Source organism: Lycorma delicatula, chromosome 6 (genome assembly GCF_047948215.1).
Source record: "Lycorma delicatula isolate Av1 chromosome 6, ASM4794821v1, whole genome shotgun sequence".
Classification (NCBI taxonomy): domain Eukaryota; kingdom Metazoa; phylum Arthropoda; class Insecta; order Hemiptera; family Fulgoridae; genus Lycorma; species Lycorma delicatula.
The window spans coordinates 115,844,627-115,988,805 of NC_134460.1; the positions used below are offsets into that span (position 1 = coordinate 115,844,627).

The window sequence follows — 144,179 nt, forward strand, 5'->3', positions numbered from 1 at the left end:
TTAAAACTCTGCCCATCTTGTTTACCATCTAACTCAAAAAAAAATTTCAAGTAGTTAAGTTAAATAGTCAACCGTTAGAAAAAATTGTATAACATATTCTCAGATGTGAATTTCTTGTATCAAATTATTATTAAGTATATTTCGGAAAAAAATAAAATTAACCTTGGATATATCGTGATCATAACAGCGCCTTAACAAATAAAATATGTATCCATACTGATAAATCTTTAAAAAGACTTTCAAATTTGTATTTTTAATAAAATAATTTATTCTTTACATTGTCTGTCCCTGTATTTCTATTAAAGCTTGTAAAGCACCTTAGGTACAAGAGACACCAGCTAACTTTACTTCCTCTAAACTTCCTCAGCCCCTATCATCACTCTCTGTTCACCACAGGTGAACAGAGAGTGATGATAAGGGCTGTACTATTTCAGGATTGAGGTTTTCTTTTTCAGAGGCAGTTTTCACAAGCGAATAGCAACGCATATCAGGATTCTTAAAATAAGAACTACTATAGTCGGTATTACACATCCTTATTTCAAAATCAATTATTATTGCTGAAATTATGTTTTCAAAAGAATTTAAAATTATCGTTATACAAAATAGTGGTTATCATTAACAAGCTATAGACAAAATCGATAGTCAAGATAGACTGTTTTTTTTAGAAATGTCATGGTATATTTTAGCTAGATTGTCAACTAGATATTTCTTTGCTTAAATACTCCATAAAAATATATTACACCACATTTGTCTCGTTGAATACTTAAATCGATTTTTATACCGAATTAAGTAAGACAATTTGTTTAACGCAGTAATTTATGTAATGCACTTCATTAGACTAATTTTTATAAAAATGTTTGACTTAAATCAGTTGTAACAGTTTATTAGGATTTCTTTAAGATAACTATACAAATAAAGCTATTTTCGTTAAAATTGTATGAATTTTATTTCAATATATTGCACAAAGATGAAAGTAACGAAACCGTAGTAAGTGGATTATGTAAACTTAATTTATTGTCAAAGTATGTAAAGATACTTTTCTACACTTCTTATTGAGAAAATAGAATTCTATAACGATTTACATAATTTTATTGCATATAATATCATGCATTTTTCTCTAATAAATAACGATATATTATTAAAAAAATATATATATTTTAAAAGTAACCATATATGTATGTGGGAAAAATTGTATTTGAATTACAATTTACAAATTTTATTTCTATTCTATTTGGCTAAGTTAAATATAAACAAATGAGTGAAAAATAAAGAAAACAGCAATTTCAGCTAAAGCTTTTATGAACTTATGAGTAAGCATCCCACGCAATCTGGTTGATAAATAATTTTTTATATCTTTTCTTATATTCCATTTAAAGAAAAGACCCCAGAACGTAGAATCTTACACAACTCAGTAGGTTTTATTTTCATAAAATAAAAAAATTGTATCAGCTCCTTTCAAGAAAGTTATTTATAGTTAAATTAACTGTATCAGTAAACTACCTTTTATTTATATCCTCCCTTTTTACCCGATAAATTAATTAAGGTAGGTCTAATTTATTTTTTGACAAACGTAAAAGACATATTGACAAACATAATTGCATTTTCTTGGTTGGAATCATACAACAAATTTACATTGATAACTTAATACTATCTTTCTAGTTCGTTTGAAATGATTACCAACCAAATATTAAAAACAAAATAACTTGTGCAACGTTTCGATTATTAAGCTGTATAAACAAATATACTATATTACGTTGAACTCTAAACTCTCTTCAGTTAATATTACTTTAAAATATATATTTAATGTCTCTTTGGATATATATATATATATATATATATATATATATATATATATATATATATATATAAAATAGCAGTCATAAAAACAATAATAATAATAATTATATGACGTACAAAGTAGTAATTCAAATAAGGACAAGATTTGTTTAAAGACAATTAAATAATAAAAATCAGACAGTAGAATAAAAATTAAAACTGTAAAATTTACTAAAATCATTATAAGGACCGCTAATTATAATAATAACTAATATTGCATTAACAACAAGGTACCATTAGACAAATTCATACAATTCCATTATCTGCAAATATTATTACTTTTACTGTTTACAATAGAACTACCCTACACTTTATGAATGAATTTAATACTTTCACTTTCACTGACGACTACCAATAACTCAACGAACAACATCCTGAATTCAACTACTGATCGCACTGGAATGCTTGTGTCGTACTCTTCACTCGTCGTTACCAAAAGCTCACTGATAGCTCACGCAATCATGTTAAACACGGCCACGCAGACCTACTCGCTTCACTACTCTGTTCCCGCTGGTCTTGGCAGTATTTATATCCCCTGGCCTGTAGAACTAGTATTCGCCTCATTCGTTAAATGTTGAACCGTAATAATTTCATCGTCCCTTACTTTTCCCATAAATTTTTTATTCCGGTCCGGTAACCCTTCTCATCGAACAACAGCTGTTGGAGGTACCATTGTCTGTACTACAAAGAACAGATTGTTAAACGGATCTATTAGTCTAAGAAAAGCATCCTTGTAGTTCTTTTCTGAATTCCTTTCATTATTATTTTGTCATACTTTCTTCTTAACTGGAAAGAATCCGTTAGCTGGTCAGTTTTACTGTTCCTGTTACAATATATAAATACGCAATGTAATTTGATCAGAATTAAAATTATATTTAATTTTCTTTTAAGGCTCTTTCCTTTCACTTTCATCTTATATGTAAATTAAGAGTATAATTGAAAATTTGCATTTAAAGACTATTTTTAAGATCAATTTGATTCTGTGAAATTTTTTGCGTTACTTAAACCGTCGTTCGAGTTTAGGAATTTGACGTTATAAACTGAATGTTGCTGCCTTTTTACGAGCTTGAAAATTAAACAATGTCATCATTTTATGAAAAAAGAAGTATGTTAAAATTATTAGAAATAATACAGGTAAATACTATTTTTTGGGCAACGGAAAATCACCAAAACCAAAGTAAGAGTTAGACTGGTTAGGCTTAGAAACGATAAATAGCGGACCATAAGGGAGAACTGATTATATATTAGGGGTAAAAATGTTGGTTTAGAATGGAATTCATTTGATCACACACTATCAAAAATTTGATTAATATTAAAGAAAATTCCAGCAACGGTATATTTCATTAAAATACAACATAAAGAAACGCAGTTTGACCAATTTTTCAACTATTTGAGTCGGTGACCAAATTGATGATTCATAAGAAGTTTTCCATTACGCAATTAAGGGATCATTTTGTGAAATAAAAATCTCTCTAGTAAGAAGACCGTTTATAAAACTATTAGAAGAGAAATCATTAAGAGGTTTGTCAGATATAAATGTTTCATAAGAATCATTTTTATTAAAATTAAATTTTCACTGGATGGGAAATTTCGTTGTCAGAAGAATAATGATAAGCGGGAAGGTTAAACTAAGTACTCTCTTCCTAGTCATCTTTCAGATGACATCACGTATAATAAAGAGAGACTGACAGAAAGTTTTCTTTGAAGGACTTAAAATGGTTTCGAAGCACAACAAGAGAAGGGGTGAAAGTTTTCGATTAACTTAACTGTAATTGATGATCGATGCATCAAGGAAATTTCTTGAGGAGTTAATAATATCAACAGTGAATAGAACTATTTTGAGAAATAATCGTTGTCATAATAATCATTGGCATAATTCTTATCATCATCTAGAACTACTTATAAGTCTTCTGGACAGAAGAAGACAAGCAGAAGAATAGTGTTAAGGAAAAACTTAAAAAGTAACAGATAATTAAGTAAAATAACAGATGTTTAATTTTGTTCTACACGGTTGTTATTAGAGGCTCCAAAAAAATAATTCTCATTTATAAATATTTGAGGTACAAAATATTATGTAGAGTACTTTCAAATATTGATTGTTTGCAAGTTTTATTGAGTAGAGAGATTTAGATATTTGTCGAGTTTCATATGTTTTCATTTCACGAATAAAAGGTAGAGTATAATAAGTAAAGCGTTGAAAATAGGCTTTACTAATTCAGTCAAAGATTTTAATCAAAGTAGACCAAGCCGCTAGTTAAACTGTGGTATTGAAATGGTCAAATAAAATATCTGTATCAACAGATTATTTAAGAGGAATTATTAATATTTCTTTCAGCTTCATCTACTAAGTCATTCTAGTCAGGCTCTGGTTAAAGAAGGTTTTAAGAGATCATGAAAGGTGCAGATAAATGCTTAAACAATATGGAAAAATATTGCATTATGGGTTGCAAAGAATCTAAGATACCATAGTAATTACCGTTATAGAACAGTATGAAAAAGAAAAAAAATTGTTTGTATTTATAGAACTGAGTTAACCATCTTTAGGAATGATTTTTTTTCTTCTTCTGCGGGCCGAATTCTGCAGTTCAGTATTGCATAAGTAAGTATTGATAAGTAATGTTGCAGTTAAGCCCAGGTGAGGGTTCTTTACTCTAACGGGTCTCCAAGTCTCGGCCCGCAGGTCGGATCTCATTTTGCGCCCGCCTCAAACCCCCAGAGTAGGAAATAACAGGCCCGGGGCTATGCTCTCCCTGGGTCCCCACTCCGGGAGCCGGGTCTTGGTCTTTATGTCAATGCCTCTGACGGGGACACCCCGAGTGGGACATCCCCGCTGGGACTCGGTCTTTTTCGCTCGGGGGTGCGCCGTCCCCGTCCAACATCACTACCGCACACTTGTGCAAGTACGTGCGAACGGCAGCCCTGCAGAGGGCTGTCCCTCATCCCGAGTCCCCTGAATCTTCTCCTGAAGAACCCTTGCCACGAACCTTGCAATGGTATCAAAACTCTTGGGGCTCCTCAACATGGTGGCGTTGATATTCTCGACACTAAGCGGTCCGGTAATCGCCGAGCAAGCTAGGCAGTACCAATCCGGGTCGCCAAAGTAAGAGCAGTAGGGGTCATCCGCCCTCCTTCTACCACAAAGGTGAGCGCGGAAGACCCCATGGCCGCTCAGGAATTGCGTGAGCCAGTAGTTCAGCTCACCAAACCCCCGACTGGCCCACGGCTTTATATCCGCGATAAGGCGGTGCGTCCTCCTGCCCTTCGTGGACGCATCCTCTAGTACTGATTAATCATGAACTACATTAGAAATGTTTAGAGTCTAAGTCACATCTATTATTAATTCTGGTCCGACAGAATGAAAAAAATTTGAAAAATGTGAGAAGGAACTCGAGAAAAAGTGAAGTGAATAGAAGTTGAAGAGAACAGGAAAGGATTGGATGTGAGATGCTTACGTTTGTTCCTGGCAAGCAACTTACTTTGTTACTTGCAAGCAACAAGAGAAGTGGTCGTCAGTAAACAGATTTGGCTTACATATCCTGACGTGTAATGCAGTCATTATATTGCAGTGGTACAGTATGTGTACAAAGAATTGCAATAGGTGGGTAAGAGTTTCTACCGCTTAAAATATTTCTGCTTGATCTTGGTCGATAAAATCACCATTTTTATTGGAAAAAATATAACGAGTGGAAAAAGTAGTAGATAACAGTTCATTACTATTAGAAGATGTCGAGTTAACAAAGTAAGTATTGGTAACAGTAGAACATAAAGGTTTTTATATCGTAATAAATGTTAAATAGTAGTTTTCTTTTGTCTTCAGTCATTTGACTGGTTTGATGCAGCTCCCCAAGATTCCCTATCTAGTGCTAGTCGTTTCATTTCGATATACCCCCTACATCCTATATCCCTAACAATTTGTTTTACATATTCCAAACGTTGTCTGCCTGCACAATTTTTTCCTTCTACCTGTTCCTCCAGTATTAAAGCCTATAGTCCAGGATGCCTTAATATGTGGCCTATAATATATATAATATAATATATAATATGTGTCGCTTCTTTTAACTATATTTTTCCAAATACTTCTTTCTTCATCTATTTGCAGCAACACCTCTTGATTTGTCACTTTATCCACCCATCTGATTTTTAACATTCTCCTATAGCACCACATTTCAAAAACTTCTAATCTTTCCCTCTTTAAATACTGATAGACAAAAATATTTGAAGGCAAGTGTTGTTCTTGTGTTTTTGTTCCAAATGAGATATAAATACTTGAAGTATGCGGGTTCACAACACTTTTACAATTATTAACATTATAAGGTATTCACTGCTCGAAAATTTTCCGAATTAAATTATCAAAGTTTCTATGTTGTTTTAAAGATTGAGGAAATAAACGAGTATTTCAAACTCAATAATTTTACCGTTAAAAACAGATATCGCTTAGTTAATATTTCGTAACCGTAACAGTTCTAAAAACATTCCAACTACAGTAATGCGAGTCTGGTACCAATGTACATAAAATAATTGAGATTCGTTTGCTTTCGTACATTCGTGAATTTTAGATGTCATAATTTAAGATGCAATTTTAGATTAATTTTATGCAATTTTAGATTGCATAATTGACTTTTTGACCCCGCTGTTTCATTAATGAGTTTTAGAAGCACTTTATTACTATTAAAGAGAGCTGAAGTGATTAGATAAAGACATTTTAACGTGTCCAAGTGTATCTTAGATATTAGGTGATAAGAAAGCAAAAAAATACACTTTTCACGTTTTACATTTCACTATAGAATCACGTGATTCCAAATTGCTATGCGACATTTTAAGTGAGATCTTAATGGTGAGGGAATATTGTCAGAAAAATGAAAAAAAATTGTGAATGTTCTTAATTAACAGAATACTTTAATTAAAATGACAAAATTTCTTGTAAAATTTCTGCGGTAAAACATAAAAGGTTAAGAATAACAAATAGATAAATTATATTTAACAAAATATAATACAAAACAGATAATACGTCATAATGAATTTCTACAATAATTCCTTTGTATCACTAAAATACGCGTTAATTAACAATACGTAACAATTAATTTAAACAAATTTAATAATTCATATATAAACCTTGTATTACTGGTAAATTTACGCTTGTGAACTGTGTTGTCACTTTTGTATTATAATTGACAGGTGGCTTAAATTCTAACAGAAATAATAAGTTAAATTAAAACGAAATGTCAGAACTTTTCATTAAAGCCTACAAGCGGCTTCACGGTTCCATTGGCTATCTATAAGCCCGACCTTAATGTCAGATATTTAATTGACACAATCAGTAATAACTTTCCAAGATAATTCGGATCTAGATAACAGAAAAATAAATAAAAAATAATTATTTTTTATTAATGGACAACATTCGATGTCATTATAAGAGGGAGTGAAATTCACCTATTAAAGTTGAAATAAATAAGAAACATTCTTATTAAGCATTTAAAAATACCTACTAAAAAGCATGATTTTTATTGGAATTTCTTTATTAAAGGTTATTAAAGAGTGAAGATAAATCCATAAACTTACACTGCTAAGAATTAGATAAGCTATAAACTATATTAAGTTACAAAAAATAAAATTAGATTTATATTGTATTAATAATGAAACCTTTATTATTACTTTAAAGCATTTTTTAAAAATTATTTTGCAACAGTGTACCTCTTGGAAATTTTTTCTTATTGAAAGTTTTTAACAAAGTAAATATAAGTTTAATTCTTTATTCGTGATCGTTTTATTTTAATAAGATTTGTAAGTGAATGATAATTATTAAATAAATATTATTCATAAATCAACCAGTAACCGATAACCATTATAAAAATGATTCAAAAAAGTTAATTTTATTAAGATTATAAATATAACCTTATTTAATTCTTTCATAAAAAAGAATGCAAGACGGATTTGTAAAAATAATGTTAGAACTTATCTGAGTAATTTAATGACTTGCAAATATTTTACCATAAAAAATTGTTTAAAGATAATAGAAATAAAAAATAAATATATCGTAATCATTTGTAAAGTAAATTTAACAGTTTAAAATGTGAAATGTGAACTTTATTTTTTTTAACTTATAAACTCAATAGAGAGAATTAAGAAATAAAAATACCTGTCAAAAGATTTTACTTGTGTTAATAACTTTTTTACATTTTATCTGTAATTCAATTCTATAAAAATATGTATTTAGTGCTCGGTAAATACTTTTTTCATTTTGTATGAAAACGCTGGATAAACCATCTCAATTTATACCTGAATTCTTTCTACTGTTCTTCAATTCAATTTTTAAACTTTCAATTTTTATAAATGTCTGATTTCAAGCGAAATCTTATAATCTTTGGCCAAAGTTAAATTTGATGCTTAAAACAAACTCAGGGAAGTTTTAACTTCTCTTTGCAATAATATTTTATTTTATTTTTCCTAATTTTAATTTCAATTTAATAAAAAAAGGAAGAGATCTGAGGAGAATAATTAATCTTAATAAAAGTTAAAATAACTTTTATTTCTGACAAAACTGTATAAAACAATCCAAAGAAAATTATAATATTTAGCATATATTGTTATTTGTTATTTGGTGTGTATTATTATATTTCACCAAATGATTCATTTTTTAAATAAAATGAAAATTTCTATGATGATATTCAGCATCTAATAAGTGGTACACCAACTGCTCAATAAATAGGATTGGATTGGTTAAACTGCATACATTTTAACGGCTAAATATTTCGGGATTAAAAATTTTTACTTTTGCCTATGATAAAAATACTTCTTTAGAAGTATTTTAAAAGAATAAACAACTTTAGATCAGATTCAATTACACGCAACACACAATTTTTACTTTCCCATCTAAGTAGCGCTATAGCAGAGCTATTGCTGTAGAACGGTAAGAATTTTAATCGGCTCAATTTGGGCATATGCGGTTTTCACCGGATCTTGACGTTTTGACACCTAAAGAACTCAAAAAACCCGATAGAAATTTTCCGGATATTAATGTTTATATGTACGTGTGAGTGTTCGATGTCGGCCCCTAAATCACCTAACATCTCTAGAACTACTGGACTGAATTTGATCAAACTTGATCAGATTACTTCAACATATGGGGGGTTGATACCATTAAATTTTTAACTTAGAAGGTCAATGAGATGAGGCTGTAGGGCAAGGTGCCCCTCAGTATCTCGATATTTCACCTAATTAAGATCATATTTTGCTTAGGCACATTTGTTAACAAAAAAAAAAACAATAATATTTGAAAAAAAAAAATTTTTTGCAAAATCCACCCCACCCCAAAAATTGTAGTCGTCTGCTATGTTGGAACGTCATAGGTGGGCGGTAGAATTAAATAAATGAATAATATTTTACGTGTAAAAAAGTAACGTGTGTAAAAAAGTAATTAGGTATGGCTGGTTCTCGAACTCAATCGCGCGGTTGATACAACACCTGATGCGTTACGCTACGCGGCTACACCAGTCTGCCAACCATATAAACTAAATTTGTTCTATGTAAGTTGTGGAATTACATTACTTTAGTTAGTACCAACCGTCGCCACACCCGCACGAATTAAATACGGCATGCGCGCGCGCTTTAGTTAAAATCATTGAGTTAAATAAACGAAAAAAATTGTATTTAAATAAAATGATAAATATTTTTAATTAAATTGTCTTTGTAAACCGTGAATCAGAATCAACCCGTAGTTGTAGGACTTTAACGGAACGTCGCTTTAGCCGCATGACGGGAAAGTCCTACAACTGTGTTGTCAGCGTTCTTTCAAAGAAGTTAGCCTATTTAAAAAATCAGGGGAAAATAGGCTTATACTCTTACTGTTGCTTTGTAGAGAAAAATGCCAACAAAACATCTGTTGAATAAAAGTTCGAATAAATGTCTATCAGCCGAGTTGTCTACCAATTTCCCAGTCTCTCTACTACTCGTCGAATTTATCTCACGTAGGAACGGCTTATCTGGTTTGAGATATGATTTAGTTAATTATTTAGCTAAGCTACATCAATATGATAAAAATTCATTTTCTATTTAGGATAAATGTTATTCATTTACACGCCTTCATAAAAGATACTGTGCTTCTTTATAAAATAACAATGTAATAAATTAATATTATTATTTTATTATTTCAAGTAAGGTAATATCCTGCAGAATTTGTTCAAACGGATCCTTGTAGGTTTTACAACATGTTGATGCAACACAAATTCACATAAATGGAATCTAGGGAGGATGTAGATGTACCGCACTCCTCGCTATTCCGTCTTTTCTCTTTCTTTTTCCTTTTTAGCCTCCGAGAATTACCGTTCAGATAATACTTCAGAGGATGATATGTATGAGTGTAAATGAAGTGTGGTCTTGTAAAGTCTCAGTTCGACCATTCCTGAGACCACTCAGTCTTTTTTCTGCTGTTTTTAAACTCTCCAGTGTATTTGTATGCGCCCTGATACTTAGATTTCTAACGTTAACCGTATGATTAACAGTTTGATGTGTAAAATTGTAACCTTAAAGATTAGGTATATCATTGTAACTTCGCCAACAATCAGAAATTATGTTCGTCCCTGGTCTAACACACTCTTTTATATCACTTAATAACGCGCCTTTCGTCCGAACGGGGACCATATATACAAAAAATTCTTTTGTTTCTCTGAAAATTCCCGCAAATACCCAATTCTGATATTAAATCGTCTCCACATTTAATTTATTCCTTCCAAAAAGAGAAACGTCTATTTCCACAATGTTTTCATACCATTCCCGCCTATTATTACTGGGTTACGGAATAGCATGTCTGCACCCATCCCTTTCAAAATGTTTCCATACACCGCTATTATCCGACCAAATTCTTTGTTACAGAACTTAAAACTGGTATATTCCCTACTCTGTTTTTGCAGGAAATAAACAACTTCCAATTTTAATTTGTTCGAGTGAAGCCATTTAGCGCTCCCTAAATGAACAGAATTCGACAACTCGCCTTTGCACAAGGACATTTATCTTCCCGTCGCTCAACGAAAGAGACATTTCATGACCTGTACATAAACCTAGGATTATGTAAATCAATGTCGAACACACAAACACAGGATTGAAATAATTGATTGTACCGACTAGTACACAACCAGCAATATACCTATGCTAAGATAAGACAGGTAGAAATATAATTACTACGACAGATAAGATATCATTAGCAATTTAATTTTTTTTTTTTGTCTTCAGTCATTTGACTGGTTTGATACAGCTCTCCAAGATTCCCTATCTAGTGCTAGTCGTTTCATTTCAGTATACCCTCTTCAACCTACATCCCCAACAATTTGTTTTACATACTCCAAACGTGGCCTGCCTACACAATTTTTCCCTTCTACCTGTCCTTCCAATATTAAAGCTACTATTCCAGGATGCCTTAGTATGTGGCCTATAAGTCTGTCTCTTCTTTTAACTATATTTTTCCAAATGCTTCTTTCTTCATCTATTTGCCGCAATACCTCTTCATTTGTCACTTTATCCACCCATCTGATTTTTAACATTCTCCTATAGCACCACATTTCAAAAGCTTCTAATCGTTTCTTCTCAGATATTCCGATTGCCCAAGTTTCACTTCCATATAAAGCGACACTCCAAACATATACTTTCAGAAATCTTTTCCTGACATTTAAATTAATTTTTGATGTAAACAAATTATATTTCTTACTGAAAGCTCGTTTCGCTTGTACTATTCGGCATTTTATATCGCTCCTGCTTCGTCCATCTTTAGTAATTCTACTTCCCAAATAACAAAATTCTTCTACCTCCATAATCTTTTCTCCTCCTATTTTCACATTCAGTGGTCCATCTTTGTTATTTCTACTACATTTCATTACTTTTGTTTTCTTCTTGTTTATTTTCATGCGATAGTTCTTGCGTAGGACTTCAGCTTTGCCGTTCATTGTTTCTTCTAAATCCATTTTACTCTCGGCTAGAATTACTATATCATCAGCAAATCGTAGCATCTTTATCTTTTCACCTATCAGAAGACAAGCTACATACAGAAATAAAAACTAAAATTCTGATGAATCATACATAGAATATGTCAGTAATAGGGATAATTTTCTTCTTTCTCAAATTTATTTATCATATATCTATTTGGATAACCTAGTAACATCAAGATTTCTAAGGAGGTTTTTAAATTAAAATAATTATTTTTAATAAAATAGAATATATTGCAACACTTTTTGAAATAAAATGTAGCTTATTTTCAGAAAATTTGTAGAAAGTTTACAAAAACAAAATTTAATAATCAGATATTTTATTTATTTTAGGCGTCTAGGACGCGGTTTTACATATGAAAACGATATATACTTTGATATGAAGGTTAACAGGTTTCAGATTATTTCGGTTGTTAAAAAAGCTTAAAAGATAAAATCTGGAAAAAACAAAGACCAAAGTCACACAGGATAATGACAGTTGCCAGAATTTTAGTAGTATAAAACTTTCATATTCGCATAAGAAAATAAAAACAGATTTCAGGAATCAGAGACAAGATTTTAGTGATCGGTAAAAGGATCCGTAGGAGAAGATAGGCTTTTTCATTGCATGACTGGAGTTTTAGTCGTAAAATTCAATGTTTCCACTGGGACAAGACGTGGGAATCCAATAAAGGGGAAGGATTCTCAACGGAACTATGTTGACTTCAACAGTGACCATAAAGATCGAGTAATGTAGAAGGGTCACATAAACGTAGGTAAGAAGTGAGCCGTATGACGTAGTATCGCCTGATGTGTACTCCAAAAAGATTATGCCGACGAGCTATTTACTTTTACGTTATCTTCATTTTTAGGGGATTTACAAACAATTTAGAAATCACTACTGCTCGCGGTCATGTTTATATACTTATGTACTGTATGTATGTAAATATAAGATTCTTCGTCTACTCTTCCGGAAGCAAATCTTAATCGATTTTGACGAAACATTTTAGGGTGATGTAAATCTATTGGGAATAGAGAATTTTAAACCCTATTGATTTTCTCTCGAATCGGTTTACAGGAAACGGAAGAACTAAAAAACGACGTTTTGAGTACACTTTCAACATTTTTCGTTCTACTAGGCGCAACTTTTAACTGATTTCAATGAAACTTGAACCGATGATTTAAACGTAGTATATAAATAAAACGTTATTGATTTTCAAGCGATTCGGTTCACAGGAACCGGAGTTAGAGGCAAAAAGCTGGGATTTTGGGTACGTTTTCAAAGTTAATAAAATCAAAAATCTGCTCTTCTGACGCATTTTCTGGAGACAGAATTTTTATTCTTATTTCAAAGAATGGACTTATCCATTAAGGTAGTGATTCCCAAACTGTACACCACGGCGCCCTGGGTTGCCGCGGCCTCTTCATAGGGCGCCGCGAAATATTGTAAAAGTTTCATAATTAATTGAACTAAGACATTTATTTATTAATTGTATTTATTAAGTGTAATTAAGAATTATTAATTCAACGTTAATAAAGTTAAAAAATAATGAAGAAGCTTCATTATTATAATTATTATAATGAAGCTTCTATTTATTTTTATCTCTTACTTACCAGTAACCATATTTTACTTAGAATAGGCCGCCATGGATAAATTTTAATTGAAAAAGGGCACCGCGACTCGGAAAAGTTTGGAAATCACTGCATTAAAGTAATAATATTTATTTAATAATTTTACGTACACAAAAAACTAACTTTATTATTGTTGCATTTTTGATAAAATAGTTTCTTTTTTTGTTTCAACTAATTCGATACAGTGCCTATTAAGGGAGGTATGATTTTTTTGTCTTCGAAACTCTATTTTTTCCACCCCTTAAGTCAATGGTTGGTCATATCAAAAAACTTTGCTGAGATAAGTTTTAGGCCCTTATCCAAAGAATAGTAGTAGCTTTAAACGACTTTGAAGTTTTACTTAATAAAAATGTTATAGCAATTTTATTTTTTCGAAAAAGTCCCCCATTTCCACCCCCATGGTCTGATTTTGCCCATTAACAAACTCGACCGAGAGTTTAGGTCTTTATATTTTATTTATCAATTTGAAAGTGATTGGTGCAAAATTACAGCAGTTATCGTGTCTATAAGAAAGCAAAATATATATATAAACTTTTGAACTGATGGTGGTTTTGGGATCTAAGAGATGTGAAACGCGAAGATTCATCGACGCCCAGCAAAAAATAGTGAAGATAAATTGAAGAAAATTTGTATACATGTTCTTACGGTATAAGGGCATGTTAAGAATGGATTTTTTGAAATTCCAAGTTTAAAAAATGGAGTAACAATTAAATTTACAATTTTTTTTTTTTTTTTTTTAATTTTTCCGTAACAAATGAAGATATCAACTTGAGTTTTGGTGTGTGTATCTTGCTGTAAATATCTATTTTCTGTTCTTAGATCGCTAAGGTTTCGGTCCTGTACCGAAAATTGCTCTGAAAAAACTGTAAAACACTGATATTTTTTATCAATTGAACAGGTTTTAATTTTTATGTATCACTATCATTCTTATGAGTTTATTGAACAAGATTGTCCCGGCTCGATGGAAAGGGTAAGCGAAGCGAGCCTTGATCTGCTAAATATCCCCTGATCGCGACGGGAAACGTAAGTAACCATATAACGTGGACGAAGCCGCGGCTGGGATTCTAGTACATTGTGTATATATACATTTTTTTATTTATTAATTTTTCTTTGTTTATTTATAGACATAGAACTTTAAGTTAGCTGCAAGTTATAAAAAAGAATGTTATTTCGCACAAAAGAGCTTTCAACAGATCTGATTACAACTTCATTCATTTATCACTATTCAGAGCAAAACTATTCAACTTATTTCAGATAATAATTTTTTTTTAACGTACTAACATACGCGTACCCTCATTCAAACACAACACAATAACATAATATACATGCTCACTCACAACGTATATAAACTCGTTTCTTTAAAAATAGAAGCACTTCCTTTTCCTTCTGCTTTCTAACATTATTAATTAATAATATTCTGCACAAAAAACCAGTGGGTTAGTCTGGTGGTTAAACACGTATCCCGCCTGGTCCATTTGGTGGTGAACTCGTCATTACAAATCAGCTGATTTCGAAGTCTAGAGTTCTAAGGTTCAAATCGTAGTAAGTATACTTTTATACGGATTTGAATACTAGATTATGGACCAGTGTTTTTTGTGGTTGGAATTCAATTAACCATACGTCTCAGGAATGATCGACCTGAGACTGTACAAGACTACACTTCATTTACAGTCATACATACCATCCTCTGAAATATTATCTTACAGTGGTTCCGAAGACTAAACAGAAAAAGAAGTGGTTAAAGTCGTCATCATAAAATCAGCTGATTTCTGAAATCGAGAGGTTAAGGCTCGAGTCCTTGTAAAGGCAGTTAGTTGCTTTTATATGGATTTGAATGCTAGACTGTGGATACTGGTGTTCTTTGGAGGTTTTGTGTCTCAATTTCACACACACATCTCAATAGTTTTTCTTTGTTTAACCTCCCAGACCATCGTTAAATATTGCTTCAGATGATGAGATGAATGATTTGTAGCGTGTGTGAAAATGCCATGCTTGACCGGGAGTTGAACCCGGGAGCTCCGGATGGATTATTATAACAAAATAATATCTTTAAGTTTGAGTTTATGTGTCCGGTAGTATATTCTAACTGTCTACTAGAATAATATGAGTACGTTTTAAACAAAAGAGTATTATAGTTTTAAACTATTATAAGTGAAAAACAATATGTTGTTAATATAACAATAAGTTTGGAACGTCTAGTCTCCTTGGCTACCTCTTTTAATAATCTCCTGTTACATAATCAAATCTGAAATATCAAAAATCATTACTATAAACAATATTTGAAATTTTTTTATTAGAAAAAGGGCTGCTTAAGGGACTAATAAAAGACTAGTCACATAACCCTCGATTTCAAATAGGTTTGGCCTCTTATCACCTTAGGACCCTCCAATCACATACAATGAAATATAATTGAAATAGAGTTTCATTAATAAAATAACTGATTATTCAAAAAGTATTCTGGTTGCAAATGCTATTATTGCAACGAATTTGGTCCATCTTGCGGACTCCAAGCTATATAGGTCTTCTAGTGTTCGTCAGTAACCCAAAACTGGATTTTTGAACTATTTTTATACCAAAAATTAAAAAAAAAATATTATAAATAATTTGAACAGGACAAATTTTAAATCATTTAATACTAATTATCATATTAATGAAATTTTTCTTCAAAGTAATAATTTGTTAGATCCTTTAATATGTTACTTCTTGACAAATTCAGTGTGGTTGTAAATTTTATATTGTTCCATGTGCAATGAATTTTGTTTTTTTTATGCTGAACGTAAAATTTGTATGCTAATAAAAATTTATTTATACACACATCGATTGTCTATAAGGTATTAAAATATTTTATTCTACTGTGATATAAAGTGCCTGAATTGATCCTTTTACTTATGGCTGAAATTTAAGTCACCTTATTTAATCTAGTTTTATACTGTCCACTCACTGCTGCTCTTCAGTTTCTATATTTACTAGAAGCATGTTCTCAATATGATTTGTTGTTTTGTGTATGATTTGGAATTTTTTTTTAGTATTAATTTTGTACGATTTGCAAGTGCCTCAGTAACAGTTCTTTCTGAAAACGTTGAAACATTTGAATGAATATTATTTGATGGAATTTAATGCAACATATTTTCTATCAATAGATGTATTTTAGGTAGATCTATTTCATAAGAAAACTACCTATTGTAATGGGTACCATGATTCGACTTCCGGAAAATTTCGACATATCTTCGCGTTTCACACTTCCCAGGCCCCAAAACCACCGGCAGTTCAGATATTTATATATATATATATATATTTTTTCTTGTGGACACAATAACTGCCGTAATTATGCGCCAATAACTTTCAAATTGATGTATAAAATATAACTACCCAAAATCTCGGTCAAGTTCGTTAATGGGAAAAATCCCATTATCCGATTTTTTCTTTCGAAAAAACAAAATATAGCTATAACTTTCTTATAAAGTAAAATATCGAAATCGTTTAAAGTTCTTACTATTATATGGATAAGGGCCTAAAACTTATTATAAGTAAGGTTTTTGGTATCACCAATCATTGGCCCAAGAGGAGGAAAAAATGGGGTTTCGAAGACAAAAAAAAAATTATATCTCACTTAATAGGCACAGTATCGAATCGGTTTAAAGTGGTCCGTTAGACCTCGAAACATTAACTAAAACTTTTATCTGAAACAATTTTTGATATGGTCAATCCTTACGGCAAGGGATAACCAAAATATTGCTGGAATTTAAAAAGATGGGGCTTCTCGTATGATAAACATGTGTAAATATGTCTTTTTTCACATTTAACCATTGTCGTATTGAGAAAATTTGAAGTTTTTCTTAACAATAAGGTGGAAATTTTTTTTATCCCCTACATAGCATCGGTGAATCTACCTCCACCTTCCGGCATGCCGAAAGGGATTTTTTAAGTTTCTTTGGTATTTTTTATATCTTTTGTCATGTATAAGGTTTGCAGACAATAATCTGTTCAAATGTTTTCATCTATGAACTTTGCTAGTACAGTTGTTGACTGACAAGATCTGTACACTCAGATGTATAAAATGTAAAAATGATATGTAAAATGGTTATGTAAAAGAAGGAAACTGTAAGTAATCCTTAAAAACGTAAAACGATACAATAACAGCTGAATGATCTACGCTATACATAACAGAAACATTGACCAATTTGAAAATAAAAAAGGATATATATATATACATATATTATAAAATCGAATTTCAATGAGAAGTTGCATCAAAATTCTTCATAATGGCAATAAAATAACCTCATATTTTTCAAAATATCGCTGTAAAAATGTTGATTGTGTCAACGCAACATAATGCTCGATACAAAATATCTGTTCCGTAATGTAATAATACTCTATGGAGTTGGCAAAAACTGATTTTTACTTTTTTCATGCTTTAAATCGATTCTGTAAGGAAAGCAACACAATAAGACGAACTACTTCATCACCGGGCGAACGAAATAGCTAACGGAAGTTTTTATGAATGAATTCCTGGAATCTTTCCAGATAGTTTGTAGAAGTTGGTAAATTTCTGAAACGAAACCTCCGTTGTAAAATTCTGCAAACCAAATTATATTCATGTTAATACAAGACATTTTACTGTTCAAATGTTTTTGCAACATAAACAATAATTCGTCTTCTGCGTGTAAATGTAGTTAATATTACATTTTCATAAAGTTTATAGGAATTTCAATTTTTTTTTTATATTTGTTTACAAAGAAATGAATATCAGTAACACTGATGCTATTAACGTTACATGATTCTACATACGATATTATTAAGCTGATTATGTTAGAAAATATATTGCTACAAAACAAATATTCTGCCGGCCACCGTGTCGCAAGTGATAGCACCTTTTCCTTTCATCCGGTGGTCCTGGGTTCGAATCCCTCGGTCAGGCATGTAATTTCTACACGCTGAAAAATTGTCATTTCATCTAATCCTCGAAGGAATACCTAACGAGGCTCCCAGAGGCTAAAAAAAAAAAACGAATATGCTATCTTTTCCGATAGCAATTTGTATTTACCTGATAATTAAATTCATTCATATCATAGGAGTTTATTACTGGTATATTTTCATACTACCATAAAGAATGGTATATTGAATTTATGTATACAAACTATAATCATCCTCTACACAAAATAAAAGGATAGAATGATCTCCGGATGAAGATGTGGAATTTAACAATTTTTCAATATTCCATATATTTAAAAAGATCTGATGTGGGAACCGCATAGCTTCCTGGTACATAAACACATTAAAAAATTGAATTACATAAACATTTTTTTTTAAATGAAAAGTACGTAAAATTTTATTTCATTAATAATTCTGATATTTTTTCATATATATATATATTTTTTTTTTGTTTATTGTTATTATTGAATTATTATTTATGGTAATTTTTTTTACAATTATTAAGTTAATAATTATTAATAAATAAAAATATTTAAATTAAAAAATAAAAGACTGAAGTCTTTTAACTTCAAAAAAAAGAGAAGTCTGCTTTGACCGATGTGCCTTCCCCTTTAAGATCCAAATATTCATTAATTAAAATTTAATTGGACTATAATTCTGGAAACAATGAAAATAAGAACCATTTAAGATATATCGTTGAAAAGCTCTCAATGAGGGCTTATTACTGCAGTTAAGAAAAAGTCCAAAATTCAAATTGTTTTAGATTTTGTTTTTTTTTGGGCACTTTTGGTTCAGTCGATTGCAATCAAAAAGAAATGTGCACAACTAGATGTTACAAGAGTCCTAAATCCAAAATTTCAACATTCTACGGCTAATCGTTTTTGAGTTATGCAAGATATATACGTACGTACAGACGTCAAGCCGAAACTAGTTAAAATGGATTCAGGGATTGTCAAAATGGATATTTCCATTGAAATCTGGAAACCGAAATTTTTCGCGATCACAATAATTCCTTTTCTTTGCACAAGGAAGTAAAAAAAATGTATTTATTCACAGCATAATTATAAAAAAACAATGTATGTTTAAAAAATGTTTTATATCATGTTTAAAACATAAAAATCAACTTATCAACGTAATTATTGTCTTATATTAGCAAAAATAAAATAAAATTGGCCTTTAAATAAAAAAATCACGATTTATAATAAATAATATCGATTTCCTTTTATTTTACTTTTTTTAAATATAACAATTTATATTTTATGTACGATCATCATTTTTAACTCTTAATGCAGAATGCAAAGAAAAAATATATTATAATGAACTTCAACGTTTTAATGCTGTTGAACTTAGATTACTCATCAGAACATTTACCGTCAGATAAATTTCAATTGTTTTACATATTTCTTTCTTAAAAAAATAAATATTTTCTGATATAATAGTATGTCTTTATTTTATAAACAACACACAAACACAAACACACACACATCCTAAAACATTTATATTTTATATAAAACCTTAAATAATTTTAAAGAAAATTAAGCAAAAAAACTATTTCGAGTCCATCTAGACGTTTTACTTGACGAATCAGTCTGATTTTTTCTATTCTCCTCAAAATGAGCTACAGATTAATTGACAAGAAGAGTCATGGGTCTCAAAACTTGTGTCTCCTTAAAGAAATCCTAAAAATTTCTCATTTATTCCTTAACTGAGGAACTTTTAAAGGTTATTACATGAAAAAATCACTTTGAAGGTCTGTCGATGCTAGATGACACATCTATGAGCTATTCCGACCAGGATAAAAATATCAGCCCGATACGTCCAGAAAAAAGTCTGGACGGACTAGACATAGGTTTGAGCATGCATTTTGGGAAGGAAAAGAAAACCAAGAGAGTTGGTGGTAAGACGGGTTGTAAATGGAATAGGTTTTTCGCCGATTTTTTTAAATATATAAAATTACTTCGTAATATTAACGCTCCGGAGCGGCAAGGGGCACTACAATTTAATTATAAGTAATATTTATTGCTTATTATTTACATATATAAATATGTATATATATATATAGGTCTAGGTAAGCCTATGGTCTAGGTAATAAGATATATATTTAGCGAGAAGAAAAATATAAAAATAACTTTACTTTTTTTTCTGTTTTAGCTTATTTGAAACGCATCCAGATGTTCAACAAGTTTTCATGCCGTTTAGTGGAATTGAGCTAGAGGATTTGAAACATAGTAAACAGCTGAGAGCTCATGCTTTAAGGTACATAAATTTATCAATAATGTTATAATTTAATACATAAAGGCAGTAAAATTATTTATTGCTCAGATTTATTTACCAATAAAAAATTATTGTGATTATTTTTGTCTATAATGATTACAATATATATATATATATATATATATATCTTGTGTATCGATATAAAGGGTAAAAGGGTATAAAGGATAGAAATAAATTATTTGTACTTATAATTATATCTTACACATAGTTTAACAATAACGTATAAAGTTAATTACAGCTTTTATATTTTGAAAATGTCCTTTTTGTAATTTTGTTCACCGCTGTCGTTTAAAAACAGTTAATTTATGCCAACTCGCACTGGCACAATATTTCATGCGTATATTTTTTCGTTTAAATCTTAAAAATATTTTTAACTTACATTGATAATAAACAATTTTTTTCTAAATGAAAGCTGTCTTTGTTTATCGCAATCTACGTTTAATAACTTACATCATCCATCTTTTGTATTTTTATTAAATTCAGAAATTAAACCCATCTAACTTCTGCTAAATTGTGTTCCTCTATTTTTTACATTCACATAACATTTGTATTACTGATTTTTAATTTTAAAATAGAATTTGTCTACTAACAAAAAATTCATAGTATTCCGTATTGCTTTTAATTATCGTTTAATTTCCAACAAAGAGAATTTTCATGAGTGAATCTTAACATCCTTGTATCTTTTCATGAATGCGATCTCAAATTACTAATTTAACTCGACTGTTGCTTCTTGTACAATTTATAGTTACAAGTTGAAAAGTAACAGGAGCATCATTGTCTCATTCCTTTCTGAATTATAGCTTGTTCCTCTTCGTTTTCTATTTTTATTAAAACTATTTAATTCCTCTATTGATCATATATAACTATTCTTTCTATAGAAAAAAAATAAAATATAGATTTTTAGCATCTTCCTTTTGAAATTTAAAAGAGATTATTTTATTCCATATAATCAACTAATCTTCTTGACAGTTTTAATATGTCAACATGCAATTTAGCTTTATTCTTTTTAAGCCTCATCTTCAAATTTAACCCGAAAACTCTCAGATTCCTAATGTGAAAAACATCATTATTTATTTACACTAAGTAAAGGAACATGAACAAAAAATATCCCTATTATTATGCATAATGGTTTAAAACCATCAGTAAAATCGAGGGAGTGATAAAGAATTTTATAATTTTTAAAAAGTACAGAAAGAGTTTTACAACGATTGCGTACAGAAAATATTCCATATTAGATCAGAGAATACAAAAATGTAAGAAATTTTTGATTTTATCCTTCAATTATTGTTAAAATGCTTTTATTAAGATCATATCATAAAATTTTATTTAAAGGTAGACTGAATGAAAAACAATGAAGTAAAAAAAAAACTATGAAGATAAAAATAAAATTTAAATCACATAAAATATTCTCTGTACTTCTTAGCCAATGATAGCTAGGAAAAAGCATGACAGAAAATTACGCTCTGCAAAATTGTCACTCCTCGTGACACAATACAATAAATTGTGAGGAGTGTCACAATAAGCTATCTTTTTGAAATTCTCAATTGAGAATTTGAAACATCAAGGACTTATAGATAATTCATTTAATGCATCATTCTAGACAAGCATTAGACAACCAGTAAATCTACTTAAATTTTATTATTTTATTATTATTGATCATTTTTTATCAATTATCAAATCAAGAATAAATTTCTCAGTAGCACAAGTAAGAAAGAGTTTTCTAAAAGTTACGAATAGTAAAGAACGATATTTAAAGCATTTCAGAAGGGAAAGGGTAATATTTGTACTTTGATAAAAATTGCAGTGGAAGGATGACATAAAAATTGTATGTAAATTTATAAAAATAATACGTAACACCACTTCAAGAAAAATTTGGTATAAATATTCATAATTTTATTGGTTAAGTTTTTCTCCATGACGTTCGGTGATGCGGTTTATTTAAAACCTTTTATTATTTACACAGTTTATTAAACACTTTATTATAAAATTTGTTTCGGTTTGTCGCCAAAAAAGTTTATATTTCTGAAAAATTCACAAATTCCACCCGTCATAAACAAACATATACGAAAATATGTGATATCATTGTGAGATTTGTTATCAAATTTTATCCTTTTAAATATTTCATAATATCAGACATGTTTCTAATTTTAATCTAAAGACAGTTAAAATTTAAAAAAAATAGATAAACACACACACACACCGACCTCCGGCCTCCATGTGACGCCAGTGGTAGCGTCTCGGCTTTTCATCCGGAGGTCCCGGGTTCGAGTCCCAGTCAGGCAAGGCATTGTCACACATGCTATAAATCGTTCATATAAATCCTCTGTAGCAATACGTAACGGTGGTCTCAGAGGTTAGAACAGCACACACACACACAAATATATATATATATATATGTGTGTGTCTGTGTGTGTGTGTGTGTAAAGTAATTGTGTGCACATATGTGTTTGCGTAAAGTAATTATTGTAGAGTTTTCTAGAATTTGAGTGGTTTGTCATATTATTATATTTATTTCGTGCACGCACGCGCATGCGCATACACGCGCAAGCGCACGAGTGTAAGTGTACGAAATAAATATAATAATATGATAAACCACTCAAATTCTAGAAAATTCTGCAACAGTTACTTTCAAAGGCAACTACAATAACGAGCATTAAAGTTATTTTTTTCCATCCATACTTTTCTTTTAACAAAAATTTGTCAGAGATTATAAACATACATATTTTCTGTACATTCACAAAGTATGTACGTGTATGAATATGTGTGTATAAATATATATATAAACCACACACACACTCACCCTCTCACTCTCTCTCATATACACACACACACACAAATATATATATATATATATATGTGTGTGTGTGTAAGAAATAAACTACAGTAAAATATATTGTTATTTTTTTCTATCCAAACATTTTTTCGAATGAAATTTATCAGGGAAAACCGAGAAGTACACATTTCATTAAACCAGTGTGGCATGAGAGATACTTCTACTCTTATAACCAAATAATATAAAAATATTATTTTAACTGAAGAGTAGAATACAGGATCTACATAAAGTATACCGATGAAACAAATAGTAAGGTAGAGTATTTAGTTTTGTCTTGTGTATTGTAAGATTCTAAAAAACAGAAAAAGTTATTTCAATATAAATAATTTGAATAATTTTGTATATCTCTAGTGCATATCTTTCTAAACTCTGACAGTTGAATTGTCTCAAGGGATCGAGGCAATTTATTAATAAATAAATTCGAAAATTAAAAGTGAAAGAAAAGTTGAATGAATTACTACGTAAATCTTTTTTTTATTTCAATGCAGCATTTTAAGTAAACTGATGTTCTTTAATGTAATTGATAATTAGGATGTTGTAAGGAAGCCTACATTACTCAGTTGAAACTTGAAATATATTTGATATTTTACCCTTGCAGATGTATCAAACAATTTAATAACATAAGCCATTTAAACGAACATATTTTTTGGAAAACCGTTTATATTTTAATTAAAGAAATGATTAAAACATTTTAAATGATTTCTTGTAATTATCAAATATTCTTCATACAATTGCAAATAAATGCGTTTTAATAACTCAGTTAATAACTCATTTTTAAAAATATGTTATGTTTAATTGAATAATGTTTGTATATATTCTTTAGAAACTGTTTTCACTAAAATAATCCAACGAATTATTTTTAACCATTAAAGTAGCTATTTCTGAAATAAAAATATTGTTACTTAAAAAAAAAAATAGCTATCAAAAAAAAAAATATTTTGCTATAAAATAAATTTATAAATATTTTAAGATGAAATAATAAACATTTTTCTAAACAATAGATTCTGAGGAAAAATCAACGTTAATTAGTTTATGTACAAGCTGGATATGTGATTTTATATCTTTTTTTTTACCACTTGAGAGCAACCGGTAACCGCCTTGAAGACGTTACTTCGGTCGGTCCCAAGTGACGTGGCTGAAGACTAGCCCCCGCTTCGTGCAGCTTGAAGCTTATCTCCCGACGGGGTCCCTCTTTGATCATTAAGACATCACGACATCCCTCCCGGTTGCCATGGTGACTCTCCCCAAGAGGGCTACCCTTCCATTTCCTATCACTTAGTCTGGGTCCGGGTATGCACCCCACGCATACCCCCCTGAATCACGCGCTCACCTCACAAACCTAGAGGGTCCTCAATGCGTCATCAGAACGTCCTGATCCAGCCATCTGTTGGACCAGAACGCCCTCAGCAATGAGGCTGCCTTCCTGGCCCTGCACGTGTCCACGATTCACAAATATATGGAACTTCCGACCAATATATGGTGAGACGCCACAGTTTAAATTTCAGCAACGTCTAGACAATCACGTCAACCTTTAGCAATCAATCTGCTTGATAATAGCGGGGACGTCCGAAGATTGAAATGTGCTTGACTTAGGGGCTACTGAATGACAGTTTTGAGTTATTACCAAATCTAATGATGCGATTTTTGTTTATAGCTACAAGTTGTTGTCCATCGACACGTTATCGCTTAATTATTAGTTTGTTTTTACTTAGTATTTGTTTGTTTATTGGCTATTATTTTTTTATTATGTGTTTTTATAAACTATGAAGTGAAGGCAGATATATTCTTTTACTAATGAATTTCACTCGTATCTTGTGCTTATTATCAAACGATTTATTTATGGTTCCATTCAAGTAGCCGATTTTCAATATATAAGTTTTAGAACAAATAAAACAATTATAGACATAACGCAACAATTAATAAATATTACAATACTGGATAACACAAGATACATTTCGATACGTAATAGAAATACAACTGAAAACTATCGATTGTTGATCAAATATGTGGAAATAAATCAGATCTATGCAAAAGTAATGGTATAATGAATTTAAACAGCGGTGAAAAAATATGTTTAATGAATTCTAAAAATCTAATATCAAACATGCATAAATATTTTTATTTTTTTTATTTTTTTTTTTGAGATTATAAAACTCCATCACACAAGTTAATTTTATTTTTCGATGGTTAAAATTTAAATATGCGAGAATTGATATATGACATATAAATAATTATTAAAATTTTACCAATATGCATAAGTGAAAATCTTTTAAAGAATAATATAATTGAAAAAATGCAATAGGATTATAAATTAACACAACAATAAAAAAAGTAGATTTTATTAACCTAAATAAAATTATATAATCTAAATTAAAAAGGTATTTTAAAAATGAGATTGAATTTAAAAATCATATAACTATTTGTAATAAAATACAACTATTTTTTTTTATCAATAATTACTTTTAAATGAAGCTTATTCATTTTTAATTTTGCGTATTATATTAAAAATGTAAATTAAAAATAACAGCATTTTAAAAAAATTAGGGTTCAAATACAGAGATAGAAGAACAATTGCTAACATGTACAGGAACCAAACAGCAACAGTAATAATTGAAGAATATAAGAAAGAAGCCGTAATAAGAAAGGGAGTCCGACAAGGATGTTCCCTATCTCCGTTACTTTTTAATCTTTACATGGAACTAGCAGTTAATGATGTTAAAGAACAATTTAGATTCGGAGTAACAGTACAAGGTGAAAAGATGAAGATGCTACGATTTGCTGATGATATAGTAATTCTAGCCGAGAATAAAAAGAATTTAGAAGAAACAATGAACGGCATAGATGAAGTCCTACGCAAGAACTATCGCATGAAAATAAACAATAACAAAACAAAAGTAATGAAATGTAGTAGAAATAACAAAGATGGACCACTGAATGTGAAAATAGGAGGAGAAGAGATTATGGAGGTAGAAGAATTTTGTTATTTGGGAAGTAGAATTACTAAAGATGGACGAAGCAGGAGCGATATAAAATGCCGAATAGCACAAGCGAAACGAGCCTTCAGTCAGAAATATAATTTGTTTACATCAAAAATTAATTTAAATGCCAGGAAAAAATTATTGAAAGTGTATGTTTGGAGTGTCGCTTTATATGGAAGTGAAGCTTGGACAATCGGAGTATCTGAGAAGAAAAGATTAGAAGCTTTTGAAATGTGGTGCTATAGGAGAATGTTAAAAATCAGATAGGTGGATAAAGTGACAAATGAAGAGGTATTGCGGCAAATAGATGAAAAAAGAAGCATTTGGAAAATATAGTTAAATGAAGAGACAGACTTATAGGCTACATACTAAGGCATCCTGGAATAGTCGCTTTAATATTGGAAGGACAGGTAGAAGGGAAAAATTGTGTAGGCAGGCCACGTTTGGAATATGTAAAACAAATTGTTAGGGATGTAAGATGTAGAGGGTATACTGAAATGAAACGACTAGCACTAGATAGGGAATCTTGGAGAGATGGATCAAACCAGTCAAATGACTGAAGACAAAAAAAAAAAAATAAAAAATTTAATGTAGATGAAAAATCTATTAATCTATTCGCTGTTTTATAAACAGCTTTAAATTCAGTTTCTACGAGAAAATAAATTTGTTACGAATATTACTCCTGACTTGGAAATAAAAAAATTATTTCTTTCAAGCAAAACTTTCCTATTATTTTACAGTATTATTCTTTACTTATAGTATTTTATTGTTTTTTTTTCTCAAAACCGGAGCTTTTGTTTCTAAAGAGATATGAGTAATTAATTGGAAATAAAGGAATAAATAATTAGTTTTCTTCAATAATGGAAATTATTCCTTTTTATCGAAACGTGTAAAACTTCATAATACTTGATGATCCACTGATTAAGGTTCTGCAAATCATTATATTGGTTTAGAAGTAATCATTAATATGGTATTATTGTATTTTACAAAAAAAAGAGAAGAAATCAAGGAAGTTTTATTAGAAATAATTGATAGAGCTAATTTAACAGCTTAGAATTTATAAACTTTGAAAATCTAGACGATACGAGAACTTCAGAATTCAAAAGGAAATAAAACTCTAATTTATTCGTATTAACAATAAATGTAAAATAGCGGTTGATTAACTCCAATAATACCAATAATATATTTAAAAAAAGAAGGAATTTATGAAATGTTGAATACGTGGTAGAATTAAATTAAAACCGTACAAAAAATTAGCTATTGTTAAGAGATTTTGGGGTATGAATTTTCAATATTCATTAAATAAATAAAAAATTCGAAATTTTTAAACTAATTAAAATTATTTAAATAATTCCAAACATATGCCTCACTTTGTCACGTAATAATATTTTTTTTGAAAACCTATTTAACTTTTTGTCCATCAGTCCATCATATTATCAGAAATTCTTTTGGAACCACAATATTTCTATAATTTTCAATATTTTTTATATTCTTGTAAAAAAAAATCCTTTTCGGCACGCCGGAAGGTGGCGGTAAATTTCACCGGTGCTAAGTAGGGGATAAAAAATATTTCAACCTTAAAATTAATAAAATCTTCAAATTTACTCAATACGACAATAGTTGCATGTGAAAAAACTTTTCTTGTTTAGCATACGACAAGCCCATCTTCTTACAATTCCAGCAAGATTTTGGATATTCCTTACCGGAAGGGTTGGTCATATTAAAAATTGTTTCAGACAAAGGTTTTAGGTAATGTTTAGAAGACTAACAACCATTTTAAACCGATTCAATACTGCTCATATTAAGGGAGGTATAATGTTTTGGTCTTCCAAACCCCATTTTTTCCAACTTGTGGGCCAGTGGTTGGTGATAACAAAAGCCTTAACTGAAATAAGTTTTAGGTTCTTATCCAAAGAATAATAGGAACTTAAAAAATTCGATATTTGACTTAATAAGAAAGTTATATTGTTTTTAAAAAAAAACTATTCCCACCTCCATGGTCCGATTTTATCCATTAACGAACTAGACTGAGATTTTGGGTCGTTATATTTTATGTATCAATTTGAAAGTGAAATATATATATATATATATATATATATATATATATATATAAATAAATGTAAATATAAACGTTTGACATGATAGTGATTTTGGGATCTGAGGTTGTAAAACGCGAAGTTATGTCAAAATTATCCGGAAGTCGAATAATTACAATAGTTAGCTTTCTTGTGAAATCTACCAAAACATTAGAATAAAAAATTAATGAAATAAAATATTTTGTAATCTGGGGGTTTTACCCTCTTACAACCCCTTAAAATTGGATAATTCATTTGGTTTGAAAAATAGATATTTTAATGAAAATAAAAACAATAATTTATTTTTAAGTATTAAAAATAAATAATCATTTACACTTGCATTATTCATATTTATTTATATATATATATATATATATGTTTTATAACATAGGCAGTTTTAATATTATTACGTGCTATTAAATTAAATGTTTTATCCCTAATTTTTAAATAGATAATTTAATTTTTAAGTAGCAAATGTAATAATATGTTTTATTACTTTAAACCGGAATACTCGTAAATTCTATTTTGTAATATGTCATTAGATTATAAACAACAACAAATATATATATATATATATATATATGTGTGTGTGTGTGTGTGTGTGTAACTTTTACTTCAGGGTTACTATCTTTTTTTCTGTCAAGCCTCTGGAACTACCGTAGGGTATTACTTCAGATAAATGAGGATGATATGTATGAATGTAAATAAAGTGTAGTCTTGTACAGTCTCAGGTTGACCATTCCTGAGATGTGTGATTAATGGAATCCCATCCACCAAAGAACACTGGTTTCCACTATCTAGTATTCAAATCCGTAAAAAGGTTATTCTTGCCTTTGCTAAGATTTGAACCTTAGAACTCTCGACTTCGAAGTCAGCTGATTTACGATGACGAGTTAACCACTAGACCAACCCGGTGGGTTTAACAATTAAGTCTGCTACTCTTCAAGATCTCCGAAATCGAATTATTATAAAAGTGAATTCAATAACCAGGGACCAGTTATCAATGAAAATAATTTGAAACCGATTAAAATAATTAACTGTTATTTATAAATCTCGATTTTTACATCCTTGTACAAAGTAAAGGAAGTATTGTGATCGCGAAAAATTTCGGTTTTCAGATCTCAATGGAAATTTCCATTTGACCATCCCTGAATACATTTTGACTATTTTCGGTGGGACGTTAGTACGTACTTATATGCGTATGTATGTCGCATAACTCAAAAACAATTAGGCGTAGTTGAAAGTTTGAAAAGTTGAAATTTTGGATTTAGGACTGTGTAAAATTTAATTGTGCACCTCGCCTTTTGATTGCAATCGACTTGATCAAAAGTGTCCAAAAAAGGCACAAAATCCAAAACATTTGGATTTTGACGTTTTTTTTAACTGCAGTAGTAAGCCCTCATTGAGAGCTTTTCAACGATATATCATAAGGGGTATTTATTTTCATTGGTTCCAAAGTTATACCCAAATAACAATTTAATTTTTGAAATTTTTGGCTATTTCAAGGGGAAGGTATATTGGTTCAAATCAGCCTTCATTTCTTTTTTCTTTTTTTTTTGTTTAATCTAAAGTACATAAGACTTTATTTCACTAATACCTTCTAAATCTTCTTTTTTTTTTTTTTTTTTTTTTTTTTTAATTGTTATTATTGAATTATTATTTATTGTAAAACTTTTTTTCAATCAGAGGTTAATAATTATTAATAAATCAATACAATTAAATTAAAAAAAAGGGAAAAAGGATTTCAACGGTGATAAGGAGTGGATAAAAAAAATGTCCGCCTAACAGTTAAGAATACCTTCCAGTTTATTCAATACGACAATGGTTACATGTGAAAAAAAGTTTCACCTGTTTAGCATACGACAAGCCCCATCTTACAATTCCAGCAACATTTTAATCGTTCCTTGTCTTAAAGGTTGGTTATATCAAACATTGTTACAAACAAAAGTTTTAGGTAATGTTTAGAGGACTAACGACCACTTTATACTGATTCGATACTGTCCCTATTAAGGTAAGTATGATTTTATTGTCTTCAAAACCCCATTTTTTCACTCCCTGGGCCAATGATTGGTTGTATAAAAAAAATTTATTTAAATAAGTTTTAGACTCTTATCCAAAGAATAGTAAGAACTTTCGATATTCCTTAATTCGATATTTTCCTTAATCAAAAAGTTATAGCAATATTTGTTTTTTTTCAGAAAAGCCACTCCATGGTCCGATGTTTGCCGGTAACAAATTCGACCGACATTTTTGGTCGAGTTTTATTTAGGGTACAATTAGAAATTGATTGGTGCAAATTACGGCAGTTATCGTTTCCACAAGAAAGTGGAGTACACATATATATGTAGTAGAGCTTTCTTTCGAAATCCACCTAAAAAATGCTTTATTACTTTTTTATATGTTTATATATCTTTATAAATTTTAGATACATATTTTTAAATTAAAAATAGGCTCTAAAAGGATATTTAAACAATTTTTAAATATACATAAATTAAATTTCTTAAAGCTTCCTTTAATAATGAAACTTCTATAAAAAAATACAATTTTACTATAAAAAAATTTTATTATAGTAAAATTGTATTTTTACTAAAAAATAAAATAAATTTTATTCTATTTTCTTTGGCGATACGATTCATGATTTTAACCACAAATTATCTATATCACTTTAATCTGTAATAATGAAAACGTTTATTATTACCCGGCTAATTAAATATGAAGTTAAAACTCTTATTTATATAATAATCTTCAATAAATGAAGAAATACTGATATTATAAAATCGTTAGTTGACTTTATGAGTGGTTATGTTGTTTGAACATCAAAATCCAAAATAATCAGTTTGTTCAAAGGATTCATACAGATCTGTATGAATCCAAATTAATTTATTTCCAAATTAATCTGATGATCATCAGATTAATTTGGAAATAAATACAAATGTCTACCACATTTCAAGTGCAAATTTAGATAAACAGTGGTATTAGATTACTGTTTATCTATCACGTTAGTGGGAATTGGATGTTCGTTGTCTGTTTAGGATCAAATTAATATTTTATTTCATTTGTACTGACATAATATCCATACAATTTCATAGGACATAATAATATATTTTCAATGGATATTTATTTTCTAAAAATCGATTTCATATCAATATAATATTTTATAACTGTTTTATAATGAAAGCCAATTTTATAAATGACTCAAAATTGAATTTTTTTCAATACTTGATGTTTCCGGCAGATGCTAAAATATGGTAATATTTTTCTTCGATAGATAATATCTAACAAAGGAGACACATGATATGTAATAATTGTTTTACTTAAATTTTTAATTAGATTTAAAAAATAAAATACTGAAATACTGCTTTTATAAAATTTAATTTTAAAATAAGATGACTATTTCAATAGTTAAATAACAATATCCAGTTCAAATGAGGAAATATTAAATGAATAAAAACCAAAAACAAACAATAATAAGGAAAAATAAGTTAAAAAAAGTTATAAAAGAAAATGGTTATCAATAAGAAAGATATTTTGTAAAGAAGAAAAAATATTAAGAAACTTAAGAACTTCCAGGAGGTATAAAAGAAAAAGAAAAAGAACGCGTGGTCAGAAGAAAAAAATAAACAATTTAGTGAAAGAATACTGCAGGAAGTGAAAAGAAGAAATTTGAAAAGTTATTTGAAAAGACCCAAAGTGATAAAAATAATCAATAAAGTAAAATATAAAATAATAATAAAGTAGATAAGCAATTCTAATAAAATATTAAAAAATGTGAATTTCTACGTATTTTTGTAAAATAAGAATAACAACTAAATCAGTAAAATATAGATTTAAAAAAATTTATTTGAAAGTGAAAAAATCATAAAATAATCTAAAGAATTCTAATTCCCAACTCATTTTATTGAACAATCTAATATTAAGGTTTTATATACCTCTTATATAGGGTTGATAACATAAACATCTATCCTAAGAAAGGCCGAGATAAAGGAATGAATGTTCAACAAATAAAACTAATTTCCTGTAAGGAACGAGATACTATTTAACGCTCTTAGGATATAAAAAATTTAAAATAAGAGTTTCAATAAATTAAAGGCATGAAAAAGTTCATTACATATATATTCATTATCGTTTTTCAACAATGAATTTTTCAAAAATATAAATAAAATTACGTTTACCAGCTACGTAATTCGACTTATTTATTTTTTGGTTAATGAAATTACACAGAAGCATGTACGTGTAATGCTTCTTCATTTCACGTAATGGAAATTACACAGAAGCATGCTTTGAAACATATACGTGGACTATGTAAAATGGAATTCTGTAGCGTATGAAAAATGCCTGATCGAAATTCGAACGCGGAACCACCGGATGAAAGGCCAAGACGCCACCATTCCGCTTCGGAGACTGGCTATATATATTTAATTTTGGTTGTTAATAATCTAATTTTGGGAAACCTTTTTACCAGTTCCTTACCTACATAATTTTTCTGAAAAATTTTTCTCAATGATTGTAATTTTCTACGGATATTAAATATTTTAATTTTCGCTCAAACAAAACTGATGAATATTTTTTAAACAAATATTAATTAATATTTTTTATCTCGTTAGATAAAAACCGTCCATATATTTTTCCCAAAGCGTTTGCTTTGGGATTAAGTTAAGTAAAAGGAAAATAATCAAGATCCGTTTCAGTATTTTTGATTATCTTTGAAGAAAGTTTTTCAATATGTTTCAAGAAATTATTAGATTTTTCGTTTATATTTTAGTATTAAAGGTTTTGAATGATGAATTAAAAACATTTATCTTAGATAAATGTGAATAATTTATCTGTATCTATGATAATTTTTTTTGTCATTTTTTTCAATTTTACCCAGTAAACTTTCTTTTTCCTGTTTAGCCTCCGGTAACTACCGTTTAGATAATACTTCAGAGGATGAATGAGGATGATATGTATGAGTGTGAATGAAGTGTGTAGTCTTGTACATTCTCAGTTCGACCATACCTGAGATGCGTGGTTAATTGAAACCCAACCACCAAAGAACACCGGTATCCACGATCTAGTATTCAAGTCTGTGTAAAAATAGCTGGCTTTACTAGGACTTGAACGCTGGAACTCTGTTCTGTCAATCTATCCCTATCTTATTCTACATTCCTATGTCTCTTCTTCCATTCTGTTTCCACATTTCGACTGAGCTAACATCCTACTTAAATCTATTTAATGAATTTATCTTATCGCCTTTTTCTAGATAACCTCAGTATTTTCTTGAATTGCTTTAAAAATCCAATAGTTTCATTCTTCTTTTTTACTTTTTCAAAAATTTTATTTTATTTTTATGTAACAATTTTACATTTATATCACCCTTGATTTTATAATTCCTCATACAATTTCTAATTATGATATTTATCAAAAACATTCTCATTATCGTATGCAAATTTATTTCATTTATCTTTTTATAATATAAGCCACTGTACCATACGTTAATACTATATCATAAGTGCTACATTTTTAACTTACGAATTACAATACAATAATAATATTAATATATTATTATTATTAATATGACTAATATATTTAAGAAAACAGTTGAAAAACAAACAAAAAGTACACCAGCAATTCCTATTTATTTTTCCTCACATTATAGTAACATCATTTTTATTGTAAGTAATATTTGCTAATTTTTAATTCTAACAATAAACAATTTTTTGATATAGTAAATTTAATTAAATAATCATTTGTATGACCTTAGTGACAGAAACTACATATTACCTTTCGGCGAAAATTATGAAGAATTAAAAAATGGTAACGTAATGATTGTACAGACTGATTTCAAGAAAAATAAAATAAATTTTAAAACATATTCTACTGGTGAAAATAAAAATTGAAGTTAATACATAGGTTTGGAAACGCTTTTTTAATGAATATCGGCTGGCGAGAGATTTCGATCTAATTTTTGCGCCTTTGGTAAAATTAAACGAGACTTTATTTCTTGGAACCAAAATTAAGAGGTAAATTTAGTAGTTTTATATGAAATCTAAGCTGAGAAATAGATCGTAGAACTACATTTTTTTTTTTAGTTTTTGAGAACGTTTAATGAGTTTTCTTTAACATCTAATTAAAATCTGCCAGCTCTTGGTGTTTTATTTTAAATAAACTTCAAAATTCTTAATTTTTATTTAACTTTTATGAACTTTATTCATATCATTTTACTGAAAAACAAATTCTCTACAAGTATGTTTTTCGACTTTTTTTATTTAATTTTTCAGGTCATATACTATGTAAGAATATAAAATTTACAAACAACTTAATTTGGGTCCCAAGAATTACAATCTGGCTTAATTTTATGGAAGGCGCAGAAATCAGGGCGAAACATTTCGCCAGCTGACACGAATGAAGCGTTTCCACATCTCTACTTACATGAACCTTCTTTATTTTCACTAGTGGAATATCTTCTGAAAGCTCTTACATTCTTCTTAAATCCTCTATATAATATATATATATATATATATATATATATGACACTGGTTATATATATATATATATATATATATATATATATATATATATATATATATATATATATATATATATGTGTGGAGAAAAATTCCAAAAGATGAAAATTTAGCAGCTCTATTTAAAAAAAACCTTCCAAGATTTTTGTATTAAATCAAAACAAACCCAGTATTCTTTCATTTATTAAAAAAGAATCATATTCTGTCACAAACCAATAAAATTATACTTTCTTAAGTGTTAATCGGTAATTTATTAAAAATTAAATAAAAGTAAAATTTGAAAAGGCTACAACAGAAACTTACCCCCAGTGAATACAAAAACAGTTTACTGTTCATTTATCACGCTTAAATGTAAATGAATATGAATGTGTAAAAATGAGTATGCGTATGCACGTTTTATAATTATCAAGAGTTGTATATTTGTGCGTGCACCCGCATAAATATGCATGTCATCAGTTTTGATGGAGTTCTACGTATCATACTGTATTTTCAAGCAACAGATGATTATAAGGGTAGAAATTTGTAGAGTATCTCATATATTCAACGATAAGTTGGGATAAATAACAATTTATATTGTTTCATGTTAAATTCTATTCACCTCAAACCGATTTTAAGAGTTATCTAAACAAATATTGAATTGTACTACCTAATTTAAGAGAATAGAAAATGTGAAAATTCATTCAAACATAATCAAAATAATAATCAATTTGAATTACTAATTGGAAAACGACTTCTTTAAATACAATTATTCATAGAATATTAAGATGGCTGTCTAATTTAATTTAAATCCTATTCAACAATCTTTAAGATTAAATTATATTAAATGCTGAAAAAATTTCGGAAGTTATTTTCTTTTGAATAACTGCGTTACGGTGCACATTTGAATGGATTATACGTAAAAGCCTACAACTTTAATTTAAATAATTAACTTCGAAAATTTATGTTACATACTGCAATAACTTAAGCAAATAGTAATTTTAATCAGCAGAAAAGAGAAATGGTTTCATTAATTTTAATAATATATAAGTTGGTTACGGTACGCTTAATACGTTAAAAGTTTTACTACTTAAATTTTGAGGTAGCAATTACATTACTGATGTAACGTTGTTAATTTTTCATTTTCATGTTATTAAATATTTAGATTAAAAATATAACAAAATAATACTTACAGTCTGAAATTATTATAATTTCATTAAACTGATTAAATTTGTTTTGTTATAATTAGCCGAAAAGGTTAGGTTTTTAATCCCCTGGGCGTTTTGCGCTTCAAACCTCAAGAAATTTTTTCTTTAATCAACAATTTATTCAAGATAAAAAAGAGAAACTTTGAATTTCTAATTTACATTAAGATGTAACAAAATTAATTTGCGTACTTAAAATTCGTTTCAAGAATATAAAGTAAGAAAGAATTAGAGGTTTATTCAATTTCTAATTATAAAACTTTATTACTTTTCTTTTAATAAAATGTTTATGAGAAAGTGATTTCAAAACTCTGTAAGTATATAAATATACAGTTTTAATACGAATTCACTCAATCATATTCGAAAATAAAATACTATAATTACGTTTAAAATAAGTTAAATCTCATAAATTTACTTTAATATGCTATATTAATAAATATTTTATGAGTGACATTATTGCATACATGAAAAATTGAATAATTTCTAATTGATTTTTAATTTTGTAATTAATTATAACAAAGTTTTGATACAAGCTTGTAACGAGACTGAGAACGTAGTTTTATTTATAATGATGTAAAACCAAAAAGTATTTTGTGGTTGGACAGGATTCGTTGTACTGATTGGTACGTAATGAGAAACAAACGGATAATGAGAAACTAAATGACAATAACATTAAATTTACCTTAAGTTGAAAAAACAACAATAGTATAAATTTTTGGATATAAAAATTAGGAAAAATTATAATAATAAAATCGATATTGACATATACTGGAAACCCATTAAAAACATAATATTATTATTCATCATAACTCATTTCATCTTTGAAATCATAAAATAGCAACCTTTAACACGTTAATTTAAAGTTAATATTTAAAATATAATGAAATAAAATTAAACAATGAATTAAATAATATGAAATATATCGCTATAATTAATGGATATAACGATAACCTTAGAAATAAATTATAAACTAAAATAAAATAAATATAAAAGATAAAATAAAGTTTAAAAATTATAATAACGGAAATGAATATGTTAAAAGTGAATAAAACATAAATTACAGAAAATTCGATAAGATTTTTAAATCATTCGGACTTTTTTTTTTATACATCTGTAGTTTTCCCGCCACCAGGAGCTGGACACACAATTAAGCATAAACTCAGCCCTGTGGGTGCCTTCGCCTCAAACTACCTCGGAAGGACGCATGACCCGGCCCAGGCAGCCGGGACTCGGTCTTTTTGCATGCCATGCCTCAAATGAGGAGTTCCCAAAAGGAAACTTCCCACCGGGACTCCGGTCTTAACGTCTCGCCTCTAGTGAGAAACGCCCAAAGGGATCCCTCACCGGGACTACGGCGCTACCCCTCCAATGGCATCCCAAAGGAGTCTTCACCGGACCATTGAAGGTGGAAGACCAAAGCCTCCCAACCGGGTGAAGCTGCCCCTCAAAGACACCATAACGTTACTGTGAAGCAGTTGGGCCCACCTTGCATCCTCGAGCTCCGGGCGCATGTACAGTACAACTTGCAGGATGAACATTGAGACTCCTGCTTACAATCTTTACGTATGTGGCCGGCCTTACCACACGTAAAACAATGGCCACTTCTATCTGCGTCATTACAGAACTTGACCCTGTGGCCTGGACTCCAGCCTCTGGACTCCAAATCATTCGGATTAAAAACAGCTTACGTAAAAAACAATAAAATAATAAATTATACAAATAGCGGAGATCCTTCAAAAACAATAAAAAATAGTAATAATTTTAATTTAGATAAACAGGGTGTATACAGTTTGAAATGCGCAGACTGCAATTTGGAATACATCTATATGACTAATCGATCCTTTTCGACTAGGATTAAAGAACACATCAACTGTATAAATAAAGGAGACAAAGAACCATCTAATTATGCCAAACATATCTTGGAACGGAATCATAATTAAAACACAAACAATATTCTTGAATACTTTAAAAATCTTTATAAAACAAATATTTTATAAAAATTACATATATACTTGTTGATTGTTGTTATTTAACAACAATCTCATAAACGAACAAATGAACTTTGATAACGATATTTTATTCAAATAGATTTTAAACAATAATTTTTTATTCTTATGTTGGCCAAATTCATTTCACTAAACATAACAGTTGAGACTCCTTTAATGACAATACGCTGACATGACTTGATTTTACTTACTTGACAATAAATTGTTATGTTTTATATACATTTTATTTTATTCTATTTTAATCTAGCCCAGTTTAACATGTGAATTTATAATATATATTTAATTACATATGTTCCTGAAGATGGAAATAATATTTTCGAAAAGCGTGAGAACATAATTACTACTAATAATTGTTCGTAAGCGGAAATTTTCATTTATAAAAAACTTTTATATATTATATATATATGAGGGTTATTTTTTTCAAGGTCCGATCGGTCACAAATTAAAACCACAGCAAAAATAAAAAAAAATGTTTATTTTTATTTTTCGTGATCAAACACTTCCCAACGAAAACGCTGCAGGAGCTTCTTTGTTACAGCTGCAGTGTGCGGCCGAGGATTGTCATGGAGAAAGAGAATGCCTGATGGCAACATTCCTCTCCGCTTATTCTTATTCAAATAAGAATAAGCGGAGGATGAAACGCTGGCTAGGAGGACAACATTTTGGCACAGACATCGAGCTGCAGAACAGCGTAGAAACATGGCTGAAAACCCAGGCGGCTCTGTTCTATGACGAGGGTATTGGAATATTGGTACCACGCTACGACAAATATCTTAATCGGTGTGGCGACTATGTAGATAAATAGCGTAACTATGTAAGTACTTGTTACAAATAAAAAGTTTTTATTTTCACTGTGGTTTTAATTTCGTGACCTATCGGACCTTGAAAAATAAATAACCCTCGTACCAACGGGCCATGCTAAATAAAATTAAACAGACGGAGTCTGTTATTCCGTGAATAGTATACTGTTGTAGTAATGAAAACACCACATGGCCCTTTAGATATTCTTTAAAAATTAACTGGAGGAAAGAAATTTAATTAGTGGTAAAATATCTAGATTAAACAAAAAACCCAAATATTTTTCACGATTAATCGATTATTGAAGAACTTAAAAAGCATTTCAATTAATGGAAAATTGGACTGCCTTTTAAACCAACTTGCTAACTATAAATAGCTTCAAATTTATGCTTCATGTTTGGCGCAGAATTAAATTTAATATTGGTATCAATAAAAAACAATCTCCCAATTCACTGCCAATTGATGTGGTTCATTACATTTCAACGGGTAATGTAGAAACAAACGTGATACATGACGATAAAAATCATCTTTTAATTTTTTATAAGACTGACTTTCTGGCTAATGGTCATGAGTAGATTTGGCAGAATCTTATCGTCAGTATTTAGTTCCTGACGTACTTAATTATCTCTTACTATCAATCAGTACGTTTGCCTCGACGCTTACTAGAGTGTTTAATTCTGCCTGTTAGAAAAGTATGTCAAATGTTCTAATGTGTGTGTGTGTGTGTGTGTGTGCGCGCACACACACACACACACACTTATAGTGGTAGTGAGTGACGTAATAGCAATTTATCGTACATATAATTTTACAACGAAAAACATTTAATGTGGGCCATGGAATTACCACCATCAGGTTTAATTAAAAGCGCTTCTAGGCATTCATTTTAGTGAATGACTAATAGAGAGCAGCATATCGTAATACGAACTAAATACCTGCTACGCACAATACCCGATTTTATCTACTTTTGTAATTTACGAGTATACTGGATTAAATATAAAATCACAAATTAGGCAGATAACTATAAATACTAAACTGCAGGTTACTTATAATAAAATACTACCATAGATGTACGTATCTCAACGGATAATATGAAATAGTCAATTCTTGCAAGAAGTAGAAGGTGCATTTTAGAGCAATTATATGTAAATAAATAAAATTTAGCTTAATTAGTTTAAAGAATGTATATTTGATCTCCTAATCTTCTTTTTATCTTAATTTTTTTCAGTACCTGTAATGCTGATAGAACTGTTAAAAAAAAACTAGTTTTCTTTTTCTCTTTGTACATCTCTTGGCATGCTTTTGAATTACACGGTACATGAAGTTTTTTCAGCCGTCTAACGTTCTTAGATTTTATAATAATTAATTATGTATATGTACTGTACTAGTATATATTTTATCTTTTAATAAAAACACATAAATAAATTTTATTATCGTCATACCATATATTTGTCAAAGGAATATTTTTTCTCCTACACCTTTTGCCGCATCAGTTAGTAAGACGATAATAAAAATCACATAAGTGTTTTTAGTAAAAAATAAAATTTATATATACACGGCACGATCCATCACACTGATCATAAAGGTAATATATCAAATAAATATTTATAAAGAATATATACATATCAAATCTTTCCCTCATTAATTGTTGGTTGTGATGTGGTTTTTTGAGACTTCAAATTTTTTGCTTGATTGAGAAACGATTATTCATTTTTCGTATCCATTTGGAAGGGAGGATTGCTAAATATAAGTATGTTTTAAGCAAAGAGAATGAATAAATTGGATTGTTATGAGAAGTTAGCAAGAATATTACTATCATTTAAATTATTTAACATTTATTTTTAGGAAAAAATTGGATTATATTTTCATGGAGAAGAAAGTGAATGTTTATAAAATTTGAGTCATTGAGTCATTTTAGTCATTTCCAAATGATATTGTTTTACCGAATAATAATAAAGAAATAATGATTTGTATGTTTGAATACATTTACATTTTCAGAATGGAATAAATAATAACTTGAAATGCTTCTGGGAAAGTAATAAAAATTAATAAAACAGTAAGGTACAGAAAGAAAAAGGGAAAGGAAGACTGCGAAATTCCTAAGTGAAAAACTGAGAAAATAAAAGAATAATAATAACAGTGGAAAAGAAATGGTTCCAGATGGATTGTAAGTTTTTCAACTGAATGGTTTTTCAAATAAAATTGAGAAATAGAGGGGTAAAATACTACATTTGGTGTATGACAAGTGTATAATGTAATGCAATGGATACTTAGAAAATGTAACAAGAAAAACAAAATCACGTAGCTAGGATTAGAAAAGAAGAAATATTTAAATGAAAAAACTAAAAGAAAAAAAAATTAATTAATCTGCTAATACAAAAAGTGAATAATGCTGAGGATTGGAAAGAAGAAACCAGTAATCAGTAAAAAGGAAGAAAGAATGCAATCAGAACCAGGAGCTAGATTCTGTTAAGGTGGATGAAACTCCAAAGACTTGGCCAAAAATTAGAAGACTGATGACTGCCATGTCATAGCCAAACATTACCATTGATTTATTAAAACTATTTTACATTAACAACATTTTATAGGATTAAAATTTATAAAGATATACTTTTGATTCGAACATTTTATAATAATTAAGATCAGTTTTTATAATATTTACAAGTAATTCTTGCAAACACAAAAAAAGGAATTCTACTATTAAAGGAAAATAAAAAAAATTTAATGACATATAAACATATTTTTTTTAGTAGATATCAATTTGTAGGTTTAATTTAAGTATACTACTAGGTACATATTAATATGATTCCTTCGAATTATTGTACTAATTTCAAGTAACTTAAGTTTTTATATTTCTTCTACTTTCTTTCTTTTTCCTGTTTAGCCTCCGGTAACTACCGTTTAGATAATACTTCAGAGGATGAATGAGGATGATATGTATGAGTGTAAATGAAGTGTAGTCTTGACCAATCACAGTTCGACCATTTCTGAGATGTGTGGTTAATTGAAACCCAACCACCAAAGAACACCGGTATCCACGATCTAGTATTCAAGTCCGTGTAAAAATAACTGACTTTACTAGGACTTGAACGCTGGAACTTTCGACTTCCAAATCAGCTGATTCGGGAAGACGCGTTCACCACTAGACCAACCCGGTGGCTTTATATTTCTTCTACTGGAATATAAAAACCTAACTCCTAACTATAGCTCCTAAACCTAGCTCCTAACTTATATATATAAGTTAGGAGCATATAAACTCGTACTTATTTGCTCGAAAAAACATTGATTTATTTAACATATATACCCTAAATCAATATTCAACTAATTATTTTTAGTACATGTTGAATAAATCAACATATTTGCTAGAAAAAAAATTATGCTATAATAATGCTTTTATTATTATGTTTACAACCTCCAAATATTGCAATTCAAACTTTCAAAATTTTAAATTTAGTTGCTATTCTTTTCAAATCCAACATTATTCAATAACAATTATTGAAGAAATATTTAAATGAATATTATTATTATATTTGGATAAAAGGTATTTATTTTATACAAACAAGACCTTGATGGTCTTGTTTGCAAGAGCAATATGAAATCCATCGTTTGTAATGGATCTATTTATTTATATTGTAAAATAATAATGTAAATTGTAAACAATTTTCAAACTGGCATTTAAATCCAATTTGAAGTGATGTTTTTATTCTTTAAAATCTCTGAAATCTTCAATAGAATAATAAGGAAATATTTTGAGATATGTAAATTTGTAAATCGAGGAAGTGAAGTGATGTAGTGTATGACAGAGCATGTATACAAGGAGTAAGAAAGTTAATTTTAAATAGATAGAGAGAACAAAGAAAATAATAATAAACTGACACGAATTGGATTGTTTGTAAATGGAATATTAAAATGTTATTTATTACCGAAGTAGAGTTGAGACAAACAAACAACAAGAGTTTATATTACATATGGATAGTTATATTTATCTTAATCCTAATGAACAGAAAACAACTTTTAAAACAAAAATAACAGTAAAATATTATAAAAACGGAAATAAATATGAGAAGGAATATACTCAAAAGAAAAAATTAAACAAAAAATGGATTAGAAGATAGTTTGACGGTATGAAGATAGAGACGGTATGAAGATGGTTTGATGGTACAATATCATCATCAGGGTAAATGAATAAATTGGAAAACTGAGTGTGTCATGAAATCCAGTAATCCAGTAAAGCATTAATTTATTTAAGGATTACACAACAAGAAACATTGGATAGATATATAATAGAAATGTTAAAATAGATCCTTCAGAAATCACCAATTCTTAAGGAATCTTTGTATCCCTATTTAAATAAGTTTACAATTTTCTTATTTTTAGACACGGAAAATCAAGTGGTTTATTGCATTATGTAACTTTTTTATGTATTATTGTTATTATATAACTTGAAATGCGTAAAGGACTTGGATGTATTGAGTGATGAGCTGATGATATCTAAACATGTGGAGGTGGCTGTATGTAAAGCGAAAAGCAATCTGGGTCTATTTACATGGATCTGCAAACCATTTGAAAATGTCCATTCATATCTGACTCTATACAAATCGCTAGTCCAATCTCATCTGGAATACGCTACTCCAACCTGGAATTGGGATCGAACATGTACAAATAATGATCTGGAAAGTGTTCAAACAAGTTTCTTATCTTAGCTGAAAATCATAATTTTCAGTACATAAGAACAAATGAGATTCATACTGCTTTTGAAGATTTTTAAACTTTCTGTGAGTAGAACGTTCTCTGACCTGGTTGAACTATATAAACATATACAGGATTTCAGCCTTCACAACAGTATTGTATCGTTTCGAGTTTCTAGAAGAGGTATAAGAAATTTCTGTCCGTTTCCTACCTCTCGCTACAACTGTCTGGCTCCTAAGAGAAATCTAAGACAATGGAGGTTAAACATTGGAGTACAATTCATTTTTTTGAGACTGATAGTAATTCAAATCTATATTCAGATATGTTCTCTACAAAGATTAAAATAACAAAATACGACTACTCAGAATTCAATAATTCTAATTTCTGAAATCTACAGAAATAGCAGCATATCACGGCTTGTGCTGTATTAAATAAATAATAATGATAATTATTATTGTTATGTTGATTTCTGTGATACAGTGTTATCCTTTCATGCAAAGGTTTCGAGCTCGAGATCCAGTCAGATATGCTACTTATCACTCACTATAAAATTCATTATCGTACACCAGTAAATGTTATTGCGTACCAGCCTATTATTGTTAAATAAATAAATAATAATACGCTAATTTGAAATATCGGGTTTGAAAATTTACTTGACAAACAACAATGATTTATTTTGAACGACATGCGATGAATAGTTTAGCGGATATTTTAAGCGGAATCTTATCGATTCACATATTCAGTACTCCTTTTTTATGATGTTTATTAAATTAAGCTAATGCCATATTATTTGACTTCACAATGAAATAAGTGTTTCATGATAAATTTTTTACAAATAGCTAATATTTTTTTGTAACTGATCAATACATTCATATAAATAATAAGTTTTTTTTCTAACCAGAAAAAATATATTTTAAGTAATATCAAAAATATTTAGAATTAACCATCCACTCGTACATTTAAAGGTAAATTAGAAGAAGAATAAAGTGTTGCAAAAAGAATAAATTAATCAATCTTTAGGTAATTTATAATGTAAATATTTCTTTCTGTAACTTTAGAAAAGTTTGTCTTTACTCCCACATTTTATTTAAAGACTATCACCTCTGGACTTTTAATATGTACCAGGAAACGTTCTTTTACTTCATATACTGCAAAAATTGCAGTACTGCATTTGCAATACTGCAAAACCTCATGAGTTTGAAAAACAAAATTTTTCCAAATATCTTTAAATTTTGAATGGACAATTAATAAGTTAAGTAAAACTATTTAACTGGGTAAATTTCCGACTAGGGTAGCTTTTTTTAAGTAAAAAGACATATGGTAGGATTTATAAGGTTAGTGCTGAACAGAAAAGAGAAGGAAAACATCTGATGTGTACACCACTTGACTTCCTTGTATCTACTAAATTACATATACACATTTTTTTTTTTTTTTTAATGAAAATTAAATAAAATTTTAATACAACTCTAAATTATAATTTTCAATAAATATTAAACAATCAAATGTTTCACTGAATCTGATGAGGACACCACATGACTTCCTTGTACGCTTATTAAATTACATATACGTATTTTTAAAAGTACATAACATTTTATTTCACGAATAACTTCTTATTTTTTTTTTATCTATTTTTTTTTTTTTTGTTATTGAATCATTATTTATTGTAATTTTTTTTTACAATAGAGATTAATCGTTATTAAAAATCAATCAATATTTTTAAATTAACAAAAAAGTTGAAAAAAAATGAAATGAAGTCGCATTCGAACCGATGTGCCTTTCCCTTGTAAGAGGAAAAGGCACATAATTTTAATTAAAATTCTATTTGGCTGTAACTCTGGAACCAATTAAAATAAGTACCACTTATGTATTTTGTTGAAAAACTATCAAAGAGGGCTGATTACTGCAGTTAACAAACGTCCAAAATCCAGATTTATTTTGGATTTTCGGTTTTTTTGGACACTATAGTCGATTGCAATAAAAAGGGAAGGTGCACAACTAGATATTACAACAGTCCTAAATCCAAAATTTTAACATTCTACGGCTCATCGTTTTTGAGTAATACGAGATACATACGTACGTACCTCACACCGAAACTAGACAAAATGGATTCAAGAATGATCAAAATGGATATTTCCAATGAAATATGAAAACAGAAATTTTTCGCGATTACAGTACTCCTATATTTTGTACAAGGAAGTAAAAATGATTATTTACTACTCAATTTAATATCTAAACTACATTTCGATGAAAGATTTCAACTTGCTTTAGAAGATCGGTTGTTTGTGAAAACATATAGCATGTTCAGTTCCAGTCACACGAGTATATATGCTTTCTAGTGCAAACTATTTATGAGATACATCAATTAAAAAAATAATCTAGTAGCAATTAATGAAAGTAATTGGTAATATTTTAATGAATGAAGTTAGTCACATATACGTTGAAATAAATAGAAAACATCAGATAATGGTAATTTTCAATACGTAATGAGTGAATCTAATTAAAGTTTAAATATCACAAAAATATTAAATACAAGGAATTTTCATTAAACTAACTAAATTATTATAATATAAAAATTTATTTCTGTAACTTCAGAAATTAAAATAAGAAAAAAGAACAGTTTAAAAAGAAATAAAAAATTACAGAATTTTTTCAAGATTATTTTACATTTGTTTCGGCATTCAAGAACGGAAAAGATTCAATATATATATATACATATGTGTGAGTTGCGCGCGCGCGCGCGCGCGCGCGTGTGTGTGTGTGTGTGTGTGTGTGTGTGTGTGTGTGTATGTGTCTTTATTTTGTAGAGGAAGTGTTGTAGGTGGTTCCACTATAAGTTATTCCAGGTAACTGAAGTGAAAGGTTTTTAAATCGAAAAATTAAACAACCTTTGACGATGCCTGCACAAGCGATTTTAAGATTTATTTCCACCCCCGCTCATCGCGATTGCTAGGTACAGAATTATCATAAATTAATGGTGTATAAACTGACATCAACCTTTAGAATATTTGGCTTAGAAAATTCAATAAAATTATTTTTAAAAAAACTTAAAATGTAGAAAATAGTATTATTACCTCAATCCAGAAAGTAACACAAAATTCAGTTTAGAAACGTATTTCAAGATAGCAGCACAATATTTTGACAATATATCCAAAAAGATAAATTCTAAAGCCTTATCAATGCAAGAAATTGTGTCAATAAGCAGAGTTATTTAGATCTAATACTTGTTAATCAAGTTGCTTTTGTGGCATCACTGCTCCCTCTAAAAATATTTCTGAAAATATTCGTCCCACCGATCGGGATTTCATGATTACGAAGATATTCAAGGATTAAAACAAAAAATAATCTATTATCTTATATGATCCGTATTATCTGTAAATATATATATATATATGTGTGTGTGTGTGTGTGTGTGTGTGTGTGTGTGTGTGTGTGTGTGTGTGTGTGTGTGTGTGTGAGAGTATAAAATAATATGTCCTGAGTGATTCATAATCAATGCCCAACAGAAATTATTGAAGATAAATTGATGAAAATTTATATATACGTTCTTCTTACGGCGGAAGTGTACTCTAAGTAACGATTTTTTTAAATTCCGAATTTAAAGAGAAGAAATGGAGTAAAAACGAAATTTACCATTTTTTTTTTTATTTCTCGATAACACATAAAGATATCAGCTTGATTCTTGGTGTGTGTAATCTTCATGTAAATATTTAAAAAAACCAATTTCAATTCTTTTTTCATACAATTTTTTTTTTAATTCTTGGTGAAGAAAGGTAAAAAAATTCTGAACAATGATTGAAAATTTTTCCCATTCCCGATCTTACTGAAAGAGATATTCAGTAGGTTTAGACCTGCAAATACTGTTCAGAAAAAATGTAAAAAAAATATCGGGTTTTATTTAATTTCAATTTTTTGAAGGCTAACGTTGTAAATAGCGGTGTTCCAATCAATACAGCCACTGCCCACTATAAATGTATAAACGACACGAGTGGCTGCACCTGTCACCGGTTACTTGACTAAAAAACATGTAAAAATATTGACCTCGACGGAAACGCATGTAACCATATAGAGGTGGCCAAGATATGACGGAGATGCTAGTTACGATACAAATATTAAAGGTTTAAGAAATTACGAATAAACATACACAAATGTGAAACGTGTAAATGGAGTTTTCATTTACAAAAAAAATTTATTTTTTTTGCTGAAATATTTACAAAGAAACAGAATAAATAATTTTTCTTAAAATAAAGAAAAAATCAAGTTGCTACAAATGTAAGTTAGATTTCGGACACCATTTTGAAGAATGGTGGCTTAAATTCTATAGAAATAGCTCATTTCACCTTGTAAATTTTATAACGCAAAGCTGGTGATGTGTGTATATCTGTCTTGTTTTGTTTCATGTTGGCATCCAGAATAAATATATACAATACATAAATTTTCTCATAAGAAATTAATTTCCCATTACATTGGTTAAATGGTATGAAGGCGCATAATCTTTATTTTTATTTGTATTCCAACATACTGTAATTATTTTTATGTAAGACAAATTATAACTGTCCTTTTTTTTATTTTACTGCACAGAGAAAAAAAAACGAAAAAAGTTATAGGGGAACTAAATCTTTAAGGGAATACAGTACTTGGTTAAGTTTATAATATTTAAGTATTTTTAATAGTTATGAAGTGAAATTGATATGGAAAAGCAATAAAGATACAGAGAATGAAGTAACTTATATTAAGGAAGTTATTAAACTTGGTTAAAGCTAAATTTTTTTTATTAAAAAAGTTGAAATTATTTTATTCCAACAAATCATAAAAAAATAAGATATGAAATGATCCAAACGAAGCATAAAACCAGAAAACAATTGTTTTACTTATTCTAGATAAGATTTGTATTTTTTCTAACAGGATTTCACATTTATTGAATATTTCTATTTATTATTAAACTCAACACTTTTATGTTAGTCACAGCTTATATTCTAAATTATTTAGTCGTATTATCTGTACATATTTTTACGAGTTTATATTAATTTTGTATTATGGTGTTACTCTTATCCTTGTAAGCTTCTTAACTTTCAAAGAGTACAGAACAAAAGATTTAGTTTTTTTGTTTAAAAGTTTTAATCTTTAATATATATATATATATATATAAATATATATATATATATTTTCATATTTAAAAAATTGTATCAAATAAATGGTGTTACCATTTCTATGTTCATATTATAGATACCATTTTCACAAGTATGAAGTAATATTTGATTAAAAAGAAAACTGCTTCGGAACTGGGAAATTTTGAATACGTAACATTAAAAAAAAAAAATAATTATTATTATTTGATATAAAAATGGTACGTTACCTTACAGCAAAGAATTATGTTTCTTTTTAAGTCTGTTAAAGTATGTTTAATTTATTATTAAGAAATTAATAATGATTGCCTATTGTTAATTACTTGAATAATTTATTATTATTTTTATGATATTTTTTATTTGTGGCTGATATTTTTTGCAATCTTCATTCATTAATATTATTATTTATTATTATTATTTTTAACTTTATTTAACTTATTATTGTTATTTTTCCAATTCTTTCTCAATATTTTTTTCTTTTAGATAATTGATTCATCAAATGAAAGCTTAATTTTTGCGTGCAAGAATACGGTGCGTAATATTTATAATATATGTAAAAAGACTAGACATAACCGGAATAAGAACCCAGAATCTTCTGTATCAAAGTCTAGCACTCCGTCACCGCTTCCGTAGTAGACTGGCATCAATGCAATACATTACTTAGCATTGGATTGTTGTAATCTAATGATCAAAACCGAATTTCACGATGATATCCAAAGTTTTTTGCAAAAATAAAAGAAAATTATTTATCAATTATTAGATGGACTTATTTCATGCTTTGTACCAGTATTTTTATTTTATCTTTTGGGCACTCTTTCGTTTTTTGTAAGTTTTACATCTTTTTTCTTTTGAGCTACGTTTTTCCAAGCCTATCCGTACTTTAAATAAAAATGTAAAAAAAAATAAATAAAACCGAGTTTAAAAACCCGTTCTAAAATTAAAAACTAACACTTCTTTAAATTTTGACTTTCTGTTGTTGACATAAAATTAAAAACCAGTTAACAATATCATTTTCTTTAAATTTAAGTATAATTACTAAAAAAACTACCAATAATAATGTAATAAATTTTAATTTGGCGCCTATTTTAAAAATTCTAATTTAAAATAAAATTTAAAAAGTACATTTTGTTTTAATTTTAAAAAATTAAGAAAGGTTTTTGATATTGGTTTAATTCTTTTTCAAATTTTATTTATTTTTTCTCCCATTTTTCACCATTAACTTAGTTACTTTTAGGCATCCTGTATATTTCGCATTAAATAAATAATTCCTTCAAATCAATGGTAAGTTCTATTATTAATACGAAACAAATAATTTTTTTTAGAAATAAATAGCCGTCTCGCAATGTTAGTTATTCTCATGGTTGTGAGAATAATACCGATAAATAACATTAAAGCATGAGTAGTTCTCCTCCAATATTTCCCTTGTTCTTGACGTAGAAACTCTGATACGCTTCTCCCACAGACGAAGCTACAGCTCCAGTCTGGGCGTACACAATCAAAGCCCACAAAAGTTTGCTAAATGCTCTAATTTAGGCAAATTATACTAGAGGCATGAAATATGAAGCTTATAGTCAAGCAGCATACAAACAAGTGTACAAACATTTTTCGTTCGTATCAGTGTTTAAAAAACGGAAAACTGAATTTGTTCACGATTAAGTCTCAATCTCAATCATTTTACATTTTTATATTAAAAGTAAATCTTATTTAACAAAGAAATTGTTATCTCAAATCGATGTTAAGTATAATTTAATAATCTATTTGATATTATTGATTACAATTAAAATAAAATTATCCTGAATTATTTCACTTTATTTTTGTTAAAAAAATGTTATAGGTACTTTTAAAATTAAATTATGATTATTTATAGCCCAGTAAGGAAAAATTACAAATGATGCATATGTTGACAGAATTGATAAAGTCAAGACTTCCTTTAAATCTTTTATGTATGAGTTACTGTAATAAATGAATAATTCTAATGTGCTGACTAACGGTAAAGACATACATCAATAGCAAGCATCATATACAAAATAAAAACCAGTATTATGTTTATCAAAATAACTCCTGACCCAGCAATGATTCCCTATTGCTAGATTTGAGTATATGTATAGATTAAATTAATACAAATAGAGGTTTGATAAAACATTAATAAACTGAACATTACGTATCATATCATAAAATTTAAACTTTCCCTTGTTCTTTCTTTCCCTCTTCCCCTCTTCACATCTTCTATCTTCGTCCTTCCTCTCATCATCATCTCCCCTCTTTCCTTTTATCGCAAAAATGTTTATTTTCACGTAACTAATATATATTCTGAATATGAGCCAAATCGATCCATAAATACAATTTTTTATATATCTCAATTCCAGCCCCACCTAGCGGGTAAATTTTCTCACCCATATGCACTTTCAGAGAGAAAATGCGTATGGGTTTGGTTTGTAGGAACTTTTTTACGTACATCCAATGTATATGTATAATGTATATATATATATATATATATAAATATATATATATACATATATACCCCAATGTGTGAAGAAAAAATAGAAAAAAATTTATTAAATTTAAAGGAAAAAGAGAAAAAATCAGATGTACAAAAAATTTCACTTCTAGTAGTGTGTTAGAACATAAATATCTTTCACAACGTAGACTACGCAAGACGTAAATATCTTAGACAAAAATTTATTTTTAATATTTTTCATAAAAATAATATGGAATTTTCTATACAAGTGATTCAATTTTAACAAAACGGATTACCGTTACTTTGTTATGGGATCAATTCTCATTTTTATTCGATTTTTATTGTTATTTTACTGTAAATTTTTCAATAGAAAAATCTATTTTATCTTTTTTTTTTAACAATGTATTTTCAAAGATTTACTTGTAGTATTCATAAAATAATTGAAGCATTCTATGGAAACATAACATCTGAATTATTGACAGATAATAATACTTCTTTATCTATAGATAAATTACTAATTAATAACAGTAAATAAGGCAGCTTGACGCCTAAAAAAATCTAGTCATTTAAAATTATTTAGGCAAAATGTGGTAAAACATTTTTGAAAATCACCTTCTCATCGCTGCAGGAGACACAGGAGAGACGACTGTCATGTCCGTTATTCGCATTGGATAAGTTTCATACAACGGTTTGCCACAACCTCTTTAAATGTATTACTTAGGAGGCACTTGTATTCTCCTTAATTATATAAGTTAGGAGGTATTTTTTTATTTTTTTCCCTTCTCTGAGCTGGAACCACAGCTAAGTATAACTCAGCCCAGGGGATTATCCTTTAACTCTAACGAGCCATCCCGCCCACCACCCGGCATGGCAGATCGGCCCGCCAGTTGGATCATTTTATTATACCAGTATCTAACCCTCAGCGAGAAGACTCCGGAACTAGCTAAGGTGCAACATTTAACTTCAAGCCGAAGGCCGGGTCTCGGTCTTGTCTATGACTTATGCCTCAAATGAGGGGTCCTCAAGAGGATTCCCACTGGGACTCTGGTCTTAACTCCCTCCTAGTGAATGACGGATTCAGAAAATTTTCATCACAACAGGGAACTGTCAGCGGTACGGAGTTCCCAACTGATCATCGGAGTTAAACCCTTCTCCGCTCCTCTTCATTCTTAGCTCAAATTACCGTTTGCGAAAAGAGGTTCAGCCTCTTTTCGCGGACGGCGGTGATTGGTGTCTCAGCATTTCCAACGAGCTGCAGAAACAATTGTGTGAGCCAGTAAGGATGCAAGTGCCAAGGTGGGAATTCCTGCACGAATCTTATGATGCTCCCATTCAGGGCACTGAAACAAGGTGTGGTTGACAGTGTCTTGCTCTGTGGAGAACATACAGTTGAGAGTGTCACGCCTCCCAATGCGGTATAGATAGCTTCCAAAGTTCCCATGAGCTGAAAATATTTGTGTAGTGTAGTAGTGGAGGTCAGCAAACTTTCTTAAACACCACAGTCGAAAATCCGGTATCAGAATCTTCGTCCAGGCTGCTGTCTCCCCAGCCAGCCAATTATCTTGCCAGACATTATAGGTCACACCCCGAACCAAAACAGCCGATATTCCAGCATACCTGTCCTTAACCAGTAGTTCAATGGGTGGGACACCAGATAACACGCAGGCAACATCACATGATGTAGTCCTGCATGTTGCAATGATCCCGAGAGCTTACCGATGGCAAGGGGGCTTAAGTGCTCAGTGATACAGAGTAGAAGAATGTTAAAAATCAGGTGGATGGATAAAGTGATAAATGAAGAAGGTGTTGCGGTAAATTGAAGAAGAAAGAGCATTTGGAAAAATATAGTTAATAGAAGAGACAGACTTATAGGCCACATATTAAGACATCCTAGAATAATTGCTTTGATATTGGAGGGACAGGCAGATGGGAAAAATTGTACTGGCCGGAAACGTTTGGAATATGTAAAACAAATTGTTAGGGATATAGGATGTAGGATGTAGGGGATATACCGAAATGAAACAATTGGCACTAGATGGGGAATCTTGGAGAGCTGCATCAAACCACTCAAATGACTGAAAACAAAAAAACTCCATTTCTATTAAAATATTCAATGATAATACAAACTAATTTATTTTGACTAGAACACTTAATTTAGTTTTTATAATCCGAAGCGTTGTTAGTTCTAAATAGAAAGTTTGGAAAGTAACGTTCATCTTATTTATTTTTAGTATTATCCTGATATATGAATACGTCATAAAACGTTTTTGAATTGGCTAGTAAAAAGTAGCCAATGTTTAGAGCAGTGCGTTCAGTATATTTACATTTTGGGGTTAGAGCTAGTATCGTCAAATTCAATGTATCAACATCTCAGTTGTGTGCTACGTTGTTATTTTCCAAAACATGGTCTGTGATAGAACAAAAGATGTTCAATTTACTTTCTTTTTTCCTTGAAAATTTTTTCTGAAATCCTGATCTTCAGCGATTAGTTCTGAGTACTTGTTACTGGATTAGAGATAGAGTCCTGTTCAGAACTTTATAAAACTTAATTGGTTTAATATAAAATTAATATAAAATATTTCATAGGAAACTGGATGTGCTTAAATTATGCTTAATTCGAGGGGATAATAAAAGTTTTTTTTTTTTCAAGAAGAAAATATTACAAAATTACTTATTTACTTTCCATGTCCAGGAATAAAAAAACAACAATATATTTTCTACATCCGTTCTAAGTAGCTCTGGTACAAGGAGTTCCTCATGTGTACAAATCTTTCTACTATTGCGGACAGGAGTAGATATTCCATTGTCTGGATCTCCCCACAATTATAACTACCAGTTTATAATATATATATATATAAAACAAATATATTTATTTGTTCTTCATAGTCTTTATAACATAATTTTTCTCAAAATTAAATTCACTATAAATTTTGATAATAAAATTTATGCATTAATTCCTCATTTAAAAAAGTTAATTTTCTTAAAATCTAAAAAAACTGATATTTTCGTCGCAAAATTTTTCTGTTTTATATTGGATATCATAAAAACTGGAACCAAAAACTGTATCTCCCGTAGGAGATACAGTTTTTGGTTTTGTTTTATTAAATTTACAGGTCCAAAACATAACAAATCATCAAGTTTAGTCTTAAAAATTTCATTAGACCCTCATTTCACCGGGAAACTGAATCTCGGACGAAATGTTTTGCTAGCCGAACTCGATAATAAAGCGTTTTTGGACATACGTTTCTCAGTACTTTTTCCTAATTTCAAGCTCTAGAAACAGTTCCCAAATTAATTTAGTATTACCTTAATTAACTTAAGGGTACCTTTTTTCTAAGGGTACCTTATTAATTTTTTTACCTTCCCACCTGAGTCACCTGTGCACACGGGCGCCCGCGCGCGTACACACACACACACGCACACATATATATAAATATATATATATTATTACACATAACCTTTAATTAAATATTCATTTTAAGAAATTTATAAGCAGAAAATATTTTCGATCACCACATAAATATTTTTTTAAATTCGGTAATTAAAAAATTAACTATTTTTAATGAAGCCTCAGAAATATTTAATTATTTCAAAAGAAATATTGTAACAGGCATATTTAATTATTTCTGCGAATATATTTTTTTTACATTTTACATAATTAAAAAAAAAAAATAATAGGGTTCTTTGCATCAGTTTTGTTTTTTTTTTTTATGGCAGCTTATTTATATGTACTTTTTTATTGCCCGTTTCGTAAAGAATACAATCAACCAGAACGTTGAATTTTTTTTAATAACTTGTCAATTACACACATTCCATTTCAAACAAACTTCATAGTTAGGCCTATAATAAAATTAACACGTTTATATTGGCTTTAACTTTTTCAGATCATTTTATTTATTTATTTACCTTTCAACCACCTTAATAACAAAATGTCATTATACTATGCAAAACGTTGGCGTTATTGTTCCCTTATTTGAATATTGATAACGCTCGAGATGGATTATTAATAACACATTAGGTTGTTATATTGTAAGTTATTAAAACTCAATTTATTCTATGTCAATTTACTCAATATACAGTGTTCATATTTTAAGGAATATTTAGTTAATTTATAAAAAAATTTTTACAGGGTAATGGCATTTGTTCAGAAGGCAGTTGCAAGATTAGATGAACCTGAAAAGCTTGATACACTTCTGAAGGAATTGGGAAAAAAACATTATACTTATGGAGCAAAGCATAAATATGTTGATGTAAGTACTTTAAGCAAATAAATTTTAATTGTAATAAAAATTAAATCTATTTATTTTATTTTCAATTCTTTTCTCGATTTATAAATATGTTTTTAGAACTAGCCAAATATGACGGTTCCATTTTTTATAAATAAATTTTCGTCCCATAATACAAGTTTTAAAATTAGTATCGTATGCGTTCTTTCTAAGACTTTTAATCTACTCAGATTGTGTAAAAGATTTTTAGTGAGATTCCGATTGCAGAGTCTGAGATTCTTGAAATAATTATCATGTTTTTCTCTACCGCTTTTTTTTTTCGTGAAAAAGAAATACGTTTTCTTGCCTTTGTTTTCTAATACACTGATGATCTACTTATTGGTAGCTTATAATTTTTTCGATGACTAATATCAATTTCTAATTTTTGTTGTTTTGCTTCGCAGTATAGGTTAAGGTATATCATTTCAATAAGATTTTGTCTTAATTAAACTTACATTATTTACGATTAGTTGAACGTTTTTAACAGCTAAATTACATGTCTGAGTTTTCTATTCAGGGTTTATGTCTACCCCATTTTCTGTATGTCAATCTTAAATACAATGTCTTTCAGAATATGCTTCTGATAATTATTTATTTAAGTTATTTGATCTTGAATTGAGAACGGAATCTATTGCAGTTCACGGATCTTTTTCGGAATTTCTCTCCCAAAAAAAAACACTTAACTTTTTTAATCAATGGGCCAAAAATCGATGTAATTTTAATATCCAATAAGAATTAGGCGGAAATATGCATTTTTAAAAATAACAGGAAATATTGATATTGATATTGGTAGGAGAAATAACCCGATAACACATTAACGTGCTCTTTTATACCGGTCATTTTACACATTCTCAATATTAAAATACTTTACATATAAAAAATATAAGCATTGTGTATAATTAAAGATATAAATTATAAATATAATCACCCAAACTTAATCTACGCTCGCTTCGCTCCCTATCCTCGCCAAATTAACAGTAATGTTTTGATCATTTAAATCATAAATAATTACAATAATTACTGAATTTATTATTTAAATATTCAAAACATTACTGTTAATTAGTAAAGTTAGCGTGCGAAGCGACCGTGGATTAAGTTTGGTTGAATTATATTTATAAAATAAATATAAATGGTTATAAGAATGGTAATATTGATGGTTATATCTGGTTATGGGGTTATTTCTCCAACCTGGTTATTGATAATATCAATATTTCTTGCTATTTTAAATTATCTCCAGGTGAAAAAACTTGCTAACTTTCGGGGGGAAAACGAAAAATTACCAATTTTGATTTTTAATTTTGAAACACGAATATTCCCACCTAATTCTTATTGGATATTAAAAATATATAGGTTTTTGGTCCATTAGTTAAAAAATTAAGTTTTTTTTGGGGATGGAAATTCCGAAAAAGATTCGAGTTCACCTCTTTGCAGGTCTAAATAGACTATTGTATAATGTTCCTGTATTTTTCATGTAATGATTATTTACTTCACTTGGGTATTCTTCGTGTGGAAAGTTGATATAGAATAATTGATAAGTTGAATATTCTTACTGGCGGACTAGACAGGAAGAAATATTTTTCTGAAAAAATTTAGGGCGTAATGTGTTCTGATTATAATAAAGAATAAAACCTTCTAAAAAAACTCCTTTTCTCTTCTTTTGTAGAAAGTAATTTTTTTAATCTAAAACATTCAAGTAAATTAACGTGTTCTGTTAATTTAGTTGAATTCAACCTATCGAGTTCCCGTTGATTTGTTGCAATAACTTTGAAAATTCAAAACAAGTATGTCAATATTTTAACAAGTTATATTGATCGTTTACCACATATACGTTAAATACAGTTCTGACTCTTAAGCCTTTTTTTGAGTCGATATTTACGGTTTTTCTTCAAGTGAATTTTTATAAAATTGTGGTTTAAATTTTTGTGTATTTAATATCTAATTATTTTTAAAACTTCTGAGGTTCTAAATCCATCATCATTTTTCCAAAAATGTCATCCCCTCTCTTGGTTCGTTTGATGTGTATTACTTTAATTAATGTATATCGATTTCCATTTCAATTTTTTTTTTTTTTTGGTTGTTATAAAATTATCACTTTATTGTTTTTGTCATCTTGTTAAAATTTAAGTATGTTTAATAATATTTTCATAAACATTATCTTGAAATTCAATGATTTCACAGAATTGGCATAAAATATTATTGTGTTAATATTATTGCCTTAAAAATAATTATTCTTGTAAAGAAAAAAAAAAAAAAACTAAGTTTTGAAGCTAAAAACTTGGGTTTACCAGATAAGCATCTCATTTCCACTTTGACCTTTCTCGTATAACCGCTGGGTTATAGCCACCATCATCATTTGTACAAAACTGTAGTAGCATAATAAGATTTCATTAGTTCGGTAAGTGGATTCTAAGGTAGAGAGTAGCCGGCAAAAGTTGCCTTTTTCTCTGAGACAACATACTTTATACGAAAACTAGGTATGACCTACTTTGTTTATGCATTAAATCCAGTCAAACATAAAAAAATTCATTTTCGTAAAAATTAAAACTTATTTAAAAATAATAACTTAACCTGCAGGTTATACAAAAAAAATTTAAAAAAAATTCATTACGAGCATTTAAGTATTAAATCATATTTTAATGAAATTTTAAGGAAGAAATATCTGTTTAATGTTCAACTGATTACTGTCCGTACTTACTGGAAAAAAAAAATACCTTCCTTGAGGTCACGGACTTAACAGCTAAAATAGGCGGATGAGGACAATATTCAGGCTATATCTAACAGGATTTTTGAGCGTAATGTATATCTCAATATTCATATAGTATACGACTGTTAAACCGTGCATAATGTATAAAGAATCAGTTTTAAACCATAAAAGTGACTATTTAAACCGGACTGGTTGTTTGGTAAGCATTCTGATTCACACAAATTCTGTTTAATATTGCTTTATTTTAAGTGTTTCGCGTAAATACAACCAGTTGTAGAAAAATTAGAACCTACAGCATAAAGCATCAAATGATTTACTTTTCTGTTTTTTAATTTATTTTTTTCCAAAGAATGTATAACATAAGCTCATAAATTATTATATACAGTGACAGTAAATATTTTACTTTTTAATGAATCAGAGTGTAGAATGACAAATTATTAAATATTTTCGGTATGTTAAACTTAATTTTCAGTACGTTAAGATGAATACATCTGAATGAGTATACTTTTTATTTAGATTATACTACATGAAGGACTCAGGTAACAAATAAATTATGTTTTTGTTTGATAATTTGTACATCTCTCAAAGTAAAACTAAAAGCTGTGAGATCTGTTCTTGTATCCAATCAAGAATGAATAGACATGTATTAAAGTCTTTTAATGCTAAAATAAAAATTTATTTTGAATACTATAAACATAAAACCTACAGATTAAATTGCAAGCAATTACTAGATAAGTAGAGTTTTTAAATTTCCGGTTTCATTTTGAAAATTAGCCAACTGGTGACAATTAGCATTTAAATAATACATCAAATTCCGTGATTATGTAGCCTTACCGTTTCGGTAGGTTAAAAAATGTAAATATTCAGTATAACATCGTTCTAAATTAATTAAAAAGGAATTGGAAATATTAATTATTTTAGGTAAAGTCATGTAATTTAGCTGGTTTTTAATTTACATTTGGTTTATCGCAAAAACCTTAACGATCATGGAAAATTATAATCAGTAACAGTAATTTATAAAATAAATCAATTTCAATAATAATTAAACCGACTTTAGAAAAAAAATCTTGCGCAGAACCGCGCAAGTAAATCTAATTTTTATAATTTAATTTTAATATTTTTATTTTTTTTTAAATTGCTAACGGTAGATAAAGCAGATAAAGAAACATTAACAACAAGCTTATAGCGTCATAACTTGTAGCAACGTAGAACCACGCTTCTACGTAGCACCACTCAAATCTTTCAAACTTAAATTAAGGGTAACTCAGGAACCAATCAACCAATCTTCAATTAATTTTTACATGAACAACATTATATAATTTACTATAGCATACATAAATTTCAATGAAATTGATCTAGTAGTTTTGGAGGTTTTTGAACCACAAAGTTTACACATAGGCCAATAGATAAAAATATTTATATATAAATAAGTGCGTAAGGAAACTAAAATTTAAGTGATTGGTATTTTCGTATCTTCATATCTCAAAAATGAAAGAAAATTCGTTTTTACCCCCCAGCTCGATCCATGCAATCGAAAGCACTACCACACAAACCTCTCTTCGAAAAGTAGGTAAGAAAGGGTAAAATATTATACAAATTCTGTATTCGGAGCCAAATTTAAATTGAACAACTATCAAGTCAGTTTTACCAACTTTTAATGTGGCGTCAAAAATCAATATAAAAAATTGTTCTTTAAATAAATTTAAAGAACTATTAAATATTTCTAAATTCTTCTTAATTAATTTTTTCTAGCCAGTTTTTTCTGAAATATATTCTATATAAAGACTTATTAAATTTAAAATAGCTATGCATTTTAAATAGAAACACTAGCTTATTAGAAAAACCCCCATATGAAGAAAAGTTCATAATAAAAGCTATAAACCAGTTTTTAAACTAAGAAAAGGACCGGAGAGAAATGACTGAAACTAAGAATATGTATAGTTTTTCAATCAAGTTTTTGATTAATTTATTTTAAGCTTTACTTAAATTGTTTAAATATTAGAATATAGCTTGTAGAAAATTATAATTTAACAACCAAATTTACAATTTAAAATTTAACAACCCTATTAAGAATAGAAAAAAAAACAGACATATTTGAATAATAAATAAACTTTCAAATTTTTATTTTTAACATGTCATTTTTTAACAAAAACAATTTTATGATGTTATATGTGTTACGAGATCACCTAATTAACTTGCTTTCAAAATTAAAAATTATTTAAATTTGGTCGTTGAAATACTGCATTGGTTTGAACATACGTACGGGTAAAATTTAGAATCTCCTACATTTTTTAGACAAATTTGACAAAAAATATTCATCATGAAATTCGGTTTGACATTATAATAATAAATATAACAATAAAAATTGAGGAGCGTAGATACAATTAAAAGCGGTAAAATATTTCAGTATAATTAAATTGGGAGAACAAAGGCGCTAATAAAATAAGTTGAGTTTTTAAATTATTTTTATATTCTATTTTATTTGTTATATTTTGTTTTATCATATTATAAATACAGCAAAAAAATAATACATTTAAAAACGTTAAAATACTTAATATTTTTCCAGATGTTTATTTTAATATTCAATTCTCTTGAAAATTGGGTCATTTCTGTTTACTTTCAAACTCACACCAGTTTTATATTAGTGTAGTCTTTTTGTATTATGATTTGCATATACTTCGCATTTTATTTTAATTTTAGCTCTTTTGATAGTTTTGGTTATCTGTACTCTGTACTCGTATTTTATCATAATTTTTATTGTATTAAATAATTTAATTAATTTTATGACAATCTTTGCATAAAAATAAAAATATAAATAAAAAATAGGAGGAGGCAAAACAGCACCCAGGAATTGTCTGTCTCTGTCACTGAACCTGATATAGTAAATGAATTAAACAACTTCTCTAAATATCTCCTGTAGATTAATATAATCATCAGCTGGAGGACATCGCAAGAGGTCTGAGTAAAAATGATAAGGTAGAGCATGTAGAAGAAGAATAGGAGAATGTTAAAAAGAAAATTCTTGAATCAGAAGAGGCGAACTTAGGCGGAACAGAGAACTGGTAGGAAACCTTAAATATCAGAGGATGTATTGAAGCTGATGGATGAACGCAGAAAATATAAGAATACTAGTGATGAAGAAAGTAAAAGGAACTACCGACAATTAAGAAATACTATAAACAGGAAGTGCAAACTAGCGAAAGAAGAGTGGATTAAAGAAATATTCAGAAGTGGAAAGAGAAATGATCATTGGTAAAATAAACGGAGCATACAGGAAAGTTAGGAGAATTTTGTGGTACATAAAATAAAATCTAATAATGTGTTAAACAAAAATGGTACACCAATTTATAATACAAAATAAAAGGTCGATAGGTGGGTAGAATATATTGAAGAGTTAGTTATACGGAGGAAATGAATTAGAAACTGATGTTATACAGGAAGAAGAGGAAAACAAAGAGCATGAAAAGAAAGAAAAAATACTGAGATCTGAATTTAAAGACTCCTGGGATAAACAGGATACCTGCAGAATTACTTCGCAGTGCAGGTGAGGAAGCCATAGATAGATTACAAAAACTGGTGTGTAATATTTACGAAAAAGGGGAAGTTCTGCCAGACTTCAAAAAGAGCGTTATAGTCATGATACCAAAGAAAGCGGAGCAGATAAATATCAAGAATACAGAACAATTAGCTTAACTAGTCATGCATTAAAGATCTTAATTAGAAATCTGTACAGAAAAATTGATAGGAGAGTGGAAGGAGTGGTAGGAGAAGACCAATTTGGTTTCAATAAAAGTACAGGGCAGGGGAGAAATTTTAGTGCTCAGACTTATAGAAGAAGGAAAATTAAAGAAAAACAAACTAACATACGTGGCATTTAAAGACCTAGAAAAGGCATTCGATAACATAGACTGGAATAAAATGTTCAACGTTTTAAAAAAAATAATGGTTCAAGTACAGAGACATAAGAACAATTGCTACATTTACAGGAACCAAACAGCAACAGTAATAAATGAAGAACATAAGAAAGAAGACGTAATAAAAAAGGGAGATCTACAAGAATGTTCCCTATCCTAGTTACTTTTTAATCTTTACATAGAAATAGCAATTAATGATATTAAAGAACAATTTAGACCCGGATTAACCGTACAAGGTGAAAAGATACAGATGCTACGATTTGCTGATGATATAGTAATTCTAGTTGAGAGTAAAAAAGATTTAGAAGAAATAATGAAGGGCATGGATGAAGTTCTAAACAAGAATTACCGCATGAAAATAAACAGAACAAATCGAAAGTAATGAAATGGGGTAGAATTAATGTAGATGGAACACTGAATATAAAAATAGGAAGAGAAAAGATTACGGAGGTAGAAGAATTTTGTTATTTGGGAAGTAGAATTACGGAAGATGCACAAACGAGGTGCGATATAAAATAACGAATAGCACGGACGAAACAAGCCTTCATTCAGAAATGTAATTTGTTTACATCAAAAATTAATTTAGACGTCAGGAAAACATTTTTGAAAGAATATGTTTGGAGCGTAGCTTTAACATGAGCGATTGGAGTACGTGAGAAGAAAATATTAGAAGCTTTTGAAATGCGGTGCTATAGAAAAATGTTAAAAATTAGATGGGTGGATAAAGTGGCAAATGAAGAGGTGTTGCGGCAAATTGATGAAGAAAGATGCATTTAGAAAAATATAGTTAAAAGAAGAGACAGTCTTATAGGCCACATATTAAGGCATCCTGGAATAGTCGCTTTGATATTGGAGGGACAGGTATATAGGAAAATTGTGCTGGAAGGTAAAGTTTGGAATATGTAAGACAAATTGTTCGGGATATAGGATGTAGGGGTTATACCGAGACGAAACGACTAGCACTAGATAGGGAATCTTGGAGAGTTGCATCAAACCATTCTAATGACTGAAGACAAAAAAAAAAATCATCAGTAAAAACAGATACACACTACAATTTGGTATAAATGAAGTTTTGTTATTTCATTTTTACTATTCTAATTAACCGAAAGGTAATCAATCACTTGAGTGTTGGTATCTGTTTAAATACATTTGAAATGCAAACCTTAGTTGAGAAATTTGAAAAAGCTGTGAAATTTAATGGAGGATTATGGTGGCAAAGCCCGTCCAGATGGCGTTGGCAGACCATGAAATTGGCGAGATTTAACTTTAAAAGATTTATTGAAAATTCATTTATTTTAATTATAGAACCAAAAAATGTTTGCAGAAATATATCGTTGGAAAGTAAATCCTAAAATAATAATTACACTAACAGAAGAATGGTGATACTGTTTTAATTAAAAAAATGGTTAAGAATTGCTATTGAATTATATATTTTTTTAAATTTTCAACACATTTGATAAAACTTTTAAAAACTTAAAAAATTTCAATTCAATAATTTTTTTCTTTTAAATAAAACTATTCAATAACTCCTTCTTATTGTAAAACAATAATCAAAGCTATGACTTTTTTCATATTTTTATGTAAAACATTTATTTCTATTTTTATGGTACGTAGTTAAATAAATATACGAAAAAACTGATTAGTACTATACTGGTTTCATTTGAGTTAAAATAGTTTTTAAGAAAATAATTCAAAGTGGTGAATAACATAAATAAAAAAATAAAGATCGAGCCATAATTCTAAATTAACAAAGTTATAATTTTCAAGGAAGAGGGAACATTTTTGACTAAATTAATTTTTATTTTAAAAAAATATATATTTTTTGGTTCCATAGATCACTGGAATGGGATAGCAAAAAATGTTTGCAGTGGTTTGAAATCCAGCTGTTGTAAAAAATTATCTTTTTATGAAACAAGATATAACTAAAAAAATAAAACTAATATTGTAATTTTTTAAGGCGGGTGATGAATATTAAATAAAATTATTTAGCAATTTGTGACCTTGGTAAAAAAAAGATTCAACTCTTCTAAATAAAGTTTTTGCCTAAGTGTCCTAATAAAGATTTGAAATTTTACGCCGGCCAGAACACCCCTATTCCTTTTTCAGATTTTTGCAAAATTTTGTAACATTCTTTCCCATTGAAGATTGTTAATCAAGTTTAAAGAAAATCGTTTTATGGGATCCAGAATTGTAAGATCAAATATAGGCGGAAAAATATATAAATACAACGTCTATCTAACATAAACAGATTTTTTAAACTGGGAACATAGGAATAAAAAACTTTCTCGCAGAATACTTATAATTTATTTAAATCTATTTTTTTTTTTTTTTAATGTCTTCATAAGGGGCAAACTTAAAAAAAAGAAGAAAATCTGACCGATCAATGAAATTTCCCGTTATAGGTACAGCTGTTATAGCATCATATATCGCTATAGTCGGGAAAGTAATAGTCTATTACACATAAACAAGTTAGATGTCAGCTCTTGAAAATTTTTATCTTTGGAAGCCTTTTCTGGAGTTCATTTTTCTCACAAAAATAAACAATTTAACCAATAGGAAATTCTTCAATTTTTTGAAAATATTTTGGGTAAAAATTAAGATATAATGGATTTAAATTTTTTTAATAAGTACGCATGGATTGAGTAAGTGCCGAAAAGCTATTTTTAATCAATACAGAGAAGGGCTCTGTAAAAAAAAATAGTAAGACACACTACCTCTAGAAGAAATCTTGTTTTATTTAGATGATTTCCCATAAATTCATTTATGATTAAGAAACTTTTTATCAAGTTAATTTTGATAAAATCGAATCTACCGTTTTTACGTTATATGTGAGAAAAACATAAAATAGAATTCCACATAATTCTCGAATTACTTGAAAAATCATTTTTTGAAATGCAAATAAATCATTATAGTAAAGGTTTTTCTGAATTCTGATTAGAAAATATATTGTTTTACTTACAAAGATAACTTTATCGTTTAATAAGATTTAATTTTGTAATGATATTGATGCTATAGGAAATTGATTTAGATTAGATTTTAAAGATGCTGGGCAACATTCTTAAAATATTTATTCTTAATTTGCTGTCAATTTGAATATCGTGAATTTACATAATTCACGATAATTCCAGTATGTAACGTTTGGCTCAATAAAGAAGGTTACAAAAACTCAGTTTACTCCTCACATTTTTGTGAAAGTGTGTATGGGATGCTTGTAATTCTTAAGAATGGCTATACGCTTTCGATAGTGACTGGTCACTTTTAAACTTATAACATCTAAAAATTCCATCATTTTCATACTAGTATTTACAAATTTTTATCAAGAAATTCTACAAATTTTATTTATATTAAAAAAAAATCCGATGTTCTTATGTTAGACAATAGTTATTTTTTATTTTAGGAAAATAATTATCGTATTGCTATATTAATTAAAATTAGATGAAAAAAAAAATTGTAAATAATTACCATTTATTTTATAGCATTAATTTGTAATGCAATGGTCGTAGGTTTGAATCTGTACATATTCGTTTTAACTGAGTTACCAAGCAAATTGGTTTCCAGATAATTCAGCAATAATAGGAACATATCTTCATAGATTCCTATCAATGAAGGCATAACCTACACCAAATTAAAGGGAATCCTACTACTAGTACGACAATATTGGAATTAATGGAATTCGAATTAATGGAAATGCTATTTAAGTTATTTACTTAGTTAATGCACTATGTTTAAAACGTGAGGTATCAAAAGAATTTATAATGGAAAACAATTCCTGTTGGGATTGCTAATCTGCTGATTTCAAAACTTAGGTGTAAGAAGTTTTGTACGCTGGGTAACTTCAATAATTACAATATTGTTTTTAATTAAGTTTTAACCGTAAATATTGGAAAATAAAATTCGTACTTTCTTAATGAACGATGAAAATAGTTGAGGTACAATACATGTAATTTAAAATGACTCTTTCCAGTAAACACGAAAACATTTTTCACACGTCCTACTTCAGTTCAATAAAATACATTTTCTATTTTATGACCGTAATATATGTAGGTAATTTTGATAATTAATATAACAGTATTTATTAAGTATATAATTATTAAGTCAATTTAATAATTGTTTATTCATAATTCTTAAACATTTGTAAAATACTGTTAAGGTTAATGAAACAGGGTTTTTTTAATAGAGAAGAGACCGGTATGAAACTTTTACAAATAACATTTTAAACAATTTCGATTAAAAAACCAGCGCGAAATTAAAAACAGCCTAATCTTTAGTTAGGTGACAATTTCAAAAATTCTATAGAAAAAGTCGTATTTAAAATTAAAAAAATTAAAAATCGACATTTTTCCCTTATTATTATGGTTTTTTTCTATAATTGTTATTGTTTTCTATAATTGGTTTTTAGTTAACTTTTTTACATTTTAAAAGTAAACAAAAACGAAGACAATTGAGCTTAACCTCGTCTTGAATGTTCAGTAAAAAATGGAAAGCTTTTCAAAATAAATACAAAGATAAAAAGCTCCGATTTAAAGATAAGATCAATAAAGACAAGTAAATAAGAAGGATGAACCGTGATGAAGCTAAAGCTTTTTACATCTTAAGTTTTCAGCTAAATTTCTTAAATTTTGAGCAAAACGTTTTGTTGAATATTATAATGACAGTAGTGTATAACATTCATTTTATCATTATAATACACAAATTTTTCTAATTTTTTTCGTTAGATGATCAATCTAAAATAATATTAAATGGAACTACCACAGAAATATTCGTTACAAAATGCGTCAAAATCTTTCCTTTTGGTGAAGAGTATAAATTGAATAAAATATAAGTAAAAATATAAATCGATAAGAGCATAAAAACTTTCTTTTTTATCTTGATTAAAAAGATGATAAACTACCTTGGAAAACTACTATAAAAAAAAGTTAAGAAAGTATTATAAGAGTCCTTTACATTTAAAGTAGTTTTCAACAGCAAAGTAAGTAACGTTTCATCCCAAATTGCTTTTATATTCGGTGATTATACATTTTCTCTGCTACCTGATTAACCTGAGTAACACAGCCATGCTAAAGCATTAGTCTTTAATACGAAATTTGTTTCTGTAAAATCAGTTCCCTACTTTTTAGAAAGATTTTTTAATAAAAACGTCAATAAAAACATAAATTACGTAAATTATACTTAAAGAATATACTACAAATATTTGCTAAAATAATGAACCTCTATCACTTTTGGACGTCTCATTAATAAAACATTTTATTACATTCTTTCGCGGGAAATAATTTGATTACAGATAGTTTTAATTTTCATGAACTAATTTTTCTTTCAGAGACTTTACATTTGTACTTTTTCTATTACCAAAAGTACATATCGTATTGGCATGAAAGATACAAGCAACAAATAATATAAATTACATTTAAAATAATAAATCTTAAAATTAAACTGAAATAAAAATTCAGCTGTTAATATTACAATTGCGTACTTTTGAAAACCGTTTCTTTGTAGAAAATACAATCCATCAATTCAAAAGTAATGAGTGGATTTGTGTTCGTATTACACAATTATTATTATTTTATCACATTTAAACTCTACAAAGAAACAACTTTTTCCACTAAAAAAATCTTTCAATCTTTTTAAATAGTTTAGGAATAGTAGGTGTATTTTCAGATATAGTCAACCTTATTATCCTGACCAAACTGATACCTAATTTTTTTAAGAATAAAAGCAGATGTTTTCCGCTAAAACAGATGTTTGATTTCTCACTTATATGGCCACAAATGTGACCAAGGAATTTGGTTTTGAAGTTATTTTCATTACCCTTAATTCCTTAAACAGTGTTAGGAACCAGAAAGAGACATATTTTTCCTTACTGATACCACAAACAGAACGTAAAAAGAAATCAATAATTTAATTTATGAAATAATTTGCAATAAATACCACACTAAACGACTAACACTCAATATTAAACTGCAAGTATGCGAGAGAAGTTTTTTCTTAGTATGCAAGAGAATTCTGTATGTGTGTATATGAACGTGTATTATCACCTGAGGAACCTATTTTTTCTTTAAACACCCTCAAGACAACCGGTTCTCGCCGTTAAGCAAATCACAGTCGCCTCGGAGTGTCGTGGCAGCAGTCTCTGTCCACCCTAGCTAGCCCCATTCTGGAGCTTTCCCACCGGGGTCTCCCCAACTTCACTAGGACACACCGAATCCTCTTCCGGATAGCCGATATGCCCTTCCGCTGAGGAGCTACCCATCCCGTCCCTACTCGTTCCAGATGTGCGTTTCGTACATCCTTCACTTCGTGACCCACTCATACTTTCATGGTTCTTTATACCATCATCGAGGTGTCCCGACCCCTCCACTTTTGAATGTGCGTAGATCCGAACGCCCTAGGCAAAAAACATACCTCCCTGACCCCGCATATCGCAATTCTTCGAACCTGTATTTTTTTTTCAAGTTTTAACACCCCGCTGTTCTCACACATACATGGGTGCACCTCACCCTACTTCTCCTAGTGTACTAATTGTGCTTCTCCTTCTCCAGATACGCGCAGCACCTTTCAGCAATGACGAACAGTCGCAGTCATTCACCACTGCAGAAGCATAGATAAATAATAAGAACATGAAACATACACAAAAAAAAAATAAAAACAATGGTAAAGAACATACATGAATTAGTCTATCATAGATCCACAGCTTTCTCAACGTCAGCAAAACATAATAAATAATAATGACGTGTAAATTGAGTCGTTCACCACCCCACTTCCATCATGTACACTGTTCCACACTCCACAATGTCCGACGAGTAGTCGTCATCCTTCCATCATCAGTAGTACCGAACAATACAAATACAAACAATGGTAAAAAGGACACACGAATTAATATAAATAATCAGAATACAACTAATACATGTATAATCAGATATAATTCCAATAGCGTAATTAAGGTGACTCGGCGACTTCCCATTTCCGTCGAGCACACGCTACCCCACTCCACAATGTCCGGCATATAGCCTTCTTCCGTAATACCAGTAATACCAGAATAATACAATGGTAAAAAACACTCATGGATTAGCTTACAAAAAATCAGAATACAGACAACAATAATACACAAAAATCAGTAGAAATCCCCGCAGCATAACTGATTAGACTGATTGATCCCTCCATTTCCGTCAAGAATACACAACACCGCTCCTCTATGACTGACACGTAGTCATCTTCCGTGACCGGCAAACTAGAACAATACACATAATGAAAACACAAAATATAATAAAGTCTGATACATTCCAATGTCGATTACATTAAACACTTTAACATGAAGATCCAATAAAACAAAAGTATAAAAAAATAAAAATCCCCTTGATCGCGGCGTCATCAAGCATCGCATAGCCGTTACTTCCTCACGGCAAGCATTCCTCATCAATAAGATACTGTTCGTTGCCTCGTAGAGCATCTTCCTGAGAGCATCTTCTCTTCCTTCGTGCCCAGAATTCTGTCAACCTTTTTCTCCTCGGCGTTCCATTCCCTCCTGACCCGGAGCATGTACCCCACGATATTACCTGGGGTGAGCCACGCCAGTCCCATCTGTACCCTGACGTGACCCCACCAATCACAGTTAAAAAACGTGTCTGCTTGCGTACAATATGCACACTCAGGGAGGTTCATTTTTCAAAACCGATGTAGGTAAGCATTGAAGTCCCCGTGGTGAGAGAGGAACTGGGTGATATGGTATCCCACCTTCCCATGTCCTCTCCGAATCCACGGCCCAATCCTGGGGATTAGACCCTTCTTCCAGGAGCTCTTAGTGGTGGCATCCCACAGGTCTGCCAGTCCTCTAGTAGCATTCCCCACGTCTCAGCCTTCGTCATCCCCTCGAACCTTTTCTTTAGCTGTGTTGCCCTCAGACGAATCAAGGGAACCCCGGCGATGACTACCACATCGCCCGAAATCGTACGATACGCAGAGGCCTCCTTGATTTCTGCCCTACTCTGGAGTGAGGACAGCAGTCTCTCATTCCTCGCCCTCTCCAGCTCCCGCAAGCAGAACCGAGATGGCCACACTTGAAGAAGCTTAGAGAATTCTAAATGAAACGTAGTGAATTTAATTTAAAGTTTGTATAGTTGATTGATTAACCCAAAAAAATAAAATATGTCTTGTTATTATATTTAATTCTATCCAATCAAAAATAAACTTAAATTACATTGATATGTTAATATTCATATATATAATACATGTTTTACATTTACAGGTAAGTTCTAATGGAATACAAATATCGTTTATTATAGCTTTTAGTTTTGTACAAGTATTATGCATTTCAATTATTTTAACAGTTTATAATTTTAAAGCCTATAATTAATAATTTTATCAATTTCAATTTTTTTTTTCAAAATTTAGTCTTTAAATATATGCTTGAAGTAAACGAGATTATAATAAAAATACAATTATTTATGGAGTGAATGTATGAATGATTTCTTAATGAGTAGTACATCGTTATTAGTTTGTACGAGATGAATATTTTACGTTGAATTTTCATTAATACTCTTTGTCATAATTTCGTTTCAAAATATGAAGATAGTGTAGAAGGATATTATTAAGATAAATATTATTCAAAATAAATTATTTCGAAGTTGCTCGGATTTTTGTAATTCTCTTGTAGTTTTTTCAGCTTGCTTATTTTTCAACAAAAACTATTGGATTTATACAAACTTAGAAGAAAATAAGCAATTTATTATGTTATATTAGAAAATTTTAACCGAATATAAAAAGGGAGTTGGTGTCTAGCTCTGGTTGGATGCAGTCGCATTTTTTATGCTCCGTGCATTTGTGACTATCATTGCGGTTTACTGTTACACTTTTATTGTTTTTACGTTTTACTGTTTGTTTTTTCATTGTTTCTTGTTGTTGTTAGTAGTTTAGTTCAGTTATTATTTAATTTTTTGTGTTTTTATTGTAGTTTGTTTTGTTGTGTTAGCCGAGCGTGTTATTCGCTTTTCGTGACGCGTCAAGTTTCATTTTTGTTTTGTTAATTAACATTTTTATTGTGTTTAATTAATGTTTTGTGACTATTTTATTTAAATAAGTGTTTTGTGTTTATATGTAATAAATCTACGGTTGCTATGGATTATTTATTGGTAACCACAGCTGTTTGATTTATTAATCTTGTGTTTACATTGGTCTAGTAGAGTTTGCTTAGTCGAATAATTTAATTTATTTGGACTTTGGAATATTTTTTCTTAATCATCAGCTGTTTGAGCGGAGGGAAATTTTGAAAAACGTTTTCCCGGAAGTGGAGGGGTTTCCCAAGTTGTGGGGAGTTCATCTGCTAGGAGAGGAGCTTCCCATTTCCAAATACGGGACGTTATCTCTAATAGCAGTGGAGTTCACTGACATGGTTGTGGAAAAGTTGTGGCGTGCCGACCGTTTATTTCAAAGATTTCTGGGAAGAAGGAGGGGAATAAGTCGACTCGGCGGCGGCGGAAGACTGTCAATCCGGTAGTCTCGACCAGTGGAGACGTTGGGAAAGCTTTCCATCTCTCCGAACTAAATCCGATGGCAGTATGGGTGAACGGCGACGTTCCTTAAAAATTTCGGGGAAGCGACGGCTGCGTGGCACCCCACCTACTGTTGAAGAGATGAAAAAATCTAAGGCTGGTGGTTGGAGTGATCATTATTTGTCGAGTGACTCTTTGACTCGGAAGGGTGTGAATCCTTCACCAACGTCTCTAACATGGAAGAGGATATACCAGAAGGAAAAATGGGTTTTGTAGGGCTCGCAATAACGCTTTCACCACGAAAGAAATACTTTCGACATAATCTGATACTTTTCTTGCGTGCCGTTAAGCAGTTAGTTAAGCAACACACGACTCTTACAGTAGAGATAAAAGAATGCTCTTACAGACTAGACGGCAGTGCTCGTATCTTGAACTTTTTTGAGAGTATTTTGGATGCGGTACTTTGGGAATCACAGGCGGGACTTTCTACTCTGCTAACGACAACGGAGAAGGCTACTCAAACGCACCGTATAATCAGCGATGTGACGTCATAGATCCCGGACGGAGGCTTGGAGCGTCCCGGACACTTGATGAGCTCTGCCGGCTGCTTGAAAGTGGGGTAGCGGACGCAGATATTGAGCGGATGGTCTTGAAGGGCAGACCGGAAGAGGTTTTCGAGTCCTCTACATTAATACCCGACATTACTGAAGAGAGTAGGGTCCGCGTGAATTTTAGATGTGGCAGCTGGTGTCGATCACTCGTGACATGTGCCGACTTTTCGCAAGGCCCCGTAAATCCGGGATTTGGCTCGCGTGGGAAGGCTGAAGGCAAGTCAGATCCTTGCTGTTCAGTCTTCTACTCGCGATTTATCTGGGGAAGACAGCGGCGGTACTATTTATCGTGACCAGACGGACTACATTATAATAATTGATACGGCGGTTGGTGACCGTGGGGTGCCTTCGGTCTTATGCAGATCAGTTGCACGTGTGTTGAAGGAGGTACGAGATTACCCAGTCAATTTTTCTGGATCTTCGGGACGAGCCGGGCACATCTTACGGCGCGCTGTAGAGTACTTTGTCTCCAAGCGGATGGAGACAAAGCACTTAGTTCATCTCTTCAGTTTGACATCAGCGCAGCCATCTAAAGGCAAGAAGACACCACTTCTAGGTAGATGGTGTACCGCGAACCAACTACCACAGATGTAGATAAAGTAGAGAGGAAAACCTGTATATGATTTCCTCCGTTCCCTAAAGGGCGTGGTGTCACCATGGGGGGCAGGAGTTCTATCCGCAAGGAGGGGTCAAGGAGAGGACTTGCATCTCCAGATGCGTGCTGACAGTGGTGTTGCAGAGCAACTCAGCACAGACATTGTAGAGAAGGTCGAAGGCACCACTGTGGCATTAACTGGAAAGAGTGGCAGGAGAACTCATTTTGTCGTCAAGAATTTAGACGTACTTACAGTAAGGAATGAATTAATGAAGGAACTGCGTAAGATCATTGGGGAGTCACTGTCCGCGGAAATTCTGTCTATGCGACCGACCTACGGGTCAACACAGGTAGTCACTTTGGCCGTGCCACTTCTTGCGAAGAAACTCTTTTTTCCGACTGGCGTATCCGCATTGGCTGAATGGCCTGCCGGGTGGCTCGACGTGCCTCAGATGACTTTTGCTTTCGGTGTTGAGGTACAGAACATAGGAACAAGCTTTATTTTGACCATACCGAAGTGGTCATTGTTTTTCCTGCGGTTTGGCCGGCCACATAAGGAGGGATTGCAAACAGGAACCCCGCTGTCTGTCATGTAGATTGCACGGACACGCATCCGGGAGTTGAGGGTGCACCAGCGCTATGAATCCATCCCCATCTGCACCAGCGCTATGAATAACTGCACAGCTGCCCTGTGGTATCTGCAAGGGCCAACCTCATCCGGCAGGGGTGGAAGGCTCCGGCGTCTCACCTTCGATAGTCGGATGTGGGGTCTCTTGCAGTTCAGTTAGGGGGAAAGTAAGACTATTGTTCCAGTGGGGGATTCCTGTGGGATTCTTCAAGGCGTTAAGACCGAGCTTATGCTTAGTCGTAGATCCGGCTCCAAGGAACGGGGAAATCGAAGGAGAATTAAAAAAAAAAATACCGAATATAAAAGGATATAAGATAGATGTTTTTTTTATAATATAGAAAATGTATACTTTAACTTACAGACGTAAACAAGCTCAATCATATAAATAGTTTCATATCATTGTTTTAAACTGAAATAAATTAGTCTTATTAAAATCATTAAAATAGTGTACACACTGAAAATAATGCTAATTTTTTAATACATTTTAAAAATAAACTATGTTTTAATATGTTATATAAAACAGGATGGTTCTTTTCTATACAAAAATGTTCTTTTCTAATAGTAATTGTAAAGAGAAAAACTAAGAATCATATAGCCAAACAAGTATGTTTTGAAATTTCGAGTTTATAGCATTGAACTATATGGATTTAAAAACCACACACACTGCTCACTCTTTAAGGAAATGAAAACTGATATCTACTCTGCAAACAGAGTAGATATCAGTTTTCATATATAATACTCTTCCGTATTCTGAACGTATTTTTAATACTCGAGTATTTTTAATACTCTTCCGTGTTCTGAACGGAAGAAAGTAAAATGAAGCTGAAAATTTTCAATTAAAGATTAAAATACGGAAGAGTATTTGCTTCAAAAGGAGATAAATGCGATTAATGTTTTAAGTACTTTTTTATTTAAAAATAACACCCTCTCGTCACTTGTTAAAAGCTTATAAACAAAGTTGAAAGCTTTAGTAACAAAAAAACCTTCAAAGAGATTACCGAGAATAGAAACTATTTCAACTGATTTTATCACTCTAAAAACAAAGAATATTTAAATATTTTACTAATTATTTTATTCTAATATTTTTAGTAATAAATAAAAAAATATGATAGGTAATAAATTAAAAGAAATAATTTACCATAATTAATATTAAAAAAACATTCCTGCTTTGCCAGTCAAGTTATGCAACTCATTTGTAAAAAAACTTCATTTTCAGAAATTATTTCAATTCAATCATTTTAAGCTCTACGAATAAAAAATACGACAATATTCATAAAAAAAAAATATTAAACAAAAAAAATGCTTTATTAATATCCAAACTGTTAAAAAATGTAGACTTGAATATCTGAGAGAAATAAAAAATACAACGTATGAATGTGTTAAAAATACTAATTAAAAATTTTCAATTAGCCAGCTTCATTTATTTATTCATCGTCATATTTAAAAAAATCATGTTTCCTAATGAATTTTAGTGTTGTTAATTTATTTATTTTTTTTTTTATTAAATAAAAAGTTACTTGTTTGATTTTATTTAAATCTGTTTAACTCACCAGGTTGGTCTACTGGTAAAACTCGCCATCGTAAATCAGCTGATTTCGAAGTCGAGAGTTCTATCGTCCAAAATCCTAATAAAGGTAGTTGATTTTATTCTGATTTGAATACTAGATACTTTGGTGGTTGGGTCTCAATTAACCACACGTCTCAGGAATGGACGGTCTGAGTCTGCTCGAAGCTATATATTTACCGGTACATTCACATAAATATTGATGAGTCGCTAATTACTTTAATTGTTGATGCGGCTCTAAAAAAGAAAAATTAATTTTTTTTTTTTTTTTTTTTTATCGAAGATGCGCTAGGAAATAAATCAGTAACCGATATATAATATATTAACCAATATGTAACATATAACTAACATGTAACATATTGCCTGCTCCACCATCAGGAAGTGTATTAAGTTATTTTAATGGTTTTATTGTTTAACAAAATACTTTTTGAGCATTAAAATGTTGAAGTTGCGAAATTGCTTTTTCATTTTGGGAGTTCCCATACTCATGGAGAAGCATTCAGGAAAAATTAATTTTTATGAAAATAATCCCTACACGAAGATAATACATTTTTAAAAAACATTTTAATTTTTGTTTTAAATATAGTCATAATTCTTAATAAACAAACTTGTAATTTTCTAGGAAGAGTGAAAACTTTTGGTTAATTAATTTTTTTCACGAAATACTAAACAGTAAGGGCTATCAAATAATTAAAATGTTTAAATTCTAAATGCAACGGGTAACTTTCGAGATAAATTTAAGTTAAAAATAACTTTTTAAAAAGTCTTTAAAAATTAAAAACATATTTCTTGTTACCACAAACCTTAGAGTAGAATGAGCCAACAATCTTTATAGTGTTAGAAGGCTTAATGATGTAAAAATATACATGCAAAAATCTACCAATAATTTTTTTTTTTTTTGAAGCAAGATATAGATAAAAGAATAAAAATATATAAAATATTTCTTTGGAAAGAGAATGAAAATTCAAAACATTTTTTTTGTAATATGTGATCTTTATAAAAAAATTCAGATTCTGTAGAAATACATTTTCTAAAGTTCCCCAGTAAGATTTGAAATTTTATTTCGACCAAAACTCCCCTACCTATTTCTCCGACTTTTAAAAGATTTAATGCATTCTTTTCCTCCTCCCAAAGGTAGTACCTGTATGCAAGGTTTTAAGAAAATTGGTCATCGAAGTCTAGAGTTATAATACCAAAAAACAGGCCAACGTATATATGCACTACCGTATGTCCGTCTCACAAAAATAAATTATTTTCGACTTTGGAGCATTGGAATAATTTTTTTCACAAATTATTTAAATTAAATTTTTTTTTTTGTTAAAAACATTTTTTTAAACTGTCTGAAGGTACAATAGTTAAAAAAAGACCAATTTAAAAAAAAAAAAATTTCACAGATTATATAGTTTTCCGTTATACCTATAACTGTTACAGTAGCATAAATCGTTACTCCCGGAAGAGTAAAAATTTACATGATTATAAATTCTGTAATTATATTAAAGTAGTCTACAAATTTTGCACTATTTATTTATATAATAAATAAAATGAAGCATCTGTCTGTATATTAGAATTTTATTTTAAGCCGCCTTATAATAAAAAAAAATATTTTCAATGCAACCCGATCTGACCCAGAAAGACTTAAAATTCCTCGACTGGTCTTACAGTAAACTTCAATTTAATATTCAGGGTATTTTTATGAGAAATTTTAAGAAAATTGTTCGGAAAACTTGAAGCTAAAACAAAATAATACTAATCCTAGACTGCATTTCAATCTCGTATAATTTTTATCCTTTATTATTAAATCCGGTCTCTGCTCAATCTTAATCCTAGTTTTCAAAATTTAATTTCTTTCAGAACATGAGATAAATAATAAAAATTAAAACATTACAAATAAACAAATCACAAATTCTAATTGATAAACTCATGTCGATAAAATGGAAAATTAAAAAAATAAGGTAAAAAATATACATTCAATGTAGATTTGAATTTATACAACAGTATAATCATGAAGTCTTGTAAAGAGATTTATTTTTATAAATCTATAAAATGTTTACATTATTCCTTTACAGTTTCATAGATGAATAATGTAATGCTTTTTCTTATGATTAAATTTTAAAAAGTAATCTTTTTACTTACCGGATTTACGCTACCCAATGGTTGTAAATATTAATATTTTAAAAGTTCTACTTCATACATAAATATAAAATAAAATTAAAATTAAAGCGGTGTGTAATTTTAATTCAAAGCTGATAATGGTGTAGATTTACTGATATAACAAGAATGATATTTAAAAAAAAATAAAATTAAAATTAAAGTGGTATGTAATTTTAATTCAAAGTAAGTGATGGTATGAATTTACTCATATATCAAGAATCATAATAGACTTAAAGTAATAAAATATTACTCGGAATATACTTACTATATTATATTAATATATTATAATGCTTTATAATTATTATTGTTAATATAACTATAATAAATTTTAGTGTATTATCACACTGCTAAAGAAGTTCTGAAATCTACCAGCATATACGAATTGCAATAAAATATTACTGTTTATAAAATCAAGTCTATACACAAGTTTTTAGTTCATAAATTTGTTTTGGTGATTGTTGTGAATGCCATTGATGGTCTCGCAGTTTAGTGTCAACAACGTTATTTTGCAAAACCGACGGGTGGATTGACTTCGGCAAAAATCAGTAAGTATTTCAATTGTGGCAGGAGAGATGGGATGAGAAAATAATTGACGTTATACGCATGGTCTCTTTCCTGATATAAGGAGCTTACGGGGCGGACCTTGGGTGTCTCCTAATAAATATGACAACCAGTTTCTTTAGGCCATTGAGCTTTTAGGGATAAATCGGCTCGTTTCGGCCAGGCTGATTCGGGTCTGTGTCCGAATAGTGGTATATTGGACGATTGTTTTCACTTTTTGTATATCTGTCAGGGGTGTTATGAGGACACAGTGATTTGGTGTTATGAGGACACGATTAGAGTTTGTGAGGAGGCTTGGAGATATTTGATCTTACTCGGATTTGATTGTCAATTGGAAAGGCCGTTCCGAATCGGTTAGAGCAGAGAGTTTTATGAAATATTTGGTTATTCAGCGAGTTGGGAAGGCAGTATAAGAATGGATGTCGTGTAACACGGGAGGCTAGGGTCGTTTGCCATGATTAGTTGCCATGATTGGGTTTTTGAAGTTTTGTTTGGTGTTAATTGCTTTTGATTTGTTACTTTGCAGCGTTGTTTGTTTAATTTTCTTTTTTGGAGGATATTTAGCTCAAAGTTTATAATTTGTTCTACTCAGTTTACTTTGTATGAGTAGTTTTGGTTTTCGTTTTCGTTATGTTAGTTTACACGGTTTACATCATGGAAATGTCATTCCTCACATTTGCATCAGTGACATTCTGATAGAGACCAAAATGTTGACTGAAAGACGTCAATCGATCTATGGGTCTAAAAGATGATCATCGGTAAAGCCTATCACGGCTAGGTACGGAGGTGGTGGCGTGGCGACCGGAATCGTCACATGCCGGGATTATCCCCTTCAGAATCAGGATATATTACCTATATTTTACGTCGTATATAAAATACAATCAAAAATGTACAAATGAAAAAAATAAACATATAAGCCAAAAAAAAAAGAATTATTATCTAAGTTTATATGAAGTTACTTGAGCTTTTTAAGTGTAAAGAAAACACATACACATATTCTACCGAACTGTACTATCCTGCCTTATAACCAAAATATTGGTATTATTAATCAAAGTTTAGAAAGATTAGTTGACGCATAGGGTAAGAAAAGACTGTTGTACCAGCAACTGGCATCTAGCTATCTATATGACCTTTCTCGTGGAATGATGTCTCTCCAACTATAGTATTAGCCACGCCAGCACTAATGTAAACCACCACCACGTAAAACTACTAGGCAACTATGTGTTCACGGTTTCACAGACTTTAGTATATTTAAATACACTAAAGTGATATATTAGGTGACATATATTGTATTCTTCTAGATGAAGGGGGAATCAATAGGATATGTTTTGTTTTTCTGAGAAATAGTAATTTGCAAGAATGGAATTAGCAGGCCATTAAATGTAGTTGACATTGTGTATGTATGTATGTGTTTGTGTGCGATTTTAATTTTAGCTTTTTCTTCAAAAGTAAAAATAAATTTAGCCATATTTTTTGTGCATTTATGTTTAGCTTTATGCTTTTTATATTCATGTAATGTTTTTCGTATTTTGTGTGTCGGTTTTATAATATTTTATATTGTTAACCTAAAAAATGAAATTAAATGTAATAATGAAAACACGATACTAAAAATATGTAATTATGTATGCACATACATACACATACGTGTATGGCTTCTTTACTTAATGTTTTTTTTTTTTTTTTGTCTTCAGTCATTTGACTGGTTTGATGCATCTCTCCAAGATTCCCTATCTAGTGCTAGTCGTTTCATTTCAGTATACCCTCTACATCCTACATCCCTAATAATTTGTTTTACATATTCCAAACGTGGCCTGCCTACACAATTTTTTCCTTCTACCTGTTCTTCCAATATTAAAGCAACTATTCCAGGATGCCTTAGTATGTGGCCTATAAGTCTGTCTCTTCTTTTAACTATATTTTTCCAAATGCTCCTTCCTTCATCTATTTGCCACAATACCTCTTCATTTGTCACTTTATCCACCCATCTGATTTTTAACATTCTCCTATAGCACCACATTTCAAAAGCTTCTACTCTTTTCTTCTCAGACACTCCGATCGTCCAAGTTTCACTTCCATATAAAGCGACACTCCAAACATATACTTTCAAAAATCTTTTCGTGACATTTAAATAAATTTTTGATGTAAACAAATTATATTTCTTACTGAAGGCTCGTTTCGCTTGTGCTATTCGGCATTTTATATCGCTCCTGCTTCGTCCATCTTTAGTAATTGTACTTCCCAAATAACAAAATTCTTCTACCTCCATAATCTTTTCTCCTCCTATTTTCACATTCAGTGGCCCATCTTTGTTATTTCTTAATGTACTTAAGTTATTTCTTTACTTAATGTACCAATTTTTTTTTTTTTATAAAAAAGCAGATCTTTTTCTGTTAGGTTTCATTCAAACGACATTTGGCATGCGTAAAAACGTTTTTGCAGATTCATTTCTCTTAAAAAAAAAAAAAAAAAAATATATAAACTTTCGCTAAACTAAAGCAGACTACAGAAAAAAATACTGTAAATAACTAATTTTTAGTTTTTAATTTTTCAAATTTTTGTCGGCATCAAGTAAAAATTAAACAAGTTACTAACTGACTGGAGCCTCAGGAGAGATCATCTAAAATATCATCCAAAAATATTTGTTTCATCCTAAATATCTGAGAACTCTTCCAACAAGATAATATTAATAATTTATTTATTTTATTTTTTTTTTTTGCGGAGGGAGGTGGAAATGCATTTACGCACGGAGTGTCGGGCTCCCGCTGTTGGTATTATCCAATCACTATCAGCAGACTACCGACTAAAACCACCCCCCTTTCAACCAGGGCTCGACCCGGAACCGTTTAACACATTACTTTCGGTTGTGTCCTCCTATACTAGCCTGATTAGGTGCTATCTAATTTTCAGGACTATCCAGGTCAACCTTTTTGGTCCTGAGAATGTTGCCGACGAACTAAGGTCACGGAGCATCATCGCAACCACGTTGCGGGGACTCAGTGCTTCGAGATCCGCCTCTAGAATAATAATAATAATAAGTTGCAGAAATTGTGACAAACTTTGAATATTAATACATTTATTATTAACTGTTTTTTTTTTTTTTTAAATATAACCTACACTACGAATTTTTCCTAATGTACACTGCAATGCAGTTAACATGATATTACATCAATGACTTTAATGAAAAAGAAAATTGTTTCGCAAAACGTATTCCTGTATGATAAAAGAATGCACATTCCAATCAGAGTCTAATATCACGTAGATAAAAGCTATAGATCATATTTCTCTTTGCGTGTAGATAATCAGTACTAAACTCCAACGAAATATAGTAAAAACTAACAGACATATATAAAATTTCATATTTAATTCTTTGACGATAAATAGGTAATATTATATTATTGTGTAAATGTACCTGTTAATAGACAGGTAATATAATAAACAGGATAACATTATTAATCAAACCAGGAACGGGTATTTATGCGTGAAAGGCTATAATACATGAACAATCAAGCGCAATCCACTAAAACCACTACTACGTTACATCGTTTAAACATAGTGGTTTAGTTCGGTCATCAGAATTAAACCGCCAATGTAAAATCATTATGCTCGTTTAAGTTTTTTGCTTAAGCCAATATAAAAGCATTTCAGAATACAAAATATAAATAAAAATAATGAATAATACAATTGTTTTAACGTTAAAAACGTATTACATATTCTAGTTTAATACTCTTTTGAATTATTACATACAATTGTTTTTTTTTTAATACGTAATCTTTATATTAAACTAATAAATTTCAATTCATAACATTTTACAGACAGAAAATGAAATAAAGTTTATCAAAATTAATCAGAAATCCAATTACATTTATTATACTAACGTTAGAATAAAATTTAAACAGAAATATTCAATTCTGATCTTGTAATGTTTTAAACATAATCACTAAATTAAACATGATTAAATAAATTTAATTAATAAACCCATGGGATATTTAAAAAACTGCACTCTACACTATAGTCTATTTTTACTCCTCTACCTCAATGCAATTATTAAATTACATAAAAATTTATGTAAATTCTTTTCATTTTAAAAGTACAGTAACAAAAAATATGATTTCTGATTGCGAGTTTCTCTACCCCGGAAATAAATAAAAGAATTTTAAATCATTTATTTTTTTTTATGTTTGCCTTCTATCAGTTACATTTGTAGGACATAGATGATACATACGTAGAACATAAGATGTAGTGTGTTAATTTGTTGATAGATACGTCAATCCTAAAAATCACAAAAATTTAATGTTCTGAAATTAATAAACCTTTTTTTTATTTATAAAATAAACCATTTTAGTTAAATTTATATAGTTGGATAGATACAAGTTCACACGACGAAAGTTTTGAGAATTGAAGTCTATGACCTCGAAATACAGAACGAGCCAGCACTAAATTATTAAACTAGTACTTAATATTACCGTTGGTGTTAATACGGCGTCGTATTTTGTTTTTTTTAATCCGATTTATTTTTTAGTTCTAATTTAAATTTCTTTCTTTTAAAATATCCAGCCATTCAATATTTAAACATTTTTAACCTACAAAAAAGCAGGCGTATATTACGTCACATTATTTTTCTATGTTTTATAAATGAATTAAATACGTTTTAATAGCAATTTCTTTGTTACATCTCAATTGACGAGTTTAAAAAAAAAAGTTGATCCTTCAACATTTAGATCTAACATCTACTACCCGCTAATGCTTATCGTAGGATAATATTATTTGCATGACTGTGTTAAATTGCTCGTTCTATTTCGTGAAAATTGGTGGAATTATTCTAGAGTTACAAGAGAAGAAGAAAGCAAACTTGCACTAAAAACGCATAACCATCATTCTGGGTAAAAAACAAACCTAACAACAGTATATCAACAAACGGTATAGAACGGTTACAAATCTGTCATCTTTAAAGATATGATCTTTATTTAAAACGGGACAAAAAAGAATCTTTCAAATAAACAATGCTTAAAATGATGTTATATTCCTATGATATTAACAAATTAAAAATCTTCTTTGTAATAAGAATAAAAAAATTCTTTCGTTAAATTATTATATTTATTCTTTTCAAGACAGTCTATTAATTAATATATAAATTTATGATGATTTTTTATTATTTTCAAATAATAAAATCAACCTCTGAAGAGATTCCAAACAAATTAATGGTGGGTATTCATATGATGGTGTAGCTATAGTAAAAATACATCACTAGTTATTAAATATTATTCAGAAAACTTAACTGCTTCTAAGTAAAAAAATAACTAAACAGGAAATATTCTGGCGATACTCCTCCCCAATGACTATTGATAATGTTTGATAAACGCGCCCATGTACACAAATATCTCTGAACTAAGACTGCCACGATCCAATTTACGTAGATAAATAGGTTTTACAAAACATTGGGAATTTTTCAAAAAATTACGAAAATGGAAAAGTATATCTAAATTTTAAAAAAAATTTTAGCAATTTCACTCCTAAAATTTTTTATAAAAATTTGAAAAATGTTAATTTCATGAAGCAGCTACCGATAAGAGAACAGAAAGAATATTCTAATAAATTTGTTTAGCATTTAATTTCCTTTATAAATTTTACTTTGTATATTACACGATAAGTGAAAAGATAATTTAAAAAAAATTAATAACTTAGTAACACCGAAAACCCAAAAAAAATTTTAAAATATTAAGTAATGAACTGTGTGGTACAGAAAAAATTAATCTCCAGATTTTATTACTATACGTTCAGCCGATTTTAAACAGCGTTGGAATAAATAAGTCGAAAGAAAAACATTATTTTAGTAAATACCAAATACATAAATTTCAAATTCATAAACGTTTTACAGCTAAACACTGAGTTTTATTAGTACTATACGTCTTTTTAAGTAATAAACAGCAGACCTGTAAAGGATATGTTAATAATCTTTTTTTTTTCTGTGTAAAAATCAATTGAAAGATCATCATTCACATTGTTGCTTGTTCGAGGCTCGATCAGGATATTGAGAAATTGACAATTGAAAATGTTTATATTATTACAATTATTATTTTAAGAACATAAACAAAAAAGAAAAACCAATAATAATAATTACAACGGTAGTAATAATAGTAAACGACAATAATAAATAAAAATAGTAATCACAACTCACAATATAATTAGAATAATGACAACAATAAATAAACAAATAATGAACAACACGACAGTTAAAAAAATAACCTGAAACGTTTTGTCGATAGTAGAAGAAGGTTTTTGAATGTTCTAGAGGATACGTTCAAATTGTTTATTTAATTTTACTTCTTTTGTTAAATATCATTCCTAACTTACTACAAATTTTTTCATCAAAACAGTTTTTAATTTTGGTTTATCTTTTTTCCTTTGTTGTAGTGTAAATGTAAGAATCTTTTGTATTTTTTTAATAAGAACAACGTAGTAAGTTTTGTTTTTATTCATTTTTAATTATAAAAGTCCTTAAAATAGAAAAAAAAATAAACAAAGGAGTTTTGTTTACTAGTAACTTAAGTTTTCTTACATGCTCGGACACGTCTCAACTTAAAATAGAATTGTGAATAAATTTTTAACACATGTTTATATTATCTGATTTTTAATTAATCTTTCTATATGAAAATCAACCTAACAAATAATTAAATTACATTTTTTTATGTACGTGTGTATATATATTGTAACAAGACCATTATAGCGGGCCTGATTAATGGATTCCTATCAATTATTATGAAAGCAGTAGAAAAAATAATAATGGGAGGAATCCAGAAAGGGACAAAAAGAGAACCCTTTTTGTAAAGTAACAGGTCCGTTTAACAATCGCCTTTTATTCCACTGTCCGCTAACATACAATAAATACCTGTTGTACCCTGAGAGAAGCTATTGGACCGGGTTATGGAATTCATGGGAACGGAAGCTTCGGTCGATCGTTTTCACGCTTCGACTTGGGTCCGGTCTGGCAGGTAAAGAAGAGAGGAGTATAAATAAATACCCCTGGGAAACCATTTAGTTCAGAGTCGAGTTCTGGACGGCACTGAGTACAGACGTGTGTTCTTAGCTCTGCGTTTTGATGCTTTTTGACTGGTATTTTTGGATATTTTATTGGATTTGGACATTGGAATCTTTAGTGGTATGGTTAACGGACATATGTGTGAAATATTTTGAGTTTTGGTCACGGATTAATTAAGTTATTAGACTTTTTTTCTTAAAAAACAAAGTTTCGAGAATAGTGAAGTGATTTTACAGTGCTGTAGAATTTTTGGATAACAGCGAAGGACCGTAGTGTAGTGGAATTGCTGGTAAGAGTAATAACAAGTCAATTCATACTTGTAGAGTGAGTTAAAAAACATTCTAAATAAGTTTTTTTAGTGTTTTAAGTCTACATATATTAGCTTATATAGAGTGAAAATTTTATAAGTCGAACGACAAGCTTTGTCTTTTTCCTTACGTCATTGGCAAGCTAGTAAACAAGGACTTGGAGAATTTTCACAAACTTAATAGTATACTGTCAGAATTTTTCTAAGTGTTTGGAAGCACTTTATACGGGCAATTCCTTTTCCTCTATATCTCCTACAGTTTATACAATAGAAGAAAAATTCCTTAAATTCTTTCCGAACCCAAAGATTTCCTACCCTTTGACCCAACCCCCCCAAAATTGACCCCCTCCAAATTTTTGGACCTCAGATTTCGACAGATACATTTTACTTCCCCCCGACCCCCCCAAATTATTTTGGGGGGCACCTGCCCGTGTGGGGTGTCGTTGGATTCGGAATCGCCCCCTGATTCTGAATCCATACAATGAAGAGACGTAGCTCACTTCCCGGGGAAGATAAAGCCTTCCAAGTGGCTGGGCACTCGCGAGGAAGTTCTGGAAGGAGGGAGAGCGTTACTGAGGGTACAGAAGACATGGAGACCACAATACTCAGCCAAGACAAGGCCAAATGGAAGACAATAGAGGGTAGAGGTGCCAAGAGAGCAAGAGCGGGATCGTCTGAAGAAGAGGAGGCCCCTCCTAATCTAAAAGACGTCACCTATAGATTGGGAAATGCACTGTTGCAACTAAGACATTTGACCGGCAAGGCAAGTGCCACAGCGATAAAGGCCCATGAGAGAGAACTTACAGAGATTTACAAGGAACTACAAAGGATAAGTGAGGAAGCACCTGACACGAATTCCCAGGGTACATAAACTGAGGACTATCATAGGAATGAGATGTCGGATATATTGGACGTTGACTTATCAGACGAACAGTTAATAGAAAGACTGCCCACTCGATGGTCAACTTGGGTGATGGATCGACTCACCCAAGAAAATACTTTGAAACCGGGAGATGATAACTACATCTTCGTAGACTTGAATGGACTGAGGCCGAATAGCCAGTATGCTGGGACTACACCGGGAGCAATGGTGTTACAAGAATCTACGATCCTTGAGGAAGAGAAAATTACTACTAATGCTACAAAATATGTGGTGATTTACGACTCCAGCGAGGGTGAGAAGGCTATGGCCTCTCACATCATAAAAGCTCTTCGAAGAGTGGTGGGAAGGACTGAGTCAGCGGTTTTCGTCGTGCCCACTGGCCCGTCGGGTATTCTGGTTAGAAAAATTGTTATATACCTTATGAGGAAAAATAAGACACTACCTAGAATGATACTCCCTAATCTGGGAGATCACGGAAGAGCGAGGTCCAGGTCTGCTTCAGCGAGAAGGGGAACCCCACCGGTTATAGAAAGTAAAACCGTGATAGTTAAGGCTCCGGGAAAATCTTATGCTGACCTCCTGAAGACAAGGAAAGAGAAGGTCAAGGCGGAGGAAGCTGGTGAAATATTGTCTATCAGGAAGGGTAGAGATCAGCAGCTTGAAGTCAGAATAAATGGATCGCAGAAAGCGGGGGAATTTTCCTTCCTACTAAAAAATAGAGCAGAGGACCTACAAGTTAATATTAGAACAAAGGGGGACCGCAGAACGGTGGTTCATGTAAAGGATATGCTGTGCGACACCAAGGAATGTGAGGTCAAGGAGGCAGTAGAAAAAGTATTGGGTACGGGGGAAAGTTTTCAGATTACATCTCTCAGGGAAGCGTATGGAAACACAATGAACGCCACGGTGGTTACCACACAAAAGAATGCAGTAAAACTTATTGCATCAAGGCTAAGAGTTGGCTGGGTGCACTGCCGCTCATACATCAGAACGGATCCTGTCAAATGTCATAAATGTTGGGCGCTGGGACACACCAGTTTTGAGTGCAGAGGTCCTGATAGGTCGGCTTTGTGCTACAACTGTGGGGGTACAGGCCACTTTATACGTGATTGTAAAGCGGCGTCCAAATGCCTCGATTGTAATGGGACTGACCATCGCACCGGAGGCGTAAAGTGCGACAAAGCCAGAAATGATTAGTATAATATTATCCAATGCCAACAGGAGTATTCTGTCCCATGATTTAGTGGGAGAGACCGCCAGGGAATTGAATGTTGACATCGTGATTACTACTGAGCCGAACATGGGTACTGCTGCTCGTCATGACTGGCTGGCTGATGCTGTTGGTGATGTCGCTATAACAAACATCAGTAATAGGATCGGATGGCAGTTGCATCATAGAGGAGAGGGATTTTAACAAATTATTTTGCCGAATTTTGTCCTTGTGGCTGGATACGTGAGTCCTAATATTGGAATTGCTGAGTATGAACTTTACATTGACGAAATACAACGGGTCATCTTACAGTCACCGAAAAGAGCCGTGGTTATGGGTGATTTCAACTGCAAGGCCACGATTGCTGGTAGCAGTTATACTAACAGAAGAGGGTAAATCTTTACAGAAATGATAATGGCGACTGATATGATCTGTCTAAATGACGACTCTTATACATTTGAAGCCAGGTGTCATAGATCTGTATTAGACCTGACATTGGTTGACAATAGTTGGGATCCTTCGCTCTATCAATGGAGAGTTTTGAGGTCAGAAACTGGTAGTGATCACTTTGCCACGTTATTTTCTTTTGACGGTATACGACTGGTGATCGGGAGAACATCAAAGCTGCTGAGATTGACTAAAAGACAGGTAGAAGTAGTGGTTGACAAAGTTGCTCGCAAGCTCATGGATGGCAGAGAGGTTACGCCTTTTGTTCTGCAGGAATTAATAGTCACGGAGATGGCGAGGATTCCCCAAAATATCAGGGGGTATCAACCCGCTTACTGGTGGACTGCGGAGATTGCGGACCAAAGACGGATTCTGCAGTACTGGCGAAGGAGAAAATTTAGACCCCGTAGAAGAGGCAGTGCTGTGTATGAGCATGCTGTAAATATGTTTGCTGATGCCAGGCGGTTACTAAATTACCTAATAAAATCTAGCAAGAGAGCACGTTGGAAGGAGTTATGCTTGGAGCTGGACTCGGACCCGTGGGGACGTCCTTTTCAGATCGTCATGGGAAGACTGAGTAGACGTTTGCCTGTCCTTACAGCTGAGTCTGCTGGTATACAATTGAGAACACTTTTTCCGGTAGCTGAATCGGGTCTATCGGAGCTGGTTGAATGCGATGCAGGTCGATTCACACAATATGAAGTCACCTTGGCGGTATCTAGACTCAGGAACAAAAAGAGTCCGGGTCCAGACTGTATTCCTGCTGCGATCCTCAAGGGACTTATGATGAAAGCCCCTTGGGAAATGACAGATGTAGCAAGTTATTGCTTGCAGAACAGGACCTTCCCTAATTGTTGGAGGGAGTCGCGCACTGTGTTCTTGCCCAAGAAGACTGCTAATGCAGAAGTGGTTGGTTACCGCCCGTTGAGCCTCATAAACAATATGGGGAAAGTGGCTGAGAGATTGATCGCAGAAAGGTTACTGTTTGAGTTAGAGACAGGCGGGGGTATTCATAACAACCAGTATGGGTTCAGGCGTGGCAAATCGACGCTTCAGGCGATTGAAAAGATAACTAGCTGGGCTATAACAGTCAAGGCTGGAACATGGCGCACCAGGAAGATTCCTTTACTGGTTATGCTTGACATTAGAAATGCTTTTGGGACCGTCCAGTGGGACTCCATCATGGCGGCTTTAGTCAGAAGGCGAATAAGCCCTTACATTAGGAGACAGATCTCCGAATACCTGTCTGAAAGATGGACTACGGTTAGCACGCTTGATGGTGACATACGATACCAAGTTCATGGTGGTGTCCCCCAGGGGTCAGTACTGGGACCGTTACTTTGGCTACTGGTCATTGCCGATGTATTACGACTACAGCTACCTGAAGAGACGGAAATAGTGGCCTATGCTGATGATTTAGCGATACTCACCTCTGCGAGATCAGAAGATGTCCTCGAACAAAGGAGCAATGATACTCTAGAGATCGTAAATAACTGGCTAACCGACAAAGGATTAACACTTTCAGTAGATAAAAGTCAATATATTATGTTGGCGGGAAGGAGACGGCTGCGAGATCTTGAACGTAAGATAAGGGAACATAGGCTTGAACGTGTCAATCAGGCTAAATATCTGGGAGTGATAATTGATAAAACCTTGAGTTTTAGTGCTCATATAGTATATATATATATATATATATATATATGCGAGAGAGTCGAAGGATTACTACAAGCCCTCATAAGGCTATAAGCTGGCCGAGATGCCCCAAGATCATCTAAACGTAGGGTTTTTTTAGTCTCCGCATGCACCTCGGCTTTATTGTATGCTGCACCTGTTTGGTATAGAGCCATATTCACGCAAAGGAATGCTAAACGATTGAGGAGTCTACATAGACAGCTCTAGTTGGGGTGATGTTCGGATACGGCACAATATCTTATGAGACGGCGTGCGTTCTGGCGTCCACAAAACCCATAGAACTCCAGGTCTTGGAACGCTGGCTTCGCTTTCAGGGCATGGAACGGGATGATGCTTCTGAAGTGGTTATGCAGGCATGGCAGCGTAGATGGAGTCAACATGAGGGGGCTATGTGGACAAAAAGGTTGATCTCAGACATTAGCCAATGGGTCAAACGAAAGCATGGCGAGGTCAGCTACTATGTCTCTCAGATGTTCTCTAGACATGGTAATTTCGAGCAATATTTATACCGCTTTGGCAAAAGAAGCTCTCCACGTTGTCGGTACTGTGAACGCGATGACACAGCTGAGCATACAATATTTGAATGCGATACATGGACAACACATAGGTTTCGCACGGGAATACAGAATCTCACACCCGAGGAACTAATCAGCTTCATATTGAGTTCTAGACAAAATTGGAATAATTTTGAAAAATTCTCCTTTTTAGTTTTAAAAGAGAAAAATGATACTGAAAGACGTATGGGGTACTAATAAAGACTGAAGTAATTGTAGAACTAGGATATTCATGAGTATTGTCTCTTTATGAAACCTACGACCGCGAGTAGGCGTTACGAGATCGGACTGGGAATGTAAAGACCTAGACTCGGCTTCGTAGTTGGTGGTTGGGAACGACATAGTCGGGCCTGGCCTACCTTCTGCGGGGTTAGAGGCAGGCAACACCAAAAGACCGAGACCCGGTTCCCGGGGCTGGGGCTGGGGACGGCATAGTCGGACTCGGTTCCTGCCCTGGGGATTTGAGGCAGGCAATGTAGAGAAAGCAGAAAGAAAAGAATCGACCGGGGGGGGGGGCTGACCTACCGTGCCGGACATACAGTCGGTGGGTGGGGAGGCCTCCTTTGAGTAAAAGGACACTTCCTCGGGCTGCGTATACTTAAATGTAAAACCGGTCCGAGGGAGTAGGGGAAAAAAACCATTTAGTTCAGCGAGGAGAGGCTGCGAATTGTGGTAGTTCGGCGGAGTTTTGCGAACCAGTCCAGTGAGACGTTACGACGTCAGTCCAGCGAGGAGAGTCCGCGGTGTGAGTCTGCAAGACGACAGTAAGAGACGTCAGTCAGCGAGAGCATTCTGCGAGGAAGACAGTGAAGAGAGAATTTCCAGTGTGAATTAAGTTCGATACAATTAAGGTGACGCCACGAGTAATTCCAGTAAACAAGATATACTATCTGTGCGTTACTGTAAAACTAAAAATGAAAGAAACACTACTAAATTTCATTCATAAACTGTTAGAGTAGTTTTCCTTGTGGACAGCAAAGGTATTTGCAAGTGAACTTTACATTTGTCTTATCTGTACTATTGTTGGTTAATACAAGACTAGTGGTAAAAAGGGTTATGACCAGCGCTTATGCTATATCCTCTGTTAATGTGTCGGAAATCTAGTTTTCTATTCATCTACCTGGAATAAATCCGGACGATTATTTTAAATTCTGTCTTGTATCTAATCTCTGTTTATTACTATAGATTTTTATGACCGTTTGATGTGTAATATGATGAGTGCTTACTGTTTTGATTTATGTTGTGTTTTTATGTCATGTATTAATTGTTTGATTTGTTTGTTATTGAGATTATTATCGTTATTACTATTATCCTAATTACTATGATTAATATTTGGTTTTTGTACTACTTTTCATTAATGGTTGTATTATTGTTACTTAAATTTATTAACATTATTATTATCACCACTGTCATTAATATTGATTTGTCTTATTGCAATTACGTTTATAAACCAATAAATTGTAATTATATAAACATTCTAAATAGTTAATCTCTCAATATCCTGATCGAGACGCCAACACGTGACAAATATATACAAATTTTTTTTAATTACTTTACATTAAATTAAAATATCTGCCAAGAAAAGCAGTAAGATTATGTATATAATGCTTTGCATGATTTTTCCACACCCGCGCGCGTGTACGTTTCGTAAGGAGAGGCGAGGTTAAAATTCAATACGCTCACACGGTTTTATAGTTGTATTAAAACAAGGAAGGTATTTTAAGTTATCTCTATAGAATTTTAATAAATTTTAACATAAAAATGTATTCTCAATACAGTCCATAACTCAATTTTATAGACTGATTCGCTTAATTATAAAAAATAAATAAATTCTAGAGTACCCAAGTGCAGTTATTGGTAAACAGAAATATCTTTTCTCCTTAAATTTTTAAGGTGACCATTAATTTTGTAAACTAATTAAGATTGAAAAGCCTATACGACGATATGGTTTTAAAGAAAACGTGATGAAATTAGACAGAAAATTTCTTTATGTAGCTGATATTCGTGTATAAAACCACATTCTTTGTATATACAAGTTTAAATATGCATTTTATAGATATTATACTCACTCACCACCGTTACTCAATGCATAAGCGCGTAAGAAAAATACACCAATACAAAGTCAACATAACCTCAAATTTCGGTTATGTTTTAAGTTGTCGAACTGAAATTGAGCGTAACTGAAGCACGATTCTACCAATCTTCATCAAATTTTCACACGCATAACTTCAAATACACTATTAGATAATATCTAAATTTTAATAAAGATGACGTGGAAGTTAGGAGATTTTCAAGACACAGAATTTTTAATTTTTTTGGAATAATTGAGCCTAAATCAAGAATGACTTATTATTTTAAAATCAAAAATTATTTTATTTGACCTCCATTATTTCAAAATGAAAAATCATATTAAGGCTAGATGAAAATGCGGTGGGATAAGATACATATTTGCGTATTTATATTAAATTATATTAATATTGAATAACGTACATGACGGATTCCAACTGTTCAAAAACACCGAATATTTTGATTGGCCAAAATACTGCTGTTTCCAATTGCTGAAACGTACTAATTAGTGAAAATGGTTGAAAATAAACCGTCTTTTGATTGGTTATTTATACTGTACTGAAATTTCGTAGAAAGTGAATGACGGAACTTATGATAGCAAGAACTATGTATTCTATGAATAAATGAAGGTAATGCTCTCAATTATTGTCAGGATTAGTTATTGCATTGTATTATATATAGTTATATATTATTCTAATGAAAATAATAAAATCGGTTTAGAAATACTTTTTTTCATTATTTCCGGCATAAAATTTTGAAGATGCTCATTTAAAATGATTTATGGAGTTGTCCAATTAAACGAAATTTTATGTAAATATATTCGTTTCTTTCAACAGATTCTATTTTGTAAATACTTTGTAAAATGTCTCACAAAATATTACATTTATCTGTTAAATGTTACGTTTTATATTATCAGAATCATACTTAAGTATGAAACTCACAAAGATTTTTTTTCTTTAAAAAATATTTAGCTTTTCCGTTATAGTGAATTTGATGTGTAGTAATTTCTACTTTCAATTTCGTAAAATTAGGTTGTTTATTCACGACTTAAATAGTGGTCTTTCATATTTGTGTGTGGGTATATATGTGTTCGCTTGTGCGCTTGTGTATTTGTACACGAGCTTGCCGGAACCTATTGTGGTGAGTATATCTCGTGTACCTAGACAAACATTTAGATACAAACACATGTTCTATTAATTTAAATTCAAAACAGAACAAATAAGCTTTTGGACAAGTAAGTACTACATCTAACGTAAATATACAACTTTACAAGAATAGAAAGTAAATTAAAACCAGTAAATCTCTTTCTGCCCATAAATAATTAAATTGTCGAAGGGTGTACGGTTCCTAGCTCAAAACTGCGATTATATTACGAAAAAAAAAATACGAATTTAACAACCTCATTTTGTTTTCTGTTACAACTTTAATCAACAATTTTACAAACAAAACAAATTTGAAATTTTATATTTATTACAAGAAAAGTTAAAAATTTCATTAAAAACATTATCAATAATCTAAGCCTAAAATGATAAAGCTCTAAATATATAAATCTAAAATATTAATCTAGAATTATAAAAAAATGCTAATTTAACTTTTCGTAAAAATGTACGTTTTTTATGAGGTAGAAAGAAAAGAACACAATAAAAAGTACCCTGTTTGGTTTGAAATATCATTTTAAAAAAAATAAATAAATATTTACGTGAAATTTTTCAATACCATATACCGATGTTTAAACACGCGACTGTTTTTTGTGGTATATAACGTTGAAGAAAGTAACGTTTAGGTAATTAGATTTTTGATAATACTTTCAAGTTAATATCATTTTATTTACAGTTAAATATTGTAACGGAGCCAGAGTAACGCGATTTTTCCAGAAAGAAAGAGAAAGAAAATAAAGAAAAAATCTAGAAGGAACACAAAGGGATTCTTTCTAGGAAAGGATTTACAGACAGCGTAGAAGGCGCGGAAAATAAAAGTTGTTACTTTCGAACAATCAAAAGGACGGATCGGGTACTGGTTTTGCTTTCCAGAAGGTATAAATTTTGCCGGGGTCCATCAGGCAGAGTTACTAGTTTTGCAAGTCGTGTTCGTGCAGCGTGTAATAAAAGCGATAACAGTGTTTGTTAACGAAGATTGTAGATTGTGCCTACGAGTATTCCATTTTGGATAGTGGTTGAAAAAAATAAGCTGTTCGGTGAGTTATTTGTAAATAGATGTGAAAGTGATCGTATTCTATTTATTCATAAAGTGTAGAGTAGTTTTTTGTAAACAGTGAAAGTAATAATACTTCCAGAAAATGAATCGTATGAACTTAAGATTTTTCTATTGTTATCTTATTCTTAATGCAATAAGTTTCTATCAGTCATTAAAACGTTTTTAGTAATTCGGACTATATTTTGGTATTTATAAATTAATTGTCATTTAATCAATCATTTTTACTTCCTTGTACGAAGTGAAGGAAGTATTGTAATCACAAAAAATTTCGGTTTTCAGATTTCAACGGAAATATCCATTTTGAGCATCCCTGAATCCATTTGGACTAGTTTCGGCTGACTGTCGGCTGGACCAAAACTGTACAAAAAAACCCAAAATAAAAAAAAATGGATTTTGGACGTTTTCTTAACTACAGTAATAAGCTGTGATTAACAACTTTTCAATGATATATCTTAAGATGTACTTTTTTTTATTGGTTCCACAGTTATAGGCAAATAAAATTTTAATTAGTTAAATATTTGGATCTTACAAGGAGAAGGCACACAGGTTAAAATCCGACTTCATCTTTTCGTTTTTTTGATTTAAATATATTGATTTGTTAATAATTATTAACATCTGATTGTAAAAACATTTTTACAATAAATAATAATTCAATAATAACAATAAAAAAAAAAGAATATGAAAAAATAGCAGAAGTTTTAATGAAATAAAATTTTATGTTCGTTTCATTTAAAAAAAAAAAAAAAGTTTAAATATAATTTAATAGGCGTAAAAAGAAGTTAGGTAGTGTCCACATCAGTTTTTTTTTAATTACTATGTGATATATTTATTATTATTATTATTATTTTTATATATTTAGAGTAATAAATTGTATTTATAAGAAATTTTTGCGTTTGTTAGTCTCTCAATATCCTTGTCGATATTCGAACACGCGACAATATTTTTCAAAATATATTCTAACTGCATACTTATAGTAAAAAAACTGCTAAGAGTAAAAACGTTTTACACCTTATCCCATTATTTTTCCTCTTGTTCTCTTAAGAAAGAGTGAAAAGCTGAAAGAAAGTCTTGATTTTCTCACTACTGCAACCACTAGACGTTATTAAAACTTAGAAAGTAGCATTATAGTTGACTAACTTTAAAGGTTTTTGTTAATTCCTTTTCATTTCAGAAATACATTTAAACGGTTGATAATCAGGGCAATATTTGGCAAAGAATCTATGCAACAAAATTAACATACCTCAACCATGACAACTCGATGACTTATATAGACATAATATCATTTACTAATTATTATTATTATTATTATTCAACCAGAAATACAGATATTTTTTTATACGTTAACATTTTTAAAACTGAATTTCAACATTAAAAAAGTAATAATTTATCGTCAATGTTTAATTATAAACTGTATGTCACAATGAAAATTAACTGAATTTTTTAAGTATGCTGCCAAGGAAATCAAATTATCTGCATTCAACATTTTATAAATTTATTTAAATATTTTGTCTCAAACCTATACACAAGCGTGCGCATTAGAGTAAATTTGGGTTAAATTCAATGAATTCTATAAATGGTATAAATTAAATAAAAATGTTAATTTCTTCAAACTGCAATTTTTTTTTTTCATTTTTTATACAATAATAAAATTAAAGCACTTAGATATTAAGGTAGTAGAATATAAAGAAATAACATAATACTAAAAATATAAAAGAGGATTAGCACAGTTTTCATGTGTTTTCATGCGTACAAAAACCATTGGTATAAATCTAGGATTTCTTATTGAATGAACAATAATACTTTACTCTGTAAAACACTGACAATACAGCAACTTAAAAGGAAAAGAATACAGAAATTTGGTATATGCTTTTACTGGAAGTTACTGAAAATTAGGTAGGTTGATGAAAATGGAAATGATGAAAGAAGTTTTTTTTCAAAACAAACTTTGGAGAAGCATAATCGTTTAAATATTACAAAGCTGATGGATCAAAGATTAAGTAGAGGATACTAACTATAATGGGGAAAAACTGAAAATATTTAAAAAAATACAATTATTAACCGAAAAATATAAAAAACAGAAATAAAATTGAATGAGGAAGATAAACCAGAATGTAGAAAATATTTAAAATAACATTAGCAGCAAACTCTAAGGAAATAACAGAAACAAAAATCCAGTAAAATAACTGATGTTGAGTGGGGAAAATTCAGAAAATTATTCATGTATAGAAATAAAAATTTATCTAAAACAAATCCTGTTATTTTTCTAAAAACAAAACCACATGAAAATCTTACCTTTTCAGTTAAAATATAAAAAAATATTCTCATCCTTTTTATGTAACATAATTTTTAATATACTCGACTAATAATATTACACCTAATTCGATTATTTTCACTGTTTTCCTCATAATATTATAATTATATAATATATATCTTAATATAGTTTTTTTTTTTACCATAAGAAATATATTTTACTTTTCCGGCGAATATAGTTTTTCTTTTTTTCCTGTTTAGCCTCCGGGAATTACCGTTCAGGTATTACTTCAAAGGATGATACGTATGAGCGTAAATAAAGTGTAGTCATGTACAGTCTCAGTTCGACCATTCCTTAGATGTGTGATTAATTGAAACCCAACCATCAAAGAACACCGGTATCCACGTTCTAGTATCCAAATCCGTATAAAAGTAATTGATTTACTAGGACTTGAACGCTGGAACTCTCGACTTCCAAATCAGCTGATTTGGGAAGATGCATTCATCACTACACCAAACCGGTGGATTTGGCAAATATAGCTAATATTAGCAAATTAAACGGGAAAGTATGGCAATCTTGTTAAAAATTGGGTATCCGGTTTTTTCAAATTTTAATAGTGAAATGAATGAGGGAAAAATAAGCATGGAAACATTATATTTCAGTTCAATTAGATTTGTAATAAAGAATACTTTCAAAAAATACCCCGAATTTTGTTAGACAACATTTTTTTCCCATTTGATGAACCGCGGGACTCGAATATGTCATTTTATTATTTTTTTAATGTATATTTACGAATCGCGCCGCTAGATAGTACTATGTAGCGTACAAAAACTTGATAACGTACTTAAAATAATAACATTTAAAAGAAAATATACTACAGCTTGTTTTATTAGTATAATATAAGCAAAAAAAGGAAAAAAAAATGTTACAAAACTCATACCGTCCTGATTTTATTTATATGTAATACATATCACATTTACAGAAATAATACAATTCTTATGATTATTCGTTGTTTAATAAATGAAATCGGGCCGGTAAGAGTTTTGTAACAAATGTTTCTATTTTATGCTTATTATATGAAACGCTTAAACATTGTGTATTATCTATTATTGTATATCTATTGTTTATTACACATATTTGTATGTATTTTTTTTTTAAACAAAATTCTAAATCAATAACAGATTTTTTTATTAGAAACGTAGTGTCTTACCTTTTTTGATATCAGTATCGTTTTGTTAAAAACAGTTTTATTTATATTACAGAAATTTTTGTTTTTTGAGCGAAATGATATTTGTGAAACTTTTATCGTTCGGTTTACAATTTCATTGTAATTTTTTTTATTCATTTAACTAAGCTATTGAACTACAAACCTAAAAACAACTTGTTTTAGAGACCGAATTTTGTGTTTTATGTCTGATATCTTAAAAACCATTGCAGAATACAGTTCTGGAATCTGTTTTATACTATTTTCCAGCTTGAATTATATAAGAAACCACCAACCATACTCTTTAATTTGGGTCCAAAAGATTATAGTAGCAGTTGTTTTTATTATAAGAGCTGAAATCCGGGCGATACTGTTAGCTAGCCGTAACTCGAAAAAAAAAACGTTTCCAGACCTATATTTATATGAACCTTTTTTCATTCTTTTTACAATTAGAACATGAGCTGAAAGTTTCTCCAATTCTTCCTGGGACACTGAATGTTTTTTTTTTTTTTTTTTACCTTCAGTATAAATAAGTTTATATTTCATATGTAGACCTATCAGGAAATGTATACAGTTGTATTTTTATTTTTTTTTTAAAACCCGGACCTAATGTGCATAAATTTTTATTTTATTTTACTTTTCTATTTAGTCTCAAATTAAGGAAAACTTAATGCAATTTTTTTAAATTCAATCTGTATTTGAACCAATATTTTTTATTAAAAAAAATTTTTTAAATGTATTCCCCACCTTTAAGAAATATATATATCTGTTCTTTTTTATTGTTTTTTTTTTGTTCTAATTCTTTTAATTTTTATTATAAAAAGCCGGCAAAATTATACAAATTGGAAGCTCTTTTATTTATTATTAATTTTATAAAAATACTCATTATACGCTATTATAATACTAACAGTGTATATTCTTTCTCTAGAAATATTCAACTAAGAATATTTGAAGATTATTGATTTTTTTATAAGTAAAAAAAAATAATCAGCACTGTCTCCAGAAGGATATTATGATACAGTATGGCTCGTTAAAACTTTCTCTAACTCTCTTATTAAGAAGAACTGTGGTGAAATCCCTAAGCCCTAAGGTGATTGCTTTAGCCGTACGACTAGGCAATATTTTGTAAACAGTAGTAACTTAGTTCTTTTCTATATAATTCTTTGCCAAAGTAAAACCCTAAAGCTGATTTAAGTTAAATTAATGTTAGATAAACTCAAGACAAAATAAAGCAATTTAATTGGTATTCAGTAAAACAATAATTCTGTTAAAATCTTTATTATTTTTTTCTAGTCTTTTTCGAAAGAAGGATATCCCAAATAATAATCTAGTGGATATCTAACTAACTACAGTACAGCCCCGTTATAACGCGGTTCGATATACCGTAGATACGGATATAACGCGGATTGAAACCTGTCCCCCAAAAAATATCTGAATATCAGAAATCTATCGTGTCTTCCGCAGTTAACGTGTTTCTATTTAAGTACACAGTGCACTGCATTGACGTTTTCTATTAAAAATTATTGCTTGATTTCTTTGCCTATTTTATTAATTGATCCACTTTGTGATTTAAAATTTACATCTCGAAATAACGCGGTTAGCCTAAAACGCGGATGTAACCTAAATTTCCCGATAACCGCGTTATAGCGGGTTATACTGTATATAAGTATGAATTTTTCCTTCATTTTTAATCTGTATTACAAATTGAAGCAATTATATATTGTTAAAATCATAAATTAACAGCTCAGAGCGAAGTTTATTCTAAACAGTATGTTATCAAATTCACACTTTCCTAAGACTGTTGATAAATTTGTATGTATATAAAAGTTTTAAAAAACTTAAAAATTTCCAGGAAAATTGAGTAATTTGGTCTAGAGAATCTTAATAGAAATAATATTCTTTTCCTTCTTCCTCTACGTTTTTCTCCTCTTCCCTTTTGTTCTTTATTCTGTACATAATTTTTAGGAAATCTAATTAATATAATCTACAATGTATAGCTCATACATTTTTTTTTCGTTAATCTAGCATTTTAATTATTTTATGTGAAATAACAAAATTTAGAGTCACATCTATTTATTGTTACAGTTGATTGGACCGCAATTTATTCAAGCTATAAAACCATCGTTGGAAGAAAAATGGAATGAAGACGTTCACGAAGCATGGACAGCGTTATTTTTCCACATGGGATCTATAATGAAAGCGGAAATGATCGCAGAGGAAGCTAAGGCCCAATAGCAAAACCAACAACGCCGCCCCTCATTATATAAGAGGCGGTGGAGTTTAGCTCGTAAGCAGTAGCCTGTCAGTTTCACAGGTTAGTATTTCAACCTTTTTACATTTATTTTATGTAAAAGACTTCTACTGTACTCTTTTTCAACAAATTTATATTGATTAAGTTTTATTCATTAATTTTTTTTTTAACAATTGTTTATATTAGTTACAAACTAATATTTAAAAGTTTGATTTTTTTTATCTTTCTGCAAAGCAATTATACTTTATGAAAAATAAATTCTACGTAAGTTTATTTACAAAGATAGTAAACTAGTAGAATTTTAACCTTTTAAGCTAGAGGTGACAGTACTTAATCCGGCTCAGTTACGTTAAAATTTGTTGATGCTTTTATTAGATACATACAGCAGAGGTGCTTAGGTTTAACAAGTAGAATACATGTCCATTTATATATCCACTTTTCCCAGAATTTGCCAGATTAAATGGATGGGTTTTGTACAATTTTTACCATTGATCATCCTGTCAATAAACTATTAAACTAGAATGGAGTATAAAAAATTTTAACGTGTGCCCAACCAATCCAGAACCATTCAAGTGAAGGAAAGAGACCGTACAATTGCGCTCATATGTTTTATATTTTTTCTCTTAATACCGGACGTTTACTTTGAAATCATTCTGTATTCAAACGAATATAATTTACATGTCTGTTCAAATGTCTTCTGATTGAAAGGAAAAAAGGCCAAAGAGAAAAATGAACCATTTCACATCATAGAATACTTTCAGTGTAGTTAGGACAACTAAATATTAAACCGACCCATACTAGAGTAAGAGCATCATTTATCATTAGGCTGATAGCAAAATCATCGATTAAATCCCCATTTTTTACATCTTTATGCTGGACTCGAGACTTTTGAATGAAAAAAATTAAAAAAATACATTTCATTACATTACAAAATTTATCAAAAACAACTTTGATTGGTTGAAATGTAAAAATTAAAAAAGAATACTTTGGACAAACAGGACGTATATACTCTAATTTGATGCTTTTATAATTCTATATTAATGTGTTTTTAATTTTATTCAAACTTTTTCTTTAAATCAAATTAGCGTAGAAACGTTAAGAGTGAGATTAGTAACTTTTTATACTGTATGATTGTTTATAAACTTATTTATAAATAAGTTTAGAAACATGCAAGTACGAGAAGATATACAGAAAGATTGGGAAAGGAAATGGGTTACATTAACTTACTACAATTAAATTCTTTTATTATAAACTTTATAAAAATTAGAAAATTTAGTTATTAGAAAATTAATTATAATTTAAAAAAAAAATTCTCCCTATTATTTTATAACTATTAAAAAAATTCAGCAATTTAATTTATTCTAATATCTTCTTTCCATTTTAAGGTAAAAGACTGTTTAGTATTGTTAAATGTAGACTTAATATTGCAAAGTCTAATATTATCATTAATAAGTACGGTTTAAACAATGCGTTTCAGATTTCTTTTTGTTAATACAAGTTAGCTCTATTTATCTTTAGGAATAATACCATGCAATATTTTTAAATCCAACGATATGACAAAATGATGATTGAATATTCTTCATGTCTTTATAAGCAGACAAATAAAACAGCTTTAAGTAGTAATAAATTCTCTCAATACTTTTGTTTATTTTGATAGAAAAAAGGAATATAGTTTAAATTATATTTGAATAATTCTATTTTTAATCAGATTAAAATTATATCAATAAAATATGATGTCAACAATTAAGAACTTAAATTTATTCTGTCTGTCAATTCATAGAAAACAATTGTCATTCTCTCGTACCTATGTTTTTTTATTATTTTTAATTAAAAACTAGCCTCTTACGTTTACACTATATAAATGGAAAAAATATTAAACAAAGGTATATCAGCTAAAAAATATAAAAAAGTAAAATACTTCATAAAATATTAATAATAATAATGAAGTTATGACATGAAATCACTTCAGATACTATACGTCAACATATTAAACTTTCTAAACAGAATTTCATGGGCTCTATTAATTTAAATGACAGTAATTGAATGATTCATTTGACATCGCAACGATTTTGTAAAATATGGTACTACTTTACTGTTTTCTATAACCACTTAATAGAATTTAAACAAATAAGTAATTTAATAATTTTTAATTATTACAATAAAAATTATACCAAAGTTATACTTTTAAAATTCATACTTAACAAAATTTTTAATTTTGTAATTAATTGACATGCTGGTTAAAAATTATATTTGCACTGTGTATAGAGAATAATATCCAAGTATACACATTTTTAATAACGTGAACTTATTAACTAATAGCTATGAGAACGTTATTTTTTTTTATATATATTAGGGAACAAGTTTTATCGCCACTTAAGCCAATTTGTAAGATTTTCATGGAATTATGTGGAACAAAATGATTAACTGCTCTTTACCGGTAAGTAGATAGTTTATTTTTAAATCGAATGTATAATCTTACGTATATATATATATATATATATATATATATATATATATAAATGAATGTTTGTTTGTTTGTTCCGTACGCGTTTTTATACAATTCATTTGATTGAGATGAAACTTTGATGAGTTGTTGTGCGCACGCCCACGAAAGTTTCTGAATTAGTTTGGACCCGCTAGGTAGCGCTAGGGTCGCGATATTTCGAAAAATTGCATTTATGGTCCGATTTGGCTCATATTCAGAATATATATTAGTTATGTGAAAATAAATATTTTTGCGAAAAATAGAAAAACGAAAGAAGGGATAAAGGGAAGATGCGAAAAAAGGAAGATGGGAAGAAGAGAAAAAGAGAAAGGTTATATTTTTTTAAGTTCCGTAATGTTCAGTTTTCTAATGTTTTATCAAACTTTTATTTGTGTTCATTTAATCTACATATATATGTACTCAAATCTAGCAATGGAGAAGCATTTCCGGGTCAGCTAGTTTTAAATAAAAGTAATTAACATATGGTATTTATTTATTAATGTATTTATTTATTAATTTATGTGAATACTATAAATGATATATACCATAAAAGATAAGAATACGTCTTCTATAGCACAATGTGTGTGTGTGTGTGTGTGTGTGTGTGTGTGTGTGTGTGTGTGTGTGTGTGTATGTATGTGCGTGTGCGTACGTGCGCGCGCGCGTAACTTTTATTGCTTCACCTGAGATATTAGTATTCATGAATATATTCGATGATTTTCCTTGATCTTATAAAGTATTTTACTCCCGTAACTCCCATATAAGGATAAATTTGTTTTAAGAGTAAGTAGCTTCTTAATTCATCATTAATATGTTAGATTATTAAGATTAGATAAGCAGTCACAGAATCTTTAAATCGGTTTAAAGTCAGCCAACTCTACTGATAACGTCAAGAATCATCGTGCTCTCTTTGTCTCATTTTATTCAATTGATTTAGATTAGCCCAAACTCTATTTCATGGTCTATGACAGTCACACAATCAAATATGAGAAAAATGAGATAAATAAACTAAAGAAATGGCCGATGAGTAATGATGACCTACTCACCGAAGAAATGCAGCATGTGACAAACAACTCCGCCAATATTGTAGTACACCTTCTTTAGAGAGGATATTGCTAAGGAAGAACTATAGGAAGGCATCTAAGGGAGAGTAGAACGGGGATGCCTTTAGGCTGTTCCCATCACATAGGAACCCTTTTGGAGATTAAACGTTGTTACTCAGGACAGGAGTAACACATTACTAATTAAAGCTTATTTTGACCAACCAATGAATAGAGAAAAAAGTGCTTGTTTATTCAAAGAAAAACCAATTAAGATTAGGGAAAAGATTAAAGTACAGAGCGTTACCGGAATTGTCTTCCAGAATCGGAATTGGACGTTTTTTAATTGTATTTTATTGTTATGTTGTCAGTATAACCAAAATTTACTAAATCAAATTTATATTAAAAAACGAAAATAAGCGAATTTTATAATTATTTTTACCAACTCATTAAATTTGTTTAAATTATCAACGTAATAACTTTATAATAAGAGTAACGGTAAATTAATTTCATAAACATATAATTTATCTATTACTGAAAAATATAATAAAATGGGGTTTTTAGTTACTTCTTGCCTGACTTCTTTATTTTAAATCTAATTTCTTAACAAATTAATTAATAAAATTTAATAACACAATTTTCCTCTGTGTTTCTGTTTCCTCACAAATGTATTTATGAAACAAATACTAAATATGGTTTTAAAATAAGGTTTGAATGCTTTACACATTCTTAAGGTATTTCAAATTTTTAAATTTCAATTTTCTATATATAATTTAGTCGCTTAACAATATTATATTTAGAAAAAAATTATTCTACTTTTTACCACCTAACTACTGATAAGGTTAAGTTTCAAGACATGATAAATCATAAATGATTCATTTCGTCTTTTATTAAATTACTTAAGTTTTCTATTACTTGATCAATTTAATAACATAGCACACGTAAGAATTAAAAAATTAATATATTTACTAAAACAAAGTTATTTTAATGAAAAATTTTTGTTTGTTTTCGTGCTTCATTATCAAAAGGAGGAGAAGTCAAAATCTATCAATCTATTTCAGCAGTTTTAAGTGAAAATAAATAATGAATTTAAATTTGGATTTCTTTACAAAAATATTAGGTTTTTATATTTTATACTTCAATCTTCGAACCACAAAGTAAAATGTTATAGGACATTCTTTCAACACTAGACTGAGAACTAATGAACCAATGATAGTTAAAATTCTCTAATTACGACAAGAGGTAACAAAAATAATCTGTAATAATATTATTAATAATCGGCAATTTATTACAGACATCAATTTTTTACCATTCGTGAAACAGTTTTGTTTTAGTCTTGATATTTTTTATACCTACTTTACTTCATTTTTTCAGTCCTGAAAGCTCAAACATAACACTCTCTTTCTAAAATTTATAGGAAATTATTCATACGTATAAGACAGTCTTGATAATTATGAAGATTTAACAAAAAGCGAAAAAAATCTACCGCTTTTTTTTTATCTTTTATTATAGTGTTTATATCCAATTTTTCCACAAAAAAATTAACTCCTAAAATTTAAATTTAAATGGACTCAAAAGTATAATCGGATGACTTCAATTAATTGTTTGAAAATCGAATATTTTTGAGTTTCAACAATGATGCATGAATATGAAAATAAAATAAATATATTTGAAATACAAAATAAAATTAATAAAATAAAATATAAAAAGTGCAAAAAAATTTATGGTACGATGTTATTTTATAAAACATTACTAAAGCATAATAGTGCGAATTATTATTAACAAACATATCCCGGTGAAATTTAGATTTGCCACTACATATCCAAAATGTTTTCACCTTCTTTGTTGAAAAAGATTATGAAATCTATATGTTGTATCATACACTGAATTTTTGCAGGAGAGAATATGTAAATCATAAAATTGAATTTTATATAATATAAGAAAAACAATCCTTGAACCTACCTAAAGGTCGCCCTTCAAAATATATTTATTTATCTATACTTATTTTTCAATTTACCTCACATGATTACGTATCTCTTCAACTGCAATTTATATAAAATCTACAAATAGATATTGGTATTAATATATTTTTGTTCATATTTTTTCTTCTTTTTTTTTGGAAAGTACGGTAAACACCATGAATTAAACTCATGTTCACTTACGCTGAATTTATATTCCGTGATTTGTTATTCGCTAATTCTCTCATTAATTTGCAAAGTATTTCTTCCAAAAACAATAAACTAAATGATATTTACTTCCTTATACGACGTAAAGGAAGTATTGTGATCGCGAAAAATATAGGTTTTCAAAATTCAACATATCCATTTTGACCATTCCTGAAACAATTTTGACTAGTTTCGACGTGACGTCTGTACGTACGTATGTATCTCGCATAAGACAAAAACGATTAGCCGCAGGATGTTGAAATTTTGTATTTAGGACTGTTGTAACAACTAATTGTGCACCTCCCTTTTTGATTACAATCAATTAAATCAAAAGGGTCCAAAAAAGCGCAAAATTCAAAAACATTCTGGATTTTGAACTTTCTCTTGTAGTAATCAGAGCTCATCGAGAGCTTTTCAACGATATGAGTGATACTTATTTTCATGGGTTCCAGTTATAGCCAAATAAAATTTTAATACAGAAATATTTGGATCTTATAAGGGGAACGCACATCGGTTTGAATCCAACTTCATTTCCTTTATTTTTTTAATTTGATTTATTAATAATTATTAACGTCTGTTGATAAAAAAGAAATGAAAAAAATATTAGAAGTTATTAGTGAATTAAAATTTCATGTACTTTTCATTTTAAAAATATGTGTATATGTAATTCAATAGGCGTACAAGGCAGTCATGTGGTGTCGACATCAAATTATTTCTCACTATAATCCTATTTGCTATTAATATTTATTTTTATCTCGGATGACAATCTGAGATATTTGATTATTATATCAGTTACTCAACTCCTACTAGTATTCTCTAATTGGCTATAAAATATCGTTATTCAGAAGTGGAATACTGGAACACGTGGAATAAATAATTAGCTTAATAAAGAAGCTAGATGATGAAACACGAAAATCTGGAAAAATTAAAAAAGAAATATTAACGAAAGAAAATATTTGACAATAACTAAACCATTAAAAATAAACCCCATTTACCATAATTAAAAACATAAATAGTTGTAATTATTAATAATATTTTCGTATAATTGCTTATTTTGTCGAATAAATGTGGAATAACAAACCTTAAGAAATAAATTAACTTGTTACTATGTTTCTGACGGTTTCCTAAAAACATCAATAAACTTTTTGGCAAAGTAATACCCCGAAATTTATCTTTTTTTCTTTTTGTATATGTGTGTATATTATATATATATATATATATATATGTTTGTGTTTTCATTAGAAAGATATACCAAATGTTTACATTCATAAGTGTAAATGAAGATCAACTAGTTGTACTTGAAAAACTTATTACTCAAAAATAGTAATTGCACAGAAAAAATTGAAAGAACGTATAGAAATTGCAGATTAGAATCATTAATAAATAACCTAAAATTATAAATTAAAAACAAAGTCATAAACATTTTACATTTATTTTTTCAAAGACGGGAAATAAGTATTTTTATTTGTTTCACGTAACTGAAAATGTAAATCGATGGAAACAACTAGAAAAATTATTATTTTCATTCAATCAACACTAATCTCAGTTTTACTTTCTAGTCGAGCGCTATAGCTCTAAAAGGGAAGGTATTGTAATCTGTTCAATTTGGGCACATGCGGTTTCGTCAGATCTTGACGTTTTGATATGTAAAGAACCCAAAACCGGATGGAAATTTTCGGATATTAATGTTCATATGTAATTGGGTTTTTACCGATTTTGACCAATCTTGGGTCAGATTACTTCTATATATGGGTCATTGATGCCATTAAATTTTCAACTTAAAAGGTGAAAGGGGTGAGGCTGTAGAACAAGGTTACCCCTCAGTATCTCGAGATTTCGCCTCATTAAGGTAATATTTTCCTTAGGCAAATTTCTTAACAATTAAAGAATAAAATTATTTGCTAAAAAAACATTTTTGTAAAGTCGCACCCCACCCCAAAAATACTGTTGTTGTCGTCTGGTATGTTGTAACGTCACAGGTGAGCGGTAGAATTAAATAAATGAATAATATTTATAGTGTAGAAACGTAACTCGGTCTGACTGAGTCTCGAAACTCGATCGACCAGTTGACTCGGTACCTGCTGCTTTAAGCCTCGCGGCTACAACAGTCTGCGAATCGAACAAGAAAAATTTGTTCTATGTAAGTTGTGAAATTACAGTTGCTTTTTTAGTGCCAACGTCGCCGCTATTACCGCAAAATCTGCGCGAATTAAATACGGTATGCGAGCGCGCTTTATTTAGAATCATTGTATTAAATAAACGAAAAAATATTATATTTAAATAAAATGTTAAGTTGCGTGTATATTTGTGTAAGCCGTGCATCAGAAACAACCCAATGTTGTAGGACTTTACCGGAACGTGACTTTCCCATAAATCCGCGTCCCGGTAAGTCCTACAACTGTGTTTTCAGCTTTTTATTTAACAATACACTCCTATCTACAATTCATGCTGCATTCTGTATTCTGTAAAATTAGTTACTGTACCAAGCAGTTATGCAACTAAGCAGATCAGTAAAATTAATTTTATTAATGAAAGTGTTATATTATTTATATATGATGATGAACAGTGTGTGTTTTTTGTTTTTTTCTTCTTTTAACCTCCGGGACCACCATGTACCGGGACTACCATGTATTGCCTCAGATGATGAGATGAATGATTCGTAGCGTGTGTGAAAATGCCATGCCTGACCGGGAATCGAACCCGCAACCTCCGGATCAAAGACCGAGGCGCTACCACTCGCGCCACAGAGGCCGGAGAAAAAATTATGTGGTACATTTTTTATTGTCTATAAGGAAATTATTGTGACATATTTTCTTAATTGCACTTGAACAATAGCAACAAATTAAACAGAATTAAATTTTTCATAATATTCAGAAAATATTTTTTATATAATTTTTTTTTTTATCAATTTATTCGTTGTATAATATTAATTATTATTCATTAGGTATTACGTACTATTCATTAGATTAAAGAAAGAAAGAAAAGAATGATAGACTGCATCCACATATTATCGTAATTGATTATTCAAATATTTAATAACCTTAATGTAATACGTTTTTCAAAGGAAGCCAATATATCCTCTTCACTAAAGGTTACAATTTTAGTGGATGCTTTTCCCTTTGATAAAGATGTAAGCTTTGATCAAAGTAAAATATAAAAAAAAAAAAAAACATTATTGAGATGATAATATAATGTTCCGGTAATAACGAGACCGTGTAGAAATATTCTCAATAGTTTATGAGCTTTCATATTTTAGACGAAATTTAAGAATGAATTCATCTGTGGAATTTAATAAATTCACTAGGTTAAAAAAAATGGTTTTTATTCAATGATGTTATGAACAGGATATAGTAGAAATAGCACAGGCTATTCAAACCTATCCATCTAGCAATGTTATTATATAAAATCTTACCATTTTCGTAGAGAAATTCGGAAGACAAATTCGTAGGAACATAGTTGAAATTAATATTCCGTAACATTCAACAAAATATAACGCTAAATCGTTAGCTAAAATAATGATTTTTATAAATATCAAGATTTTCGACCATTCAGATAATCTTTAAACAATTATGAGCTGTCCAAATAAATTTAGGCATTATAAGTTTTTTAAATATTAAAATCGTGAAATTCTAACTTAAGATTATTAACTAGAGATCCGAGAAAACTCAAGAGTTCACCATGATTTAGTCTACTACAGGCCCTGCCTGATAATTAACTCCAGAAATTTTAATGAAAAACAAAATTTTTTCTGGTTAACCAGATGTAAAATTGTTACATTCCATTTTGTCCCAATGTTGACACTGGATTAATAATGATACTTGTAAAATATTACAAGTATTTGCAATATTACAAGAAAGATGTTATTATTTAATATCAGAATGAAACCGCTAAACCAGTGCTAATTTTTACTCCCCTTCTTACATTCTGCCTACTACCGTTATATCTCAAGTAGAACCTCAACAATTGTTCATTGGTCCAACTATAGCAATCTAATACAACAGTGGAGATCCTTCTAAAGATAGAAATAAAAAAAGGCAATCTTTGAAGAACTTAAAGCCTCTTTTTCACATCCTGATCCTGAGGGGAAGAAGAGACGGGTTCGACCGTCACGCCACCCGCTCCGAACCTAGCCCTTAGGGTCTTTACCGGAGGTCATCTTCAAAGGCCTCAATATTTAGGGTGTGGCGAACCCTTAGGGTACGCCAGACCCTTATCGCGCACGATGACTATTCTCAAACCCTTCTTCCTAGCCCCCAAGTTCATCATTACCTCACCCTTAAAGGATGAGGCAACCTTCAGGCTTATCAATTAATATAAATTTCGGTTTCGGTTTCAATATTTGCACTACCTCTGAGGCTAATCTTTTTGACAGCAACGATTAAATCCACTCGCTCACGCATCCCCACTCTAAAGCTCTCTATGTAACCTTGAAACATATCCACCGTTAAGAAGTGCAAGAACAGCAGCTTCCGTATACGAGACAAGACATACGCCGCACTCTTTTGTCTATCATTTTTGGTGTTCCGCACATACTCCTAAACCTTAACGCATATGCTATTAAACATCACAATTACCTCTGTAATCACGTCTCGAGTGTGATTTCAGAAGTAATTGAGGTGGTGAAGAAAAACCTACAAACTTCTTCTTCAGAATATGTTTCTACGCTTTTCTTCACCATTTGAGAACAGAGGATATTTTCCATTGATGACTAAACAGCCATAAAAAAATTATTAATGACAATGGGATTTTTACCGAGTATTTGAAGAAAAGTACGGTATTACATTCGGTCGCACGGTGAGATTGGAGGGTGAAATTTAATTTTCTTTACGTTTTGAGGTTAAGGAAAATACCATTTTGATGTATTTGGAGGATACCAGTCATGTAAGAAATGTTGTGGCTTGAAAACATCCAAATTAAGATTTACGTATAAAATTTAGTGGCTTGAAAATTTCAAAGCTTCTGCTTCAATTTCATTCAAATTCAGAAAAGTTGTATTAGTAATTTGAAGTTGTGCATGTGAAAATTTTATCAAGATTGGTTTAGTCGTTCTCCAGTTACGCTCAATTAAAAATCGACAACAAACAACAAAACTTCAATTTGAGGTTATGTTGAATTTTGTATTAGTCTATTTTCCACACGCGTTTGCGCAGAACTGCTCAAATTGTTTTTTATTATTTTATTCATTTGGCCATTAAAATTAATTTTCCATCCTGTTTATTCTCTGAATAACCTCAAACAAAAACTCAAAAAAGATGTAACCTACAAAACGAATGATGCCAACCTGCAAAGTCAGTTCAGATTTAACTTACACGTAAAGGCTTCATTATTTCTTATCAAGGACGCTTTTTTGCAGAAGGGCCGTGAACCCACTTATATAAGATGGATTCTACATCCCTCTAAGTTTGGTGTGTATTATAAAATAATTATGTTTTTAGTTCCATTTGCTGTATTCTAAAACTAATAACCGGTATAACAAAAACAAGAAACTTTTATTAGGTCTTGGATTTCTTATTTATGCGTTTAAGAAGTTTTAGTTAGTAAAATATGATAAAATTCGAAAAAGATTTAACCCAAAGAATTATGCATAGGAACTAATTATTTTTATTTATAATCAAAAAATAAAGATTAAATCTGAGAATCAAAAATTACAAAAGATATTTTAAGAAATACAAGCTAGCGCCTGTTAGGAGAAAGCAAGAGACCCTTTACACGCTATAACAACCGATATATAATCTCATGCAATCATAGCATAAATTTTGTAGTTAATTTAAGAAGTTTTAACCAGTGCCACTCGATAATAGAATTTATTTTTCGTGAATCGATTTTATATATTACCTTGGTGTTATTTGACTAGTTTCTTATAAGCTTCTGTAACAAACACTCTAAAGAAAAACTGTAATATTTTTTAAATAAAATAATCATTATTAACAATTTTTAGAAAAAATGAGAATAGATTTTTTTTACTTTCTTTTATCCTTTGAGATAAATCTTCCAAAATATGATTCCGTTTCTTTTTAACGGTGACGTCTGATATTTTTGATGTCGGACACGGACAAATTTCTAGAATAGTTTGATATCTTAGCAATACTCATTGACATAAACGATTTATTAGATACGAATAACTTTACAAGCTTATAAATTAAAACACTAATTTTTATTCACCTATTATTTTCCGGGTGAATATAGTTAGAATAATTATATTAGTGGGAAAAAATTGGTGAACATGTAACAAATATTGTATCAGTTTTCTACAAATCTTAACGTTTTAGAATCCAACCAGTTCATCTACACTAAAAATAAAAACATATGTATGTACACATATGTGTGAATACTGCTTTTGATCTGGCCTTATATTTCAGGATTTACCGAACCGTTTTTCTTCATGTTTGGCTTAAATATATTATTATCCTATATGCGGAGCATTGATCCTATTAATTTCTTTTTTAAATTCGTTAAGGGGTTGAGGAGATATCATGAAAAAAATCAATTTAGATTTTCTTCAGAGATATTTTGTTTTTCAAAAAAAATCAACCACACCTCTTAAAATTGGAATATGTTTTTTGTTATTTTTCTGTCTCCCTTTGGTTAATATTTTTCCAACATTTTTTAAAAGTCTAAGTGGTGTGTGAGAAAATGAATGAGACTGACTTTTTCCTTACCAAAATTTATTTTTTTCAAACAACAATATTGTCCCCTTCAAAGTAGTTCCCTTAGGCAGCTATATATCGAAGGAGTCGTTGTTCCCACTCCTGGTACCAGCTGTGGAAGGCTTCAATGGGTAGGGCTTTTAACTGGTCGGTCACAGTCTTTTGAATGTTTTCCGAGTTCCAAAATGACGTTCATTTTTTAGACATGTTTCAATTTCGGGAAAAGGATAGTCACAAGGACTCAAATCAGCTGAATAGGGTGTTGAGAAACCGTAGGAATGCGTTTTGAGGTCAAAAAGTCCCTGATTGAAATGGCCGTGTGGCACGGGGCATTGTCATGATGAAGCATCCACTTGTCTGCAATGTCTGGTCTCACGCGTATCACTCTTTTCCTGAGCCTTTCAAGGACACCTTTGTAAAACAGTTGGTTAACAGTTTGTCCTAGAGGAACAAATTCTTTATCCACGATACCCCTACTGTCAGAAAAGCAAATCAGCATGTTTTTGATCTTTGATTTGCTCATTCGACATTTTTTCGGTCGAGGGGATGACGGAGTGTGCCACTCTTCGCTTTGCCGCTTTGTTTCAGGATCGTACTCAAATATCCAGGATTCATCACCTGTGATCACACGATCGAAGAATTCTTGGTAATTGTCAAACGCACACGTTTCTTCGATTGACCTTCTGTTTCCTTTGTAAGGTTTTTTGGCACCAATTTCGCACAAACCTTTTGCATGTCCAAATAGGCTGTAAAAATTTGATGTACGGTGAAAGTGTTTAAATTTAACTGTTCACTCATCGTCCTCATTGTTAAACGACGGTGTGATCTCACAAGAGCCCTCACACGCTCAACGTTTTCGTCAGATTTTGAAGTTGAAGGTCTCCCTGAGTGAGGTTGATTTTCAGCGTGTTCTCGGCCTTCCAAAAATTATTTGTGCCAGCGGAAAACTTGTGCTCTTGATAAGCAATGTTTCCCATAGGACTGTTTCAACTTTTCAAAGGTCACACTAGCGGATTCCCCAAATTTAACACAAAACTTGATTGCACAACGTTGCTGTAAATTCCGATACAACATATTCATAACACACAACAAAAATACAACTTCACTGATGGCGCTGTCAAAATTATGTGTTGCCTGAACGGAGTTGAAACTTGTACTGAGCATGTGGAAAGGATGAACAACCGGTCTAGCACTGACCGGTAGACACAGCGTTACCAGATCGCTCGCAGTGTTGCCAATTTCATTACTTTTTTCACACATCTCGTGTACTTCATAGAATTTTTTATTTTTTTTATTGAAAGGGATGTTAGATTTAGAGAAAATTTTAATTAAGCAAATTTGTTAAACTTAACCAATATATATATATATATATATATATATATATATATATGAATATTTTTAGAAAATGTTTTCTTAAAATTTATTCCTTGCCTTTAAAAATATACGTATTCTCTTTTTAGCTCTATTTCTTTTAATTTTTACTAATAATAGTCGGGAAAGTCATGTAATTCTTTGCCAGATTTTTTTAATATTTTGGCGGTTTCAGTGTGTTTATAGTTCACTGTACCTTATTTAGTAAATTTACCCTGCTAAAGTAATATTTTAATGTTGCGATTAATTTCCTTGAAGGTATACTGACACTCGTATACATTATTTAATTCAGATCCTTGCCTGTTAGTGGGAGTACCTATAAATAGTAGTATTTGAACGTACTACTTCTTTTACTATTATTACTTGTTTGTAGTAGTATGATATATAAAACTGACTTAAAATAGTAGGCTATAAATAAATATAAATTATAATTCCGCTAACCAACTGGTTGGTAAGCGGATATATAATTTTTATATTTTTATATTATATATACCAACGGGTCATACTAAATACAATTATTCTAAATAGTAGGATACATCGTTTACTCCTGAAAGTATCAATAATACTGCGGTGGTATTTAAATTAAACGTACTTAAATTTAAATTAAAAGTTAAATCTACTGTAAATAAAAAAATCCCTTTTTCTGGAAAATCCTATATAGTATTTAGAATTAGTATGAACGGTTTTATTTGAAATCTGATCTAAAACATTATAAAAAAAAAAAATAGGTTCTAGAACTATACTTTTGTTTATTTTCAAGAGATCTGGAGTAAAAAACGAAAGAACCATTCACAAACACACTATTTTATGTTTGGGATATATTTCTTTTTAAACTGAATAAACAAATAAAAATTTGTACAAAATTTTATTCTGAAAAAGTATGAATAAAGTTTACAGAAATAAAACAAAAATGCAAAATTTCAAAGTTCATTAAAAACAAAATATAAACAAATATGGGAGATTTTAACTAGGAATTAAACAAAATAAAATTTTCGATATTACGAAACAAAAAGATTAAGTATCTTACAGTATCAAATTAAAAATCAAATAAATCAATGCATCAATAAATCAATTTGTTAAACATTTTAAAAGCTAATTAAATATTAATTTTATCTACATTTGAAAAAAAATATATTTCAAGTGTCAATACTAAAAGCTGATTCTAGCAATTAAATCTTTTTTATTGCATTTGTATAATAATTACAATTTAAATAAGTGAATGGAATAATTCGAGTATGCCACTATCTAACAGTGCCTTATAAATTCTCCAATGAAGAATACACAGACATCATTTATTTTTATGGGTTCTGCAATGGAAACGCACGAGGTTTACAGCAAGAATATCAAAGATTTTCAAATCGAAGAAATGCAAGATCATAGAACCCTTGATTCAGTATTTCGGTGGGTACATACCACTGCCGTCTTCGTCATATACTGCAGAACGGCAAGAATAATATTTTTTCGGAGAAGAAAGAACGTAATTCAGCACATTGATCGTATTTTTTTTTAATTTCTTAAATAGATTTCATACAAAACTCACTAAATTTACAAATCATTTTGGGTCCCAAAATTACAGTCTAGCCTAATTTTACAATAATAATATAATAATAAATTACAATTACAATACCATTAATGAGTTTAAAAAAATGTACGATGCTCATAAGTATTAATATGAACTTAAACCTGTATAAACTTAACAAATAACTTAATTATCTTCTTTTTGTATGATCGATAAAATTTGCCGGTCATTCCATACTATTATTATTATTATTATACAATAACAAATACGCTGGGCTTGAAAATTAGTATAAATTTTCGCTACCGAAAACATTAATATAGCTTGAAATTTAGTTAATATTAATCTTTAACAGAGGAGAAAAGGGAATAATTTCATATAGGCTACCGTATGTTATGAGTTAAATGCAACAAATTGATTTATGGTCAAAACAGACCTCTGTTTCATTAATGTTACATGTTTGGAGACCATACACGCTTGTGTATCTACACATATATCTATATTAGATCTATAATATAAATAAATGTTCATTGTAGCCACACTGTTTTGTCTAAACCTAAGGTAATCGGTTAGCACAATACCTTATGATACTCATTCTCTTGAAGGCTGTTGCTGTTTAAATTTATTGTTTATCGTTAATTGTTACACTCTTCGGTTCATTAATTTTATCTTCATATATTTATAACCGACGGATAAACTATCTGTTCTCTCATCTTGATTTAAATGCATTTTACTTGACTTAAAACATAATTTTATACTCTTCATACTGTTTATTGAAGCTGTTAATTTCGCAAAAAAATTGTGAGAATCAAGGAAATATTAATAATACAAACATCAACATGTTTTAAATTTAAGTTAATATTCAAAAAATTCCATCCCAAAACATTTATTTACATATTTTATCAAAGTTATCCAATAATCAGTGTAGATGATACTTTAATTGAAATAATACCTCGAGTAATGAAATTTACAATTCTTGACTTGTATTACCAAGAGGCTTAATAGAATAACCAGAAGATTTCAGCAGTATATTTAGATTTCTATATATATATATATATATTCTTTAACAAAGAAAATCAATCACTTAATCGTTAAATTAATTACATTAGCAAATACTGAATATAAAACCTAGGATTGTAGATATCTTGCAGGAAATTATAATAAAGAAAGATGAAATTTTAATTTATCTTTAAATGAGAAAAATATTAGAATTTTTCAAATGCAAATTAAACAACTCCAAGCAAACTATGGAATCTTTGAAAGCATCATAGAGTTTGAAAGCTATTGAAAGTACAAACGGTAATTTGTTGGTTCCTTTTTTTCAGAAAGTTTAAAAATATCTTTCAATTTAAAATATGCTTAATTTTTTTGTGTTAACCTGATCTATTCGATTTATTAGATTATATATATATATATACATATAATCAGAAATCATAGCTTAAATATTTCAAAAAAGTTTTTCGTGTTTTTCATTTTTTTATTGTTAAAATAATTTCAACTTGCACTTTTTTCAAATTGCTTTTAGAATTATTTTCTGGTATGAAAATAATTGTAAAATTACCAATTAAAATACAAGGATAATTTACCATCTTATAAAAACGTAATAATTGAGAAAAAAATTATTTTTCATAAAAATAAATGCAACTTTATCAAAATTACAAAACTAAAACTGGTAAAACTAAATAAAAACATAATGACACTTACTGTAAGAGTTAGTCAGACATGACTACCCCGTTTACTTTATACTATATTTTAAGAAGAACCATCTTCTTTTGACGTCATTCAAAACTTCTCTTTTCATTTCGATTGCTTCTTTTAATAATATTTTGAAGTTTAATATAACTTTGTAGTTGTTTCTTTTATACAAGATTACGTGGACAATTTAAAAAAGAAAAATTATTTCCACCGTCTCTTTATTTGTCTAATTTTCTCTTTCTGAGTAAATATATACGAGTATGTAAAACCGCGCTCAATAAACTAACAGTAGGGTTGTGTATTTCTATTGTTCAAAATTGAATACAATTTAGTTTTATAACCGACAATGTTTAAGAATTGCTTATTAAAAAAAATGTTTTTCTATTCCTTATATTCCATATGTATATAAAACCTTTGAATTATAGGCCTATTAAATTTTTTCTCAAAAAAAAAAAAATACAGAAAATGAAAATATAAAACGTTTTTACATTAAAATATTTAGATAATAAATTATTACATTATTTTACACTATATTTCAAGGCAATAAACGCAAAAGAAGAGAACATAATTTAATGAATAAATACGAGTATATATCATTTACTAAATAAAGGTTTTTTTTTATGTATAAATAAAAAATTTGTTAGACTAATCAGTTAGATTTTTCATTATTCTATAGAACGTTTACCTGTTGTAAAACTGTAAAATTTATTTTATTATTATATTGGTATAGAAATTATTACACTAAGCAATCATAAAAAGACACACTGTAAAAGCGTGGTATTTTATTTACTCGCATACTAACTTGTAAACAAAAATTAAAAACTTTACAACGTTAAAAATATTATTTCAGTAAACTAAATCGTGAATCAAAATTATACAACCTCGTAAAACGTTTTAAAAATGATTAAATTTTTTTCTTTTTTTTGAGTTCATCACCTTTTATCCCCCCCGATCCAGACCCGTAACCAAGCATAAACACAGCTCCAGAGGATGCCATCGCCTCAAACTGCCTAGTAGAGAACTGACGTTCCCCACAGACAGCCAAGATTCGGTCTTTAATTAGTTTCCATGCCTCTAATGAGGTAACCTCGTAAAGATCCCCTCACCGGGTCTCCGGTCTTGACGCCACGCCTCAAATGAGGACCGTTATCCCGGTGGAGGATCCCAAAGGGATCCCCCACCGGGATAACGGTCTTACTTTGCCTCCCTCATCGAAGTCCGATCGAAACACTAAGGGAGTCCCTGTCCAATCGCCGGCAGGGGGACACCTAAGCAATCCACCTCTCCTGGACATGGTTCTCCAAATCCAGGTTTTCCTCAAAACCTCCAGAACACAGAAAAACCACCTCATTATTTGGTCTTGGTCCTGCAGCCGCATTTCCCGAGAGAATACCCCCGAGACAAATGATTAACTACTCCTTTATAAAACTACGCAGAAAAGATGTAATTTTAGAAAACCTTTTGTAATTCATTTGTAGATTAGTAAGGTAGATTTATTTATATGAAATGTGTTTATTGTTGAAATACTAACAATAAAATATAACTTAGTAATACAAAACGATTCCATATCAAAATTAAAGATAAATTAACAAAACAAAAAATTCTTCAATCAAGATGAATGTATCACTGGCATTAGAAAAGCAAGAAAATTGATAAAAAAAGACAACGCATTACATTCACCAGCAAATAGTTTTAATTTATATTTTTAATAATGTTATATCATTCTGGCAGTAAATTATATAATAAGCTTAATTTCCATCAATAATTTTTTTTTAAATTAAACTATTATTTTACATCACCTCTCTGTTTATTATTCTACTAAGATTACTAACTAATGTTCTTATTTCACTCACAGTATTATCTTATCATATCTTAATACTCCAAATTTCCAGCTGACGATTTTTAAATTAAGCTGTAGAATGTGTGTTTATTATAAGTTTTAAGTTATATATTGTAATTATTTTTTGTAAATAACGCATTCTAAGTCAAAATATTAAAAATAAACCATATTTTTTTCTTTTTGAAGTTTTAGAGGCACTGACTGCTATGGTCATTAGCTACTTCCACATCAAAAAGAAAAATAAAAAATATTTTTTCCTCTCCGAAAAAGAAAACAGGCGACATAATCAAGAATTAATCTTGTCAAAACGAGCATCTAAAGACAGACTACTCAATGGTTATTCAAACCCCAAAAACACAAAATAACAAGGCTAAACAGATGTTTGTTATTTAAAAACCTTTCTAACCATTTCTTGCGACATTTTTTCAAAACTACCGAACAATACTTACTCTGATAAAAATTAAAACAAATATTGAAACTTTCAAACACAAGATGGCCGGGGTGTAAATATGGTCCATGTTACTTAACATCAACAGATCAATTAAAATGCAAGGTGTTAAAAAAAAAAAAAACATCAAAAGCACATTTCAAAACTACCAGGTTATTAAAAAAAAAAAAAATACACATTTTATTAATGATTCTACATAGAAACAAAAAATTAATCTCTTCGTAAATTCTATCACCTTGGTTTCCCTTTAGGCCATTCTTTTTTGCTTCATTTCTCCATCTTCGTATAGGCCTCGATGTTCAATTCCAAGGTATCTGAAGACTCGGAGATGGAGTCTTCAGATCCTCCGCTGTAAGTTTCGAAGGATCTTCTGCTGCCCGCGTTGGATGGCACCAGCTCCTTTGGCGCGATTAGAATACATCACAGTCCAGACTGGATGCACTCATCTGCTAGAACACGTGGGGCGGCCGAATTTCTCGCCCTCTGACTAAAGGCATCCGTGCTTTCGGAAGGTCAATCGTTGGTTTATGAAAATCTTTCTTTTCTAATACTATAGCTGGTTTTGCCGATTGCTGAGTGAGGATTTTTCTAACTGAACTTTAGATTCAGTTGGGTCAGGCTTTCTTTCGATTTTTGCTTCTTTAGGCTTAACTTGTGATTTTTGGCCTAACTTCATTTTTCTGCTTTTTTAAATACATCGAAAATAATGAAAAAGTGTCGTATAATCCATACTACTCGTAGTATGCAGTATAATAATAAAATATTTTTGCATAAGCAGATTTATTACAGAACACAAGCTTAAATATTAGAATACCTACCCTTTGTTACAAATAAATTACTAATTATGAATGGAAATATTTAAAAAAATAAAATAAAATTCCAATTTCAAACAAATTTGTAGTATGTATAATTTCTTTGTTATGCAATTAAAATAGTTATAAGATATTCAGAATAGGTTAATATTACATATGAAATCAAATCATACTAACAAATTTGTTATGTCAAGTAGAACAGAATTACAATGAAACAGATGTAGAAAAGCCTGTGTTGACACACTATTTGAATTGAAATGCTTTTATAGGTATTCATGAACGTGAAATATTCCCGAAATACACCAGTATATCAAGTAGCAAACGTCTAATTTCATCATATTTGTCCTTATTAAAATATACACATCTGTAATTTGTATGTGGTATCTTTGATATTGTTTTATAATTAAAACTACATTGAAAGTTATTTTCACAAACAGTCAAGTTATAATAATTAATTATGTATCTTCTTACAATAAGATCTCTGAATAAAAATTGCTGAATTTTAATCTTTATAAGAATTCAAACTGTGTCAGAATTGTATATATATATATATATATACAAGCATACGAAGGAAACTTTTATTGCCAAACACGCGTTTCAAGATCGTAACAACCGTCCGAGGATTTTCAGCAAAAGAATACACAAAAAATTATTAACTCAAACTGCTTAAAAATATGAAAAGATAAAGAATTAAAAAATAAAAGCAATGATTTGAATTTAGTTCAATGATTCTCTAGTATTAATAAGAATCCAAAACCAAACTTATATATTATATACCTTGAAAAACATTATACCTTGACAATAATAAAATTGAATTTTAGAATAAATTTGTATCTGAACTTAAAACTAAACGAGAAAAAATTGTAAGTTAAAAAATAAGAATAAAAGTGATCTACAAAGAAAAGAAAAAAAGATAAAGTAATTAACAAAATAGTTTTAAAGACTCATTTGCGACAAAAGAGAAAACTAACCTTTGTTATTATTTTTTGAGAAATTATAAAACTAATTAATTTGTAACAGCAGAAAGTAGATTCAGAGTTATGTGATAATACTTATTAAATAATTGACTATCCCAGGAGGGAAAAATAGCCCATAATTCAGAAATATAATGTTAGATTCACCCATATTAGATAGTAAAACGCTTATAGTTGAGACGGAGAGGTAGAATCTCGGTCTTACATCCAGAGGTTCCGGGTTGGAATCTTAATCACATATAGCATTTTTCTTGCGCTATAGATTCTCACGGTACAATCTTTTTGCTTATGAGGTAAATAAATAATAAAAAAATTAAAGATTAATTCAAATCTAGTATAAAAATTTAATCAATGAAAGAAACATTTTTAAACACAAACTATAAGCTGATTTTACACCCAGAAAAGATACAGGTTATAGACAGATTACAGTGCATTACAGGACAATGCACTACACTAATAAAGAATTCTTAATAAAAGCTGAAAGGTTTTATTGTGATATGTTATAAGATTAGAAAACCTTTTAATAAGATTAAAATGTAAAGGAGCAAAAAGATATTAAGAAGAAGTTTTCAATCCTGCAAAAATGAAAACAAAAATGTCTGCAGACCTAAAGAAATTATAAACGTAAATACTAAAGTAAGAAATTTCATAAAAACTGAAACTTGAATAAATTTATATTCATAAAATAAATAAATACATATAAAACGTGAAAGCAAGAAAGTTTTGCGAAATAAATAATTATATTAAATCTAATTTCTAAAAAAATTACTTTCGTGAAAATGAAGTGAACATAATTTAAAATAATATTAATAACAGCGTAACAGTCCCTGTTGAAGCTATTTTTATTCAGTTTTTCTTATAAAAGCTGAAACAGCATCATTTAACTTCGGATGAAGATGTGTAATCAGTAATGCGCGTAAAATCTCTAAAAATTATGAAATTGATAGGTTTAAATCGTATCTCCGTATACAGTAATTAAAAGTCGTAAAGATTATTAATGAAGCTTCCTTCTCTCATTAAATAAATATTTAATTTTGTGAGGGTTTTGAAATTATTAAAAATTAATCCAATTCATAAAAAGAGTAATCTAAAAAGTCAGTCATTTAAGACCATTCAGTATTATGACATTATATTCTAAAATACTTGAAAACACAATTATTACATAATCTAGTATATGTCATAGCACATGAAAAATAGTATACTACATTATATCGGTATATGAAGCATAGTTCCCTAATGAATGAGCAGAACAGTTCAGTAAAAACTACCAAAACTATGTTGATAATTTTTTTAAAAATAAATGAAGATTTAAGAAAAGAGAGAAATAGTTTCGACATCTTATAATCTTATAAAAGCAGTCGACTGTAAGTTTGATATTATGAGACAAATTAACAGCAAATGTTACTACATTTAACCGGTTTAGACTTACATAAATAACAGATTAGAGTGATTTGATGTTAAGTATATAAGTTCGGAAGCTGAAATTAGGTGCAAAATTCAGTGTTATTCTGCAAAATTCAGTGTTATTCTGAGTATAATTATGAGTACCGTACAGTTCAATCATAAATCCCATTTAATTTCTGATTTACATCAATGTATTGGGAAGTGGTTTAACAGACGGTAGTGGTGATGTGTCGCTGCAAACGGGCCGACAGATTTAAAATCAATCCATGAATATTTAAATAGTAATAAATTATTCCTATTAAATAAAGTAAAGCCACACTTTATTAAACAAAACAGAAACAAGAAATTAAACAACTAAACGAAAATTTTAATAGTAAATTTTTGGAATTAAAATATATATCATCGGAAAAAAATTCCTGTAATATTTGATCAGGAAATTGATAACAGAGTACCAATTTGCAGGAGAATTTTATCAAAGTATTATAAATTTAGCATATGACGAGTAAATAAATGGAAAATTTTCATAAGTAATAATTATATAAATATTCTAACGTATAGTTCAGAGTCTCGGTAAGTAAAATAAGAAAAGAAAGTAAAATATGTGTGACTGAAATTAATTTTTTAAAGCGTGATAACAAAGAAAAAAGAAATAGGATATGCAATGCCGTAATCAGAGAAGACCTAGGATATAGGTCACTACAGGAAGACATAGAATGACACACACTTTTGGGTGCTTATAGTGAATGCAAAGTGGAATTTTAAAAAAGGAAACTTTTTATTTAAATGTAATTGGGGGAAAAACCTAGAAAAAATCAAGAAGGAGATCAGATAAAGAAAACAGAAGTGGAAAATGTTTTCGAGAAGGTAGGTAGGTAAAGAGGCAACGGTCTGTCTAGGTAGTGAGAATGTAGGCAGAAAGTTAAACGGATATCCACGATCTGCAGCTTTATTCTAGAATAACTGGATAGAATGAAACAATTAAATTCGTTTCACACTCGCTCTCTTTCTCTTTCTCTCACACACACGAGCGAATGCGTGCGCACACACATGCACACACACATACTTTAAAAGAAATTAGCTTTTAAAAGAAATACAAATATCATCATCCATGATATTAATAAAATGTATAATAATAGTATAATGTAAGTCACAATAACAACTAACTAAAAGTTATTTTTAAACTCTCAATTATAATTGGAGGCTTGGTTAAATTAAAGCTTCCAAAATATGGAGTAAACGTTTAAAGAGATGAAATTAGTCGAAAGACCAGCAAGATACGTTTCATTTATAATACGTTCTATAAAATTCATCAATTCCTTTCCTCACAAAACTCAGAAAATTATAAACATCAGATTGCGTTTGTATATAAGTTAATATTCAACTTAGTACCTGTGGTACTCTCAGTGATATTAAGGTATTGGATTACTTAGAATTAAGTGTAGTAATTGCGGAGGTACTGGCAAGAGTACAGTATTATTAGTTTAATAAAGGTATGGTAGTCCTTTAGTTCGTAAAGATTGTGGTGATGGAGGTATTGTGAGGAGGTATTATCGTGGTGATAGTGGTCGTGCATGTAGGGGTAGTCGTGATGAATAGTTTGGCTTGGAGTTCTGGTAGTCGTAGTGGTCTTTGTGGTAGTGCAAGTCGTGATGTTTGTCATAGTGGAGAAGAGTGTGGTGTAGGCGTTACACGTAGTAGATGTGAGTGGTTTTGGTAGTAGTACTAGGTCAATGTCACTTTCCATAAAAAAGGATGGTGGGTAGGTTTGTTTGTTGTATGTGTTCACATTTATATTTTAGTTGGTATGATTATTATTGGTATGATTATTTTAGTCTAAGATTATATTTGTGTTTTGGGGATAAAAAAGGAAAATATTGGATAATAACAAAAATATTTTGTTAAAATGTTTTTGTTGTTAGTACGCTAAATTGATGAACCTTATTTAGTTACAATAATTGGGGAAAAAATTTGCCGCTTCACTTAAAAACATTGGCAAAATCATGTGTAATAAAATATACACCATGTAACATTTCGCGGCGGGTCCTATTCCCGCATATTTTTTTTGTAATACTTAATAGTGGTAGTGGTTGTGGTAATCCTGAAAGTTGCGTGAACATAATTTTGTGGTGGTAGTTATGTCACTACTTCAGTAGTAGTAGTATTAGTACTGTCACGTGTTGGCGGTTCGACCAGAATTCTGAGAGACTAACAAACTAAAAATTTCTTATAAATACAATTTATTACCGTAAAGACATAAACAAAATAAACAATAAAACAAAAACAATAATAATGATGGCAATACATATGTATATGCAAAATACAAAAAAGAACAAAATTTGTTTAATGACAACTTATAAAAGAAGTATACAGGCTAATTTATTAAATACGTTATAATGACTGATAGAAAATAATATTGTATTAAGAACAACATAACGATAGAACAGTATAAAGTTAATACAATTCACTTTCTGCAAATATTATTACTTTTATTGTTTACAATAACAATGTAACTTTCCGAACAACTTCCTGCATTCACCCACCGTCCACTCTGGCATCCACGTGACGTCTTCTTTACTTGTTGTTACCTCACGTTTTTTGATATCGTAATCACCGCAACCACGTCGTACTCGGGCTCGTTAAACTTTTCACTGTTATCGCTTGTTATCATGACTGCTCAGTATACGGCCTCGCAGAACTACTGACTGTTATTCCCAGGTCCCTGGTAGTATTTAATTCCATGGCCTGCAAAAATAGTACCCGCCATATCCCTTTAGTTGAGGCGTAATAATTTTCATCGTCTGCGCCCTCACGATTTTCTATAAATTTATTCCGGGGTAACTCTTCTGGTCGAACGACAGCTTTTGGAGGAGCTATTGTCTCTATTACAAAGATTTTTAAACGGACCTCTTAATCTGAGTAAAGATTCCCTTTTAGTTCCTTTTGAATTTTTCTTTTCAATATGATTTTCTCTTTCTTTCTTATTAATTGGAAGAAATCCTTTACCCTGGTCAGTTTTACTGAACGTATTTTAGCATTTACCCACATCATTATTGTATTATAGTTTGAGTATCAGTTACATTAGTATTTTTAACTCATCTACGTTACTTTAAAATTCCTGTGATATATATTCACGAAAAAATACAAAACCTCCTTTACGTATTATGTGATATGCGTAAATGGTACTAAAGAATTAACCGTTCGCATAAATTTGTATTTAATAGAAATTAAATATTTTCTTGAAATCATTCAGTATTTTGTATCGTATATTTTTTCCAAAAGTGTAGAAAATATTATACAAAATTCATAAATATAAAAAGTGATTATATCTTTAAAAATTGAATTAATCTACGATATTTTGTCAGTACAGTTTTAATTTATTACGTATTTAATTTAAACATTTACTTCTATATATAAACTAAAAAAAATAATAATAATAAAAAGTTTTATTAGAAATGGTTAATGTTATTTTAATATATTGATGGGTTTTGATAATACTATTTTTAATTCCTTAATGCATTTTTTAAAAATAATTTTACGCAAGTTTCCTTTTTTATAGCCTTTTTTTACGACTTACATTTTAAATCTAAAAATATCTGTTACGGTGAATCCTTTTAAAGATGTTAATAAGTAGCTACAGAAAGATTCTTTTTTGTTGAAAAATATTAACGGAATTTCAATTTAATTTCTTATAACAATTTTAAAATTACAAGAAAAAATATCGTAGCTAAACTCTAATAATAATAATACATTGTGTACCTTACTTTTTTATACGTTAACTTGCTCTAAAAATCTATTACAGCGTCAGCTGCAGTTTATGTATATTAAGGAACACGTCAGAACGGAAGAAAAAGCTGAAGGGGAATTTCGCTGACAACGTCAATAACAATATTGTTAATAAAATCTATAAATCAAGATACCGTTTCATTTATAAAATACTAATTTTTTTTTAGTCTCATTGTACCATATTATCTGCGAAAGTGAATAATTAAGATAAAATCAAATGCTTAGCTGCGCGTTACAAATCGTAAAATCATAATAAATTTTCAAGTAATTGATATATTCATACCAAATAATTTCACTTCAATTTTACCAAATGTTATAAGGATTTTTATTAAATTAAATACTTTTTTGGTTATAACACTAGAAATATCACAATTTTATCAAACATTATATTTTCTTATGTGAATGCAACATATTGCCAGACAATGCCTCGCATTAAATCAATTGAATTCTATCAGAAATTATTTATAAAGTTGAAATTTTATTAAGAAAACAAGTAATTAGTAGTTTATTTTAGTTAGCACTAAAAAATCTACAAAAAAGAGAATTTTTATAAAATTCAACATTTTCAACTTCTAATCTTAGTGGTTTTAAGTTTCGACAACAATTTTTACGGATTTAATCAATCTGAAACAATATAACTGGAATAACTACGATTTTCATTTTCCTTCATATATCCTTGATTAGTGTTAACAGATCCTGATACTCTTTCAGTTTCACTTCAATTTTCGTTCCAACGGCTGTAGCCAATTGATGAAATTTATTTATCTCATTTCTTCTATTCTGACCTCATTAAAAAATATTGATATTTGCAAAAACCAACTTTGCAAATAGCACCCGCACCCCCAAAAAAATGCTGTTGTTGTCGCCCGCATGTTGTGACAACACAGATGAGCGGTAGAATTAAATAAATGAATAATATTTAAAGTGTAAAAAAGTAACTCGTTTTGGCTGGATCTCAAACTCGATTACACGGTTCACTCGGTACCTCGTGCGTTAAGCCTCGTGGTTGCACCAGTCTACTGACTGTACAAGCGAAATTTGTCCTATGTAAGTTGTGAAATTACTTTATTTTAGTTAGTGCCGACCATCGCCGCTAGTATCGCCATATCCGCGAATAAAATACAGTACGCGAGCGAGCTTTAATTAGAATCGTTGAATTAAATAAACGAAAAAATATTATATTTAAATAAAATTATAAATATTTTAAGTTTAGTTTTGTGTGTGTAAGCCACAAGTTGTCTACACAAGTCCTACAACCCACAGTTGTAGGACTTTCCCGTCACGCGGCTAAAGCCGTATTCCGACGTGTTGTCAGCTTTTTTTATTATAAATGATAAAAATAAAATACTATACGATCTATATAGTTAAAGATAGCTTTTATAAGCTTTTAGGAGATCTCCACTCGGTGACATACGACATCGGGGATGAAATTTTAATTAGGATATGTGGACTAACACAAATTTTTAACTTCACATGTGTAATGCAACATTAGATTATAGAATTAAATGGTGTTTTAGGCTTTATATAGGGTTTCTTGTAAATCTGATGAATGCAGGTTGATAATTAATTGATTGGAGTTACAATTAATTTATTTTTAAAACTACCTAGGTATATATGGTAAAATTTTACGTTAACGTATATTTTCGTTGACGTAAATCCGAATATAATGTAGTATTTCTTATGGACGACGGAGCATTGGTTACTTGTCAATATTTTTGACTATAATTTGGAGAACAAATTCTGAAAAACTATATTCCTCAGATATACAAGTGATCTAAAATAATTTTTTTACCATAATACAAAAACACAATATCAACCGATAATCCGATGTGAATTCTAAGAGAATCAAAATGGTAAGTCTTAGTTTTACAATAAAGTATTAAAAGCAAAAATGTCAAAGCTAAGGAACGGTTAGAAAGGAACTATTTTACGAAAGCATTTGACTTATAGGAATATTAGATGTACTAGCTCAGCGATTATTATTATTACACAAGATATAGAAAAAGATAACACATTCGTTTTATCGAAGAGTTTTCTATTATTTTTAATTGGACAGAAATTCTAGAAAATATATACTTGGGATAGATCACATTTTCAGTTCAGATTTAACACACACACACACACACACACGCACACACACACACACACACACACACACACACACACACACACACACACACACACACACACACACACACACACACATAAATAAATGCATACATACAAGTGACGTTTTTAAGTAAAAATAACATGTTATAAAACAATTTTTTTTTTTTAATTTTAATGGAAAAATAAGTACAATTCATTTTTCATTTAATCTACTTTAATATACAATAATTTAAGGAATATTTGAAATTTAAATACAATCACTCCATACTGATCATGAAACACATCTCGATAGTAATCAATAATGAAATGATTTGCTAAATAAATTTCCTGTTACTATTTCTTTTGTATTATTTTAGAACAATCAAATTTTTTTTATTTCTGTGATGCAACTTGTAGTTTATATTTATGGATCTAGGTAATTAAAAACTACTTCTTTATAGTGCATTTGAAATTTCTGTCTACCGAATTGGATCAATTTTTATTATTTTTTTTTAAATAGGGAGGTGAAAATGTGATACATGATTTTAATGCAAAACGTTACAAGTAAAAACAATGACGAAAACTATTTCCCGATAAATGCCTTCGTTTTTGAGTTGTAAGAAATCAAAATTGCAAAATCGGAAAAATCGCGGTAATAATAAAATGAGTTATAACAACCCGCAGTACCTTTTTATTTCGTATTATCTTCAAAATTACATCCAAAATTACAAACTTTAAAGAGTTAAACACTAAATAACACTAATGATAATAATGATTACACAGTAATTAATAATTTGCAACACTACTACAAATTAAATTGGCTACGTGAACTGATATTATTTACTTTAATTATCAAAATTAAATTTAAAAATATAGTTAGATGTATTCAATCCTAAATTACTTAATACAATAAATTTAAAAGGTATATATCATTCTACAAGAAATTTTCAAAATGCTTTCCTCAAGTTCTTCCTCTGTTTTCAAATATGAAATCGTTTTCATACTTTAATATCATTCAGTATCTATTTAGGACATTTTTTTAGTAAAGTAACTCCATAACAATTGAACGTATTTTCATGAAATAAATATTAAATAATTTCTCTCAATCGCGAAAAAAATAAAATGGAAAGAGATTTTCTTCAATTTTTAAAATGAAAATATTATAAGGTCCTTAAGTGGGAATATAAGGAACAAACTAAGGTTGATATTGTTTTGTATTATATACGTAAAAACATCATAATTTCTTTATTTAGTTATAAATTGTCAAAAAATGACACGAAAAAATAGTTCAAATTTAAAAAGCAGCCTTATTAAAAAAGTAATTATTAAAATAATGAATTAACAAATTTTAAAAATTATTATATGGAATTATTAAAGGTTTTTATGACTAACTAGCAGACCCGGCAATGCTTCGCTATTGCTAGATTTGAGTATATATAGATTAAATGAACACAATTGAAAGTTTGATAAAACATTAACAAAATGAACATTACGGAACTTCACAAATTTAACCTTTCCCTTTTACACTTTCTCTCTTTCCTCCTTTTCCCTCTCCTTTTTACCCCTTTCCGTTTTCCCCTTTCCCGATTTTTCCCATTTTCATTTTTGCTGTATTTACTTTTTCTTTCCCTCATTTTTCCCTTTCCCTTCCCCCTTTTATTTTTTCTCCTTTCCCCTTTCCATATCATTTTCCCGTTTTCCCTTTTTTCTTTGCTTCCATTTTCCCATTTTTTCCTTTTTACCTTCTTCCCTTTTACCTTTTTCGATTTTCCTTTTTCTGATTTTTCTCTATTTCACGTTTTCTATTTTTCCCTTTTTCCCAGCGTGTAAATCGGTCCAGTAGTTTTTTAATCTACAGCGGACACACATATCGAAAACACTGAAATAGAATAGTAAAATATTTAGTATATTGTGTGTTGCTTTTACGTCCAACAGATAGTGCTGTTTTTCAAAAAAAGCATGTTATTACCTGTCGCAGATGTTACATCTTAGGTATAAAAATAGTAGGTATATAAAAACACGCGCGTATTCGAATGCAACGTTGTGTCAAAATTTCAAAGCAACCGTTGAAGAACTTTTAGAGATTTAAGATTTTGAACAAACGAACATTTACATTTTTATTTAAATAGATAGTGTGAAATTAGTTCAGATAAAGAATCACCTAAAAAAAGATTGCTGGTTATAAATTATATTAAACAAATTATAATACAATTTGGATACTACTTTACTTGGAATACTGAATATTGCTTCCCTGATATTAAAAAAATTGAAATTTCTGTAAAAATTACGAAATCTTTGTCAATATCCTATGTTCGATATTCACTGTATAATAATCCAATCTTAAAAATCAGTAATAAAAAAACTGTATTTATTTTTTTGATAGGTGCGCTCATAAATTAAGATATATGATAAAGAATAATTTGAAGCTTTTCAATGACGGATGTTTTGTTAACTTTTAAAATACTACTTGTTAATATTTAAAAGCTTAAAAAATAAATTGCAATTAGGGTTATCATTTCATCTATTAAATTTTAATTAGTCCAGATCCTTAATGTTAACCCATTGTAATGAAAATATATTGGTATTATAACTACACATTGAAACTGCGATCTCTCTCAATTTATTTAATAAATTTAAGTAAGGTTAACGATAATCAAGTTTTAACTTCATTAAAACTACAAAACTACTGATAAAACAATTAATTTTTCAGGTAAAATTACTTTTTCATTGTACCAATAGAAAATATTGAAGATTCTTGCAGTTCTTATTTGTTAATTACAATATTGTAAAACTATAAAAATTCAGATTTAATACATTATCTCAGATATTTTGGTTAAGAAAATAATTTTCTGGCTTTGATTTATCAGTGGAATTACAAATTTATTAAAAACGGTTACAAAGTTAACTGGTACGAATAAGAATGCTAAAGAGATTTTCATTAAATTAATTATTTAAATATTAATCTGGTTAGTTACATACTCAAGCATTCACACTCTCAACAAAAAGTTTATAAATTAAACCTTGGCCAAGGTCTTACAAAACTTACTTTCGCTCTTATATCTTAGCTTCCTTCTTTTATCTATCTTAGTTAAATTATATTAAAAATTCAGTAAGTAAAATTACTTTTTTACAAAATAAATGTTATATTAGTTTCCATAATGAAAATACTATTAGCATTTTAATCACATGATTATCAGTCTTTGTGACCGATATGGTTCAAAGAACAAGTTGTGAAGTTAAGCTTTTTCTAAATTATTTTCTATCACAACAACCATACACAGAGCGTTCGAAAAGTCACTGTGAAGTATGCTTTAGAATTATGTGGTGCATTCTTTTCTTTGGGTTTTAGACTGGTTGCCCTGTAGATTCGTTGGAGGTTGCTCAGTAATAAACCAAGACATCAGTGGGTGAGTTGTGATTGAACTTGCTTCGTTTTGTTTCGTTTATCAGAATCAATATTTGCGAGAAACGATATGGTTCTTTCGGTAGAGGAACGAATTTTTCTGTCTTTGAATATGTCTTTCGTGAAGGTGACAAGTATACCGGATTTAGTGAAGCACAAGTTTTCTGAAAAATTTCCTAATACTCCTGTTCCAGTTCCTGTTGTAACACAGTTCAAACTCTTATCCAAAAATTTCAGGCAACAGCCTCTGTTTAAGACATTGATCGAAGTGGAAAACTACGTAAACTAAATTAATAGAAGTTGCTTAATATTTCGGATGCTATGACTGAAAATTTGTCAAAGTTAATGCGTAAGTTAGGACAGCAGCAAAATATCAAACTTGCTACCATACAAAAAAGTTTTAAGAAAAGAACTGAAACTTTTTCCCTACAAAGTAATGTGTGCTCAAGAACTGAAACCTACAGATCATGGAAAAATACTAAATTATTGTCAATGGTTTTTTATTGGTTTTTATTGAAAACGTTTTGTTGACCAATAAAGCCTTTGGCGAGGATACCGATAGGTATCCTCGCTATTACGTTTTTTATAGATGAAGTGTGATTTTAATCTGGGAGGGTAAACTTATTCACAAAATACACGACTGTGATCCACAACTAACTCCCATGAATTACACGAACAATCTTTACACAAATCGAAAACTGAAGCCTGGGTCGGTGTGAGTAGAGCACGCATTGTTTGTCCAATCTTTTTTGAAAATACTATTAATAATGATCGTTATTGCGCTTTTTATCAAACTTCATTTTTCAGTTATCATATATGGAAATCAATCACGATTGATTTCAACAAGATGTCGCCAAATCTCACACAGCTAACAGGTCAGTGACGTTTTTAAGAAATGTCTTTGGTGAACAAATTATTTTGAGGGGTTTGAAGCCTGCACTATCGCCCGATCTGATTCCCCGAGATTACTTACTACGGTGGATAGCAAAACAAGCAGTCTATCGCAACAGACTACGCACGAACTAAATACCGCAATAAATGCATACGTACGTGACATTTCAGTACATCAGCTGGTTAAGTGTTTGAAAACAAATTGAAACATGTATATTGTTGTTGTATTGATATTAGAGGAGGTCATTTTCAATACCTTTTTGTTATTGTAACATCTATTTCTATAAAATGACATAAAAATATAAAGTAATAATTAAGAAAATTTCGACATTACAAATACATAATTCTAATGTACTGCAACTTTCCGAACGCATTTTATTATGGTTGTTACATGGAAATTATGAATAACAGCTAGCAAAAGAAAATGATGTATATTAAAATAAACATTATTTACAGTAAATGGAGAAAGTGTGTAATGTTCTGTAATGATAATTTTATCCTTTTATTAGAAATATGTAATGTCATATAATGTAAATTCTATTGTGAAATACAAGTATGAATTAGAAACCTAATTTTTTTCTTGGAAAAACTCTATATTTTCCTTTTCTCCTACTGTAAACGTTTCAATACAAATTTCTTTCAGTGTGTTCTTTATTAAGCTGTCATTATGAATCTTCTCAATAAATTGTAACAAACCGAAATCTAACTTTTATCCGAAAGTGAGATATAAAAGTTTCAAATTGAAACAATTACGTAGTAATCGAGTTAAATAGCGTATGGTAAAAGTAAGGTAAGATAACACAGAATAAGACAAGGTGAAAGTAACAGCAGCACTTGAGTTCATAGACTGGAGTATGACTGAAAAAAAAAATGTTAAAATTCGTAGTTTTAATCCACTAAATTTATTTATTTAAAAAATATACTGAGAACATAATTTACTAATTATTAAATAAATAAATATATATATATATATACACGGAGTATTCTGGAACGTATTCGCTGAATTTCAGGAACTGATTCAGAACACAAAAATGAGCAAAACCGTTCATATCGAAATAAATCCTAATTTGTTTTGTTTTCCTTCTAGACGCACTTTTGTGATTTTCAACAAAATAATTTTTTTTAGGAACGGGTAAACCTACTTCAATTAAATTTAGCGAATCAAAGGCTGGTATTTTATTCTACAGAATAAAAAATTTTGAAAATGTTGCCTCCAAAAATTTCAAAATTTTAACGAAAGGCATCTAAACCTTTCAATATTTTTGTAATTATTTGTTTGATCAAAATTTTACTTATTGTAAAATTTATCAAGCATTTTATTTTGAACAAACCTCATTTGTACAAGTCCGCTGGCAAATAATCAAGTTATTGCAGAAAATTACCCCTTCTTTTTTTCCTGTTTAGCCTCCGGGAATCGTCATCAGGTATTACTTCAGAAGATGAATGAGTATGATATGTATGAGTGGAAGTAAAGTGTAGTCTTGCCCTACTGGAACAGAATAAAAACCGCATTAAATTTGAGTGTAAACGATATGTTTACATGAAATTATTTCCATCAAATATACAGTTTAACATTAGAAAATTAAGAAAACCTCTTTTATCAATTAAAGTGTTAAAATTTTGACTATGTATTTCTTTACTGATATTAAATTTATTTAATTTAGGATCAGTATAAATATTTGACTTTACTTGGTTGTTTTGATGAAATTGTTGCCCAGTGTGATATTATGTAACAACCAGTGTAATATTATATAAAATACAATAGCGAAATTTCTGTTGATTGTTAAAGTATTAAAATGTAAATTACCCACAGTTATTTGTTCATTGGGCAGTAAAGTTTGGAAACTGTGTACCTACAACAAATATGTTCTCTTCAAAGTAAACAAGTAGGATACATCAGTCAACACACACGCGCGCGCGCGCACACACACGTATATATATACAAAAGGTAAAATTCATTATTGCATGTTGCTACATAAATGGTTCGTTGAAGAACTCACAATTTCCAGTTCTTTAAATATTAAACTAAACTTAACTGATACTAATTTAAGTATGGGAATTAATTGTATTAATTATGATAATTTATTTTATTCTTCTGCAACGAGTAAATATGATATTTTGTAATGATTTTTTTCAATTTTATGTTACAAACAATTTATAATTAATTATTTTGGATTGGGTGCAAGACGCATAGAAAAAGACAGAATACTGTATCCTACCGAAAAGTAAATAAAACTATTATAAAGGAAGGGATTACTTGGGGAAATTAGATACAAGTAGTTATTTCAAGAATAACAGCATTATTATAAGATATGGCGACAACCATATGGAGTGATAATCTCTCTTTCATTCAGAGATTATTTCTTCAAGACAGTCCCAGTCAGGCATGATATTTTTTCACACGGTATAAAAAAAATTTTGACAGCTGTTACAGTGTGCCCGTAAGAATAAAACACAATATTGAGAAATTAATTGGTGTGGTGGTTTTTCTATTTCATGTAAATTAGAGATGTTCACATCTATTAATTTTTCTATGGGAAAAAATTTTGATATTTAATTGCGTCAAAAATCCTAAATGATATGAACTGATTTATATTAGTTACTCGTTCTTTAACGTTAGTGGTAAAGAAAAACTATTATACTAAAATTATGTATTGAAACACAACAAATTTTAATATGATAAATAAAATTTTTGTAAAATCTTATGTTCCATTATATAAGTATTTTCTCCAGTTTTAGGTAGTTTGGAATTTTAATAATAGTATAAAATATCTGATGTGGACACCTCATGACTTCATGTACGCCTATTAATTACATACACACATTTTTTTTTTTAAATGATAAGTACATTTAACTTCTGATATTTTTCCATTATTTTATTGTTGTTATTGAATTACTATTTATTGTAAATATTTTTTTACAATCAGAGGTTAATAATTATTAATAAATCAGTATATTTAAATTAAAAAAAAGGGAGATGAAGTCCAATTCAAACCGATGTACCTTCCCCGTGTAAGATCCAAATATTTCATTAATTAAAATTTTATTTGGTTATAACTCTGGAGTCAATGAAAATAAGTACAACTTAAGTCCAAAATCCAATTTTTTTTTTAATTTTGGGCTTTTTTGAACACTTTTGGTACAGCCGATTGTAATTAAAAGAGGTGATCCATAACTAGATGTTACGTCAGTTCTAAATCCAAAATTTCATCATCCTATGACTAATTTTGTTTTGAGTTATGCGAGATACATATGCATGTACATACGTATGTAATACACACGTCACGCCGAAACTAGTCAAAATAGATTAAAGGATGGTCAAAATGGATATTTTCGTTGAAATCTGAAAACCGAAATTTTTTGCGATCACAATACTTCCTTTACTTGTACACGGAAGTAAAAAAAATAGTATAGTATTTGTGTGTTATGTGAATTTCATCGCACATTTTTTATTCCTAATATTAGCTATCAAAATTTGCAACTATAGAACGACTCAATAAAAGTTTTTATCAGTGTTTAATGTAACCGATTGTAAATAAAAAATTGAAACAAAAAAATGTTTTAGAAGATCATCGTAGATGATTTCCTTCGAAACCCAAACTCTTCTTTAAAATCTATTATGTGTTTAAACATTATCTTTTTTTTAAGATATTTTTATGTAGCTGGTAGGAAAGTCAAAGAATAGCATAAATATATTCATTATCTCATGGGAAAAGCGTAGTTAAATCTATCTAATAATATCCTGTATATAAGAGAAGATTGCTCGAGATGGACCCTTAAGTTAGTTTGAGTATCAGTACATTACCCGAGTCACCTAACTAGGAACGTAGTATAACCCTCTTTTGTTTGACTCTGTAAGTACTAATTACGTTTAACAGGCATTAAAAGGCTTATAAAGGTAGAAAGTGGCTGTAATCCGTTTGGACAATCCATATCCTTTCTTTTTTATTTTTCTGTTTAGCCTCCGAAACCACCGTTAGTTATTATTTCACAGGACGAATGAGGATAATATGTATGAATATTAATGAAGTGTAGTCTTGTACAGTCTCAGGTCGACCGTTCCTTAGAAGTGCGGTTAACTGAAACCCAACCACCAAAGAACATCGGTATCCACGATCTAGTATTCAAATCCATATAAAAGTAATTGCCTTTACCAGAATATGAACCTTAGAACTTTTGATTTCAAAATCAGCTGATTTGCGAAGACGAGTTTCCACTACACCAACCCAATGGATAAGGCAATCCATATGCTAATTTTTTTTTTTTTATGTAATGTAAAGGTTTTTTTACATATTTACTTATTAGTGATTTTGGTAAGAGGCTTCAAGTATAAGCTAGTAGAATCAAAGTGGTGGTGGTGATATGTAGTAGACCAGTAATAATAAATTACCTCAAATGTATTTTCTTAATTATACATAAAAGCTATTATTCAGCATTTTCCAGTATGAGTAGGTTCTACTCGTTATATAATCAGCAGAAGAAGAAATGTCATTAAAGGAATTGAATCGTAAAGGATTTTTGAACTCGAATTCCTTTTCCAGGTTTTTTTTGACCTAGTAGTGTATATTCACTATATTTTGGATGTGTAGTTTATTTACACACCAAAATATTCAAAAATAAATAAAAATGACCTAACGAAACATTTGTAAAATTAAGCTTATCTTTAAAAATAAGGAAAGTCGTGAATCTTTGTAACACCATCACTTCCCAAGTTACAGAAAATTTTTTTTTAGATATGACTTATTACTTAAATATTTAAAGTAAAAACTTAATTAAAAAGTTAATTTCTTAAAATTTATTTTAAAGAGAATAATTTTTTTTAATTTTAAAATTTAATAATTTAATTTTTAAAAGAATTAAAGAATTGTTTGAAAAAGTATTTTATTGGGTTTCTTTATGAATGAATACAAATATATGTCGTAGAGTAAGTTACGTAGAAAAAATAACACGAAAGTTACTCTTAGTAATACTCTTAGAATACAAAAGGAATAAATAATAAAACTATAACTATGAAAGTGTAATTTTACTCTATGAATTGAAGCATACATTATTCACGTGTAGTGATTATAAGTTAAGTTGTATATAAAGTTAATTTTTTTTTAAAGTTAAATTGGTTATAAGTTGGATTTAATAAAAGAATTTGTTTAACAGATATTTCATTTTATTCCATTACTGGAATTTTTCTGGTGGAACATTTTCATCTGAAGAGGGTTTCCAAAGGGGTTTCCAAAATTGTAATTTAAGTGTAGTGGACTTTTGTTGACTATTCGAAGGTCTGATTTATTTCATTATCTTGAATAAATTAAGTTAAAATAACTTTATTTCTAGATACCACTCTTACACACGAAATAATTTAAGGAAAAATTTTTAAAATGTTAAATTAATATAAATATTAAATATGAATACGTAATTTTATTTTTTCTGGATTGTTTTTTATTGTTTATTTATTAATAAGTTACCGTTTATGGTTTTTATGAAATAAACAAAAGAAAGATTTATAACACTCAATGCTTTTAGCTTACACAGCATAGGAATATTCTAAAATTTAATATAAATTTTCGCTCCTGGTCTCAAATGGGATTTAATGTTTTCAATCCATTAAAGCATTCTCTTTACCACAGGGAAGGCGCTCCTAAAATTATCATTTTTATTGAAAGAATTGATTTTTTTACCATCACAATAATATTACCTTCACTTCAATAGTAGAATTTTCACAAAAAAATAATAAAAAACTAGAAGTGCTTTTGCAACAATTTTTAGGCCTTTGTGTAAAGTTAAAAATTTAACCCTTTCATGAATTCTATGTATAATGTTATAATATTCTTGATTTTATTTGTGTTCATATTGATTTATATTTACTTATTCTCACTACATACAAAAAAAAATTAATAATTTATTATACCAGTAAAAAATTAGCATAAATGCAGTTCAGAAATATGTAGAATACAAATTTTTTTTTCTAATTAATTCACCACAGGTCCTTGTGGTAAAGTTTGAAAACTATAAAAATTTACAAAACTTGTATTTTTAAAGGAACGAGTAACCCCGCTAACCCTCAACTAAGAAATAAAAATTATACGAAATTTAGATTAAAATCATAAACACAATTTCAAATCGATAGAACAAAAACAAAACCACCATAAAAAAACATTAAAAAAATTCTATGAAACTTAAAATTTTTGTGAGTGAAGGGCTTTTACAAATTTAAAAAAAAATTATTACTAACATTATATTGATGGTAATTCTAATAATTTTTGAAGACTAAACTCTGGTAAGAATAAAATTTTCTTAAATTGAACTATTCAAAATTAGGCATGCCGCAAATTATTATTCTGCATCTTCTTTTTATAATTTATTAATTTTATTTATTGTATTTATGAATTTTTTGTAATTTATTGCATATTTAATGCACTTTTAATCAACGGATGGCTGTCTAGATTGAAGATCGAGGTTAATCAAGCGAGGCGTACCACGTGATATTTGCAATGAGAAGGAAAGACTTTCCACGGGCTCCATCAATGACGTTTCCATACCGCATGCTCAATGTGTACGCTACCTTGGTGTTCATCTGAATCGTCGTCTGATATGGAAGTCCATATAAGGAAAAAGAGAAAACAGCTGTATATTAAGTTTAAGGAGATGTGCTGGTTGCTGAGCAGGAGATTACAGCTTTAATTATGTAACAAACAGTTGTTGTACACGACGATTATGAAACTATGTAATCCAACTCTGAGGTACAAGAAGCAATAGCAACGTTGAGATTATGCAGTATTTAAAAAAAAAAAACTAGTTGGGAGCAGTATTATCATTTTTTATAAGAAACAGTAAGATTTACGAATATCTGGGTTTATCGTATGTCCGAGAAAAATACAACGCTTCGATACAAAATGCGGCTAAACAAACCATCTAAACTATTTGGCTACAAAACCTTCTAGATAACAGTGAAGACGTTGAAGGCTAAAACGACAACATGTGTTCGATGTTGGTGACTTTACGTGATTTGAGGTGGAATTGCATCAGCTTGCATGTTACCCATCATAGCATTATTTCACTTCATTCAATTTTTTGTTTAATTCTTTAAATTTTAGTTTTATATTTTCTTTGTGTTTCATAGTTTCCCTCATTTATGAATTCTTATCATAGTTTTTCTTTTGTTGAGCTACCGATGGTACTGTTCTCTGACGTTACTTTATGTTTTTACTTACACTCCTCATATGGTTACATCTGATTTTATATGTTCATATTTATTTTGATTTCTGTAGTAACTACTGAAAATTTATTTGTAGACAGAAAAAAAATTAATGTATGAGCTGATACACAAATATATTATGATTGGTATAAACCATTCCTTGGATATAAAACCAAATATAACGTCAACACTCCCCATTCACACAAACATATGTAGCCAAAACATTTTCAGCCTTTTTTTTTTACAATGAATCATGAAATGTTGATAAATAGAAATATAGAGACTCTTTTGTCCCAATAGCAAAACTTCTATTTATACTTTTACGGCCGAAGTATTAAAATTCAAAAGTGATTAATTACTGATGATGTCCGTATCCTAAATTTACATTAAAAATGAGTTATTTTATGTTTTTCTTTCTCTACTTTTATGTAGCATATTAAAAGTTTATTTTTGCACTATAAACAAACATTCATTGAAATGAAATAGATTAAATCCGTTGGGATTTCATTCAGTTATTTCCTTTCTCTTATATTTATTCTTAACTCTCCAAGACACCCACTCATGATACTCCCATTACCGCAACTTTCATATACCGAATTAATATGCATGGTTCCGAAATATATAACATTTCGAAACTACGTGCAACTGTATGTAGTACTAAATAAGCTAACAAATATGCATTAATTAAGTTAAGAAAACGTAATTTATTATCATGTATGTAACGTTATTACTAAAAATGATACGTTAGTTGGTATTTTTGTCGATAGTTTTTTTTATTAAACAAAACTATTTGATATATTCTGACATGTAGAAACAAGCAAAGGTAATCCATTTTTTGTTTTTTTGATGAAATAAAATTTTCTTGTTTGTAAAAGTTTAATATGTTGATATGATATTTCCTGTGGTAGTACAATCATATTAATATTACTTTGAATATAGGGGTAAAAAATTTAATTATACGTTTAATTCTAATATATTGTATTTTTTAAATATAAATATTATGAAAGTCATTTAAAATTAAATTAAATCCTATTCATTAAATATGATGACAATGTAATAGAAATCTATTTTATATAGTCTCGGTACTTTTTCATTTTAGAATTTTTCATAACTCCTAAAAATCATAAAGTTTTTTATTAAAGTTTAACGAAATTATTTTGTAAAAGATTTGTTTTTAGAAGCGTTAGTGAAATTGATAAATGCATAATAAAACTGCATAAGAATCTTATATAAATATCGGAAAGTACACGATAAAAAATCGTCACAGTACGAATATAAATTTTATGTGAAATAATTGAACAAATTCTAAAAATATGTTATACCCTTCTGAATTTATACTGTTTTTATATAAAATTTTTGAATGAAACAGTACGGTGCGGGAAACAAGTAAGAATTCCAATATTCGTATCGTTTAGTTGTGCCGATGCGAAAAATAACAGAGAGCACCTCTATAAAAAAAAAACAAGTAGTCGTAAATTGATTAAAACCTAAACAAATTTATTTCCGATAATATAGTGGTAAAAAAGAAATTTAATTCCAGCTCAGATTCTTCATTACGTAGATATTTTTTTTTTTTTAATTATCCAATTTTCTAAAACTGTTAATGGAATGTAACTTTTAATGATCATTTAAAAGAATGTTCATTCGTATGTGTAAAGTAATTTTTAACATTTTGTTATGTATGAAAAAAAAATGTTAAAAATAATATTTTTCAATTTATTGTAATAAGAATAAAAAACAATCAAAGTGAATTTTTACTGGCATAGTTATTAAAAGTAATGTAACTTATCAATATCGGAAACCAATTCACATATACACAAACTTTTAGTCGAATAATTAAAAGTGAAATTCGTAGAAAAATGAGATAGCAAAATTATTCAGTATTTTGAATAAATAACACAATTATAACGTGAAACATTGAAACGTAATATTCATTGATAACATTCTACAGTACTGAAGTTTCAAAAGTTGATATGAGTTTTAAAATACTCTTGTGCAGTTCTGCACAAGAAGACCGACTTTTTGTTTCCGACGTTTTCACTATTTTGCAGTCGGAAATGTACTGATTTTCAGAGTAAAACTTTGACATACGTTCGATTAACGAACAGACGCTAAACAAAAGCATCAAGTTTAAACTCACTTGCCACTTTAACTCACTGCATTAGCGCGTATGAAAAATACACCAATACAAAATCTGTTTCCACCTTAAATTGAGAATAATTTGATAACTACTCAACCAATCTTCATCAAATTTTCACATGAAAACTTCAGATATACTACTCCCTAATTCTTAAATTTCAATGAAATTGATCGAGTAGGTTTGAACTACAACTAAATTTTCCAGCCAAAAAATTTTACACGAATGATATTTTCGGAATCCTCATATCATAAAACAAAGAAAATTTGAAAATGTTTCAACCCCCCAATTCATGCAACCGAAAAAAATACCTCAAATAGAGATTATGTTGTTTGTTGTCGACTTTAAATTGAGCGTAACTTAGGAATGACATATTTTCACATACACGACTGCAGCACATCTAAATTTCAGTGATAGTAATCTAATCTAATACTTTTGGAGATTTTTGAGCCAAAAATTAGGCCTAAGTATCTATATAATCTATAATAATCTATATTTATTTTATTTTTTTTGTATATAAAAAAAATAAAATAAAAATTATGTGAATGTTATTTTTATACTCCTCATACCTCAGAACTTAAAGAAAATTCAATTTCACCCCACATTCATACCGTGCCACCAAGGTAATACCGTACTTTTCTTCGAAATGTTGGTAAAAGATAGTAATTTACTTGTGATATTAACTTATTTTATACTAGATTTATTAAGTTAAATAAATAGAAACACGTACACTATTTACTTGAAAGAGGTTGAAAGTAATTATTTAATTTACTTTTAAGCTCTTTCTGCCCTTCTTTCAAATGTCTTATAAATAGAAATTCTCCACTTTTCTAAAAATAAAATCAAGTTTAATGTACTTAACTTTTAAGAACCATAAAAAAATTTCATAATTTACAGCAGTTGTAATCTTGAAGATTGTTCTATCATTTTGGTGTTATATTATCGTTGATCCTGTATAAACTTTATCCCTTTTTTTTTAATCTATGTTTTATATCACGAATGAAAGTATAGAGATAGAAGAACAATTGCTAACATTTACCGGAACCAAGCAGCGACAATAATAATTGAAGAACATAAGAAAGAAGCCGCAAGAAAATGGAGTCCAACAAGAATGTTCCCTATCCTCGTTACGTATTAATCTTTACATATATATATAGCAATTAATGATATTCAAGAACAATTTAGACTCGGAGTAAGAGTACAAGGTGAAAAGATAAAGATGCTACGATTGGCAAATGATATAGTAATACTAGCTGAGAGTAAAAAAGATTTAGAAGAAACAATGAACGGCATGGATGGAGTCCTACGCAAGAACTACTGCATCAAAATAAAAAAGAACAAAACGAAGGTAATGAAATGTAGTAGAAATAATGTAGATGAGCCACTGAATATAAAAATAGAAAGACAATAGATTATGTAGGTAGAAGAATTTTGTTATTTGGGAAGTAGAATTATTAAAGGCGGACGAAGCAGGAGCGATATAAAATTCCGAATAGCACAGGCGAAACGAGCCTTCATTCAGTAATATAATTTGTTTACATCAAAAATGAATTGAAACGTCAAGAAAATATTTTTAAAAGTATATGTTTGGTGCGTAGTTTTATATGGAAATGAAACTTAGACGATCGGATTACCTGAGAAGAAAAGATCAGAAACTTTTGAAATGCGGTACTATAGGGGAATGTTAAAAATAATATGGGTGGATAAAGTGACAAATGAAGAGGTGTTGCGTCAGATTGATGAAGAAGAAGCATTTGGAAAAATATAGTTAAAAGAAAAGACAGATTTATAGGTCACATATTAAGGCATCGAGTCGCTTTAATATTGGAGGGACAGGTAGAAGGGATAAATTGTGCAGGCAAGCAACGTTTGGAATATGTAAAACAAATTGTTAGGGATGTAGGATGTAGGGGATTTACCGAAATGAAACGACTGGTACTACTAGATAGGGAATCATAGAGAGCTGCATCAAATCAGTCAAATGGCTGAAGACAAAAAAAATCACGAATGATATGGATAATCGCGGCTCAAATTAAATTCTTTTTTTACTTTATGGTAGTAGTTTTTATGAAAGAGAGCTTTCGTTTTTCTTTGTTTTAAATTAAATAGATTTGGTCAACATTGCTATCTGTTCAACTAGTGAACAATAAGCAACCCCCTTCCCTACGGCTAAATGAGATGACGATGATTTGTATGACATTTAAATGGGGTGTAGTCTTGAACAAATCAGGCTGAGTATTCCTGTGACGTGTGGTTAATTGAACCACAACCACCAAAGTATACCAGTATCCACTGTCTGGTATTCCAATCCGTATAAAAACAATTAACTTTTACTAGTATTTGAACCTCAGAACCTTCAATTTCAAAAATCAGCTGTTAAAATGATTTTGTTTTTCTGTGAAAATTATTTTCGACAACTTTTATATGAAATA

The 144,179-nt window shown here is 29.8% G+C and overlaps 1 protein-coding gene across 1 annotated transcript; it reads left to right on the plus strand.

Moving 5' to 3' along the window:
- Positions 1-17,725: 17,725 nt before the first annotated feature.
- Positions 17,726-99,892, plus strand: LOC142326918 (globin CTT-Y-like). Its single transcript, XM_075369649.1, has 4 exons — positions 17,726-17,775; positions 20,502-20,606; positions 55,398-55,518; positions 99,694-99,892. Exons 1-4 carry the CDS (start codon positions 17,726-17,728, stop codon positions 99,841-99,843), a joined length of 426 nt encoding a protein of 141 aa, XP_075225764.1. The 3' UTR covers positions 99,844-99,892.
- The last annotated feature ends 44,287 nt before the right edge of the window (positions 99,893-144,179 follow it).

Coding starts and splice junctions, on each gene's coding strand:
- LOC142326918 (XM_075369649.1), top strand. CDS start 17,726: ATGTTGATTGTGTCAACGCAACATAATGCTCGATACAAAATATCTGTT. Junction 17,776..20,501: donor CGATACAAAATATCTGTTCC/GTAATGTAATAA, acceptor TTTCTGTTTTAG/CTTATTTGAAACGCATCCAG. Junction 55,519..99,693: donor CAAAGCATAAATATGTTGAT/GTAAGTACTTTA, acceptor TTATTGTTACAG/TTGATTGGACCGCAATTTAT.